The sequence below is a fragment of the Sinohyriopsis cumingii genome, chromosome 3 (assembly GCF_028554795.1).
Source record: "Sinohyriopsis cumingii isolate HCF-2022 chromosome 3, ASM2855479v2, whole genome shotgun sequence".
NCBI lineage: Eukaryota > Metazoa > Mollusca > Bivalvia > Unionida > Unionidae > Sinohyriopsis > Sinohyriopsis cumingii.
In genome coordinates this window covers 148,146,434-148,262,168 of record NC_142963.1, presented here as the reverse complement: position 1 = coordinate 148,262,168, position 115,735 = coordinate 148,146,434, and the positions used below count along the sequence as shown (strand labels likewise).

General features: G+C 36.6%; 1 pseudogene across 1 annotated transcript; it reads left to right on the top strand.

Moving 5' to 3' along the window:
• Positions 1 to 50,584: 50,584 nt before the first annotated feature.
• On the top strand, positions 50,585 to 115,377 carry LOC149804112 (phospholipid-transporting ATPase ABCA3-like; annotated as a pseudogene). Its single transcript, XR_016420298.1, has 18 exons — positions 50,585 to 50,774; positions 53,047 to 53,284; positions 71,484 to 71,657; positions 73,496 to 73,677; positions 74,211 to 74,342; positions 76,172 to 76,302; positions 78,276 to 78,430; positions 79,961 to 80,116; positions 81,292 to 81,502; positions 82,325 to 82,574; positions 92,459 to 92,577; positions 94,630 to 94,918; positions 95,068 to 95,663; positions 100,466 to 100,773; positions 102,343 to 102,540; positions 106,881 to 107,068; positions 109,064 to 109,234; positions 114,924 to 115,377. The product of XR_016420298.1 is annotated as a phospholipid-transporting ATPase ABCA3-like (transcript).
• Positions 115,378 to 115,735: the final 358 nt, after the last annotated feature.

Here is a 115,735-nt window from a genome sequence, read left to right as displayed (position 1 = left end):
AAATTCTAGTGCTTTTTATAATATAGCACCGCCCCAATGCATGTACACAATTTAATTAGTCAAGTAATATTAAAAATGTCATGATATACATGAAATGCATGTGTAATTAATGTTTGATTCCCTCCTGAAGATCCCAGAGGGTGGTCCCGTCATACTCATCTCGATGACGACCATTCCATTGGGTATATGTGTAAGAAGTCTGGAGAATTTCCGCTAGCGGTTTCAATGATGTGGCTAGTTGTATATCAATATTATTTGGCCCATTTTCGCATTTAATGAGAAAATGAATTACTGTATACGATCTCTACCTAACATTTTGTGGGTGACTATATACAGAGATATACTTACTTGCTGTGTGCAATGTTACTGTTACCCCTATACTTTCTAAGATAAATACATTACACCCTTGCAACACGGTGCCTACGGGTTGGTTCAAATTTATTAAAGATCAAGAAACAGTACTAGAATTTTGCTTTGTCAGTCATTTATATTCATGTTTATTTTGAAATTGTTTATCTTCCGAGAAATACAAAAATATAAAAAACCTTCACTTATATAAAAAGCACTATTTAGGCAGGATTGTGCTTACCCGTCATTAAATCCAATACATACGTACATAAGTACGTACACACACACACACACACACACACACACACACACACATACATGCATACATACATCTCTTTCCACCTAAAAAGATGGGCATGCATGTTATTGATAGGGAGGATATGATAGGATTTGGTGATTGATTATCAAGACCTGTTATTGTTATTATTATTATTACTTTAATACTACTAATACTACTACTACTAATAATAATAATAATAAATATTATAATAATATCAATAATAATAATAATGATAATAATAATGAATATGCACTGCTTTTGTCAATCAAAAAAAACAATACCAAAACTATTTTGACCATATCCTTGTGATACGCTGATAACGTGACCTGTGGCAAAGCAAGACTAGTCAATCAGAGCCTCTCCTAGACGTTGGGCAAGTATATTTTTTAAATATTCGTATCATGTTTATTCCAGTGACAGGTTTTAGTACTGAAGATGACCTGTTAGCAGAATATCAGAGAGATAAAAACATAACAATCGCAGTGGTTTTCTATGCTGACAACTACGACGGCCCTCAGTGACCTCAGGATACAGAATACTCCCTTCGGATAGAGAGTGACAGCGAGTGGAACACTGCAGACACATATGGATTATTCCATCTGTCAGGACCCAGACGTGAATCTAATCGTAAGGTTACCTTTGCAAGTCTGGATTCACATATGTAACACGCAGAATAAATATACAACACGAGTATGCTTGATAATACTAAATACTATTCGAATAAATAATATTATCATACAGGTCAGAGAAGTTTTAATTCGTTCTCCACCGAGATTCGAAGCAGGTCCGCGAGTAAATGCATACATCGACTTGCCTGTTAGCACCAAACTCTAAACAATCTTGACCATGCACACATCTTTAGAAATGTTGTTACAACAATATTATATATATATATATATATATATATATATATATATATATATATATATATATATATATATATATATATATATAGATGCACGTGGTAGACCTGAAATTTAAGGAACGGTATGAATTTAACACTTGGCCGTTGGTATACAATGGGGCCAATATGGTGACAAATATATTCATTTTTAACAGGAGAGTTCCCGTCTCGGCCAATAAGTGTTACATTGTAGGATTCGATACAGGCAAATACGAATCGACCATTATGATTCTTTTCTACGAGAACATTGAAAACGTATTAAACGTTTTAGAAACTATCGAACATCTGCTCTTAGAGTACTATCCAGCACCCACTTTTTGAAAACTAGCTAACACGTTTTGCATACTGTTAAAACACCGTCTACTTGAATACTGACCAACACACATTTTTGATAACTATCCAGCACCCCTCATGTATATTATTCAACATAAAGTATTTAATGACTTAAAACTCCACACCGACTGTCCCACGAAAAACTTAGGATTGCTTGCACGCATTATAAACACAAACACAAACATATAATGTCTTACAAGAGAGGTGGAGTAGAATGATGTAGAAGAGGGGTGACATCTACAAACTGCCCAACAACAAACTGTCACACACGAAGGGAAATTGAAAGACTTAGTGTGGTTGTGAACATAAACATTGAGATAGACATGGAAAAATAAATTATAGATTTTTGTTTTGAATAGTAGCTCTCTTTTCTATTGATTTGGGTAACCCTAGAAATTGGCGATGAACTTTGTCTGGGATGTCTCATATTTTTAAATATGCAGAACAACTGCATAGCCCGGGCAGGCTCTACAGCACATGCATATGTCGTCCATCACGTCCAAGTACTATGTCATACAAATGAACTGGACATCGAGAATATATTTCGGTTCGTAAACCTCCATCTGCCAATCCTCCGCTTTGTGAGATCAGGAGTAGTTCTGATTGCTGCTGATGCATTAGCTTCTATATCCGATTGTATTCGCCATTCTGTCTCATTCTCTGTGACACACTGGTCCAAATGGCAATTAGGCCTTCCTTGCTCTTCTGCCTCTTCTTCGGCTCATATTATCGCCACTCTTCAGGCATGATTGCTTTTATATTCACCAATTATTCGTTTCTGAGTTAGCTGACGAACACATTTGATATTTTTAGTGCGGTCTTTTCTGAGTAGTGAATGGGGGCACCCTACCGACAATGGGAATTACCATTAAAAACACCCCTGGGGCACTCTACCGACAAGGGGATTTAACATGGGAATAAATCGTGGGGCACTCTACCGACAAGGGGATTTAACATGGGAATAAATCGTGGGTCACTCTACGGACAAGGGGAATTTAACATGGGATTTTTTTAAATTTTAAAAAAAAATTTTTTAAAAAAGGGGTAGGCAATTCAAAAGGCTATCTCTTTTCGAGAAATATGGCTGGCCCTGAAAAGGGCCTTTGGGTTTTATGTTAATGTATTCATTAACATAAATGGCACCGCATTGGTCTTCTTCTTGTCCTTAGGCTGCGTCTTACTGTTGGTCCGTACATCAGCACTCTTTTCAGGCATCCTTGTCTCTCTACGTAGATCCTACGTATCCACAGGCTGGTGTTTGTCCTGTGGACAACGGTCCACTTCGATCGGACATACATGAGCAAGTCTGTCCGAAACATCATGGAAGACACAAGGGTGGATGACTCAACTGTAGTCCACATCTTGAAGCGACGAGAACAGGTGAATCAATGCAGTGAACGGCGCTTATTTATAGGCGGAGGAAGGATTGAAACGGATTGAGTTCATTTACCAATCCGAACACGCGTTACAGAATTCAGTCAGCTCGCATCCAATCCGAAGAGAGCAGTCTGTGACGTCACGTAGTCAATATAGATTCGCTAGCGCTTGTGTGCAGTCAATCTATGCGACAGTGATTCAACATGACGGAAACTCAGAAAACGATCCAGTGGGGTGCACCAGCAGGGGAGACTGCCCAAGGGAACCCGGACTTACTTTCAGAAGAGGTGAATTGGGATTTTGTGGATTTTCTCTCCTCGCAAGAATTTGTTCCGGAACCTTCGTTACTTTCTTCATTACCGCAAGTGGAGAATTTTAGACAGAGACAGAAAGAAGAATTGGAGAAATTTATACAACGACAAAAGGAAGCGGAACAGGCTTTTCTCCTACAGCAACAGCAACAAGAAGAAGAGGTAAGAAAAGAACAACAGCAACAACAGCAAGAAGAAGTAGCAGCAAAGAAACAAGAGGGTGAAAATCAAACGGTCACGGTACTGTTGGACATTTTAGCGGAGTTAAGAAGTCTGAAACAAATGTATCAGACTTCTTTATCACGACCGAAGAGAATACGACCTTCCCGAGCCAAACACGTCAACCCTGTGACTAAGCCTACCGTACCACCCTTAGTGATTTCAACCCAATCATTATCATCATCAACATTACGCAGTCCAGAAGTAGGCCTTGGCCGTGGCAAAGGCTTAAGGCAGTTAAAATTGATTGCTTAAACTCACCCCTACACCATGAAGAAAAAAGGCCCTTTTCAGGGCCACCCACATTTCTCGAAAAGAAATACAATTTCAATTTGCCAATAACTCAAAAAAATAACTCACCCATGTTACCCTTTTAGTACGTGTCTGTGTATGAGTGCGTGAGTGTAGCTTCTTATTTTAAAATCACAACTCAAAGACACTTACCTTATATCATTCATTTATTCTTTTCTCCATTTTTTACAATCCAATTCACAATTTATAACACAACACTTTAATAAAAAGTTCATTAATTTCTTCTTTTCTCCTTTTTTAGTCTCTCTGTTTTTTGAATTTCTTCACCGTCACACTCTTTTCCTCTTCTTCCTCCTCGCTTTCTTCCCTTCTTCTTTTTTTCTCCTGTTTCTTTTTCTTCACCTGTCTTCTTTCTTCCTCAGAAGAATCCCTCTCTTCCTCTGAAGAATCCCTCTCTTCTTCTGAAGAATTCCTCTTTTCTTCTGACTCCTCTTGTTTCTTTTTTGGGCAATCTGGAGACCAATGTCCTTTTTCTTTACAATAATAACAGGTATCTTGACTTTTGTCTTTTTTATCCCCTGTTTTTTTTCTTTTTTGACGGTCTGGACACTCTGAAGACCAATGCCCTTTCTTCTGACAGATATAGCAAGTATCTTGACTTTTATCTCTAAAGGAAGGAGAGTAGTCCGTAGGCTGGTCTGAAGAGAATTTTCTAATGACCCCTCGCAAAGCTCTGACGAAACGTTCCATCTGGTCAGTCTCTTCCATCGTTGTGCTCGGCTTGAGAGTGAAATGAATAGTGAAAGGACAAGACACACACCCTTTTATATACGCTGGTCTGCTATGACTATAAAGTAGTTTATGGTGTTTGAACTTGAGTCATTTGACTTTTTGCTTTCAAGATGAAACGATCCCATTCATTCGAGAAGAAAGAAGAAGAAGAAAGTAAGAGGCAGAAACGTGATCTATCGCCTCGTACCAGGGCTGAAATCTTGGCACAAATTCATGCCAGTGATTTTGAAGAGGACATGAGTGAATCAGAATCCGAACCCTCTAAACCAAGTTCACCACCCTTAGTCAACCCTGAAAAGTACTATTCCATTCGAGAGACCGAAAAGCGCTCCTCTAGAAAATTTAGAACCACGGCTTACAAATACACGGTGAAGTTTAAAGATTTCAAGGCTGAAGTGCCGTTAGAGAAAGCAGAAGTGTTCATCACTGATGTGTGGGATTCTTTGCTCACTGCACTCAAGCGACAATGTCAACCCAAAGAAGACGATCGCTTGAGACTTTCCATACAACACGACGGTTTGAAATCCCCTGTTTGGATCGAGTTTAGCACCCCTGCAGAATTAACTGCTTCCAAAGTCATGGACAAGATTCAACACGTACAACAATCTAATGATCAGTTTGACATCACCGATGGTAAAGCCACACTGGACATGACCCACGTCTCTCCTCCTCAAGGGACTGGACGCAAAAAGATGTTATTGGTGGACGACCTTCGCAACACCAAAACAAGTCTCGTCCGAATTAAGAACCCTCATGACCAGATGTGTTTAGCCCGTGCCATCGTGGTGGGACGAACCTATGCCAACAAGAACGACACGGTAGAATGGAAAAGAACCTGGAAAACTATTCAACGATCCGATCGAGCCAAACAACGAAATGAAGCAGAACTCCTGTTACAACAAGCTGGACTGTCCAAAGACACACCCTGTGGCATTCCTGAGATGCAAAAATTGCAAGATGCCCTAGCTCCACGCTACACCTTGAAAGTGCACCCTCAAGAAGTGCGCGGACCTCTGTTGTTTCGAGGCCAAGACTTTAAGGACGGAAAATACATTCACCTTTATCATCACGATGAACATTTCGATACCATTACCAGTATCACCGGATTCCTGAAATACAGTTATTACTGTGAGAAATGTGACCATGGTTATAATAATCGAGAGCAACACAAGCATTGTGGATCGAAATGCTCAGGATGTTTGGCCTCTTCACCCTGTCTGAGCGAAGAACCAGTGCCTTGTTCCACTTGTCTGCGCACGTTTGTCAGCCCTACCTGTTACCAACAACATTTGAAAACGCAAGGTTCACAGAAGAAATGTGCTTGTCAACTCCTGAGATTGTGCTCTACGTGTGAACAAGTCATACGTACCAATAGTGTCAAGGCACACGTATGTTCAGGAAAGAAAAAATGTCACATTTGTCACCACATCGTGGACTTGGAACACCAATGTTACGTGCAAAAATACCAACCCCCACCAGAGAAAGAGGACGGTCACAAGAAGAAAGGCAATTTCATCTTTTTCGATTTCGAATGCATGCAAGAAACCGGCATTCACATTCCTAATTTCTGCGTGGCTCATCGAGCGTGCGAGAAGTGCATTCAAGAACCTATCTTCACTCATTGCCATCACTGCAGCAAGATTCCCGGAGGGCGTGAAAAAATCTTTCGGGGACCAAACACGTTAGCCGATTTTGCCCAATGGGTCTTAGACCCCGTCGACAAGACGTGGAGCCAAGAGGACATCGAACGTTACGGAGATTGTCATCGTCATGCCACGGTGATGGCTCACAATTTCTCCGGATACGATGGACAGTTTCTTTTGAGGTACTATACGGAACAAGGCACCGAGCGTCCTAAAGTGACTTTGAACGGAGCCAAAATCATTTTCATGCAAGTGGGACAAGTGCAGTTTAAAGATTCGATGAGTTACTTGGCCATGCCTTTGAGTCGAATGCCTAAAACGTTTGGAATGACAGAAATGGCTAAAGGGTACTTTCCACACTTTTTCAATACGGAAGCCAATCAACACGCCGTTCTACCCCATTTGCCCGAGGCTCACTATTACGACCCCGACAACATGCGTACCGAACAACGAGAAGCTTTCTACGTTTGGTACCAGGCTCACGCCTCGGACCCTTTCGACTTTCAGGAAGAAATGTTAAAGTATTGTCGTTCCGACGTGGACATTTTACGACGTTGCTGTGGAAAATTTCGAGAACTGTTCATGGAACACGGAGGGGTCGATCCTTTGAAAGAAGCTTGCACCATTGCCAAAGCGTGTTCCTTAGTTTCGTCAACGATTCATGCCGAAAACACCGTGGCTGGTCAACAGCCTCAAACGACCCACTTTGTCAACGTCAAACTTCGAGCGTTTAAACTCGGTGGTTTACTTGTGCGACAGGAAGACAAGTGGATTCCTTGCTGTCAACTTAGGGCGTGCTGACAATCGGAACATATTCGGTCGATGGCTGGGACTTAGCAAAACCCCAAGATCAGTGTACGGATCGTGTACGAGTTTAACGGTTGCTTATTTCACGGATGTCCCGTCTGTTACCCTGACCGTGGCACTAAAAATCAGTTTTTGCAACGAACCATGGAAGACTTGTACCAGGACACTTGTCAGCGACGCCTAAAGTTAGAACAGCAAGGATACCAAGTGGTGGAAATGTGGGAACACGAGTACGATCACCGTATGAAAACCGATCCCGAGTTTAAACGCCTCGTGGAAAGTTACCAGTTCACGGACCCGTTGAACCCGAGGGATAGTTTGTACGGAGGAAGGACCAATGCCACCTGTTTGCTGTACCAAGCCGACGAAGAGAAAGGAGAAGAAATCAAATACTTGGACGTGTGTTCGCTGTATCCCTACGTGTGCAAATATTGTTGCTTTCCTGTAGGGCACCCGCAATTGTTCACGGAACACATCGACCTGAAAAACATTCGACAATACGAAGGCTTGATCAAGTGCAAAGTTTTGCCTCCCACGAACCTATACCATCCCGTCTTACCTCACCATTGTCAAGGCAAACTGATGTTTCCCTTGTGCCGTACTTGTGCCGAAACGTGCAACCAGGACCAACCTTGCCATCACAGCCACGAAGAACGGTCCTTGACGGGAACCTGGGTCAGCGTGGAATTGTTCAAAGCTCTGGACATGGGATACCAACTGTTAGAAGTGTACGAAATTTGCCACTTTCCCAAGACACAACAGTACCGCAAGGGTGACCCCACGCAGAAAGGCATTTTCGCCGACTACGTGGATGCCTTTTTGAAACTGAAGCAAGAAGCCAGCGGCTATCCTTCCTGGTGTCACACTCCCGAAGACCAAATACAATTCAAAGAGAAATACTACGAACAAGAAGGCATCACTTTAGACCACATCGAGAAAAACGAAGGCAGGCGATCGTTTGCCAAAGTGATGTTAAATTGCTTGTGGGGTAAAATGGCACAACGACCGTGTTTACCCAAGACGGAATATTTGACAGAACCTTCCCGCTACTTCCAGATGATTCACGACAAAACCAAATACATGAAACACGTGGACGTCGTTCGAGAGAATTTGATCTTGGTCAATTACGAAGAAGATCTGGACTTTGTGCAAGACGACCCTTTTGGAAATGTCATCATTGCGGCTTACGTGACAGCCCATGCTCGCTTAAAATTGTACGAAGCTTTAGAACTGTTAGAAGAACGTGTCCTGTACTTTGACACAGACAGTTGCATTTACATCCATCACCCGATTCAACATCACCCTAACATCGAAGGAGACCGTTTAGGAGCCTGGACAGACGAGCATCCCGACGACAAGATTCTAAGTTTCGTCAGTGGCGGTCCCAAAAATTACGGCTACGAATACCGGGACAAACAAGGAGAAGTGCACACGACGTGCAAAGTGAAAGGACTGACTCTGAATTATCGTACCAGTCGAGTGGTCAACTTTGGAGTATTGAAAGAAGCCTTGCAATCGGGAGAGGATGGAAACTTTAAAGTGACCACTCACCAACCGAACAAGATTGTACGTTTACCCACTCACCACATCGTCAGTCGGCCCTTGGAAAAAGTCTATCAAATCGTGTACCAGAAGCGAGTTCGACTTCCCAATCATTTCACCTTACCGTACGGTCACGTCGGTATTGGTCTGTATATAAAAAGGAACCCTAGGCAAAATCGATAGTTCATTGTGACTACCAAGACCGAGCGAACAAGATGAATACTTTCAGAGAAACACAGAACAAGTTGTTTAGAAGGGCACAATTCAAGTGTGAGGCTTCGGAAGTGGAATGCGATTGTGAGCCTTGCGATGGGTACGATGCTGTACGTTGTGACCTGAGCGATGCCGTAAAGCATCATGGGAACTTTGTTCTCACTGCCCCTGTCATGGAAAGTGATGCTGTGCGTGTCAAACCTGAGGGATGCGAAAGCGATGCTGCTCGTCCTCTTGGACATTTTACTGGGTTTCGTTTTAAAGGGGAATGTCGACCTTCACGTTTACCTCCCTACGGATGTCATCCAGCCCTGAGCAAACTCCTGCCCATTTCACTCAACCCTCATCGAAACGAACCTGTGAAAAACGAATATTCGTTTCCTGTGCGTTTGTCGGAATACTGCGACTTTGAAAATCGTCTTCAATCGTTCAAAGGAAAATGGCCAAAGTATCTGGGAGGACCGACCCCCGAAGAATTAGCCAGAGCCGGATTTTTCTACTTGGGCGAAGGAGATAAAGTCAAGTGCTTCAGTTGCGGTGTGTCACTTCACCACTGGGAACCGCAAGATTCGGCCTACGTTGAACATGCTCGATGGTCACCGAATTGTCATTACTTACCTTTAGTGGGACCGAGACATTGAAGTAATTTCTTACCATAATCATCTGTTCATGGATACTTTACAAGAGAACATTCGTGCTTTGCCTGTGGAGTTGAGAGAACACATTTACCGAGAGCTGGTCAAAATACAAGTGAAACGTAAAGAACAATTGCATCCGTTACGTCACCGGTGTTTGAACCACTGGTACCTGAAGGCTATACAAGGACTGATTGAGTTGAAAGTGTTCCATTGGACAGACATTGATCAACGACCTCCTGGTTATAAAAAGGAATGGTTTGGTATTGACGATTCTATCTACTACATTGTAAACGTACTGCATCGAATTCCAGAGGAAGAGTTAACGAATTACCAACATCTTGAACACAATGTCAACTTGGTGAAAGAGGAAACTTCTGAACGAATTGTAATGTGTAGATTAGTGACTCAACGATTTAAATTCGACACTGAAGTGAAACCATGTTTGTGCAAAGAGTACATTTCTTGTGTCAGACCAAAGAGGATTTAGTATGACCTATTCATGGATACTTTACAAGAGAACATTCGTGCTTTGCCTGTGGAGTTGAGAGAACGCATTTACCGAGAGCTGGTCAAAATACAAGTGAAACGTAAAGAACAATTGCATCCGATACGTCACCAGATCTTTAACCACTGGTACCTGAAGGGTATAAGAGAACTGATTCGTCAGAAATTGTTTCAGTGGTCAGACATTGTTCAAAACTTTGAGGTCGCTAATGATCGACATGTTCATGATTATGGTTACTTCGAGATTCACCTAGTGCAATGCATTGAGGAAGACAAGGTAAAGGATTACCAACATATTTTACGTGGAATCTACTTAGAGGAAGAGGAAACACCTAAACGAACTCTGACGTTTCGGTTACAGTATGCAAGATTTAGATTCCCTACTGGAGAACGAAGATCTCTGGCTAGAAAGTACGTCTATTGCATCCGAAAAAAAGAGAATATAAAAACAGGCTGCCATGCCACGGTTTATGTCACATGTCATCCAACAGATTCCGTGGAAGGAACTCAATGACCATATTCAAACCGTGGATCATTACCATCAATTATTACAAGAACTGTATCCATTCAATTTTGGACGACAAGTGGTGTGTGTCTTAGTGACTTGTTTTCTGGGATTTCGTTTACCAGCCGATTCTTTGTGGACTCTTTACGATCAGTACTTACCACCTCCATGGCCTTAAATGGTCACGAAAAACTCCTTTTGTTCAAAGCCTTGCGTTTTCATCTGGATACTTCTCGACCTCAACAGGAAAAAAAGATTCGTCAACTTTTAGCGACCCAAGACGTGTATGACGATGTGTGTGTAGCTTGTGACTTACACCCTCATTGGACAGATGTTCGTGATTGGAAAAAGGGGGGTTTTGAGGCTTGGACCCAAGAAGTGGCCCAGTATGCACAAGAGTTGTTCAAGGAAAAAAGTTACTTTTCAACCTGTGTTAGTGACGGTGCCAGAAGAACCCGTCACCGAGAACAACCACTCGCTTCAGGACAGGACTGTCATGGACATGCCTGAAAGGTCATTCCGGGAGGACACTTGTGTGACAATACCTCATGTAGAGACTGTAAGAACATTACACACTGTCCCTAGGACATCTTGGTTACCCAAAACATGTTGTACAGACACTTGTTTATATTTCACTTTGATCGCTTTGCTGTGTTTTATATTCCTGTACATCACTATTTGGGTTGTATGTAGTTTTGTCTTTCGTGTTCATATTTGAAAAAAACATTCAATAAACGTGTTCTGAAAAAAGTATATAAACTCTTGTCTTGTTTGTTTTTCGTGTCACAAGTGACATTTCTCATACCATGGCTACCTCTGCTGTCTCTGCTCCCTCTTCCTCTACTGTCAAAGTCATCGACGAACACTTAGATCGTGCCAGTTGGGAGGCTTTGTATCTTCGCCATCCCTTTAACATGCTCATTGCTGGACCTAGCGGTTCAGGCAAAACCGAATTCGTCAAACGTTTGATCGAACATAAACATCATTTGATCGATCGACCCCCTCAACGGATCGTGTGGTGTTACAAAGAGTGGCAATCGGCGTACAGCCTCTTGCGAGAAAGTCAAGGCGATTCCATCGTGTTTGTGGAAGGCATTCCTAAAGAAGACGACGGCATCGTCTCTGACTCCCGTCTAACCCATTTGGTCATTTTCGACGACATGTTAGGAGAAGACGAAGAAGAAATTAAATTGTGGTTCACGCGCAAAGGGCATCACCGTAATGCCAGTGTCGTTTACATCACCCAAAATTTGTTTCAACAAAGTAAAGCCCATCGCACCATCAGTCTCAATGCGCATTACGTGGTCTTGTTTAAAAGCCCTCGAGATAAATCGCAAGTGCAAGTCTTAGCCAAACAGTTAGGAACGCCTTGGCTGACTCAGGCGTACGACGATGCCACTCAAACTCCACACGCCTATTTACTCGTCGATTTGAAACCTACGACCCCCGAGGATTTGCGATTTCGTACCCACTTGTTTCACCACTGGTGCCAAGACGGAGGGCCTGTCCTGTACACGTCTCCGTCCTCGACTTCATTTCACTCCTCCCATGAAAAAAATCTATAAAAACCTCAGACCCTTTTTCGTCTGTCTCACACAGTGTGAACATGACGTCCCTTCAGTCGCATCTTCCCGTCAAATTGATTCGTGCCTTGTATGGCATCAGTCGAGAAAAAGATCCACAAACACGAGCTCGTGTCTTAGAAGCTAGTCTCAAAGAAGTCTTACGATGGTTCACGGTGACGGCACGTCAATTACTCCAAGGAATCATTCAGATTCCTCATCAAACTCAACGCTTTTTCGATCGAAACAAAGTCGCTTTGGTCCAACTGGCCGATCCCCGCATCGACACTCAAACCAAAAAACAAATCATTTTGAAACCTGGAGGGAGCGGTACTCTAGGAGGGGTCATCATTCGCTCACTCTTAAGATGGGATCCTAATGCCCCCAAAGTTATCCCTAAGACAAAAGTCCAACGAAGTCCCAAGAAGAAAAAGAAAAAGACCAAGTCCCCAAGAAGAACTTCTCCAGTGGCGGGACCCTCCTCTTACCAGACACCACCACCATCACCCCGGAAAAAGAAAAGAAGCCCCAAGAAAAAGAAACAGAGAAAAAGTCCTCAAAAAAAGAAAAGTCCACAGAAGAAAACTAGTCGCAAGAGAGGCACTTCGGCCAGGACGCAACCTTACACTCGCAAGCCACGACCTGCCACAACGTCTCCGGCAGCCTCACGTTTGTCCACTTCTCCGTTGATGTCACCAGGAACTGAAGAGTACTTGGAGACGTTGATTACACCAAGAACTTCTCCGTTGATGACCCCCAAAAGAACTTCCCCAGTGGCAGGACCTTCCCATTTAGCGGCAGTGGCTGCTGCTCACAAAGTACCTTCTCCCAAAATCAAAGTTCAAGAAAGATCGGGCATGTTACAAAGTTTACTGGATTTGTCCAAGCAAGAACTGGCTCGATTTAGTCCGTTACGTACCCCTGCACGACGTGTCATGCCTGTCCTCAAACTGATACGCCGTAAAGACAATCAGTGGCGACGCGTTCCAGTATAAAAAAGGCTTGTGACCGAGTAGAGTATCAGTGTTTTTAGGTGCTCCTAAAGACTCAAAGATGTCACCCTCCAGAAAACCCCAAGGAAAAAAAAGGAAAGGACTGCCACCACGTTTAGCCAAACATGGGGACATGTTATCTGTCCTGTCCAAAGCTTCTCCACCCCTACGAAAAAAACTCATTCAAACGGCCTCCAAAGAGGTCATCGATACCGTGTGCGAATGTTGTTTGAACGTTTTGAAAGGCACGATCCCTTTGTCCAAACACCAGAAACAATGCTTAGGCAAACATCGTCACGTTCTTCGGAAAATGGTTCAAAAGAAAATTCCCATTCGTCAAAAAAAGAAGATGTTGGTCCAACGTGGAGGCATTTTACCTCTCTTGTTAGGCCCCATACTGAAAGGAGTCTTGGGAACCATGTTGGGAGGACTGATGGGAGCAAGATAAAAAGGCCTTCGGAAGTCCCAAGATCTCAGAATTCACCCCTGACAACCCCATGGAAGGACGAAAACTAGCTTTAGTGCCTTACAAACGATGGATGGAATACCATCGGTGGCAAGAACAACGCACCCCGCATTTACCTCCCAATCCCAATTTGAGCGAGATGTCCCAGTTACAACACGAACTGCAATCCTTGATGGATCGCCAAGATTTGTCCGAAACAGAAAAATCGCAAAAGTACGGTCAACTCTTGCAAAGACTGCAACTCTTTCACCAGAAAGCTTTAGACGAAACAGCTTTACCCACTCTAAAAGATTTTAAGACCTTGATGAAAAGTCCAGCACCATCATTACCACCACCACCACTACCATCCCCAAGGGTTACCAGAGATGCTACCCCACAAAGACCTGAGGAAGAAGAGATGCGCGAAGTGTTTCAAACACCGTCAGCAGCTCCCATTTCGAGTAAGATTGCAGGATCCTTGTTGACCCCGTCCCCCACACCCCAACGAGAAGAAATGAAAGCTTGGGTTAAAAAGATGATGTCCACACCTCCTTCGACAGAAGTGAAAAAGAAAGAAGAGAAACCAGAAGCGAAAAAAGAAAAGAAAACCAAAGCCATTCCATTGCCACCTCCACCTCCACCACCACTACCTTCGACTTCTACTCCCGTAGCCCATCGGACACGTAAATCCGTTTCCAAACCACCCTTTCGACCCACCCAAAGTAGCATCACCGAAGAGTGGGTGACTTATTAACACACCAACACAAAAAATAAAAAATGGAAAAAGTCTTAGCCAGCATTTACTACGATCCCTCCCATCCTGCAGGTTACGCAGGAGTTCAAAAATTGTATCGTGCTGCCAAAACGCGACTGAAAAGTCTCCGTTTACCTCAAGTGCAACGATGGTTACAAGAACAAGCTACCTACACTTTACACAAACCCATTCGACGCAAGTTTGCCAGAAGTCGCACCCGAGTGGAAGGCATCGATCATCAATGGCAAGCCGATTTAGCCGATGTCTCTCATTTGGCCAGCTACAATCGTGGCTACAAATATTTGTTTTATGTCATCGACGTCTTTTCCAAATTTGCCTGGGTCGTGCCCTTGACTTCCAAATCGAGCAGCGAGTTAGTGCGAGCCCTGCAACGGGTGTTGAAACAAAGCGGTCGTCACCCTCTTCGATGGCAAACGGACAAAGGCACCGAATTTCTGAACCAAGCTTTCCAAAAAGAATTAAAGAAACGTGACATTCATTTTTTTACCACCGAGAATCCCGAAACCAAAGCCAGCATCGTGGAACGTTTTCAACGCACTTTGAAAGAACGCATGTGGAAATATTTTACTCATCACCACACTCTGAAGTACATCGACATCTTACCGCACCTGGTGCAAGCGTACAACCAATCTTACCATCGAAGCATCGGACGTGCCCCGCAGGACGTGACTCCCGACAACGAAGTGCTGGTGTTTGAACGCCTGTTCGGTACGTCCCCGACGAGGGCTGTCCCCAAGAAAAGTGGAGAGTTGACCGTAGGAGATTGGGTGCGCATTGGCAAAACCAAACGCACTTTCGACAAAGGTTACTTACCTAACTGGACGACCGAATTGTTTCGCGTCACTGGACGAGTGCATGGCCGTCATCCTGCCGTCTATAAATTGGAAGACATGAACGGAGAAGTACTCAAAGGAACGTTTTATTTGCCCGAGTTACAACGTGTCACCAAAAAAGAAGACGACGTGTACGACATCGAAAGCATTCTCGAACGCAGAACCCGTAAAGTGGGCAAACGACGTGTCAAAGAAGTCAAAGTACGTTGGAAAGGATATCCACCCAGTTTCGATTCTTGGATCGACGCTTCGCAAGTCATCGACTATAAAAAGAAGAAGTGACCATCATGCCCTTTCACACAGCAGACGCAGCTACGTCGACCACTCCTTCTTCCCCTAGTTCTTCTGTGCAAGATTTACAAAAACAACCCTTGTGGGTGTGGTGTGGAGAACGTGTGCCTAAAACGCAAATCGTCTTTTTCTGCCAAATCTTCGTGGTGTATTGTGTCATCGGGGCAGCCATCGCCAATTTGAGTTTGCAACAAGGAGACAAACAATTGTGGACCATTTTATTGAGCAGTTGCATCGGTTACCTACTTCCCAATCCCTCCCTGAAATTCTCCTCGAACGGGAACGTTGTGTCCAGTGCCAGTGCCAGTCACCACTCCAACATCCACAACCAGAACCCCATTTTGGGCGGAGACACACCTCTGACATCCACTAATATTCCCTCGGACAGCCACAGAACTCTGGAATTATGAGTCACCAAAACCAATTTTACTTAACCTTACCCAGTGACAGTTCCATGGAGGTGTTTCCCCACAACACGTTGTGCTGTTACACGGCCAAATTACCTCAGGCCATCCCCTTAGATCACGAAGCCCATTGGGAAGTGGCTTTAGTAGAAATGATTCACCCAACCCAAGTCCTCAATGTCCTTCCCAATCATAATAAATTTGATGTGGAAGTTTATGACGAACAAATACAACAGTGGATGGATACCCATAGCAAATATGAGAAGAAAACCCCTAACAAAGAAAATATAAAGTACACCACCTATCAGTTGTTCATTCCCTCAGGCTATTATTTTAGTGGTCAACATTTGGTCAGCACCATAGCCACCAGGTTTAATGGCGTGTTTGGGGAAGCTTTTAAGAATGTCAAGAACAAAACTATCACCCTGGAATACCACAAAACAGCTCGTCGCTTCCTGATGAAATTTCCTGAGGGGGATAAAATCATGGGTTTCTATTTTTATGATGATTTGTTTGACATGTTGGGCGGTGACATAAAGATGAGGAAGAAAACAGAACAAACACTACCCCAAAAAGCCATCATTTACAACAACGAAACTTTTGGCCAGTATTTTCGTACCCCGGTAGAACTGAACCAAGGACTGAATTTGATGTTCGTGTACTCTGATGTGGTGGAATACAACGTGGTGGGACACACCTCCGTGCCGTTACTGCGTGTCATTCCTTTCAAAGTGGATTCTGCCACAAACGCTGACGAGGAAGGTGGAAACACTTACCACGTCCACCGCGAATTTGTCCATCCTCACTATTTGCCGGTCAGCAAGTCGTATTTGGACACGGTCAACATTACTATAAAAGGAGATTTGGGACAAAATATTCCATTCACCAAAGGAAAAGTCACGGTGAAACTCCATTTTCGAAAACGGTTCTCTCACGATTCGTAAGTAAGTCATGTATCCAGTGTACCAAGGGGTGGCTCGACAGCGAGGACACGGTTTAGGAGACATGTTAAAATCGGCCTTTCGTTCGGTGGCTCCGGTGTTGAAACCGATGGTGACACGCGGATTGCACGCCTTGAAAGATGCGGCACTGACGCAAGGCAAAGAATTTCTCCAAAATGTCATCATCGACAAACAAAACCCTAAAGAAGCCTTCATGAGGGCTGGTAAAAATGTCTTGCTACAAACGGGCAAAGACATTTTAGGCCGACGAGACACACCTATAAATGCCCTGCACGCTACCGAGTCAAGCATTCAGCAAGGACAAGGCAGAAAGAGACGACGCAGAAAACACCCTTTCACCAGACTTCAAGCTAGAAAGGCCAAGAAAAGAAGAACCGTTCGAGACTTAGACGTTTTCGATTATTGAAACACAGCAACAAAAAATGATGCACCGAGAGTCTTGCGCTTGTTCCAAGACGGAACTGGATCTGTTTGCCATGCCCCCTACCATGATGACGATGCAAGAATCCCAGTGGGTGGAATTTCACCCGGTCTCCTCTTTGACCGATTCTGCTCCCATCGAGTTCGAAATCAAAGGACAGCCCGAAGATTACATCGATCTGAATAGCAGTTACCTATACTTAAAAGTGAAAGTGATCGAACCACCCAACGATATCCTAGGTGATGATGATGCAGTAGCTCCCGTCAACAATTTCATGCATTCCTTGTTTAGCGAAGTGGACTTGTACTTGAATAACAAACTAGTCAGCAGCAGCATGGATACTTACCCTTACCGAGCGTACCTGGAGAATCTCTTGACGTATGGAAAAAACGCCAAGGACAGTCATCTAGATGCTTGCGTGGTATGGAAACCTGACCCAGCGACTAAGTTCAACACTATTGTACTTGCTGCGGATGCTTCACATTCAAAGGGATTTGTAGATCGACGAGCGAAAATTGCTGGAAGTCGTAGTTTAGAACTGATGGATCGCTTGCATTTGGACATGTGGTTACAAGAAAAGTATTTGCTGAACGGGGTGGATGTCCGCCTGAGACTGAATCGCAGTAGTGCCGCTTTCCATTTGATGGCTGCTCGTGATGCCACTTACAAAACCATCATCCAAGAAGCCAGACTCTACGTGCGTCGTGTAGAAGTGTTACCTAAAGTAGGTAACGACATCAGTCAGACGTTGAGCAGAACAACCGCCAAGTATCCGATCCGACGTGTGGAAGTGAAAACGTTCACCATTCCTGCTGGACAGCGATCCATGATCCAAGATCATCTGTTCCAAGGACAGTTACCCAAACGTTTGATTGTTGGTATCGTCAAGAATTCAGCCTTCAACGGAGCCTACCACGAAAATCCTTTCAACTTTGATCATTACAAAGTGTCCAAGATTGAAGTCAGTCGCGACGGCAAGACCTTGTGTACCCGACCTTTCGAGCCTAAATTTGAGCCCGAGAAGAATTACTTGAGATCGTACTTGTCCCTGTACGAAGCCACGGGACAGTTAGGAACCAACACCAGTCACGGTATTACGTACGAGGATTATGCAGGAGGCTATGCTTTGTGGGCTTTCGATTTCACTCCTGACCAAGGCAGCGACGAGGGACATTTCCACCCTATAAAATCTGGCCAGATTCGTGTGGAAATTCAGTTTGCAGAAGCTTTACGTGCAGAACACACAGTGAACGTCATCCTGTATGCAGAATTCGACAATACGATAGAAATCAACAGTTTGAGAGAAGTCATTCTAGATTACTAGAAGCCATGGAAGACTGTTATCCCTCTTTACCTAGTGGAGAAACTTTGGACATGAAATGTGAGGAGACTGTGGAAGAAGAAGTGATCATGATGAAGTCGAGATGGCCAGAACAAGAAGCCCATTTAGTCTCCTGTTTTGCCAAACACTTGGTCGACAAAATGACGGAATTGATCAAGAAAAATTGCTATGGATGTCAAAACGATCATCCCAGTCAAATTCAACACGATAAATGCCTAATGTTGAGTCAAGAAGAAAAACTGGACGAGTATCTGGACGAAGCTTGGAGTCTCATCTCGAACAAAGACGTGTTGCACCAGTGGTATAAAGACTTGCGTGAACATTCTTGTCCACCATTAACCACTCAAGAGATCCATCGTATCGAAGCTCTCCTGAATCAGAGTGAGGAAACAGAACGAATAACCGTTTATTCGTCAGACATTTTCAAGCAAAAAGTCAGGATCGAATTGACGACTTATTATTACCTGTGAAGAAGAAAACACAAAACAATGGATACCTGGGAACTTTATTACCTTTTGAACCACAGTTCGTATACGGCTTCTTGGAATCCCGTCGTCTGTGCTAAACATGAACTCCCTCATCGCAAACCTAAAGACCATCAAGCTTACGTGATCAACACGGACGACAGTCATCTCCCAGGAACCCACTGGGTAGCCGTCTACTTTCCTCAAGAAGGATGTGTGGAATATTTCGATTCGTACGGATTGCCTCCTTTGGAAGACGATATCATCGACTTTATGAGAAGAAATGCTCAAACCACCCGATTCAATAACGTGAAATTACAAAGCACAGATTCCTTGGTGTGTGGACAGTACTGTGTGTATTTTCTGCATCATCGCAGCCTGGGATATTCCTTAGAACATTTAGTGACTCATTTCGATCCTCGTTCTTCTGCTAGAAACGATGTGAAAGTAGATAGATGGTTTTGTGACCATTATGCTTATCTTTTGTCTCTAGCTAGGAAGCGTAGTGTCCATCAATGGCCTAATGATTTCCAACAGTGGAAATCACAATTTCATTCACAACGTTGTCAGCCCTGTTCAAAGTAGATTGTCCATTGAGAAAAAATGTTTGTAATTTGAAAAAAATTGTTTGATGTTATAGTGTTGGATTATTGTTAAAAAATGTTAGAGTTGTTGTTTAGTGTTAAGTGATTTTTGAATAAAAAATGTTGTGTTTAGAAAAAATGCCTTTGTCTTTTGTTTAGCTAGAAGAATGTTGGATTGATGCTCTTTCATTTCTTACTATCCCTCTCATGAACGTTGCGGCTCGAAAACCGTGTGGGGGATGTTTTCCTTCACGTCCGCGCTTTCACTTTAAGAACCGGGTTGTTCCCAGTCTAGCCATCCATTGTCGACTCATCCTCCTAAGAAGATGTGCTCCAAACTAGCTAAGCTCAACGAAGCCTACGTGAATTTGCATAGGGTCAGACACAGTCTGATACCGAAGCCAGAAGAAATAGAGAATGTGAGAATGTTAAAAATCACTGAAGACCTGATAGAAGAGCTCTTCAGAGAAGAAATGAACAGGGAGAAAGAAGAATGGACAGAAAAGTACAGACTTCAGAGACAGCAGCAACAGCAGCAACAGCAGCAACAACAGCAACAGCAGCAACCTGAAGCTGACAGAGGCTTTGTCGATTGTCGTATCGACACCAAAGAATTCTTCTTCTCTTTCCGAAGAAGCAGACCTATTGCCAGAAAGTCTATCCTCAGAGGACATCGCATTCTTAGAAACTAAAAAAAGAATGCCATAGCAAAATAAAAAAACAGCCCTTTTCAGGGCTACCCAATACTCTAGAAAAGAAATAACGATCCATTTGCCAATGTGTGTAGGTAGAGTAGTGTGAAAATAAACACTAACTCTTTCTTAAAAAATGTGAGGGTATGAGTTTGTGTTTGTAAGTGATAAAATAGGTTGGTGTGGATAGTAGATTAAAATGATGTTTGTTTTTTGGCTGTTAGAGGTAGATATTTTAGGTTAGATTGGATTGCTTTGCGTATGAGGATAGTCAATTGAAGTGATTAATAAAAATTTTACAATAGTGATGGGTAGCATAAAAAGTGAGTGAGTGTTTCTTTTAGGTCGGCGCGTTGTTGTTGTTTCTTGGTCATGATCTAGGTAAGATGAATTTTATGTTTTTAGGGGGATGTTTTCCTTCACGTCCGCGCTTACAGTATAAATTGAAACTTGTTAGGCAGTCCAGCTACCCTTGTTGATTGATCAACACAGCCAGAAGAATGACTAGCAGAATAGTGAAACTGTTAGAACTCCAGATGCACCTGGAATATGCCAGGCGGATAGTAAACGAACTATCAGCAGAGGCTATAGTAGAAGAAGCAAGAGTAAAGAAGGAAGAGGAGGAGAAGAGAAGAGAGAGGGAAGAAGAGGAAAAGAAAAGAAAAGAGAGGATGTCGTTCAATATTCCCGAGACAGAGGATTGGGGTGTTGAAGCGAATCATCCTCCCTCTGCGCTCGCCAAAAGAAAGGTGAAAGAAGACTGGGGAAGAAGATGCGTGTGCGGCGCCAGGCCAGGAAGGTGCAACCATTAGATAGGTGCATCAGGAGTTCAAAAAACAGCCCTTTTCAGGGCTACCCAATACTCTAGAAAAGAAATAACTATTAATTTGCCAATGTGTGTAGGTAGAGTAGTGTGAAAATAAACACTAACTCTTTATTAATAGTGGAAGTGTATGTGTTTGTGTGTTTGTAAGAGCTCAGGTATGTTTGTGTGAATAGTAGATTATGGGTTTCTTAGCAAATGTGGAGAGTTTAGTTAGGGTTATATTATATGAAATGAGAAAGTAGGGGGATGTTTTCCTTCACGTCCGCGCGATGTTAGGTCATCATCTAGGTAAGATCCATTTTATGTTTCAGGGGGATGTTTTCCTTCACGTACGCGCTTTTCGTATAAGAACCCACAGTATTCGTCGTTCAAACCATTCTGCAAAGAATAAAAAGAAGATGGCGTCAAACCAAATGGACAAAATACAAACCTTGCAAGACGTTTTAGACAACTTAGGAATAATGGAACAGATGCTAATAAGACTCGTTGAAGACCATTATTCCTATAGTCCCCATCGTGTAAAGATGGAAATTAACAATTTAAGGAAAGCAAAGGACAAGATTAGTGGTGTCATGAAAGAGATCAAGGAGGAGAAGGAGGATGAAGAGGAAAAGATAAGAATAAGAACATGGAACGAAAAAATTGAAAAAGAAGAGGAAAATGAGAAGAGGAAGAAAGAAGAAGAGGAGGAAGAGAAGAAAGAAGAGAAGGAGAAAAAAAAGAAGAGAAAGAGTGTTGGAGATAAAATAAGAAGTTGGTGGAGGAAAAGAAGAAATTAGAAGAAGAAAACCCAAAGGCCCTTTTCAGGGCCAGCCATATTTCTCGAAAAGAGATAGCCTTTTGAATTGCCTACCCCTTTTTTAAAAAAATTTTTTTTAAAATTTAAAAAAATCCCATGTTAAATTCCCCTTGTCCGTAGAGTGACCCACGATTTATTCCCATGTTAAATCCCCTTGTCGGTAGAGTGCCCCACGATTTATTCCCATGTTAAATCCCCTTGTCGGTAGAGTGCCCCACGATTTATTCCCATGTTAAATCCCCTTGTCGGTAGAGTGCCCCACGATTTTTCGCCATGTTAAATTTCCATTGTCGGTAGAGTGCCCCAGGGGTGTTTTTAATGGTAATTCCCATTGTCGGTAGGGTGCCCCCATTCACTACTTTTCTGTCTTCCAATGTCAATTGAGGAGGTAACTCTCTCTTTCTTCTACCAGACCCTATAGGAGATTTACTCTCTCCATGAATCTCATGACTTCCTTCAATTTTATATTTCATTCAGAAATTGTTAACATGTTCTTCATTATGAATTAGTCAACAATGAATATAAATTTTTTCTTGTCTTATATTTAAGTCGCGTGAGGCCATTCGGTCACGTGCGACTTGTTAATGTACGAAGATGTTACTTCTTAATTTGACGTCGAAGGACACTATAATGGATGCACCAAATGCTTTTTAATTTGCATGTCGGGAAGAGATCAAGGATGAGAACGGTCGTCAAGGGTTGCGCTCCCGTCTGCGCCAAGGGGCTCCTACTGACCCATAGTCAACTTTTTCGAAATGTTGCAGTCTAGCATGCACTAGAATTTTGAAAATACAGGCTCTGTGCTCATGGCGGTAGGGTTTAGTAGAGTTGAAATATCAGGAAAAGGTAAAAGGTCATTGAGTATGATGTCAAGCTCATGACCAAAGCACGTCTTTCAGGGTTTTTTGTAATCATTTGCACCTTTTATGTTGAGCTGTAGTGCAGATTGTATTAGTCTATGAAAGACCTGATAAGAGCAATAACTAAACATTAAACAAAAGCTGAACTTATACAAAGAGAAAAACTCGCGGATCCGTGCATGCATCAGCTTTAAATTACTTTACTTGGGGAGGACAAAACGGTTACAAAAGTATGATCAAATATGGGAAAACCTGAAGTGGTAAGTGGCACAGATAATTTAGCCAAAATATAAGATTTTCAGTTACTACCAGATTAGCAAAATGTTATAAGGTGGTTTCAGGTAAAATCGATTATACACATAATTATTGCTACAAATACATCTTTATTTAAAAGTACTAATTTGAACAACAATTTCTGTTTTTGTAGGCAGCTTCCTGAATCCATATTCTATACGACTTTGAAATGTAATATAGTGTAGATATTCTCAGAAGACCTTATGTTACTGGTTACTATTAAATGTATTCAATATACAATATACTATAGGCAAAAGACAGATGACGGTTTAAATTTCATATTATACATAAAGTATTACACGTGTAAGTGCATACTGTGTAATACCCTTTCCTCCTTTATCACATTTTAAGCAAGCTTCAAAGAGATTTGGTTCAGTAGAAAAATACAATGCTTTTAAGAGTTATGAGGGCTCAACATTTCTGAAAAAGTGGATGACATATAAATGTGCTTCTATAAAGCAGCTTGTCTGGAGAATGGTATGCTCAGTATATGATGTAAGGACAATATAAAATTGCTATGACCATGTACCACAAAATAATGCATACTAAAATGTTCTGCTTTGTACTCTCTTAAACCAATCAGGTAAACATTGTACTTTGCAATGGCGCTCTCTCTCTCTCTCTCTCTCTCTCTCTCGTTCATTCTCTCTCTCACTGTAATAATATAGTGATATTTTGTAGAGACGTGAATAGAGAGTCCCAACCCTGGCATCTTTACCGGTGTGTCTGGGATAATAATAATAATAATAATAATAATAATAATGATAATAATAATAATATTGTTCCATGGATAGGCATGTAAGTTTTCCAGCAAGTAACAAAAAAACAAACAATAGACTAAGTACTGTTCTTGTCATAGCCCACATGCCATCATTACTGTATTTTCTCTTGTGCATTCGTGGTATCTGACTCTTTACCTGTCTCCACAGGTTCCGTCTTTTTTTTTTCTAATTGCCTATGATCACTTCTCTTCGTTAGTATTGTCGAATTCGACATACAAAATGACGGTCACTGTGTTTGATAGAGCTAGTACAAACTGAAGTTTACATGTACTTTCCCCGATTTTGTTTCCTGTTACCGCGTTAGTCGAAAGTAGAATCACAACCCCAGAGTTACTTCTGCGTAATCGTCGTACGAAATGTCGAGGCAACTGTTGGTTTCTAATTCATCCTGTTGTTTCATGCAATATCAGATAAGATCTCAAGTAAAACTTCTAGGCAAAAGTGGGTTTAAAGGGTATGGTAGAAACCGTCTGGCCATCTTAAATTACTTCTCTCTTGGAGACGTTGAATCGGTGGAACTCAAAAGGATTTTGATTGATAGTTCCGTTGAGGGCCGCATTGCTGACAATTCCAATCAGGCAACATTTTGGTTGGTGACCTGCAAGACCATGATCCGTGATTTAAGATGGCAGTCGAGTGGCAATGGTAAAGATTTTCACTTCCATTCGCCCATAATAAAACCTGACCGTCGTTCTGCTCAGAGTTTGGCGGATGTCCTTTCCCATTTGAGGTAAGATTTACACGCGTCGCACGTTGAATCTGCCTTCTTCGACAATCTGATATACTTTTCTCCAGGTGTCGGGGCTGACGATACGATGATCTTGCAAACGCACACTTTTGTGAGGACGCAACCGTTATACGTGAAAGGCTTAATCTTGTCATGCCAGTGTTGGTCCTTTCACTTTGCAGTTGGCATGAAGTTGTCTTTCTTTGTTTCGATACTGGTAGCCATTGTTTTTTTCTAGCAAAAACAAAAAGCATGTCTTCAAGATTTGCACCGTTCCAAGCTACTAAGCGCTTGTTTTAGATGCATGGATGATAGCTTGCAGGGCGATCAATGTATATGCAACTATCGGTATCACAGTAACTCTATGCGCTAAAAGTTCCAAGACGGATTACAATTTGAAACGGGCATTAGGTGTCGCGTAAGCAGAAATAATAACATTACCATACTCACACGTTTGTGAAAACTCTGCGTCTTCTGCGCACTTCATAATTTCCTGAATCGTTGATGAGCTGAAAGTATCGACTGGGTTCTATCGAGTATTACATCGTGGGCAATACCGGACGCTGAGCCAATTTGGCCACAAATACTTAGCTTGCATTTTGCAAATAACCTTCTTTCTTTGTCCCTTTCCAGTTTTTTCTGGAGTCAAGACCTCTAAAAATTGATACAGTTCTTTGGAAGCCACTTTGTCATCTGAGGTATGACAAAGAAGAATAGCCACTAGCCTGCTTCTTTGATTTAGACGTTTCGTGATCTTGTTGGTAATCTTCGATAGTAGAAAGGTGCAAATTTCGTATGCTTTTAACCTTTGGTATCCGATGTCGAGAGAATGAAACACTTTGACGCTCACCAAGGTTCCTATCAACACTCGTGGCCCCAGGGTTGGCCTAGATTAGAAGTTTCAGTGACAATGATGTAGATAAAGATCATGGTTGAATTTGGTCGGTGGTAACACTGTTTATTTTATCAAACCTTTGTATTGCCGAACGTGTTCCATGTCGATGTTCTCTGTCAATATTACAAGGTGCCTGATGCAGAATAGATCATATTTACATGCACAAGGATACACGGAACACACATATACTAATGTATGTATTTTATTTGCTATCCTTGCTACATACACAAAACTGTCTATCTATCTATGGAAAGTTATGTCATGTTTCCGCAGTCTTCTGATTGGACTGGAGAGAACACACCCTGACTGAATTGTGTTACACGACTTCCGTAATATTGGAACATTCCAATCAGTTTTGATCCGGTCATAGACTGTATATCGATGTCAGTGTGCCATCTATTCTCAAGACAAACTGACACGATGTGGTCAAGCATGGAGTCGTCGACTATTGTTTAAGTATGCCCTTCAACCCAGACCTCTTCGATTAGCAATCCCATCTGGTCTTCAGGACCACCCAGATCTCTAGAAATGGAGATACTATTCAAATACTGTCAAAACTATACGTGTTTCATGTATGAAGGCCTTTGTGTGTGCTCGCAGTCAAACTGAATCGTAAATAATCCCGCTTGTGTGTGAAAATGTTTGTGGGTGTAGTGTGTCTGATAAACACTCCCACCGTTACTTCCTTGTTTGTGATACTGTGTTTATATTTCATCCCAGTTTACATTCTACACCACTCTCTTATGTGTTAGTATGGTTGTGCGTTTGTAAGTATGATGTGTTTAATCACTCCCATCATAGTCAGTACATATGGCGTGTTGGATAGTATGCATGTGGTTCTGGATAGTACTCACAAAGTGGGTGTCTCATATTACTCGAAACGTAGGAGCTGAATGGTATCTAACAATTCTAACGTTTCGTTCCATTGATCATATAAATGCTTTGTTTTCTTCCTTTTGACATGGAGGCTTGATGTTAAATTCACCAACGGCGGGAAATCTCATAATATATTTTAACTTTATATTTCACGTTTGTCACCATACCAGGCATCGACGTAAATGTAGGACGTAACGGTAAATTCCTATTATCCTTTATTTCATCAATAATGTAAGTATGTATCTGTATTTGAGGTCAACCACTTCTAACAATGTAAACATGTAGCCCCAGTGTTAAATTCTAGTTAAGAGATATATGGTAATTCCCGTTTGTCATGTTGACGATAAGCCTGCTCAAAAAGATAAATGACCTTGAATGCTTTGTGCTGCAATTGACAAGCAATACATGAGTGAAGTCATGATATGTACATTATGTACTCGCAGTTGCGACGTTTTCATGGAAGTGAACATTGATAGTACAATGGTAATTCGCTTGCTTCATAATTATTTTGTCCTTTATTTTATCCCCTGTACAGCATGTGAATAAGTTTGTAACTCCCCATCCATTGTTCATTATTTCCTCTTGGGCTTTCTTTCGCAAAACAACGCAATGCCCCGTAGAAAATGACAACCAATCTTGCATAGATCCGCTTCCTGTGAGAGCTACTTACCCACAGGGGTTATTGATTATGTGCGAGGCTAAAAAACTTCGGCAGGACTAGTACATTTTAACATGGAGCAAATGATTCTTGAAATTTAAACGACTTTCCTCTTCAGTGTTAATGAAAAGAAACTGTCTGGAACAATTTATCCCCAATTTGTATTTTTAAAGATCTTTTCTTTTGTTAGTGTACATAAGTGAATTTTCCAACAACATATACAATTACACTCTTGTCACAATATTTTAAATTCTCATAAAAGAGTGCAACTTTACCTCTGTACATACAATTTAACGAATCTACCCAGGTGTACAATTTAAAATGAATGTTGCTAAGTTTCATTCTTCTACTATATCTGAAAGGCACGTAAAGTCAGAGGTAATCTAAGCACGTTAATGTAAAATGCTGAATTGAGCAGACGTTTGGAATATATAATGCATCTGAGGCCAGCTTCTCGAATTTCCCAAAGGGGTTATTGGTGTGTGTGTGTGTGTGTGTGTGTGTGTGTGTGTGTGATTGAGCTGAGTACGCTTTAAACTATTTATTCCTACAAGGGTTTCTGTCATTTATATTCCTCAACAAACAAGGAAATATTAATTCATTGTGAAAAGAAACTAATTGGACATGCTGCTCATTTGGAAACAATAGTTTATGACCTGGCTGACTTAAACAAAATAAATTGATATTGTTGGGCCAAAATATGGTTTTCATTTATTTCATTTTCTTTTCAATTTAAGTGTTGTATTGCAAATTATCAATCTCACAATAATTGCTAAAAATTCGAAACATAAGAAAAGTTTATTTGTGCACCAATTAAAACGTGTTATTATCGTCATTAAGGGTCATAACTCAAGACATTGACCATTCTATCTTGCAGAGGTGCATCGTTTAATAATGTACATTTAGATGATATATTTAGTTTTATTTAACTTTATATTTTAATTACATTGCACTATGGGTTTCATAATAATACCAAGACACAATTAAATCTGAGCAATCGAATTATACACAAAATGAGAAGACACCATCACACGACATTGATGTGGATTCCAAAAAATAGTTAAACATATCAGCGTATAGTTCCAGGATAATCACATGACCATTTATATGAAATAATAATTTATGTTGTACAAGCAGTTTATGCAAGCAGTTTGATTTACTTCCCTTGCTTAGAGCATTGAAAATATAGGGCTGAAATGGCGGTTAAAATCAGCCGTGTAATTTAAATGATTGATGTAATTTTTCAGATGATCTGACATTTCAAACCTGTTTCAACCCAACCCTCTATCGCCAATTCATTGTAAGAAAGAGCAATGAATTTGTTGCCGTGTTAATATATCTCTTAGCTTTACTATATAGACATCTGAAAATTCATTTATAAATTTGTGTCAAATATGAAACTATACATGCATTTGGCTCATAATTTTAGCTCTTTTGCAAATACTCCTTCAAGTCAACGTATGAATTGCCATCAACCTTTTTAGACGTCTTTTTCGTAATGACGAGTTACCTTTGGAGAATTCTTAATGTTATTTTGCTCAGCCATCGAACTTATTTGCCTCGTTAATTAGCAACATTAACAGATTTACAGAGCTACTAATTCAGATGCGATTTTCATTAAAATTAATATAAAATTCTCCTGATTTTTTAAAGTCTGGAATAATATATTTCTTAATGTTAGAGATAAGCAGAATGATGCTTATATTCTATCCCGTATTATATTCCAAGACGATCTATCGCATGATATTTTTAAGACGACTATATTAAACGCTTCTTTACAGCAAGCCAACTTGTAAATATAGAAGTATTTCAGATAATGACGACCTAACACTACTACATCAGTTAGCAAATATATACGCCTGCCTCAACGTTCAAACCATACTAAAGATATATTTCTATTTTTGTGTATTATTTATGAAAACTCACGAAAGATCCATTCAAAATAACAAAATAAACATATGATAAGAAAGTTAGTTTCATGGAGAGCTAAAGGCATTGGATGGCGATGAAAATATTTGATTAACACAAAATGTGGAGAATAGGAAGAGAAGGGGACATTCATATATATATACACAAGCACACACACACACACACACACACATACATATATATATATATATATATATATATATATATATATATATATATATATATATATATATATATATATATATATATATATATATATATATATATATATATATATATATATATATATATATATATATATATATATATATATATATATATATATATATATATATATATAATTGAGGGAAGTATCATTATTATATGCTGTTGGCATCCGTAAGTCTCGAGGGACGATAGAAGTGAGCCCATGAGAGATGTCCCAGTTTGTAGTTGTGCAGCGTCTGATGTGACAATGGAGCCCAACACGGGAATGGCAGTCCTTGCTGCACCTGCTGCACTTGAAGGTTGGGTCTGGTGTGGGTTGGAGCTGCTTCTTCCTAAGAGGTCGCTTTTCATCGGCTAGCAAGCGTAGCTGGTCCTCGCCGGCTTTTAGACCAGTGATCAGAACGTGTCGCCAGCTGGACCTGTCTAGAGCAAGATCTTCCAGGTGTTGACATCGATGTCAAGGGCTTTCTTGTCGCGCTTACAGACATCCTTGGAGCGGAGATGTGGCCGTCCGATTGACCTTTTGCCTGAGACCAGTTTTGAATAAAGAAGGTCTTTGGGGATCCGTCATCCGTCCGACGTACATGGCCCAGCCATCTGATGCGACGTTGGCGGAGAAGTGTGACCATGCTGCGAATCTTGGCACGTTCAAGTACCTCGTTGTTTGCTACTCGATCCCTCTAGGTGATCCTGAGTAAAGGCTCTCAGTCTTTTCGCTTGTGAGGCATACAGAGTCCAGGTTTCACTGGCGTACAGGAGAGTGCTTAGCACGCAGCAGGCATGTTACACGGAGATCTTTTGTATTCAGGTCAGCATGCGATTGTTCCACACTCTCTGGGACAACCTGGAGAGTGTTGTTGATGCCTTTATAATCCGCTTGTTGAGCTCAGCATCAAGCAAGAGGTTGTTGGTGAAGGTAGATACGTGAACTGACTGACTACCTCAAGTTCGTAGTTGCTGATGAGGATTCCAGGAAGAGAGGTCTGTGTTGTGCTCTGCATTTCTCCTGAAGTTGCCTGAAAAAGATCATGTCGAGTGTGGACCTCTCTGACCACGCACTGCGACTCTGGATACACTATGTCAGCAAGCGTCTGCAGTCTGTTCAGGATGACACGTGCGAAGACTTTACCCACGATGCTTAGAAGGGATATGCCCCTGTAGTTGTTGCAATCACTTCTGTTGCCCTTGTTCTTGTACAGGGTTACGATGTTGGCGTCTCTCATGTCCTGAGGCACTGCACCCTCATCCCAGCACTGGCTGAGAAGGGCGTGCAGGTGTGTGAGCAGCACGCAGCAGCCGCACTTGATGACTTCTGCTGGGATGCCATCCTTCCCTGTGCTTTACCTAAAGACAGCTTCTCTATGGGCTTCTTTAGTTCTGCCACAGTAGATTTCTCGTCCAGTATGGCTAGGAGGGGGAGGTTCATTATCATTTACTAATTGAAAAAAATGGTTTCCGCACAATAACATTAGCTGTAAATGATGCACTTGGATAAGGAAGAAGGCTATTGACTTGGGAGTCAAAAGCCAAGGTCACTGATGGAGAGAAGAAACATGATTTCTAAACAATGACATTAGTACTGTATCACAAACCTGGAACAAGGGGAAGGAAGAAGCCTTTTTATTTTGGATGAAAATAACAAAAGGTCACTGGCACTCCGATTACAAGAAGAAACAAAACTTTTTCGCACACATTTAGCTCTTTACATAGGGGATCGGTCCTATTTTGTGTCATTCAACGTATTCCTGTTAATATTTCAGAACAAAACTCGAAGGTGATCGTGTCCTAATGATTGGACATAACTGCACATAGTGTGAAGTGAATAATCAAATCTTTAAAATGCATTCAGATCATATCTTGACATGTACGGTACGATATTTCATGCACTGGATCTAAATATAATATGAAGTTTACCGAATTGCCTATTATGAAGAAGCTATCATATGTAGGTGACAGATTTTTAGTTAATTAAAACGTTTACTGGATCACTTTTCCTTTCTAATGTTACATGCATCAGGTTTGATAATGCTAACAAGACACATTATGTGTGTGTGTGTGTGTGTGTGTGTGTGTGTGTGTGTGTGTGTTTGTGATTTAGATCTTTAACATAGCTTTAAACATTGTTCAGTCATATCGCTACGATGTATGCAGTGTGGCAGCTTATAGTGATGTCTAGCACTGGTGCATAATGCCACCGACATGTAGCATGATGTCCCACAAGTTATATTATCCTGACACCAGGCCAAACAGTCCACACAGTAACCTCTTAATGTTGAGAAACTAAGCGAGGCAGCTGCTAGTAGTATCGAACCCTTGACCTCACTCATCTGAGGCGGACGGTCTAGGCCACCGGAGCGATAGGCACATTATTATTTTAGTACATAAATGGATGCACAAAATAAGAATACGTAACATAGAGATTAAGTTAGTTATACCGGTATCAAGTTTAAGGACGGGTACATGATTAAGTGTATGAATCTAAAATGATACTTATACATAACTGGAGACCACTCCGGTGACCTTATGGGTTAGAGCATCCGCCTTGGTTGCAGGTGGTTGTAGGTTCGAACCCCGGCCGAGTCATGCCAAAGACGCATAACAATGGTACTAGTAGCTGCCTCGCATGGCGCTAAGCATTAAGATCTTAGTGCTAGGACTGGTAGGTCTGGTGTCAGGATAATGTGACTGGGAGGGACATCATGCTACATATCTGCGGCATGGTGCTTCAGTGCTAGACATCACTAAAAACTGTCACACAGAAGACATAGTAGCAATATGACTGAAAAATTCTTAAAGCTACGTTGAAAATCCAAACCACACACAAGCAGACACACACAAAGACATAAATGGGAATCTTCAACGAATTCAGGATACGGATCCAACTCGTCTGCCTTGAGTATTTTAAAAACACATGTTGATACACTGCCAGAGTTGAAAACATGCACCCAAATTGTCAGCGGTGATAAATTTTCACAATGTCTTCTCAGCTGAGAAATTTATATTACCTTGCTTTGAATGCCTCCTAAAATACATATATGTCAGATATAGCTGACAGAATGAAACATATCGACCGCTCTGGTGGCCTAGTCGTTAGAGCGTCAGCCTCGGATGCGGGAAGTCGCGTGGTCGTACCCCGCCCGAGTCATACCAAAGACTTATAAAGATTGCGCTTGCAGCTGCCTAGCAGCAGAGAGGGTGAACAGACCATAAAATTCCGACAAAACAAATAAAACAAACAAATAAATCATCTCGTAGAAAGGTCCAGATTTTACAAATGAACTTTCCTTGAGATGTTTATTTTTGCAATGACCGATTGTGCTAATAAAACCTCAGTTCGAAATAGTAGCTGAAAAAAATAAAGTACTCTACGTGTTTATTTATTTCTTGTTTATTTTTTTGACGACCAACGTTGGTAGGTACCCTCTCTGCTGCTATTAATTTACCACCATACCAAGTTTGATGAATATTTTTCAACACGTTCTTGCTGTACTTTCTCCTCATCTGTTTCATCTTCATCTGAATCTTCGGAATTTGTTCTATGTTTCAAGTAATATTCAAGTTCTGATGGTGGTTTTTCTATTTTTGGATTTATGTTCTTTCTGTGTTTATAATATATCATCAAACTTCTGTATCGATCTCCACCGCAATTTTTACAAATCTGATATAATCCTCTAACGCCGTTGTTACATCCAACACATCTTCGTGGACCAGCATGAGGATTTTTCTTTATAAGATAATTATGTTTCTTGCAATATTCTCCACGGCACCTTTTGTTGCATTTATCTGTTGTTCCTTGACGCAGCCACGCACAGTTGTTCATTATATTAATGATATCTGTTTAATTAAATTTAATTTTATCATCACCCCTCTCTGCTGCTCCTCTTCTGCTGATATTAATTAAATTATTATGTTATAATAAAAATGGTACATCCAGAATCTCATACTGCAAGAACAGCTCGAGAACGATTAGAAGCAATTAAAAAATTTCTTCCTGTCAGAGACTCATTTAGAAAAAATCTACAAGCGCAACAAGAAGCAAAAGTTGAGTATGAAGAGGACACTAAAAAACTGTTTAAGCCCGTCACTGCAACTACTGAACAAGTTACAACTGTCATCAAAGAAGATCTTCTTCCGGTATCAAAAAAAATAGCAAGAAGAACTAAACAGACGAGGGAGATTTTACGAGGCCTTCCAACTGACATAGCCGCAGCTCAACCTCCACCTGTTGATGAGGAAATACTTGAAGGTATTGAAGAACTTCGTACTGAAGTCGCCGATGTGAGAAAAAAACTTGCATCTAAATCCAAACCAGCAGGAGAAAACGTAGAATTAATTGCAAAATTTAACGAAGGAGTTGTTGAGGAAATTAGAAAAACTGAAAGAGAGAGATTACCTGAAGAAATATTAAATAGTTTATCTAATAAATCTAGTATTTTAAAACCCGGTCATGAAAAAACAAATGATGATAATTTCATTAAATGGATATATCGCGTATATTACAACAAAAAACAAGCTAGAGGTTCAGAATTTGAAAGACTTAAAGAAGAAGTAAAAAGACTTTATAGAGAGAGAGAGGGGAACAACTAGAACAAGGAGAGTCCTCCCAGTATCAGCTTCCTCCACCTCTGCAACAAATAGAACAACAACAATCTTCTTCGCCACAACAAAGGTTGAAGTCGGAAATTAAAAAGACTAAAGAGCTAATTAAATTACTACCCTCGAAGAAAATTTCTGCACCGAAAATGACATTTACACCGACAGGTTCACCACATGGATTTCGAGAAGGTTCACCCCCGGCCACCACTGAAGTACTTACTCCGGTAATGCAACCACCAGTATTTAAAACACCTCAAGATGAACCTAAAACAGGATCTGGTTTATGTCCTGATAATATTATCAATGACGTGTCACGGTTAGAAGTTCTCATAGGAGGAAAACGTGCCGGAAATAATTCACCAGAAATAACTAATGAAGCAGCTGATATTTGTCGGCGACTATTTCAAGGTGGTATCATGGATATTGGCGTTTACCGAGAACTTATTGATGAGCTCGTTGATGACTAGTTGTTAGATAAATGGTAAATAAAATAAGATGATCGTGCATGATAATCATCGTAAACCCACACAGGTTAGAGCGGTAAACTCACGATTACCAATCTGTGAAGCAATTTACGGAAATGGACTTGGTGATGTCATTCGAGGATTATTCACGAGGATAGCTCCCAAAGTAGCACCTGTTGCAAAACAATTATCGATGAAGGCTATTGATATTGTTCGTGATAAAGCTCCTGGTGCAATTGTCAATGTTGCTGGTAAGGCGTTCTCGGCGATCAAAGAAAGACTAGCACGATTATTGCGACGAAAACAACAACCACTAGTAAAATTACCAAGTACTGAGGTGATGCCCGCAGATGTTAGTAAAATAATAAATCAGGCTGCAAATCAAAAACTAGCGGCGATATCTGAAGAAGCAGAAAAAAATATAACATCAAATTTAATAGCAGGAAGTGGTCTTCGTCGACGATGATCATCATTTGGAAAAATGGTAACTATAATAAAAATGTTCAGGCGCGAATCAGACCCAGCATTTGATATGGAGGCACCTGTCCTTAAGTACGAGTCAGTACGTGATTATCAATTTTATTCTTATGACGCAAGACTACCAAATCAGCGGGGGAGAATCGAATTACAGGTTCATGATACAAGTAGATATTTCTTGCCCGCTGAAGCGTTTTTTGAAGTAGAAGGTAGACTTGTAACGAATGTTGTAGCTAATACGCCATATGCTGCTAATTTGCGTGTTGGTTTTGTCAACAACGGAATTATGGCACTGTTTGATAGCGCCACATACATGATTGATGGAAAAAATATTGAATCAGTTCAGAAGGATGTTGATGTTGCTACAACAATAATTGGTCTGGCGAGATATTCTGACGACTTTACAAGATCAGCTGGTCCAACAATGATGTTCGCTAAAGATATCACCGACAACGCTAACCATAATCAGTATATCAAGGTATTCACTCCAAGGGCTACTGCAGTTGATCCACAGGCAGAAGCTGCCAACCCCGATCGTGAAGCTAGACCAGGTGCTGATTTTGAAATCATAAAAGATACTGCCACGACTTTCAACTTAGGGTTTGCAACACGCCGGGCGGCGCTGTCAGGAGATAATAGAAATTTTTCGTGTGCAATTCCATTATCTCACATCTTTGGATTTTGCAGAAATGTTAGAAAAGTCATCTTTGGAGCTAAACACACAATTGTGCTCGTAAGAAAAGGTGATGATAATGATGCAATCTGGCGAGGTGCTGGTGCTGTTGCTGATGGTAAAGTAAATATATCAAAACTTTCATTGTGGATGCCAGTAATGACTCCATCTATTACTGAGGAACAAAAATTACTATCTTTTATGGATCAAGGGGGTAAATCATTGCTATCATGGTTAACAGTAACCACAGATGCTGCTCAAAGCAATATTAATGGTTTATTTACATGGCATATAGCATCACAACAGGGTGTTTCTGCACCACGACATATTTTTATTGCACTACAAGATAATGCTCGGATAAATGATCAACAACAATCACATATGATATTTGATAACCTTGGAGTTAGTGAAGTTTCTTTACGGATAAATGGACATCAAGAACCATCCGAGGATATACAACTAAATTATGCACAGAATCATGTAGCGCGCGCATATCATCGTTTAATGTCATTCATGGGACGTGATCAAAATATAGATACTGGGTTGCAAATATCACAACTAGATTTTACAGGTCTATATCCGATTTATTATTTTTCACTAGAACATCTTGATTTATCCAAACAATCTGTTGTTGATATACACTTTCGAGCTCATGTTACTGCCCCACCAGCTGGTGGTGCCTACAGAGCGATCGCGGTCATACTTAGCGACAAGGCCATGTTACTTGAAGGTGGTAGTGGTCGAATGAGGGTCGTTGATGCACCGGTGGAAAATCTTTAATCGTGTTATTTAGAAAAATATATTTTATATAAAAATGTCGTATGGTCATGTTAATGTTACTCTGACTCCTGGTCAGGTAAAAAAGCTTCAATCAAAAACCGCCAACAAATGCGGAACTAAAATATCACTAAAACGAGATCAGATTAGTGGTGGTCCAAACACATTATCGCTGACAAATAATCAGATTAAACATTTCAATAAAGCCCTAGAATCAAAAACTGGAGTTCAATTCCATCTCTCCCCGAGCGCCATCAAAGACATGGTTAAAACAGGTGGTATATTTCCACTTCTTGCGGCCATTCCGGCATTAATAGCTGCAGCTGCTCCAGCCGTAGCAAAAGCGGCCGCGTTAGGTGCTGTTGGAACAGCCGCTGCAATGGCACTAAAGAAAGCAACAGGGCGGGGATACAAAAAAAAGGGGCGCGGTCTAAGATTACCGGGATCTCGTTGGGGGAGAGGCCTAAGGCTTCCAGGGTCATTTCGTTAAATGTTCCATCATCAAATTTTGATTTACTTGATGCTGCTAAAAAATTAAAAATATCTGCCTTTAGAGGTGTTTTTATGCGAGATCAATTACCGAAACAACCAAACAAACTAGAAACAGGTATTATTAATCTCGACAAACGTTCCGGACCTGGTACTCATTGGGTATCATACGCGATTGATCCGCGTGGAATTGTTTATTTTGACTCGTACGGGTTAGCTCCACCTGTTGAATTTATCAAGTATGTCGCACCACTCCACGCAACAACTAGCGGTTATAAAGTTTGGTATTCAACGCTACCCACACAAACAATGACAGATCCGCCAATATGCGGCCGTGAAGTAATTAATGTACTCGACGCAATATCAAAATCATCCAAGCCGCCACATAAAGTCGTGCACGATTATACAAGCAACCGATATGTTGCGCGTAAAGCATTTTAAACAACGGATCTTATTATAATGGTTGATATTTACGGAAGATCTTCTACTGGTAAGAAAATAAAATCCGACGTTGATCTGTCAAAGTATGCGACTAAAGATGACCTCGCTGATATTATGAACCTTGCTGGAGTTGACCCAGATGAAGTTGTTATTTTTCAAGATCGATATGGTAAACTAAAAACCAGCAATATCAAATGGAATGATATAGTCCGGCGAGTACTTGGTGCAGTTACGGATAATATTCCCGTGTTTACTGATAGCGGCAAAATCAGAGATTCAAGTATGTCACTTAAAACCATCAGAGATGAAATTGTAAAAAGTGTTGCTAATCGCGTGAGAAACACCGGTGACACAATGATGGGTGAACTCAGCATGAACGGAAACAAAATAGTAGTTTTAAAAGATCCAACATCTGACGAAGACGCAGCAACAAAAAAATACGTTGATGTCAACTATGGCACCGTAGACGGTAAATTATCCACGCTATGGGCCGAGTATGACGTTCACACGGGCGCGTTTACAAGGCTTCGAAGAAATTTTCAAAAAACCGATGATGCCATAAATAAGTTCTTTGGAAATCCTTCCGTCATTGACATGAAACTTTCTGATATCAAAAGTAACCTAGACACGATCAAACGAACACAACTAGACATCGTAGCGGGAATTCCTGAGATTATCAATAAAACCAATCTGATTAAAATTCCAGCTGAAATAACTCCCGGGCATATCACAAACATCGTATGCACGGTATCATCGGGATTTGCAACATGGTCGCAGCAAAATAAAAATATCAAATATACCGCAACAGTCACTGGCGTGTACAGGCTATCTGTGTTTAGTGCTGCAAAATTTGAAATATTTACAACGTTTCCATGGCGTCATTCCACAGACAGGTTTTCCGGGGTTGTATCTGTTATATTAAATAGCGGAATCGAAGAAGTATTTATCCTGGAAGTAGATGATAAGACATTAACCGCAACATCTTACTGGTGGTGTTTGGAATTTGTAGCTGAAACACCTCAATTGTTTACTGCATAAATATATATGGACGGTGCACAATACAGATACAATCAAGCACGTGAATGGCAGGCTGCGCTAAAAGATCAAGTCGATCAATATACAGTAAAAGTAAAAAAATATCGACGACGATTGGTTATCGTTGATGTGATTGTTTATTCAGTATCCGCTGTTGTTGCTGGAACCGGTGTAATATTATCAGCGTTGACAACGATGGCACCAGTAGCTGTAACTGTTTGTATTTCGGCAGCAACAACTATTGCAGGTGTGCTTGGTATCATCACAAAAAAAATATGTACTTGTACGAACGAAAAGTTATCCGATTACAAAATAAAATTACATACAGCGACGGTAGCATACTCGAAATTATCCTCGTTGTTATCAGCGAGTCTCAGTGATGGAATTATATCTGATTTCGAATTTTCAATGATGACCAAAATATACGATGAAGGTATTAAAGATACAAGTATTAATAATGACAGAATTACTCCAGCAGATCGTGACCAACACAACTCCGCCAAAGATAACGATGATCTCGGTAAGTTCAACTAATCCTGAATTTAGTGTTAATTTTCCTACTGCAATTCCAGTAAAAGAAATAGCACTAGCACAATTACGGGTATATTACAGCTGGCCAAATATCAGATCAAAATCGTTTCATGGTACACCAGCAAATAATTCGCTCGTATTTACTAACAAGAACAAATCCGATGGAACACCTGACTGGGTTGTTGTTGGAATACCAACTGGCAGTTATGAGATCGAACAAATCAGTGAGGAATTTGCGCGTAGAATAAAATCAATAACGGGAAAGGAATCAAAAATATCAATAAACGTTCATGAGCCGACGTTGTCCTCGACGGTTGAAATAAACTCGCCTGATTATGCCGTTGATATTTGTCAATCTTCAATCAGATCCGTACTAGGTTGGCCGGATGTTCCCCCGGTGTATGAAGGACCACCAGAACCGAAAAAGTCTGATTATGTCACGGATAGACAATCATATCATGAAATTAATCCAACATACGGGGGAAAACTACGTGATTTTAAAAATAAATTAATATTTAGCCATTTTATCTTTCACACCTCTCCCCCCCCCCATAGAGACATGGACTTTTCTAAGTCGGGAGGGGGAAACAGGATATGTTTTTGGTCTTCATCGAGGTGATATTATTGAATATTTTCAGGAAATCAATCAAGAATGTAAAAAACAACTAGATCAACTAAATCAATATTTTAACGAACATATGTTTGACATATCAGCGTCATCGCGTGAAAAAATCATCACGCGTGTGGAAATATTAAATCAGCTTATATCAGATATGGAATATTTTAATAACCGAATAGTTCAAGCGATGGTTAGTTTAGGGCCATCATTTAAAAAATTTGAGGCATATACATGGTTAGAAAAATATAAATTAACAGAAGCCGATGTACCGAATTATAAATTCCCCGGGTATAGTGTAACCGAGTTAAGAAAATCTGTCAGTGATGTCATTGATGAGTTTTTTCCTAAAATACTTGATTCATGGAGAAAACTAGCACCATATCCAACCGTTCTCAGATATGATAATGATCCACACGGCGGCGGAAGACACGTATCTCCGCGGATCGTTAATATAACATCGACGGTCGCGGTCAATCTGGTTTGTGACGTAATCGATGGCAGCTATCAAATAGATCTCGGAAGATCAAATCAGGCTCAACAAGGATACATCCTATACACGTTCACACCACAAGTTCCCCCTGGAAGTTTAATCGTGCAAGAACCAACTAATCCCGTGTATTTGCGGTGTCACAATAATATGTTAACACGAATCAATTTTAAACTCACAGACCACCTTAATCGCTTGATTGACATACGTGAAGAAGAGCTTGTGATAAATCTGTATGTAAAGTCGTAAGACTTTTGTCGTAAAGACTTTATCGTAGATCTTCATGTGGAGGAGGTTTTTACACACGAGGATTTCTTAACAGTTAGAAGAACATTTGTAACAGAGATCAGAATCAAATTCGATCAACTTAAAAAAAATAATATTTATTAATTTTACTGAAATTGTACAAATTACTTGATTTTGACTACCAACTACCCCCTCAGAAACATAAAAATGCACGAACTACTTGATTTTGACTACCAACTACCCCCTCAGAAACATAAAAATGCACGAACTACTTGATTTTGACTACCAACTACCCCATCAAAATCAAGAAAGTTCTAACCTTGTCAAATTGTTCCTAACAAATTTTATTTATTAATAATATTATTTTTACTGAGATTTTTTTTTTTTTTTTACTAAAATACAACGAAATTGCTCAATTTTCCTGATTTTGACTACCAACTACCCCGTCAGAAATCAAGTAATTCGTGCATTTTTCTTTGATTTTGACTACCAACTACCCCGTCAGAAATCAAGTAATTTGTGCATTTTTCTTGATTTTAGTAAAAAAAAATAAATCCTCAGTAAAAATAAAATTTATAATAAATAAAATTTATTAGGAACAAATTTGACAAGGTTAGAACTTTCTTGATTTTGACTACCAATACACGTGGTCAGCGTTGACATGGACCCCAGTTACCAAAACTTTCATTTTCATTATCATCAGTAACGAGGTTACCTTGGATCGTTTCATCAGTAACGAAGTTACCTTGGATCGTTTCACCAGTAACGAAGTTACCTTGGATCGTTTCATCAGTAACGAAGTTACCTTGGATCGTTTCACCAGTAACGAAGTTACCTTGGATCGTTTCACCAGTAACGAAGTTACTCGCTGACATTATTTTTCTTAATAGTCTTATGCGGGTACTAATCGTTTTCTTTGCCTCATACTCGTGGGATAATAACGACTTAATTCTTTCTACGGCGGTAGAAAGAGGAACGAACTCCTTCACATGATCATCTTCTACGGTAGCTAGCGACTGAAACATTGCCGATTGAATCCGTTTCATGAGCCTGTATTCAGATGATAGTGTGTGTGTCCCCATGGGTTTACGTTCTTGTAAAATCTCAAAGTCAGAAACTATTTTTTCAGGATTAAGTTCATCAGATATATTAATTCCATCTTTTTTTAATTTTTTAATAGCGACAATTACATCATTGATATTTTCATGGTTCATTATATAATATATAAATCTTTAAAATAAAAAAAATATCCCTAGAACACCTATCGAGTGTATTAGCGAGTTCGTCGGGATGTTTCAGGGACAGCACAGCCAAGAACTTGTAGCTTGCCACCGCAATCTACCAAGTTCATTAGGCAAATTATTCCCTCTACGAGAGCCCCTAACCCGCCAAACAACGGTCTAGAGGCCCAAGAGGGAGGACGGCACAACCCTCATTAAACTCGTAGCTTGCCACCGCAATCTACCAAGTTTAGAGGATATACACATAACATATAACTAACTAAGGACAGCACAGTCCTCATTAAACTCGTAGCTTGCCACCGCAATCTACCAAGCTTAGAGGATATACATATAACATATATACAATGAATGAAGAGCCCCTATCGAGTGTATTAGCGAGCTCAGATTATGAATACGGTACTAACTAAGGACAGCACAGTCCTCATTAAACTCGTAGCTTGCCACCGCAATCTACCAAGTTTATCGGACATACATACAATGAAATGGATATATACAATGAAATGGTTATATACAATGAATGAAGAGCCCCTATCGAGTGTATTAGCGAGCTCAGATTATGAATGAAGTACAAACATATAACTTAACTAAGGACAGTACAAACATGTACGCTCAGCAAAATCACACCCACAATAATTAATCCAGTGGGTGATACGAAAATATGTATCAACCACAAGTCAATATTGTGGTTGTGAATTTGCTGAGCGGAGGGGTTCTTGCGGTTCCCCCCACTATTATAAAAATCGCAATTATGCGCACCACCGACAAATTGTCAGCCATGGGGATTCGATCCTGGACCGCGAGCGCCACAGTCCAATACCATACTGATCGAGCTATCAAACATTGTTACGAACATATGTTTCGGAAGTTAATATATAGCTAAGGAACCAATATTTACACTAAACAGCGGTTTCTGAATAATAACGGTTTCTGTATTTAACAGTTTCTGTATTTGTAGCGGTTTCTGTATTTATAACAGTTTCTGAATAATAACAGTTTCTGTATTTAACAGTTTCTGTATTTATAACAGTTTCTGTATTTATAACAGTTTCTGAATAATAACAGTTTCTGAATAATAGTTTCTGTATTTATAACAGTTTCTGAATAATAGTTTCTGTATTTGTAGCAGACCGAAAATCAATAATAACAGTAGCATTAATGCACCAGTCAAAGAACTTTCCAGAATGTAAGTTCAGTGAACACACAACTGCAGGTCAATTACAATGAGTAACGGTTTCTGTTTCACACACAGCTTCCTACGGATCAATAATATTATCTTTTGTATGATGGAAAAATATTTAAAAAACATAAATAATACTTCTACGAGTAATTAGTTACGATGTAATTAGTTACGATGTAATTAGTTAAACTGACTAATTACGATCATAAAAAACCAACCATCTACGAAGAAAACTATATATTACAAAGTAATCTCCCCTTAAATCAAAAATTCAGTAGTGTATGGAGGACCTACTGTGACATAAATTAAAAAAATTAATTCAATGTGGTGATGATAGTTAATAATGTGGTGATGATAGTTAATAATGTGGTGATGATAGTTAATAATGTGGTGATGATAGTTATTGATACTGAAATGTAATTTTCTGTTTATATTTTTTCGAGAAAGCTGTTTTATATATATTTTCTGCCACTCTTTGTACTGATTGCGGGTGAATATCAAAATATTTCGCAGCAGAAGATATTGAACGAAACATAATTTCTTCACCAGTTTCTATGTTTGTGGAAATTACCGCCCTCGTTCCGATTGTCTTACATCTTCCTGTATTTCCACGTGTATTATTCTTGCTGTGAGAGATAGCTTGTAAATTGGATAAATTATTGTTTTGAGTGTCCCCGTCAATATGATCAATAACAAGACCATCATTGATCACTCCGAAGAAACATTCATACGTAAATCTATGACACAGATGATGTTTCTTTTCCCCCCCGCATGTGAACATTAGATAACCAGCATTAGTAATATAACCAACTTGTTTTTTTAACTTGCAGTGTCTGATGACACCATTAATATTTGATTCATAGTTTGTTATGACAGGATGTGGGACAAATATATTTTGCTCCATTATAATAATATTATATGTTTAAATCATTGTTTGTCTGAAATCTTGATATATAATCCTCCACGGATTTTATAGCGTTTTCACCGCTATTATTTTTTTTGTCATAATATCTTTTAAGTTCTCTGAACCGTTTCCCGCCGCACTTCCCACATAATTTTGTCTTTCCACGTACTCCAATACCACACCGTAGACATGGTATTGGTCCTAGACTTCCTCGTCGTATGTTTTGTGAGTGCATCCAACAAAATTCCTTTCTACAGGATTTGTTGCATCGATTTACTGAGCCGATCATCAACCATCTGCATTGGGACATTGTATATATATATATATAATTTTCTTTATTTAAATATTTGTTTTAATTATATGAACGAGTTTGAGAGATTATCCCAAACTAGGCCTGTTAAGTATAAATTCAACCTTGACAGATTATCTTCTGACTTGCCAGTACGAGATCTGGTTGATCCGAAAAATAAAAGTTTGATCTCGAAAATTCATGACGCTAAGAAAGAATTTTACACGGATGGTGCATCTCATACATGGTCAACGTTCAAGATTATACGCCTTGACTCTGTCAAGGACTCCGTCAAGGACGCTGTCACGGACGCCACAATGAACGACAAGCGAGCAGCAACTATCATTAACTACATCGCTGAATACGAGGGCAATCAAAAATATTTCTTCAGAGTAAAATTTATTGTATTAACAGAAACAGGTAGTTGGATTATCCGTGACAAATATGATCCTGTCCTTGGTAATAATAAAACTATCATATTAAGTAAAAATTCCAGACCGGGTCTATTGACTGGTATTGATAAACCGTATTATGAGCGAGCGTATCCTGTAACGGCGGTTATTTATGGAATTTATGAGATAAATAAAAAACCTAACGTTGATAAACTAGCGCCGATGAAATTATCATCCTTGACCTTGTCAAGGTTAAATTGTGTGGCTGAACGAGTAATAGAACACTTTACAAACGCGATGCGTGGAAATGGATTAACTGATTTAAGGCGTGAAAAAATAAACTCGTGGGCTGATTCAGTTAAGGATAAAGGTGCTACAATAAAAGATGTTGCTGAGTTAGGAAAAATATTAAAATTTCCAATAACCGTAGCAACAATAACAGGAGAAGTACTGTACCAGTCGAAATATAAATCGAAAGGAGCTCCAATAAATATTATCGATCATAACGCGCACGCATGGACTAACGCAGTAACAATATTTCCACGTGATCGAACTGTTAGATTTTACCCCACAGATATGGCTGTGGCAGATAATTCTGTGGCAGATAATTCTGTGGCAGATAGTATGTTTGATTTTATCAACGAAATAAGTAAAACCGATCCTGTATCGGTATGGTTATTCAAAAGTAATGAGGAGGGTGAATTTGATCAGTTTGTCAAACCGAACGGTGAAATATATCGCACAGAATCCCTCCATGACGAGATGAAAAATCTTGCGACGTTTTTACAGTGCAAACACGCGGAAAATACTGACAAATTACTAACTAATTGTTTTACCGTTCCATCTGTTGCGGCTCATTTTGCCAGAGAACGAAATTCATGGAAACCAACACGATTTGATTTACTCGAGGACGTACGTGCAAGTTGCGTCGAATATGGACATGGCGGATTATGGAATACCAAATACAATTACAATGATGTTATTTCGGTTGATATGGTTGCATGTTATCCAGGAAGTTTTCTGGGATACGGAGATTGTTCTACGTACTTTGAAAGATTTGGTCACCCTACAAACGAGATGACGCGAGTGGCAATTAATGGACCATTACCTGATTTTGATCTGACTGGATTCGCCTGTATTGAGTCGTTCGAGTTTAACGAAAATCTTCACAAGATTTGTTATGTTTGGTTTGGCAGACATTTTTGTGAAAAACGTTGGGCACCTATAGTTTTGTTGCGATATATGCTAGATTGTGCGATACTGACATCGTTGGTGGTCAGTGAGGCAATTATATCATATCATGCACAGACCAAAGTTTGGTTGCCCATGTCAGATTCTGAAGTTATCAGCGAGTTTAAGGAAAAATATCCTGATGTTTCCGAAGATGATATTCCTAAAATTCTCGAGATTAAACTCAAAACCACAAAAGATCTCGGTAGAAAAATTATAGGTAAATTTACTCAAGGTGGTGCATATGATTATAAAAGACATCACGCACGATTAATTTTAGATGATGCCGAGTACGATTTTATAATCGCTGATACAACGGCGAAAAATACATTTGTAAATCGAGAGAGTGTTTATTTATCCGACGGAACAAAATTAGGTACGATCGTTAGTTACATAAATGACGTATCCCCGCAATATACTCATCTAAGATCTTCCATGTTGGCTTATGTTTCTATAAATTTATTATCGATGATTAATAGATTTCCTGAGACCGCAGTCAGAGTCGCAACAGATTCGTTTTATATTTCAAGTAAATATTTAGAACCTGTTATGAAATTTACAAGTAATGATGAACGATGGGGTTCGTGGAGAATAAAAAAGGAACTATTACACAATTACACAGAATCAGCAGATGTTCCAGTGAGAGATGTTTATCGTGAGGGTAATAAAATATCAGAAATGTCGAAAGCACCATCGTTGAGTGATCCAATAACCAGATATAAGACAGTATATCTCAATGGACCTGGTGGATGCGGCAAAACGACTCGAGCGATTAATGTTTTTAGAAATTCAGATATGATCGTGCTGACACCCACACATAGACTTGCACGTGAGATGAAACAGCGGCAAGTACAATCGTGCACGTATCATAGTTTCTTCCGATGGCGCGGGGATACATGGACTCCTCAACGGATGGGGGAAAAATATATACCTAAAATAATTATTTGGGATGAGATATGCACGGTCTCATTGGATACATTAAAAATGTTTCTTGATTGGTTGTTGACGAAAAATACCGCCATAATAATGTGTGGCGATCATGGTCAACCGCCGCCCTTTGTTGGACCATCTCCACATGATTGGTTAAAAAATTTCGTTGATTATTACGAAGAAATAGATGATGATCATAGAGCTCTTGATGCAAATTTGAAAGAGTTTAAAAAATTAATCAGATTACAATCAAACAAAATTCAGTGTGAAATAATACGTGGAGTGATCTCAGAGACATCAATGAGTGATTTTTTGAACTCATGGAGACCCAACGATTTGATCGTAGCAAGTAGAAAAATAATCAGAGACGCTTTACAACAACAGTTATTTCAACTACATAAAGAACAATATTCAGAATTACCCGTTCCGTTATGTTATAGACCATCAGATACACGAAAACAGAATATTAATGTTGATATTCCAGGACAGACTGAGAAGCAAGATCTCGTATTAAATGATATTGTCGCCGTTGATATCAGTGCGGTCGAAGATGCATTACGCGCTGACAAATCTCCATGGGTGTTAGGATACGCTATGACGATCCACTCGTCTCAGGGATTAACTATTTCTGACACACGAGTCTGGATTGTAGACGATCGAATCGAGTGGTCAAATTTAGTTTATTTAGCGGTATCGAGGGTCAGAAATATATCTCAATTACGTAGAATTATAATTCCTGAAATCGTTGATAAATTTAACATCATCGATGATGATATAATAAGAAAAAAATTAATCGGATACAAACAATCTGACAAAAAAAATAAACGCGACTTTGATCTTGATGTTGAATTTATTATTGAGTTAAAACAGCAGCAGAACAATCATTGCGCAAGTTGTAATTGTATAATGTTATGGCGGTATTCGAGTAATGATTCAAGACAATTTACCGTAGATAGAAAAGATAATAGTCGCGGTCATACACGAGAAAATACCATGTTAACCTGTCTTGAGTGTAATCGACGTAGAGGCGCTAGTTAAGTGATCGAAATCACCGGAGTGATCGCGGCGGTAGTTGTGTATCCTCGGGAATTATTTGTAGTTGTTCACGTGTAAATCCACGTTGAGGAGCAGCAGAATCTAATCTGTAGATTGCAGGTCTGGAAACGCCTGCGTTTCTTCCAGTGGATCTTATCACGGTAGATATTTTGTGTGTGGTAACACTCCAAATAGGATCAGTTGCTCTCGCGCTACCACCTTCAAGTTCACCAGGCTCATATAAATATCTGACTGTGACATCACCTAATATTTTTTGTTTTCCAGCATCTTTTCGTTGTGTTGGTATATTTTTTTTTGTGACCGCGCTAATGGGTTTCATGTTGGTTGTTCGTGTGATTTCATTATTTAATGCAGCTATCACGATTGGTAATCTTGCAACCCATTCGCGAGATCTTTTATCCTGAATAAATTCCCTCGCGTATTGATATCCAAATAACCGTTCAGCAAGTGTTCGATTAAATCGCTCAACAATTGCTTGATCACGGTGAATTGCGGTATGACCTCGTCGTATTTTGGTATTATGTCGTTTCATCAGCGATGATACTGGACCAAGAAATTCCTTACCAGGATCAACCTGTAGTAGCTGTGGCCATCGTAGACCACCTTGTGGTCCAAGTCCTCGTTGATAAATTCGTTCAAACGCATCAGCTACTTCAGATGATGTTTTCGCCGATAGCGGTTCTGCTTCTTTATATCTACTTGCAACATCAACTACGGTTAGCGCGTACTTGTACGTTTTTCCACGCACAGTATCATGCGGTAAAAACAGAATATCAGCTTGATGAACTTCATTAGGAACACTGACATCGAAATACGAGTACTGAATGTGTTTAGGACGTGGTAGATAAATTTGCCATATTGCTTGTTTAGATAACCACGTTTTAGCAGTAGAATGTTTAACCGATGCTGCATCAGCGAGTTTACCAATTGCTGCTTTGCCTCTCCAGTATCCTCTCGGCGAATAATAAATTGATTCCATTATTAATTACCAGCCCCAATCGCTAATTTACCTTTCATCGAGGATCTTACTAACCAATTAGCTAATGATTCTCTAATATTTTTATTTTTTATAGAATTTAATGAATGAATTAATTTTACATCTGCAATATGCCTATCTTGTAGATTTTGACTTTTATAAGCTACATCATGAGCATGACAAGCTCGATCAATAGCATTTATTGGTTCCTCGCCTGGTTTTGGTTGATCCTGATTATCGAGCCTGATATCAAGTCTGGTACCAGGACCGCAATAATTATATCCTGGTAGATGTTTTTCTCCGCTGTATTTAGCCCATGGAGCACCTGGAAACTTTCACATCAAATTAGCAATATCACCACCGCGCTTATTAGGTAAAAACGAAAATTTCTTTCTACAGCATACAGAACATTTTCCACCGTACGCTATTTTTTTATTTTTTGTTGTAACCGTAGCTAAATCAATAGTTGGAGTTTTAACTTTACAGCGTAAACAATATAAATTCATGTTATAATATATATGGATATAATTGATTTCTCAGCAACTCGGCAGCGAGAACCAGTTAAGCATCATCCTGCGCTACCGAACTCCATCAGAATGATTATCATAGGACCATCTGGATCGGGTAAGACGCAATTATTACTTAATCTGATAATGAGATGGTTGAAATGGGATAAATTATATTTAGTAGCACCATCCGTTGATGATCAACGATGTTATGATGTACTTAAAGATTTCAATGAAAACGCGCGATTACTGGATGAGGATAATGATGTTATAGAGTTTATAACCGATATTGATGAAGCACCATCCGTAGATTCCATAGACGGATTTATTAATAATTTAGTTGTATACGACGATGTGATGCTAGATAAACAATCAAATCCAGCCAGAATATTTTCCCGAGGTAGACATAAAAATACAGACGTGATCTATGTTACTCAACGATATACACAAATTCCGAAGGTGATCAGAGACAACTGCAACATTTTAGTTGTGTTTAATGGCGTAGACACACACACGTTGCGAAATATTCATCAAACCTGGTGTGGTGGTGACATGGATATAATTAAATTCAAAAATTTCTTCTCACGAGCGCAAGCTACCCCGCATGGATTTATAACAATAAATTTACATGATCCAAGAACAAGATATCGTGTGGGTATTGATAAAATATTTGGGTAACAGGGGTGATGATAAAATTAAATTTAATTAAACAGATATCATTAATATAATGAACAACTGTGCGTGGCTGCGTCAAGGAACAACAGATAAATGCAACAAAAGGTGCCGTGGAGAATATTGCAAGAAACATAATTATCTTATAAAGAAAAATCCTCATGCTGGTCCACGAAGATGTGTTGGATGTAACAACGGCTTTAGAGGATTATATCAGATTTGTAAAAATTGCGGTGGAGATCGATACAGAAGTTTGATGATATATTATAAACACAGAAAGAACATAAATCCAAAAATAGAAAAACCACCATCAGAACTTGAATATTACTTGAAACATAGAACAAATTCCGAAGATTCAGATGAAGATGAAACAGATGAGGAGAAAGTACAGCAAGAACGTGTTGAAAAATATTCATCAAACTTGGTATGGTGGTAAATTAATAGCAGCAGAGAGGGTACCTACCAACGTTGGTCGTCAAAAAAATAAACAAGAAATAAATAAACACGTAGAGTACTTTATTTTTTTCAGCTACTATTTCGAACTGAGGTTTTATTAGCACAATCGGTCATTGCAAAAATAAACATCTCAAGGAAAGTTCATTTGTAAAATCTGGACCTTTCTACGAGATGATTTATTTGTTTGTTTTATTTGTTTTGTCGGAATTTTATGGTCTGTTCACCCTCTCTGCTGCTTGCCTTGCTTGGAGTTTAACATTAAGATCTTAATGTTAGGACTGGTCGGCTTGGTGTCAGTATAATGTGACAGGGTAGAACATGATGCTACATATGTGCTGGCATGTTGCCCCGTGCTAGACATCACTATAAACTGTCACAGTGTAAACATCGTACCGATACGGCTAAAGAATCGTTTAAGCTACATTAAAATTCAAAACAAGCTCACACACTCACGCATCTGTAAATTCTTTAGCATTCTACACTAGGGATAAAAATCATTTCCTACACAACAAACAACCTGCCATTACAGCCTTTGTAATAAAAAACATATTTCAATATTTCATTCCAGAATACACGAATGACGGGTTCCTGTTTATCCAATAAATCCTTGACAAGACCATCATAGAGCAGTTCAATCGTTCGGTGAACATTACAAAAGACTTTGACATGAAGTTGAAGAGAATGCCCTACCCAGCATATACTGAAGATCCACTCGTGCCGATACTGCAGTTCAATTTGCCTCTGTACATTGTCCTAAGCTTCTTGCTAAACGCGCTTCAAATATCCAAAAGCATTGCCTATGAAAAAGAAAAACTGCTGAAGGTAAATTTATATAGAAAACTTTTTGTATTTGAGGATGTTTAGACGTTATTTATGGTTTGTCTATCACTGAGTAATTCATGTCACTTGGGCAAGTAAAACAGACAATTTACAATGTGTTTTTAAGCTATCCTCATCCAATCTGCTATCCCCATTACAACACATTTAGACCACTGTATGAAGATAGTGGAAAAAAATACACTCTTTCTATCATTAAATCAGAACGGACGTTGTGATATGGCAAGCTAAGATTATGAAATTTCGCCATACTCGTGTGCATATTATTTATATTTGTCCTGCCTGCAATCAATGGTTTTCAATACTATGTGTATTAGACACAATGGATGTATGTCACATCGCCATGCTGTTGAGCTCTCAGTTCAAGATGAACCTTATATGGGAATTTCGAAGTGTGAAGTTGTGAGTTTTAATTTCAGCAGCAACGTATAATCAAACAATCAATAACATCAAAAACATATTTCTCATTAATGAAGTAATCCATCAATGAATAAGTAATATGCCTTGGTATATCCGAGGACACATTTGGACACATTGAGACACATTAGTTATTCACTGCGCGTAATCATAGAATGTTTCGGGTTTAGCTAAAGTGAATAACAAATAGTTAGAGAAGTTCTAATAACTCGAAATCATATCTTACCTTTGACGAAGAACATGGTATCGGCAAGATGCAATGTCTGATGAGATCTCAAATGGATTGTAGGTTCAGCTTTTAAGCAATAATTAAGTATTTTTGTAGATCCGGAATGCATTTGTTTGTTAGTTATGGTCCCTGCAACATGACTAACGTGTTCAGATTCAAAGTCTGGATGAAATTTGTTCTTTTGAGACCATGAATGAGTTTGATTTATAAGATTCCACAACAGCATTTGCTTTGTACATGAGTTACCATCTGAATTTGGCATCCACTGTCTAAATGACAACTTTTAGACCGAATTTAGCATGTTGTTTTATGCTGATAAGGCCTTGAACAAATTTTATTTCCAACATTCAACAGCATTGTTTTCATTAGTTATGGCTTCTAATGGACTTTTTCCAGAACGTACCATTGCTAAGATATCTTAGTTTTTTAATCAAATTTGGCATGCAGTTTATACTGACATGATATCTTGCTTGACTTTTACAGTCTATATTCCTCAAGAAATGTCAAATGAAATGGCATGTCACCTCGATCATCGAGGATTTAGGGCAGATTTAGTTTACAATTTTAAAGTCTTAGAATCTTGAATAAGGTGATTGTTAGTGTTGAAACGTTGATATGTTTTATAATTGATCTTTATTGTTGTTAATACCCTGAATTCTTTTCACATTGTTTTCCTGTTAAAGGCCATGCTGAGCAAAATACAGTAGCTAGAGCAATTGGCGATGCTGCTATTACTAATAGTTGTACTTAGGAATTATTAAGACTTATTGTGAATGTATTTGCGATACATTACATTTACTCAAGTTGTACAATTATTGGGACACTCTCTATATATTCAGATAGGTAATCACAAAATTTAAACTTGCATTTAATAATGAAACTATTTGCTCAAGTTGGATACATGGTCAAGCTTGCAGATAATGAACATTTCATCATACACATCGACACAATTACTAACATAAACTGACAAGCCATAACCTAATCTTTTGATCCGAATGCAGCTACTGGTTATTCTTAAGCAAATCAGATCAATCTTTGTTCTTTTAACTTCAAAGTGTGAATATATGGTACATTTGTATGATTTTTATTCATGTAAATGTACTAAATGTGGCTTTTGTTCAATGGAAAAAGGAATATGTTATCCAGTTATTGAAAACTTTGTACCTGTAACGCATGCTAAGTACTATTTAATCTCAGGCAAGTCTTGTATGTTTTAATTTCTTATTTCTCATCGTTACGAATCTGAAAGATGATACTTGCATGTAATACTTATTGGTACAATAGTTGTGACATTAATTGTTCGTCACTCTAAGATAAAAAGTAAAAGAGAGAGTGATAGGGAAAAAAGCGTTTTCAGATCATATCAGCTGATCAGGTATGAAGTGACATTACAATCACACTGTACACGATACACCTTATTATGCTATAAAATGTTCATTAGAATTATTACACAAGTATTCTTAGTTACTAGTGGAATAATGGCTTACACTGTTTCCATATTAACATATGTGTATGTTTCTTTTCAGATTTGATTGCAATATACTTTACCAAATTATAGTGGCTTTTAAGAAACACTTCCAACACCTCTAATGGTTTCGTTTACTAAAACAGGAATCTATGAAGATGATGGGTCTAAGAAATGCTGTATACTGGCTATCATAGTTTGTCAAGTGTCTAATCTACCTGGCTGTTGCTATGTTTTTCTATAAGCTGCTGTTCACCGTCAAGTTCACAGAGAATGGGAAGGTTCTTTCATTCACAGATCCCACATTGTTCTACGTGTTTCTCTTCTGCTACAGCCTGTCTGTCGTTGCTTTCAGTTTTATGGTGAGCACCTTTTTCAAGAAAGGTGAGTCGTAGTTTGATATTGCATATCTGCTAACAATTGTAATATGTTATTTTCCCCTTACCAACGCATTTTGGAAAAAATGTATTTTTATCCCATCCATTTATGTGTGTTCTGTCATCATGTCCAAAGTGATAGAAGGTAAATCCTAGAAAAGAAATTTCACAACGCTTTTATAAATAATCTCAGAATGTTACGTTTGGAATGGAATGCCCCATTGTTACTTGTAAATTAAATGTTCCAGTATTACCTTTACAATTGTAATGCGTTAGAGTTATTTTTAAAAGATAATAATATGAGAAGATATCTTTGTCCTGTTTATTTTATAGATATAGTAATACGTTTTTTTGCAAATAAAATCCATTAGGAACTTTCTAATTGGGCCAGCAGTAGCATATCATGAAATTAATATAGTACTTTTTGCATAAGTAAGGTTTTGATTTATTATGAGAGCAATTTGGATTATAAACATTTATTCGGTACATTACCATCATCTCAACAAATCCTACTCCAATTATAACATACAACGTCACTGGAAAAAAAACATTGAACATTATCAAACACATTACCTATACAACAAAAATATATATTTATGGAAATAAATTAACAAGGTGGCGATACAGTTGTATCAGTACGGATTTACTTGTACTCCTGCTTTGCGACAAGTTTATTTTATAATTTAGATATGAATAGAGATGCGCAACTAAATACTGGGATCAAATGAAGACAACTAACAGGGACAGGTTTTTACTCTTTGTTTGGAATCAATGTATGAAATGGCAGATACCAAACATATGAACTTTATTTTGAGCACTAAAATGTTACAATATATTGCAAACTAACTCTGAGCATAAATATAATTAGTAAAAATGTATCTCGTCTCCTGAAAACTGCATTCCCATCCCAGTTGCCTGTACTATCTGAAACTGGTATAAATACATACATGATTACTAGAGAAAAATGACTGATAATCACAGGCACAAATAATGAACTTACTTTCTAAAGAAGAAAAAAAAAAAACCCATGCCCTCTATTTTTTGTGTTGGGCCTAAAAATTAGTGTAAAATGGATAAAATAATCCTAACGCTAGCAATGGCTATTGGCGCACGTCAGAAACAGATAATCAGAACTTGATTTGGGTGAGCTAAGTCTTGCTTGTAGGTATATTGCCCACAAGACTTGGAACCCAACAATATTATCGCCTTCAGCAAGAAAACTCGCCACGGTGACCAATGGTACCTTTTCGGCATAAAGAAAACAGTGTAATTGACACTCAGATCAAATCTCTTCTCGCATAATACACCTGAATTGCATATCAAAATGATGGCAAAACTTCTAACATGAGAAACAAATGAAAAGATAGACCAATAGAAGCAAAACGTTTTGAAACTTAGATTTTATTACTAAATTGTAAAATTGAATACCTGAGAAACAAGTGAAAGAGGAATGTGTAATGTTCCCTATATGGTTTGGGAGATGAGTAAATTTTACGTTGATTAAGCAAGTTGCATTACTCTCTTTAACTGGGGTATTCCTAGGCACAAACAATTTTGCAACTTTTGTCTACATGTATGGTTATAAATCCCTAACCCCACATCGCTTGATATGAGGCTTACAATACGATTAAACGTTCTTGTAAATGTGAGGTAGACCTAATCCGACTGTTTGAACGTTTGACAGGTCTCCATTATGAAATACGGTTAACTCATTGCAGCAATCTAGGTAATGTCCGAACTAAGTTGACTCCTGTTGTATTATTCTAGATTTATTTACATATTTCAATCGTATTTGGATTTCTTCGTGAATATTTAATTTTGTCTCCGTTCATCCTGCCAGTCATGTACAATATCAAGATAGGAAGGACTAATCAAATCCTACAACGTTTTAGGAGAGTTATTTTGTGAAAACACAATAAGGTCAAACCGAAGCCTCCAACCGATCGAAACTTCTCTATTTGGGTTAGCTCATTTTGTTATTTTATATATTGACGTTTGTGTTTCAAATTTATATGCGTGCTCGTTTACACACCTGGACACTCAATGTTTGTCGTCGCCCTCCCTGCTGCTGTCTTTCACCCAAACATTTATCGATACCTACGCGATATCGTAACCGAGGATCATGTAAATTTATCGTGATAAATCCGTGTGGGGTAGATTGAAAAGAAGTTTTTATTCTCAATTATATATATGTCACCTGAACACAAAGTCTAATGAATGTTTCGCAAAGTATGTTTATTGACTGCATTAAATACAACTAAAATATCTCAGTTATCTCTGATCACTTTAGGTATTTGTGTATATCGCTGAGTAACATATATAACATCTGTGTTTTTGTGTCTGCCTTGGGAAAATATCGGAGCTGGATTTCATTGTTTGTCCAGCATCACACCATCGTATATAATGAGATTATTAATACGTCCATCCAGGTCATCTACAGATGGAGCTTCATCAATATCGGTTATAAAATCAATAATATAATTACCGTCTTCATCAGACGATTTCGCTTTTTCATTAAAATCTTTAAGCACATAGTAGCATCGTTCATCATCTACGGATGGTGCCACTAAATACAACTTATCCCACTTCAGCCATCTCATTATCACATTAAGCAATAATTGCGACTTACCAAACGTAGATGGACCTATGATAATTGCTCTGATAGAATTTCGTAGCGCTGGATGATGCTTGATTGAGTATTGCTTTCGTGTCACTGAGAAATCAATGACATCCATGTCGTACAAATTTAATAAATAATAGGAATTTATATTGTGTTAGATGCAGAGCGTCCACCCCCACAAATGGATTAACAACAATAATAACAAAAAATAAAAAGCGTGCGCTTACAAGCAAGGGTGTGAAATGTGGTAGAAACTAATACAGATATATTTCATCGCTAAATACAGGCGGTGATATCGCTGCTTCACTGGGAAATATACCAGGGAATCCATGGTCTAAGTATCCTGGTGAGAAGCATCTTCCTGGGTATAATTATTGTGGTCCTGGAACCCGACTTGATATCCGACTTGACGAGAAAGACCAACTATTAAATCAGCAGGCCTCCATAATTAAAAAAATCATTCACTGTAGTCCCTGGAATTACTTCACGCATTATATCACATTGAAGCTTATTTGGCTGCAGACTGATTAACTTTGTAAACTCTTTCAGCGGTTCATCAATAGCTGTATGATCATCAATTATTTCCTCATAATAATCCACGATTTTTTTAGCCATTCATGCGGAGATTATTAAATAAAGGGTGGTGATTGACCATGATAGTCACACATAATAACAACAGTATTTCTCATCAACAACCAATCAAGAAATATTTTTAATACCTGCACGGATACCGTACATATCTTATCCCAGATAATAATCTTAGATATATATTTCTCTCCCATTCGTTCAGGTGTCCACGCATCCCCCTTCCATCGAAAGAAGCTGTGATAAGTATGAGATTTAACTCCTCGTTCGCTCATTTCTCTAACGAGTCGGTGAGTCGGAGTTAATTCAACCATATCAAAATTTCGAAATAATTTAATCCCACGTGTCGTTTTACCAGAACCACCAGGTCCATTGAGATGAACTGTTTTATGTCTGGCCACAGGATCATATACCGATGATGCTGATGGAAGTTTTGACATTTGTTTATTTTTGTGATATATTTCCTTAGATTCTACGTCAGCGGGTTCAGAATAACTAAGAATTTTTTTTCTCCATTCGCTCCATGATGCATCAACTCCGATATATAATTGTTTTAGCAATCCTGCATTTTTTTTAATTAATATAAAATTAATCAGTGGTGACTGTAACCGCGGTATTATAAAATCTGTTTATCATCGATAATACATTTATGCCAAGATCTTTTGTAAGTTTATTTTCGAGATCGATGTTCTCCGGATTTTCAACAGGGGAATATTTCTTCTGTTGTGGCATCGAAGATCTTAAATGAGTAAACTGTGGTGACTCACCATCAGTGTAGCTCACAATTATACCTAATTTAGTTCCGTGCGATAAGTGAGCATTATTCCGACATATAAACGTGCCTCTCTCTGTTGTACCATTAATTATGAAATCCAGTTCAGCACCGTCGATGATTATTAATCTTGTAAAATGTTGTTTATGACCATATGATCCTTCCTGTGTAAATTTATCAATTATTTTTATGCCAAGATCTTTTGTAAGTTTATTTTCGAGATCGATGTTCTCCGGATTTTCAACAACAGAATATTTATTCTGTTGTGGTAAACAAACTTGTTTCTGTGGACGATATGATATAATTGCTTCACTTAAACCAACGATATCAATATTTTTTACATCAAGCATATATCGTAATAATACTATTGGAGCCCAACCGCGTTCGCTAAAATGTTTTCCAGAGCAAACGGCGACAACCGTATTAAGGTTTTTCAATGCAAACTCAAATGACTCAATGCATGCAAATCGAGTTCAATCAAAATCTGGTAAAGCTCCATTTATTGCAACTCTGGCCTTCTCGTCTTTTGGATGTTCAAATCTTTTGAAATATTCAGAACACTCTCCCATTCCAATAAAACTTCCAGGATAGCATGCAACCATATCAAGTGAGATAACGTCCTTATTTAGTATTCCGCAATATGCCGTGTCCGTATTCGACACAACTGTGTCGGACATCTTCAAGAAATTCCAATCGTGTTGGCCTCCTTGAATTTTTCTTCTGAGCAAATTGAGCAGCAACTTACGGAACGGTAAAACAATTACCGAGTAATCTTTCGATAACATCAGAATTATTCTTGTATTTCAACGCACATTTCTTCATTTCGTTAGAAAGAGATTCTACACGATGAATATATTCATTAGGCCGTACAAACTGATCATAGTTCACAGATTCTGAATTTTGAAACAACCACACGCATACAGGGTCGCTCTTACTGATATTCTTGATAAAATCAAATATAGCACCGTAATAAAATTTAACAGTTCGATTTCGTGGAAATATTACGCCCGATGTCCACGCGTGTGCGTTACGATCAACCATCTCTATCGAAGCTCCCTTTGAATTATATTTGACTCGTACAAAATCTCTCCGGTTAGTGTTTTCACTCTTATTGGAAATCTTAATTTTGTTTCCAACTCCAGAAGCTCCGATATCTTTAACGCGCACAGCCCACTCATTTATTATTTTACGTAGTAAATCCGTTAAACCGTTATCTCCTTTCGCGTTTGTAAATTGTTCTATAGCTTGTTTAGCAACACAATTCAACGTCGATCGCCAGCGCTAGGTTTATCATTCAGCGGATATATTGCATAAACAACTGCCGTCACATGATATGCTCGCTCATAATAATGTTTATCAATTCCAGTCGGTATTCCTGGTTTGAAATTTTTACTTGAGAATATTTTCAGCGGGGTGTAATTCATGAATAGGGTCACGTTTGTTACGGATTATCCAGGTTCGTCTACCGTGGCGGTATCTAAGGCAACGATATATTTTATTCTAAGAATATATCTTTGTTTGTTTTGATAATTAATAATTGTCCTTGCTCGCTTGTCATTCATTGTAGCATCGACGTCATGCCTAATTCTGAAGGTTGAACACACACGAGCCACGCCATCTTTGTGAAATTCTCCCTTGGCTTCACGGATACGATTGATTAAAGTTTTATACGTCAAATCAACATCAACCAGGGCATGTCTCTGCAATTCAGAGGTTATTTTGTCAAGATCAAATCTAGCTTTAGAAGGTTTAATCGCAGATAATCTCGTAAATTCCTCTATTGTTATAATTAAGGCAAATATACATTTAAATTAAACTTTAATTTATGATATATAGTGATTCAATCAAATAATAATTGGAAGTGGTTGATGACTGGTTCTGCACCTCCATGTAATCGGGCTTGTATAAATGAATTCTGTGGATATCACATGCAGAGCGTGCAACGAGTAAGTCTAGGACCAAAGCCGTGTTTAAACTGTAACGTCGGAGTCAGGGGTGAAACTCAGTTGTGTGTAGAATTTGATGGGAAAAATACAGAGCTATGAAACGGTATGACTATAAAAAAAATAATGTCAACAGGAGCGTTGCTGGTGATAAATATTCTATAAAAAACGTTGAAGACTATCTCGTCATCTTTTCACGCTAGCAGCATCCCACATACTTTTTAGTAATAAAATAATTTAGACAAATGCTATTACTATATATAATGGATAAGGAGGCATCGCAAGCTGGTGTCATCAGAAATTGTAGACTAAAAAACCAGTCTGTGTTGCTAATAATTATCTCATATTCTGTGCTTAGGGGAAAATATCTGTAATAAATTTGTGTTCGAATATTTTCACGGACTTAAAAACACGTCGAGCCTCTTGGCAACATGTGAGATTATGTTAATTTATATCTGGATCATATTTTGTATTTTTATGCTTTTTTAAACATTTAGTACACATGGCTGAAAATGTGTCTGTTGTGACTAGATAACTTTTACCCCTGTCTAGTTCCAGCAGAGTTATCTCTCTTAAAGGCAATGGAGTACCTGGTTTTGTCCTTATCAAATTGACAATCGGACATTGTTCTCTATGACATTGTGTGACATGCATGCTGAGGTATGATATAAAGTATATTTATTTCACAAAACATTAGCATTGAGATCTATGGACAAACAATTGGTACCGTGATACCATATGACGATCGCGTACAGATATGTCACGCCCCCTTGTATATAATCCAGTTAAGTTATTGTTATATTTCCAGATATAGAGCGTTCCCGAATGACGTTATCAGCCGCTATTGGGCAGATTTTACCGTCGATTTAATAAGTTGAAATAAATTCATTGAATCTAAGGTACTTTTACGAAAAATTGCATAAATGTTAGTCTCTATATTTGTGATTTGTAAGTTGCCTTTGCTTCAGTATGCCCTGTTGATAATAGTAAATTCTGGTGCTTGCTTGTAGGAGTTGCCCGTTATCCAGGTAAAAGCATCTGCTAATGAAATATATAGGCAACTTCATAATAATGTCTGAAACATATATTCTTTATGAAAGATCAGCGTGCAAGCGATTAAGGAGGCGAAGTTTCATACTCGAGGTCTGGCGTTCCAATCCCGTGACTGACAAATTTGTCTACGGTGGGAGATAATCGCATGTTTCATAATAATTGGGGGTCTCCAGCCTCAGGAGAAATTTAACAGATAAAATTCATGTACACCTCTCCATGTTGAAGAACGTGGTGGGTGCTGATTTTGCACTCCCCGAGGTTGGATTTGGGTGGAGGTGTGCACAATATTTTAAAACAGGACCATCCCCCCCCCCCAAAAAAATGGTGCCCAATATAAAGAACTGTCAGCCAGAGCCTCATGAAGGAACCCCAATGAAGGCAAATACTGGCAAATGATGACGAGACCCCATGGAACGGCAAATACTGGCAAATGAAGGTAATCTGTCATCGTTCCTACTGTTTATTTTTTGTTTTATTTTAAAGAAATAATTATTATATAAAGAATTCCGAAAATATTAATACAATTATTTATTTCTGCGATTAAAACATTACATGGTGATGACATAGAACTTTCTGATCAATTGGATCCTGAAAAATTCACAAATTATTCTGAAATATTGCAAGAACGAAAATGCGACGGAAGATACACACTAGCAGCCGAATACAGATTTATTAAATTGCTCCTGCAATCAATGAAACGGTCACTACTTTATGTCGATGATGACAAGAATATCCGGAAATTCGTTTCACTTGCAAACCTGATTGAGAAAGTTAGATCAGAGTTATTACGCGAATATGAACCAAAGAAGATTGTGTGGTCACGTGTAAGACAGTTGAAACAATTGCAGCATGATTGTAAAACCTCTGATTCTGTCAAGGGGGGAGTGAACGTGACAGTTATAATACCGAATAATATTTGTTTTTATTGTTATTCTTATTATATTTTTTCAGAATCAGATTATTTTTAATTTTTATTCTGATTTACAAATATATTTTATATTTATTTTTTATTCTGATGTAGATGCTTTTTAATTTTTTGTTTTTAGTCTGATTCAGAAATATTTATTTTTTATTTTTATTTGTATTCTCATTCAGAAATACGTTGGTTTTTTTTAAATAAAATTTATTCTGATTTAGAAATACATTTTAATTTTATTTTTATTCTGATTCAGAAATATTTTTTATTTTGATTTTCATTCTGATTCAAATTTACAGATTTTTCAGAAACTGATTTTTTCAGTTGCTTCAGATTCTAGAGAAGCAGATTTAACAGATTGTTTCGAAAACCGATTTGATAAATTCTACAGAAACGGATTATCAGTTATCCCCTCATAATAATCTACAAATTGTTTCGGCCATTCATGCGGAAATGATCCAACTAAGGTGGTGGTTGACCATGATCACCACACATGTTAACAGCAGTATTTTACATCAACAGCCAATCAAGGAATACTTTAATACATACACAGACACTGTACAGGTCTCATCCCTGATAATAATCATAGGGATATTTTTCTCACCCATTCGCTCAGGAGTCCATACATCTCCCTTCCATCAGTAGAAGCTGTGATAAGTATGAGATTTAACTCCTCGTTCTTTCATTGCATTGGCAAGCCGGTGATTTGGAGTTAGTACAGCCATATTAAAATTTTGAAATAATTCGATCGCACGTGTTGTTTTGCCAGAACATCAGGGTCCATTGAGATAAACAGTTTTATGTCTGGTCACATGAACATTCACCGATGGTGTCGATGAAAGTTTTGACATCTTTTTATTTTTATAACATATTTTCCTAGATTCAACGTCGGCAGATTCATAATAACTAAATATATGTTCTCATTTAATTCTCCATTTTCCCCATTATGCACCAGCGTAGATGTGTAATTGTTTAGGAATCCTGTACTTTTTATTGATATAAAATTAATCTGTGGCGACTCAAAATGAGGTATCAGTAAATCTGTTTATCATCAATAATAAAATTATCGAAACGTACGCGAGCATTGAAGATCTTAAATGAGCACACTGCGGTGAGTCACAATCAATGTAGCTAACAATTGTACATAATTTAGTTCCGACCGATAAATTAACATTACTTCGACTTATAAATGTGCTTCTCTCCGTTGTATCAGCAATTATAAAATCGAGCTCAGCATCGTCGACAATTATTTTTCTACAATATTGTTTGTGATTATATATTCGTCCTTGAGTAAATTTACTATTTATGCTTCACTTACAACCTACGATATCAATATTTTTACATCAAGCATATATCGTAATTAAAATATTCAATCCGAACCGCCTTCGCTGAAATCTTTTCCAAACCAAACAGCGACAACCGGATGCAGATCTTTTTGACGCAAACTCGAATGACTCATTGCAGATGAATCCAATTAAGTCAAAATCTGGTAAAGGTCCATTTATCGCAACTCTGGTCATCTCGTGTGTTGATGTCCAAATTGCTTTAAGTATCCAGAACATTCACGTACTTTATAATCGTATTTAGAATTCCATAATCGGCCGTGTCCGTATTCGACGCAACTGTGTTGGACATATTCAAGAAGTTCCAACCGTGTTCGTTTCCATTAATTTTCCTTCTGAAAAACATGGGTAGCACCTGACGGAACGATAAAACAATTACTGAGTAATCGTTCGATAACATCTGTATCATTTGTGTATTTCAACGTAAGATTTTTCATTTCGTCGTGGAGATATTCTGTACGATAAATATCTCCATTAGGCCGTACAAACTGATCGTATTTCACAGATTCTAACCTTTGAAACAACCACACGGATACATTGTCACTGTTACTGATATTTCTGATAAAATCGAATATATCACCGTTATAGAATTTAACAGTTTGATTTCGTGGAAATATTGTTATATCTGAAGTCCAGGCGTGTGCGTTATGTTCAATGATCTCTATCAAAGCTCCATTTTTTATATTTCGATTCGTACAAAATCTTTTTGGTAAGTGTCTTCACCTTCCTTGGAAATCTTAACTTTTTTCCAGTTCAGCAACATCTGTTTCTGCTCACTCATTTACTGTTTTACGTCTTAGATTTGTTAAACCATTTCCTCGTTTCGCGTTTGTGAAGTGTTTTGTAACTCGCTTAGCAACAAAATTCAAGCGAGATATTTTCATCGGAAGGAGGTCACCGACGTTAGGTTTATCTTTCAGAGGATATATCGCATAAACAACTGCCGTCACATTATGTGATCGCTCAAAATAAGTTGAATCAATTCCATTCAGTATTCCTGGTTTGGAATTTTTATTAAACGTGATAAAACTTCCGATGTGGAGTAATCGAACAGGATCTCGTTTGTCACGGATAATCAAGGTGGCGTCTACTGCTAAAATAAATTGTATACTTTTGTTTCTGAGTTCGTAGAAAGTCAAGATAATTAATAATCGTCGCTTCAGGCTTGTCATTCATTGTAACATCATTGTGTTCCATAATTCTGAATGTTGACCGCACATGAGCCGCGCCATCATTGCAAAATTCTCCCTTGGCTACACGGATAAGATTGATTGGAGTCTTATTCGTCACATCAGAATCAACCAGAGTTCGCCTGGACAATTTAAGGGCTATTCTGTCAAGACCAAATCTGGCTTTAGATAGCATATTCAGAGATAATCTCGCAAATTCCTCCATAATATAATTATGGCAAATATATGTTTAAATTGAAGATATATATATAATCCGGTGGTAAAAATTACAGAGGACTTAAACGATATTATGATTAAAAAGAATAACGCCGGCACCAACGTTGCTGGTATAAATAGCGCCGAAGTCTATCTCGCCAGACTTTAACGCCAACAATAAAATTATAATTTAGACAATATTGTTATATAAATGGAGAAAATATTTTTTTTGAAGCATCCCATCATTGAAAATTATCAGGCATCTCGTGATGGTGTAATTAGGCACTGTCGACTAAACAAACAATCGCGTCTGTTACTAAGCTGGTTATCTCGGATTCAATGTCGGGGAAAAATATATATGCTATAGATTCGTGTACGATTGTTTCCACGGACTAATCGAAGACGGACTTGTAATCGGTCATATGAACGGCAGAAAACCCTATGATTATTAGGTTAATTTGCAAGGAATTACACAAAGTCAGAATTCTGGTAACGTCAAATAAAATACATTTCGAAAGGCAGTTATATCCGTAAATACAGAGACAGGCAAGTTAATAATATTTCCATCGATAAATGCAGCTGCCAATATTTTGATATTCACGCGCGTTCCTTACAATATGTTGTAGATAAAATAACCAAAACGTTTTCTAAGAAGTATAAAAATTAACATTTTAGTATTTCCTAACAGACGCTGAATCTACTTTGACTCAATTGTAGTTGTTTGCAAGATGAAGGTAGAGAACTTTGTCAAGTAACGCTTTCTCCGATATAAGAATTAAGCAGTAGTCTCTCTTGTTACTGCGTAATATTATATGACTGCCTCAAATATATTTTTTGTTAATCCAGGAAAGCTAATTTTAGATTTCCAAGTAAGATACATGAGTACAATACATTCGCATGTACTTTAACTCCCGTATGCCATCCGGCAGATTTACTCAATTATATAAATGCATGTGCGATTATTAAATCAGGGTATGTATATATCTGTAAGGATGATCCGTGGTCCATTGCTAACGTGGTGGATTTACATACTCTAGATCTGGCGTTCCATCCCATGACTGACAAATTTGTCGACCGTGGGCGAAATTCGCAATTTTCATTAATAAGTGGGGCATCCAGCCGAAGGAGAATGCATGTAGACCTCTTCACCACGTCGAATAACGTGGTGAGTGCCGCTTTGCACTCTCCCCAGGGTTTGATATGGGAGGGGTGTGTGCATGAAATTGTGAAACCTAGACAACCCTCTGAATCTCTAAAATTTCGTTTCGCACGTAGGGATTCACCTGCGAATCTACTCTGGCATTTTCCTGAAACGCAATGAATATATGTCGTGGTGCTGACACCCCTGCTATGATGCTATCTGCTATGTGAAATTACACTGAATAATGTATGTGGTCATCACCAACCATGACAACGTTGATTTACCACCTGAGTCCATAAAGTAGAGCAACCTTTTGTTCTTCATTCATTACTGGCATCCACAACGAAAGTTTTTTTAGTGTTTCTTTACCTGCATCTACGGCAGCAGCATGTCATATTGTATCATTGTCGGTGGCCTTTCTAACAAGTACCAGTGTGTGTTTATCGCCAAATATAACTTTTCTACCATTTCTACAGAATCCAAATATATGTGATAGTGGAATCACACATGAAAGGTCTTCATCGCCGTTCAACATTGATCAACCTGATTCGAATCCCAAGTTGAAATTGTCATTCATTGATAGTACTGCGCTGATAGTTGGAGTCCCTGCTGCATCTCTTACATCACCTTCTCTTACATTTCTGTGCTCGGGCTAATCAGATGTATCCTTTGCAATCATCATTGATGGACCAGCTGATCTCGAGTAATCATCGCTGTATCTTGCAAGGCCAAGTATCGTCGTGGCAACGTCGAAGTTTTCCTGGCATGATTCAATATTGCTTCCGTCGATGATATACGTAGAACTGTTAAATAATGCCATGACGCCATTATTAACAAAATCAACTCGATCACCGATTCCGTACGTTCTATCATCTACTTTCAAAAGTCTATCTTTGATATAAATGAATGCCCCATCGGGCAGGAAATATCTGCTTGCATCCTGAAATTGCAACTAAATTCTTCCTCGTGCGTTAGGTACACATGATTCATAAGATTAATATTGACAATACGCATAGATTCATCTATGAGAATTGGTGCGTCAAAATGCGGGATCAGATACACGTTTATACATCTTTATTATACTTGTTATCATCAAACAAGAAGACACTTCCTACGATCAAACTAACAGTTATATTTGTTTCTTTTTTTTGACAGGAGTACACTGTCCAATTCTGCTATTTTTTATTTGCAGCTTCATTTATTGTTTAGCTAACATTTGCAGGCATAACTTACGTGCTGTGTAATTTTACTGGCTTAGGTTTCAGTCGTATTAGTCGTGGTAGTTTGTCCTTGATTGCGGAGAATGCTTTACTAGCAACATCACCAACAACACCAGTACCTTTATCACGAACAACATCAACAGCTTTCACTCCCAAACGCTTTACAATCGGTATTGCTTTTCAGGTCCACTTTCAGAATAAACCCTGAACAACATCATTATTTTCTTGTCACTGATCTAATTGTATACTCTTGATCACTTCGGTTATCATCGGCGATTTCATCAATAAGGGCCTGATAAATATTATTATCCATGATACCGCCTGTAAATGATCTCTGACAAATAGCAGCTGCTTCATTCATGATTTCTGGGGAATTATTACCGGCTCGTTTTCCGCCAATCATCGGCAAGGACGTTGCTGGGACATGGATTAATAAGACCATTTCCTCGACACAATCGCTTAGACAACTTCCAGTTGTTTCATCTGCTTCTTTCTTACTTGGTGGACATAATTCCCTCCTTCGTCCAATTTCTTCAGATTCCAAGTCTTCTTCCTCTTTGCTTTTCCTTGCACGTTCAACGTCTTTAAATTTCGACTTCGTTTCTATTTCTTTTCGTTTTCTTTTTGCTCTTGCTTTTTCTAGTTGCTGCTCCATTTCTTCATATCTTTGTCGACTTATTAGTTTTACTTGTTTAATATGCTAACCTACTGTCCGGTCAAAGATGCCAAAATTATTAACATCTTCCTCAGATCTGATTTGCTGAGTATCAGTAGCGATGGGATATACATCCTTAATCCAAACAGCAGATCTCATTGTTTTAACATATTCGGTTTTTACATACTTATCCTTTTTATTATATCCAAACGCGGAAATATCAATTAACTGGTTTTGGTCTTTGATGGCGGCAATACCTTCAGTTTATCTGTAATGTTAATTCTAACTCTTCGCAGAAGGTGTGGCTTGTCTTGAGGATGTGGTTGAGGAGGTTTCCGGGTGGTAGTCGAGTTGCTTGAAGACGGCCAGCAATATCAACTGGCAATGTTTCAAGAGCTTTTTGCTCTACCTCAGTTGCCGTAACAATTTTCCTTGCTGGTTCGATAATTGGTTTAAATAACTGTTCTGTACCTTCTGTAAATTCCACCTGAGACTCCTGACGAGCTTGAAGTTGTTGCGTGACAGAATCACGAACGGGGAGATATTTCTTAATTGTCCCTAGTTGCTGTCTATTTAGTTTAGATGTGTGATATTCCATGGTTAGTGTTATTAATGATATAATAATGATTTAATTACACCACACTAGAGCAGCACGGAGGGCGACGACAAACAGTGAGTGTCCGGGTGGGTAAACGAGCACGCATAAAAAGCAATAACAGACAAATCAAAGATAAAATAACAAAATGAGCTAACCCAATTAGAGAAGTTTCGGTCGGTTAGATGCTTCGGTTTGACTTTATTGATCTTGTGTTTTCCTTTTCGTGGGAAGCTTTATTTTCACGAAATAACCCTCCTATAAAAGTTGTAGGATTCGCCATCCCTGCTGCTACTGGATTGTAGGATTTGTGCATGACTTAAAGTGCATTGCATCTGTACGGATTGGACGGATTAATTTTAATCTTATAATGTAAACCTTTAACCACGACATTTATGATAGGGATGTGTCAATGTCGTAAAACTTGAATGGCGCATGTTCCCTGACCTGTGGACCCCTGAACTAAAAGCCAAAGTTTAAAGAATATCTCACACATTTAGCAAGGAATCTTGTCACGATTGCAGATATGCAGATGTAAATTTTAGTACATATTATCTCATAATGAGATAATGAAATACCTAAGGTGAAACTATACAGTTTCATATTTTGCATTGATTTTAGATTTTGAAGAAAAACAAATTTCCTTGGGTTTCCTCACTGTTTATACTATTTACAAAAGATCTTGTATATCATGGGTATTGTTTAAAGAACTTTTAATTCCCTTGATTTTGGTATATGATTGATGGGTGTAATATGGATAATATAGTATGCAGCTTGGCCTTATTCCAGATGTTCACCTTTCAAAAAAGTGCAAACTCCACCTAATCATTTTCACCTCCTGAAATTCAGAGGTAAATTGTAAAAAAAAGCCAATATTTTTTTAAATACATTTTATATATTTGGAAATTCATTCATTGCACTTTCAGAAGCTGGTATTGTCAAGTCTGGCAAAATTCATTTTCCCTATTTTAATAGCTGCTAAGGATAGTATACTTTAGACAAATTCATGCTAAGTTTTGGAGCACCAGGGAAAAGTCATTTTAGTTAGCTGTGTGCTTAGATCATTTACAATTTCCAAACGTACAATATCCAAAGAAATGTCAACCAAATTACATCAAAGCAGCGTAAAGGTATGCCGACATTCTCTCCAATGTGCATGTTTTAAGTGCAAACCAACTTCACCTTACATCATTTTCTCAAATGTACATATTAACTGGTGTGCTCCCCTTTAAAGAACACATAGGTATTATTATTGTATGATTTAATTTTGATTGCATGGCTGAAACATGTAAGTCGCAAGCACCAAAAAAGTCTTTTTGAATAATTGTCCTGTATTTCCCCCCACAGAACAGGATTTATTAATGTCAGCGTCTCAAAGAAGCTCAACCCTCCCCCTTATGATAAAAATTCAGTTAGTTTAAAAATGCGCTTTACATTTTTTCAACAAAGCAACAAATGTTATGTTGAAAGACACGGACATGAAACTAGTCAGAATTTTTATGAGATGTCAACAATAAATTTTACAGTCTAGAAGGGATGGATCAGATAAGGTTCATAAAGGTCAAAGGTCAATGTGTAAAATATTTGCTTATGTTTAATATGGAAGTAAACGAATTTGTTTTGTCTTCATTTATTTTTTAATTTCATTGCAAATAAAGGAAAAGCAATATTTTTACCATATAATTCTTTTACTTAATGCAACAGTTATAAATTGAAGTTGCCTTTATTCCTATATTCTAAAACTGTAAATTTCCTCAACATTAAGGTCACTACTCAAACAAACATGCCTTATAGCAAATTATGTAGGCAAGTGCAAAATAAACATAATTAGCTTATTTTCATGAATAAACTCAAAGCTAATACGCCATTTTATTCAGAACATCATACATTTTGATATAAAAATAAGAAAAAAATTGCAATTTTTTAAAAATTTGTTTTAATGTGGCGCTCTACAGTTTCATATTTTGCATAGGGTTAGAATTTTTAAGAAGATTAATATCCCTGGGTTTTCTCACTGGTTATACTGGCTATTTAAAATAAAACTTGTATGTCTTAGGTATTGTTCAAAGAACCTTTAATTCTCTTTATTTTGGTATATGATTGATATGTGTAATATCTATTATATAGTATACAGCATGGCCTTACTCCAGATATGCACCTTCAAAAAAAGCGCTAGCTCCACTTGGTCATTTTCACTTACTTCCACGACATTGACTGTATTAATCTTCACCGAAACATTTGTTAAAAAATTTAAAATATTTTGATCATATTCATAGTTCCAAGTATTATCAGCATGAGACATATATGTAATTGTGAAGTGGAATCATTTTTTACTGTCACGCATGGCTTCCCAGTTCATGATGTTGCTAAGTTTCCACTTAACTTACTAAATAGTTTCTTTATACTAAAAATGTGTGTAAGAAAGGATATTGTACGGATACACACATCGATTTATACACATACTGTTCTCTCTATCAATAGCTGTATTTTATAGCACTCAAACGCTATCAGCTGATCAGGTGGGCTCCATATCAGAGGTATGCTTTAAGTACACCAGTACAACGGGATGTTATTGAGCAGTTGTTTCTTACTTACAATTTTGAACTTAAAAATTCATTGAAGATATCTTACAACTGTGTAATTTGTAAAGCAAAATAATGTTGTTATTTTAGCTGACAAGCTGAGACATCTTCCAGTGTCAAAGGAAATGTATATACACATCTTGAAGTGAAACGGAATGGAATGTCAACATAAACTTAATCGAAACATATGGTATGCAAAGGGAAAGATCAACACAGGAAATCTTGGGTTAAATTAACTTCCTTTAAATGAGGGTTTTGGAATTGTAAAGCAGGTGAACAAATATTATTAATCAGCTCTCCCTCATTATAACGCCCATCATTATAATGATACTCTGGATACAACGGCAATAAGAGTTCACCAATGAGACATCATTAATCCATTATTGTCTTCGTGACGTTAAAAAAGAAATACAAAAATTAGAAAATCACGTCAAAGGGAGACACTAAAAATCCAGCTCTTCTCCCTTCGGGTAAATCTGGGCTTGCATTAATTTACATATCAGTAGTGGCTGAATTTTAAATTTACCTTGAACCTGTTTTACATTTTAGCTATAATCAGAAGGAAAGGAACCCGTCGCTTTGTTTGGTGTTACCCACAATCATTAAATATTAGCTTCATTAACAGTTACGTTTAATTTCTACTCATGTCTGAAGTTGAGAAAGCCGATTGAAACTAATTTGTGTTCTCTAAATATTCATTCTTAAAATATTGGCAATGAATATAGATGAGGGTGAATATCGATAAAATGATTTGTTATTTTAAGTTTCATCGGTTGAAACATATTGATTTATACGTGCGTTGCATTGCTTTCGACAAACATAAAGGATTACTTTCGGAAACTTGGGCATTTTTTTGTGTAAACTATAGTGTTTGATACCAGAACTCCAAAGAAAAACCTTATCCTAATTTCAAATGCAATACGTTTCAAAAGCAATGCATTAGGTTTGATAAAATCCATAGAAGAAATACCTTTTCTTACTTTTTATTTATTTAATGCATTGAATTTACGGTAGTTTACATGTAATGCTACAGATAAGCTGTGGTTACTTTTTGGGCTAATTTAGCTTAGTTTTCAGATGCTGTAGTGCGGCATCTATGTTTGATCCCTACAGTTCTAATTCATTTTCCAGCAAACATTTAATGTTTTCAAGAGATGTATTTTCTATATCATATGCACAAATGAAACTTTTAAGGCGTCCTGTTATGAAAACAGAGATGCATTAGATTCACGGATGGCCTTGCTGTGAGTATTTACACATTGTGCTATTATCCTCTATATTTTGTCACGGAAAAACGTTTGTACTACCTTGATTTTTCACACATAATTCAAGTTTATTGTTCATTTATATACTACTCACATGATATGATGTTAAATTATTTATTTTCTTGTTACAGCTAACACTGCTGCCTTCTCTGCTGCCATTTTGTTCTTTTTGACTTTCTGTGTGTTCTACTTTCTTAACCAATACTACCGTACAATGACCCAAAGTCAGAAATTAGCTGCATGTCTGTTGTCCAATATTGCCATGGCATTTGGGGTCAAGGCCATCGCCATCTATGAAGGAACAGGTAAATCTTGTAGTGTTCTTTTTCACATCTTAGTAAATAGATTTGGATAAAATGTAAGGCATGACTTTAAAAAAAATTCAGTTTATATTCCATACCCTGTTACATGTGACACAATGTTATTTGTCCTCATTACCGTTTTACTGAAACGGCTTGAAATTAATCCTTACATAAACGTGTGTAGAATTGTTGGATTAGATGTATGAATGCGTCTCTATCCATGTGTCAACATGAAATTAACGAATTGTCAGAGCTCGCATCTCAACTAACGTTCCATCTTTCATGCTCGGATGCTTTTTTCAAAGTTATACCTAACGAGTAAGAAAATCTGAACATTCATCTCATGCACAATGGCTTGATTTTCACTTTTTGCATCTCAAATTTTAAATGAGTTAACGACCTTTGTTTGACATGGCAGATTATCATTGCCTATTGAATCAAGGCCACGTATATACTAAGAGTGATTGCAGTCTATTTATTCAACTTGACCTCGTAAGATAGGACGTGATTGCTTCAATTTCTTCAACTAGACCTGATAGTTTGGACATAGTTATAATCTGGCCAATGTTTTCATTATTTTGTGTCAGACACTAATGAATTTAAAACGTTTCGAAGGCTTTGCTGGTTTCTTAAGTATCAACCCAGACGTGACAATGTGAATTCGAGTGTGACCAGACGCATGCAGTTTCATGGAATTGATCAGTTCGGAAAAAAGAAACATTGCCATTCTCATCTTTAACACCAATTTTGAAAAGCATCGAGTCATCCTCACTAATTACAGATGTAATTGCTTGACTACTTTTAGGTTTATTCGTGACTTATTTTCAGACGTTTGTTTGGAAGATGAAACTGAATTAGTATTTCATATGTTATTTCAGACCTGATAGTTATTAATAATAGTTGTCCTTTTAATCGTCAATTTTCATTTAAATTGTATGTTTTTAAGTGTTTTTTAAATTAATGAAATTTTAAATTTGGAGACACATTTATTGGGTAAAACTACTAAATATATTCTATTATGACGTGTATTCATAAATTTTCCTCAAGATCGTGCCAATATAGAAGTAGCCAGGCATGCAACTTGTTCGGTACAGTATGTACTGCTCCGGTGGCTGAGTCATACCAAAGACTTACAAAAATGGTACTAACGACTTCCTCGCTTGGCAGTCAGCATTACGAGGTTAGTGTTAGGACCGGTCGGCCTGCTGTCAGGATAATGTGACTAGGTGGGACGTCACTTCTACATGTCTGCTACATGATGCCCCAGTGTTAGACATCACTAAAAACTGCCACATTGCAGACATCGTAGCGATATGTCTGAAATATTGTTAAAACTAGGTTAAAAATCCAAATCAACCACAAACACACACACACACACACATGGTACAGTATGTGGGTCATAAATCGAACCTAGATGACTTTACGCTGGATTTTTTTAATACTGTCTTTATGCGAAGAACAAGGCCCGCAAGTATTATTTGCTAAGACCTTTAAAAATCAATTGACTACTACTATAATAAAACACCTCCCTAAGGAAACAATACTTTGACCTTTAACTGCACTTTATTCGTGTGAATATGTACTCTTTGTAAATCGTGTCGAACTGCAAACTGTGTAAACACAAATCTTCGGTAGCATAATGCTCCTTCTTATATGGCTTTGTGCAGTTTGTTAAAAGTAATTGGTAGTTCAAACAACATTGACCCTAATCTGACGGTGCAGTTTCCGATAGTTGATCTGGTCCATGTTTCTTGCAGTTGGATCTGTCTTATAAGCAAATATATATGCTAGTTATGGTGGTCTAGATGTAATGATTGATCTATTAAAATATTTTTCACCAGGATCAGGAGCGCAATGGAGCAATTTCCATGAGCCAGGGGTAGTGGACGACAACTTCACCCTACTGTTAGCCATTATCATGTTGCTTGTGGACAAGGCAATCTACATGATTGTTGCAATGTATGTGGACAGTGTACACCCAGGGGAATTCGGTGTAGCACAGCCTTTCTATTTTCCTTTCTTGGTAAAACAACATTTGATGTGTTAAATTGATTAGGAGAAAGAATGGCAAAGCACATAAAAATATCAACAACAACAACAACAAAATTGAAACAAAATAAATAACATTACATTATAGATTTGTTTTTTTATCAATGCAAATATTTTTTCATCTGTGTATTATATATACACGAGTTTAAAAAAACGAAATAAAAGCCATAAATGCACTTACAATGAGAATAATTTCCCCTTTGCACAAAAGGGAATAGTAAAAGTTAGGTATTCATTGCACGTCCATAGATGAAGCAGAATATTGTCAATTTTAGGTTCTTCTTTTATTTTTACTTAACATGATTTCATATTAATTAGGCGAAATGTTGCATTAGAAATCAATGCCACAATGCATAACATCGTCCAGAGTTGAAAAGTAAAGAATACACAAAACTTTGTAATATATCAGAGCAAAGATAAAGTCTTCCTTTAACATCTATCTCCGCCAATGGCTGAAATTAACTATCGTAATGAACGTTGGATGAAGAAAAGTTTATTATTTTGTAGCCATCCTACTGGTGCGGTAAAAAGATAGACCAGAGAGCTCGCAGTAACAATGACACAGATTATGACCCTGAGTACTTTGAGAGAGATCAAACAGATATGAAGTGTGGAATATCTATCAAGAACCTCAAAAAGGTCATTAGCATACATAATCTTTCATGAGTATATTGAATAACATTGTACGCTATGAGCCACTTGCAGCTTTCATTTGTATTACTCAACTAATTGCAAAACTTTAATATCATAACTTTCTAAATTTTAAATATAGAGTTTCGTTTGAGGCTCTTGGTCAGATACTGGTAGATTGGGAATGTATTTTGATTGACAGGGAGACATTTGTCATTCACCTAAATACTGTGGTCTCTTTTTGAGACAGTTAAAAAAGTCCAGCAGGCACTTTATTTCACTTTAAAATCGAAATATGTACTCTTTATAGTTCTAAATTTGATTTGAAGTTAGTTATGTAATGTGTCATACATATTTAGTTGGTATTTTGCGCTGGCTTTTCTCCATGAATATATGTCATATTGTGTGGTTGACATTTGTCATTAGTTGAGTTTGGGGCCTACATGACTATTGTCTTGTTGTTTACAAAATAAATATTACATATCTGATGGTTCTCTTTGGTTTTCTACTATATATTACGATCATTATCAATTGTAGATAAACATTTTTACAGATGAGTTCAAAGTCTATATTTTGGTAGAAATTAAGAATGTTCTAGAAGCAAGTTGTTTACAAATTCAATTAGAAAATTACCATACTCCTGGTTCTGTCATTGTTTCCAAGATCATTATATTAATTGTGTATATTTAAAAATGACTCATTCCTATTTTACCATTCAATGTTGTATCAGTCTTATCGATGTGTTCTCTTTTTAATTTGAGAGGATTTATTTATTTAAAGTATTCAGTGGACTAAGTGCTCAATATTTTCTGGCTAAACCACTATTTTGGGATTATTGTGAATTCATTCAAGGACATTTTAGATTATATCACTGTGATACATCAAGCATTTTACACATTAGCATATGAGGTTATTGGCATATATTACAAGATTTGAAGTCATGCAGAAGTTAATAGGAACACCGTACATTTGGACTTGTGTTCGAACGTATTGGACTATTAGGGTATTTAATTCATTACATTGTAAATTCTATTTAAATTTCATGTTCTGTTATGGGGAAATAAAGTATTCGTTGAATTTACAAATATTGTATGTTTTCACTATTTTTCTGTTTATTAAATTTAAGCCCATAGATTGGTAATAAAAGTGAAAACTATCCAGTTAAAAGATTTTAATGTTATATGAATATATGATCTTCCACTAAACCCTTTCCCATTTAAGATTACCACTTTTTATCACATTTGTACTTGAATTTACCCTATGCAAAGATATCCTAGCGGACAGCGTAGCAGCGAGTTCTAAAGCATAACAGCACAAGCAAAAATAATGGCAACGAGTTATAATGGATAACAACACAATGTCATAGTGTTGCGGGACCTTTAATGTAAAAGGCCCTAAGTAGAACACCGTCTGGCATGTATAATTATACTGACACATGTAGTAACCAGCATTCAAAATATTTTCTATGGATTTCTTTGCCAGCATATTAATATATTTTGGCCACATTATTACAATACAAGGATCATGGAAGTGTTCCGCAATAATTCAACGAAAAAGTGTATCTTTTTAATGATGTTTCATATCATCTATTCTCAAAAGACAGTAAAATAACTATTCAGATTTGTAATAAGCTCCTTCCGGCGTTTTACAAGACCAAATTCAATTTACTAGACTCTCATATGACTGAGAGTTCACAATGCCATCTGTGGAATAAGACGTCTGCACTTGCTCCCCAGACTTTGCATGTTTGTATTAATTTAATCCTCTAATTACTTAGCATCACTAATTTATAAAAAGAACCCATTATGTAAAGATATTTTATCAAACATAATTTGCAGGAATTTGGGTCTGGAGAAAACACGACTGTGGCTGTTAATGATTTGTCCTTGAACATATATGAAGGTCACATAACATCACTTTTGTGGTCATAATGGAGCCGGGAAAACCACCACTATGTGCATGTTAACAGGTCAGTGTTTAATTTGGGATCTGCGGATAATTGCAGAAAACTTATGTATTATATTTTAGTTGATCGTAACTGTATTTTGAGGTGAGAATTACATCATTACAATTAGTTAAAACAGATATAACTTATAATGTTATATCTTTTGTATCAAATCAAGTAAACTGGATAGAATGGAAAAAAGTTGAAAAGCATGCAAATCCCACTAATGTTAGCTGACAGTTACATTAAGGTGTAACTCCACACATTTCAATTGGCCAGTTTTAAATATTGTTACTTATGACACATAATTAAATCATTTAACATTAATTAGTAGGTTATCATACTCATTCACAAACGTGACCATGAATAGCAATGGAACCAAGTGAAGGGCATACTAGTTGCAAGAAAAGATTAATTTCATAAATATGACATAATTATAGAGAAGCTAAATCAAAAGTTTATAGGGATCTCACAATTCACTCGTTGACATTTAAAGCTTTATTTACAAAGATTAAGGAAAGTTTATACCTTCTATTCCACAAATGGCTACATAAATAATATACTATTTGAATAATAAAAGTGAAGGGTCTACCATTTTATTTCTCAAAATCTTGTTGTTGCTCTTTAAAAAAATATAATTATGTTCTAAAACAACTCCAACACTGCAGCATGCGAAACGCAATGATATAATACGCAAAGACTTTATTGGTAGGCATGTAATGATCAAATAAACCATAAGGGAGTTTGATTTTATCAATATGTCAAAGGTTTGTCATCTTGAAAGTAGAGATAATTCACACAGAAAAGAAACACAAAAAAGAAAGACTTTTTATTCACACTTATTCCAAACATTGTTACAAGCCAAGCATTCAGACATTGTTCCTGTTCTCTCTCTCTCTCTCTCTCTCTCTCTCTCTCTCTCTCTCTCTGAACGTTTCCGTTTCACAGTTGGTAAACACCGCTATTTTAATTCTTCAGGAATGCTTCAGCAACTTGAGATCTGTACGTTCGATATGTGTGGACATACATTACTGTGGACAGGTGTATTAATCTGTCCTGCATTCATTTTAAGCGATTACTCAGTCTGGATAATACTATATCAATTGAAGTACAAAATTGACAAGACATCTACATTTTTCATGGCTTATGGAAATCTTAAAATCATGTTTTGGTCCTCTTTTACCATTATTATTAGGAAATTCAGGTGCCTTTAGATGCAACAAAATAGTAGATTATGCAATCAAATTAGCTTTCAAGGAACTAGTTAGGGTTGCCAATCTTGTCCTTGATCTCGTTATATTGCAACCGTGTGTTCACAGAGGCAAAAGCATTTTCGTATCAGATCACCAAAACACGTGACTGCATGATTCAGCAACTTATATGTGGCGTTTTATTATTGCTAGTGGTGGCACATGTAGATACATTTGTCAGTGGCGGGTAGAAAATGATGGAGAAATCTGTATTAAAAGAAGCCGTTTATAAAGGCTACTTGTGGTATAAAAAAGATATCTTATAGAGTTGCCATATATGATAATAAAGCTTGTCAATGGAGGTCAACCTGTCAGTAGAGGTTTTGACTGAAGCTATTATGAAGACATTACAGATTAAAATTTCCACTTTGTGAGTAGCATAATCCCAGAATCACTATACACTTGTTTACATTTGTATCAGGAATTTCGTTTTTGGACAGAACATCACATCACAAGCTGGGTGGGTGGAAAAAGTTTGTGATATATTGTATTCTGCCATTCATTGCATGTAGTTATGCAAATAATAAGCAGTCACACAATCATAATATTAGTGATTATTTTTGTACATTGTTTCTATACAGTATTGCACCAGTAGCAATTCTGTAATTTGATTACGTTTCTCTTGTCCAAAGTGTTGAAGTTTCGATATAACGGAATCTAACTTCATTATATGGAAACCATTAGAGAGGCACACGGTTGAAGAAAGAAACTATGCCGTTAAGTATGTTTCTTTGTATCCCCACCCAGGTTTCATCACCCCAACAAGTGGAACAGCTATAATCAATGGTTACGACATAAGAACTAACATTTCTAAGGTTCGTGAAAATCTGGGTATGTGTCCACAGCATAACATCCTTTTTGATTCCATGACAGTTGAGGAACATCTCAAATTCTTTGCATTGGTAAGATATTTATTATCTCTAAATTTTTGATACTATCATCACTTTATTTTGTGGCAATGAGTATTTCTTATAATATCAAAAGGAAGTTGCTGTTTTTCGTACTACACTAAGTGCTATCAATGTGTGTATTGAACCTTAATTTGTAGACCTGCACAAAGTGCAAGTTCAATAAATAAGCATGCTGAATCCATTCACCTTCCGGCAAGGTGCCCATTGTTGCTGAAATTATGTGATGGTGAACAATATTTCACATTCAGATACTATTTCGTGTTTTTAGTTAATGAACGGCAGGTAAGACATTTAATTATAACTGAAGAATACTTGTTCATACGATTTATAGTACTACATTTTACTAGTAATGGAATTATGGGAAAAGGAGACTAATGTTCTAACTTTTTGTATTACTTAAGTAGTTATATTTTTGTGGGTGTTTAGGATAAGGTGAATGAAAATATAAAAATGAATAAATACATTAGATGATAATGATAACACTTTATCTTATCATGCAAAGGTCGCACCGTTACATTTATCAAATGCCATTAGATCACTGACTTGATGTTGAGATATTGTAAAAATACCACAAACACCATAATGTAATTCACTTTTAATACCTACAGGAGATCTGTGTAAGGTTTACACGCATAACATAATTAGGCATTGTAATATTTCCTAGAGATCATGGAACCATATTTTACATTTACCATGCATCTTTATTGACTCCTTTAAGAACTGCTGTGGTTTTTTCATCTCAGTATACAGTAAACTAGTTATCCTACTATTTCAGATCCATTATGGGTATAGTTTCACTGTGTCAGGTAATTGAAGATCTAATCAAGTTAGTTAATATATTTTAAGAAAGCATGGTGATGGAATAAGAAGACTAAGCTGTATTAATATTTTGCTCTGATCAGTGAAATGGAGAATCACTTAAGTTTATATATAAATCTGGCTATGTTTCTTCCACCTGTCATAGTTTTCATAGTAAGTCTTTTTCATTACGTTTTGCATTTATAGGTGACTGTAAAGGGATTTTTGCATTCTATCAACACATATCTAGTTTCAGTTTTTCTATTTGGTAACAATTTAATCAACATATAAAGAAGAGGAAATAGGTTAAGTCAGCTTCTTTAAAATTTGTACTGGCGTTGACCAAGAGATGCAGCATATGAAATAAGTTTATTCTCTTGAGGTTTAGTTGAAAGACTTCTATAGGAATTGTAAACCAGGATATGATGCAGAAAGTAATTTACTTCTTGAACTAGATCGGTCAACTGACTACCCATGATCATTGAAGAAACACATGTAAGCCAGAGGCAATTATTTTCTCGTGCATGATTTAAACAAATCTTTGCAATTATGTTGTTCCAGCAGAGCTGTGGTAACAATTTGCCTCTTGATGTAAAATAGACAAATTCCCCCAATTCATAAATTTAAGTGCCAATGAAAATCTAATATTCAAAGCAAAATTACAGAAATGAATTATGACAAAAGTAAACGTTTATTTAAAGAACATGTTTCCTTGAATTAAAGTTGAAGGGCTGTTCATGGGGCGATGTAAACAAAGAGGTGGAAAAGATGCTGACGGTTCTTGGACTCCAGTCTAAGCGAAATGCCCAGTCGCATACACTCTCTGGGGGGCAAAAGCGAAAGTTGTCAGTGGGGATATCTCTTATTACTGGTTCAAAGGTGAGATTTCGTTCTTATTGTACTTCAACAAAATTGCAGAGATTGATACGGTCAACAAAAATGTTTATTTACAGTAGAAATTAAAACCAGTACTTAGTCATTTCAATTTTGATCCTGTATTCGTAATATGTACAAGACAATCAAACTATCGAGACGTCATTTCATGAAACCAGAGATAAAGGTTTGGATAATGTTATAGATTGTAAAATTACTGTGATCATTTGTTTCAGTTTCAGATTGACATTGCTTTTGAAAATTAACTTTAGATATTTTTTGTTGTGTGCTTGGGAATGAAGGTTTACAAACATTTAACTGATTTAATAAATTTCATCTGAATAATCACTGAGACAAGATCCTATTTGCCTCACCTATGGACATCAAAGATGCACGATGCATGCATTTTGGGATGTATAGTGTTTAGTACACACAAACTATTATGATGATGTGACTTATTTCTAGGCTTTTCTTCAGCTTCTCCACATACGGTTTAGATTGTTTGGTCAATGCATCTACACCTATGGTCACCATATATACACTGAGGGTACATTAATGCGATTAACATTTATCACACACAAAAACTGGTTATTGTGACTTACTTTCTGGCATTTATTGAACATTGTAAAAGAAAGTTATTCCTGAGGTCTAATTTCTATGCATTTTGCACCAATCCATCACTGTGTGTGCACATAGTTGTAAAATGTAGTGCTCATCAACGCTGAGCCATTGCAACCTTTGTTCCAGGTTTTATTCAGTATCCCTAACATTTTGTGGATAGTTCTTATTTTAGTACCTTTTCTCAAATCGCCTCCAAAAGTTGCATTGGGTCCATCTTTGGATGCATATATGTTGCAGAAAAGAATAGTCCTTATGATCTACTTTCTATAATTGATTCGTCTTGAATTTAAATTTAGATAGTATTTTACAGCAGCAAGTATGTGTAAGCTTATGCATTTCTCAAACTTGCAGACACTTAGAGTGATAATTACTTTCGAAAAATAAAGCTGGTACTTTATGCAAATGTTTTCTTTCTTGCACGGATAAAGGTCATGAAACAAATACTCAAGCTGGTTGCGTATGGAAAATTATTCTGATAGGATTAAGAATAAAGCTTTTTACGTACGCCGTAGACACTGAACTGTTCATTTATGCTGGTTATTTTGCGATTGTTATTTCAGGTGATAATTCTAGATGAACCTACTTCGGGAATGGATCCGTCTGCCAGACAACAGCTCTGGGACATATTACAGCAGTTCCGCCAGGGCAGAACTATTATTTGTACTACGCATTCTATGGATGAAGCGGATATCCTGAGTGACAGGATTGCAATTATGGCTGAAGGAGTTGTCAGATGTTGTGGGACATCCATGTTCCTCAAAAACCTATATGGTTAGTAACTGGAAATGTTGACATGATTATAAATTTTTTGTCTAATCTTTTTCATCAAATGTGGATTGTTTCCATATGAAGACAGCCGTTGCAGTAGCAGGTCCACACATTTAGTTTCTCGTATTTACATCAAACTATTTTAGGAATGTTTGAATTGTTTTTCCATCTTAGGAAAACAATAAAATATGTTAAAGGTACCCTTAATTATCCTAAACTCTCTAACGTGTACATGATTATAGTAAAAATAGAAGAGATGTACATACATCCGATAATATAGAAAAAGAAGAAGGAGAAAAGTGAAAGATTATCGTTAATTTGGGTATGACGAAGAAGTCAGACTGGGATCATGTTCTCTTTAATTCTCACCTCGCAATTCTATGTTGAGAAGCAAATATATCGTTAGGAATGGGAATTTGGTATTCTGAATACGGTAAATAACTCAATAGAAGTAATTTTATATCTAATAACAGTTTTTCAAATATATTTATATGATAATCTAAAATCAGGTGAATGATTTATGGTTACATTAAAACCAAGAATAGATGGAAAAATGAAAATATTTCATGTCTTGATTCTCATCCTTTTTAGCAAGTTATTTCTATTGCAACTAGCACAAGAACACAAACCTTCTGATCTGCCATATATTAAATATCAGTACTTCACTCGTGTAATATACATGATATGGAGAAATTACAAGAGTGGGCGGGCATATGATAGCCAATATTGTCCATTGAGTTTATAGTGATTATGAAGCTTCTGATACTTTTGGTAAGATTTATCGAGCATACTTTTACCTACTTGTATTTGGCTCTATTTGGGCAGGTGCCGGATACCAAATGATCATTGAAAAGCATCCAGGCTGTGATATTGAGGCTTTGACTCAGCTGATACAGACTCAATTCCCCATGGCAACACTAGAGCGGCAAATCAACGCAGAACTTTCCTATCTTTTGCCTTTTGCTGAAAGCCCTAAATTCGCAAAGCTCTTTGAGACTGTGGAGATTTCAATGGAGAAGCTTGGAGTTACCAGTTTTGGTATTTCCCCGACAACAATGGAGGAGGTTTTCCTGAAGTAAGTTGCTTTTTTTTCTTTTCTCGCTTGTATTAACAGAGAGTGAGTCATGCATATTCAGCAGCATCAGTAATACAGTTTTCAGCAGCGTCGGTAATACAATTTTCAGCAGCGTCATTAATACAGTTTTCAGCAGCATCACTAATAATGTGTGAATCATTAATGCTATTATAGCAACCAGTTTTGAAAGCCATGCATAGGAAGGGTACATACGTTCAATTTCTTGTGAGAATTTATTTATGTGTGTTTGTAAAATACTTTTAACACACGAATGTATATATCATGCAGAAGAAATGTGAAGTCTAATGACTTTCCCAAGGATTCACAGCGGCATCTGACCCGGTCTGGTCTGGGTGCATGCGAAACCCGCAACCCTTCGATTCCGAGACAAATGCTGAGCTACAATGACTACCAATTATTAGGATAGATATAAGAATCTTTTGAGTAAGTGGCGTGGAATGGGGTATTTTTATGACCACGATTTTTTTTCCTCCTCATAACTTCCATACTGAAAAAGAGAGAGCATTGTAATTCCAACCTGACATAGGAAGGTATACTCTACAGAGATGTGTGTGAGATGTGATTTTGATTTTTAACGTATCTTTAACAATTGTTCAGCCATATCGTTACGATGTCTGCAATGTGGCAATTTAAAGTGATGATGTCTAGCACTGGAGCATCAGGCCGCTGATATTTAGCATGATGTCCCACCTAGTCACATTTTTCCTGATACCAGGCCGACCAGTCCTTACACTAACCTCTTAATGCTGAACGCCAAGCGAGGCAGCTGTTAGTACCATGTTTGTAAGTGTCTGGTATGACTCGGCCGGGGATCGATCCCACGACCTCCCGCAGTTAACCACTAGGCCACAGGATGGGTACTATACAGAGATGTGATAGAATATATATATATATATATATATATATATATATATATATATATATATATATATATATATATATATATATATATATATATATATATATATATATATATATATATATATATATATAAATGAAGCAAAATTATCCAAAATAATGATTTTCACGTTATATACTAGTATATATTTTTATATATGTTTCAAATGGTAATTTATATGCTGACAGGAACAGGACGAGACACGCTTTAACACTTAAGCGATTAACTGGTAAATGGAAAATGGTTTTCTATTGTAGAAAAGATAATACATTAGACTAGAAATCATTAATTAGACTGATTACATTTGGAAAATCGGCAGCCGAAACCAGATGCTCAGCTAATTGTCATATATATATATATATATATATATATATATATATATATATATATATATATATATATATATATATATATATATATATATGTATATGTATATATATATATGTATATGTATACATATATAGATACATATATAGATACATATATATATATATAGATACATATATATATATACATATATAGATACATATATATATATAGATACATATATATATACATATATAGATACATATATATATATAGATACATATATATATACATATATAGATACATATATATATATAGAGATACATATATATATATACATATATAGATACATATATATATATAGATACATATATATATACATATATAGATACATATATATATATAGATACATATATATATATACATATATAGATACATATCTATATATAGATACATATATATATATACATATATAGATACATATAGATATATATAGATACATATATATATACATATATAGATACATATATATATATATATACATATATAGATACATATAGATATATAGATACATATAGATATATAGATACATATATAGATACATATAGATATATAGATACATATATATATACATATATATATATATATATATATATATATATATATATATATATATATATATATATATATATATATATATATGTATATATGTATATATGTATATATATTTCGTAGCTAATAATTATAACTAATGTCCACCATTCATTGCAAATCTAATTTAAAACATATATATATATATATATATATATATATATATATATATATATATATATATATATATATATATATATATATATATATATGTATATATGTATATATATTTCGTAGCTAATAATTATAACTAATGTCCACCATTCATTGCAAATCTAATTTAAAACAAACAATAATAAGGAGTTTATTGTTAGAAATAGACCAATTTATGAACATCGTAGGACATATTCTTGCATCAGAAAATATATTTTTGCCAATTAAGTTCAGATAGTAAAAGAAATGCATTCAGTATTTCTTGGAGAGAATGTTCACGTCCTGAATATCAACTGCTTCAGTCGCCTAATCGTTAGAATGTCCGAGTCGTATGCAGGTGGTCGTGGGTTCGAAGCCCTTGGCTGAGTAATACCATAGACTTATACAACTAGTACTCAAGTTTCCTTGCTAGGCGCTCAGCATAAAGAGGCTAGTGTTTGGATTGATCACCCTAGTTTCAGGATAATGTGACTGGGTAGGACATCATGCTACATGTATCTGGCATGAAGCCCAAGTGCTAGATATCACTATAAACTGCCACACTGTAGATATCATAATGATATGACTGAAAAATTGTTAAAGCAACGTTAAAAATTCAAATCACACACACCCACATACACACACATCACACACAGATTATCAAAATAGCTATTAGGTTTAGTACTGTCACATTTTGCTTGAAATCTATTGTTAAATCTCAACATAGAAGACAAACATCTCATGTACAGGGGAATCTCATTGACTGTGTCAAAACGAGAAGAAAAAAGATATGAAAGATTTTTTTCTAAACAACTCAGTTTGAATTTCACGGTTTCTCAAAATCTGTTAAATAATTAAACCATGTATATAATCATTTTCTTCTTGATGCATTATATAGTATTTTCTTCAGTTGATGTAATATTCATAAATCCTTTTTTGCCACTGATAATTTGTCCTTGTTTTATCGAGCTGCAATAGGGTCAAAACAATCTTATAGTAAATATTTAAAGCAAGTGTTAAATTTATCATATATTCTATATACGTTTCTTTCTTTTGTAAACATGTGTCATGACATACTGAGTCTGAAAATATGAGTGTCTTTGTATAAAATATTCATAGTTTATTGAGGTCTGCAATGAATGCCACACCGTTCCAAACTATTAATATCTAAAACAAAGTCATAAGCAGTATTCATTTACTATTAATTATGATAATGTTATGTATATTTAATTTGCATTGTTTGTTAGTTCTTTTTAGTTTTTGTGAATTTGAGTATATGCTGTTGTAATGTAACATTGTATATTGAACTTAACCATGTCCAAAATCAAGCTTTTTTCCTATTTGGACTGAATTAGTGATTGTTCCATTTTATTATGTAAACACCTAATATATAGCTAAACTAGATTTTATGTGTATGGGTTTATTATCAGGATCATTGTCAAAAGAAGTAAATATGTTTTTTTTTCGTCTGAGGCTAGGTTATTGGAATACCCTATCAATTTACCTAATATACCTGACATTGTCCAGATTCTATATTATCATTTTAGTAATAGATTTCTATATCGCTCTGGTGGTCTTATCGTTAGAGCATCCTTCTCGGATGCGGAAGGTCGATGGTTCGATCCCTGATCGAGTTATACCTAAGAGTCATAAAAGTGATACCAACAACTGCCTTACTATAAACTGCCACACTACAGGTACCGATATGGCAGTAAAATGCTAAAGCTAAAAATACAAATCACATACACATGGATTTCTGTAACTAAGATTTTATCTTGTAAATATTATGAACCTTCTATAAGGATATTGTTCATTGGGTAATGTTTCTGCTTTTAGAAAATGCTAATTGTGATCTAGAGTGAAGTAGGAAACTATATAATCTAGTTAAGATCCGGCAGATTCAATTTGTATTATTGTTGTGACCAGTAGTTCATTTGGGCTGAAATCTATTTCTTCGAATTAGTCAATAAAGTGATTTTTCCCTGGAAATTCAAAAGTGCTCTAATAACATTCTTAGAAATAGAGACTTGGATTTATAATTAAATGCAATACAAACAAAATGATATATTCTGAGATTGTATTATTGTGATCCAATGTGAGACTGTTGGCAGATCAACATTTTACAAGTATTTACATACACATCAACGCCTTCGGAGTTATATTTAAGATAAATTTCCACTACAGTTTATTCAGAAGATTAATTTTTAGGACTTGTGCCTGTAATTCTAGGATTGCTTTGGGATTGAATTCATAATAGCTTAAGTTTTGAGCGTTTTCACTTTATAATCTATGGAAAATTATCTTTTGAATTTTAAAAAATGTGTTGCTCTTCGCTCTTTTCTGTTACGTATTTTAAGAGCATACATTTGTAATAATATGTAGAATAAATTTACAAGAATTATTCTATTGCCATGAAAAACGATATCTAAAATAATACTCCTGAATGTCGAATCCATTTCTAAGAATTGCAAAATATAACATTTTATAAACAAAAATGCATATCAATATATTAGTACTAGTTATGCTGGAACCCATTCAGCAAACTTATATTGGATCATGTTTGACAATATAAATGTATTGACACATACAGTACATACCTTTTTTTATTTTACCTCAGTAAAAATGTCACCATTCCAGGCCTTTTATGTTCATACCAGCAGCAAAGAACTTTCAACTGTGTTTTCTTGCAAATGAATCAATGCAATAATTATCATGTAAAATGTACAATTCACGTTGTGCTCACATTCATTCAAGAAGCATATATATTTTTTAAGTTAGCATTCATGAATGCTTAACAAATAAAACACTAATGAATCAGTAAAAATAAAACACAAAACAAACAAACATAAATGACAGACTCTCTAAAATGAAATAACATAACTAGTCTTAAAGACGAACGAACAGTGGATCTGATATATTTTAATATACGTCTGACGAAGACTTATGTGGAGCGATTCTAAACCATGGAACACCTATACAGCAACAGTCGATGCATATAAACTTGCAATTTAATTAAAAAAAGATAAAATAGTAATCTTAAAGAATTAATTGCTAGATTATTGACTTTATATACGTATGAGAAAAATAAACGTAAAAGATACTGTAAGAGTATTGCAGAATATACTGATGATATAATTAATGAATGAATGAATTATTGGTTTGGTGTTTGATGGTGCAACAACTCAGATTATTTACTGCTGAGGCATTCGGAATGGACTCTCTGGTCAAAGGCCAGATAACTGTGTCTGACCCGGGGTGACGCAATGGTTTGAGCGAATCCAGCTTATATTAATGAATGAATGAATGAATGAATGAATGAATGAATGAATGAATGAATGAATGAGCAAGTGAAATAATGAATTGAATAATTATTGAATAAACATATGAAGGAAGGAAGGAACAAGGAGACGAAAGGTGATAATTCAATCAAATTTAATCATAAAGCAAACAGAAAACTGAAAGAATTTAAGATGAATGAATGAAACAAAATAAATGAATAAAAAGTCATAAACGAAATCTGAAGAAGTAAGTAATTGGTGATAAATTATTAAAATTAGAATTTAAGCAGGCATGAATTAAATCCTGGTCCGCTTGTGGTTCAGCCATCAGTTTATCTTATGTGGATAGCCACCAAAGGAAACAATACACACTAAAGTATCCAATTTACCGACCATAAAAGGAAACAATATAAAATAAATGTATTCAATGTGAAAGTCGACATGTATACAAGATAAATTTAGGTACAAGGTTCATTTGTAACTAGACTCGAATTATTTCTGTGAAATACGAGGACAAAGGCAAAGACGCAACTATTGTGGAACAGAAAAATATCTATGAAAAATAAGAATTAAAAACTGATTTATTCCTAGATTGTTAAATAAACCCAAGAGGATGGATAAAACTTCAAACACACAAGTTGCATTGACAATAGTTGAATTGATGAAACTGTTTTAGTGAAAAAGTGACAGCAAGATGTAAGCTCCACATAACCGTTAGGCCAACTCTGTCAACTAAACAATTGACTGTTTTATTTTCTCATTTATGTCATCATTAATGCATACTTCTGTCTTTCCTGAATTTCTTTTTACAGAGCCTTTAAAGTATTAGGCACTGTCTCTGTGAGTGCCATATTCACCCTGTTCACATACTCATCAAGACTGATTCCCTATTATTGCTTGGAATCTTTGTGCATCTCCATGTTTTATTTTTTGAAAGCAGAGTTCCAGACGTGTATAAACAACTGCAGCAATGGATATCCCTGTTGTTCTGGGATCTTCTGCATTGTAACTATGCCTCTGTCCGTTTCTTCAATCTTTATGAATTTCTTCTCTGTTTGGAAATGATCTCACTCAGGTTCTATGTTCCTCCTCCTCCAGTCACAAAATTTATCATTTATCCTTCTTGAGCACAATCTGTTTTGATTCCAAGCTGCACTTGATGGATTTAGCTTCATGTTCTTTCTTAGTTTGTTACAGTTTTATTCTCAATTGGTGGTTATGTTTTAATGAATCCACTATATTAAAACACTTATTATTTCCTTTACTAGCCATTTGCTTAATTATTGTCTTTCCCTTTTGGTAGGCGCTTGTAGATTGCGCTTGATATTTAAATAGGGTATTGTGAAATGTCACTTAGCTAATAGGAAAAAATATATTTAAACCATCTGGGTGTATATAAGTTGATAGAGCTGAACCATTATTCATTCTTAGTTCCTATGGTGTTGTTTTAACATCCTTTCGCATACAATTGCTCCGAAAATAACAATAGAATATTTCCACTACCATATTTGGCACTGAAGTTTCATAAACAAAGGTTGTATTTATGGTGATATCATCTTGGCCTAGACGGGATGATTGTAAAGAAGCAAATTGACTGATAAAATTCATTTCAAACTACCTCAATAACCAGCATTTTATGAACTGCTGCTGAACGGATAGATTGAGGATATATATAAGCCATTGAAAGCAACCATGCCATACAATTTTAGTTAAGAATAGAAATTGTTATACGCAAGCGGAATTCCACAAAGAAAATCATCGCCGATTCTTTAACTACACAGTTTATTTCAAATGCCACTGGTCATAATATCGGCTAGTGTATTACCCAATATCTATCTTCTAGTAACTCAAGTCATATTTGGTCCTTCTTCGCAATGTTTAAGCTCTGAAATGTTCAAGAAAATTCTTGTTGATAAATTGTATTGGAAATATACTTTCCATTTCTTTGAAGTTCCAAGTTATTAAACTGCTTTAAATAGATTTCCTCCCTATACTACACGTGGACATCAGGTTGATTGGGTAATACTAAGGCCAAACAGCCAATCAAATCAAATTGCCGAAATTGCGGACTTGGGTAAGGCACACCTGATAGAAACCAGAAATATCTTATTTTAGTTTTCTCTTTTTAATGAGGATCACAGGAGTTTCCAGACATTCATATGATGGACTTAAAGTATTTCTGTTAACAGAACGACTGTCAGTACATTAAGAACTATCACATATGTGATATTGTAACACTGTCATGCAAAAAGAAGTTCACAATGATCTAATTTCACATTTAAATGTCTTTACATTTTTGCATTTATGTCATTGCAAATTGATTTTTGGCATCCTGTATAAAATCTATTGTACACAGAGCCATACAACTTTATAAATGGGTGATGTAGACCAGTACTACAACCACATTACAAAAGTAGGTTGATGTGACCCTTATTTGCCATTTCACTGTCTTAGTTTTAATCTCAAGCGCTGTTCATGTCAAAAACACCAAAAACTATGTGATTCTATGCTGGTTAATAATACACCCTTGCAGAAAAATAAGATCATTGTTACCTACATTTTACATTTTCATGTCTTATTCAAACATTTGTGTTTGGCTGACTGCCACAGATAATCTGTACCCCTTTATATTACCGTTCAACTTAGAATCAACAAAGTTGTAGAAATTAATAATCTTGATGAGCCTGTCACTATCATTTATATTAGGTCACCATGACACATAATTTATTTTTCACTGACTTTCGTAAAATATTGTTTTATTGTTAATGCTTACATTGTTAAACCAGATAATTTGTAAATCTATTTTAGTACCATACATACCAACATTTCCCATTGTATTGGCTTAGGCAATTATCTGCTTTGCACTCAAGATCACATCCTACCCTATTCAGGATCTGGAAACTTGGTGATGGGATGCATCTTTATGAGTACCATTACTTCATTTCAGCACTAGGTCAATAAGGTCCATAACTTAAACTTCAGTGAATTGGGTTAAATCGTGTTTGATGTTCAGTTTGCAAACACTGTTCATGCTCGAATAGTTGATGAGGATTTGTGACTGATTTTGCAGCACCTTTGCAATGAAAGAACTATGTCATAGCTTGTAATTAATTATCTAGTGTCTTTGCATATAATCTTACACAATTCTTGAAACATATTCATAGAATGCATTCTTATACATTTTAAATTTGTTTCGTTAGAATAGGTCTCTTTGTCAAGTATTTTAAACTGAAGTTTCTTTGTGTAAAGACTATGTTGAAAATCATGAATCAGGTGCCTTTTATGTTATGTTCTAGTCATAAATCATAATAACTGGAACATGTTTATTATTGCTAGTCCATTAAAACCATAGAAGGTCACCGTGACCTACATGTTGTTCTTCACTGACAGAGGTAGTTATTTCTTTATCTAACCATGTACATTAAACCATGTTATTTGGATCCCAGCATATTCAGAAAGACTCTTAAAACCAGTGGAGTTAGAAATAGTTGTAATTAGGAATAATATGTTTATTCAATGGCACATGTTCAATATTAGTTACCATGTGATAAGTTTCCATCAACAGGATTATTGTGCATTGTACATGTGAATTAGTATAGCAATTAGATGAGGGACCTGGATGGTGTAGGTTTTTCAATAAAGAGTTCACCTGTAGTAGATAATCACGGTAATCACTGATGCCTGAAGTATTCTAAATCTTGAATTACTGGCATTCTAAATCTTGTATTACTGGCTGTCACTCCATGGTCAGTCGGAGCCAGTGATTTTCACCCAGAAATGTCCTGGCTTCCAGAGGTGCACAATGATAATATTATCTTGCACAGAATTTAAGATGATTGATCTCTGAAAGGACATTAAGATTAGCTTATTATCAACCAAGTCATTACATCTACTTTGATATCACAGGCTATATTGTGTCGATCAAGAGATTACAATTATATTTTGCAAAAGATGAAACATTTAGATGTAAAGATATACAAATTTAAATAAAAGTTTGTTAGGCTAGTAACGAATATATTGTTGTAAGACCATTTAAGCCTTAGGCTATGTTCTGAAGACTACCAAAATTTTCTCAAAAGTGAGCTATGTATGTGTAGGATTGGATCCTCTCTTATCCTCCGCATGGTGCATGAATTAATTTATGCAAGTAATTTATGTTTTTGTTTCGCTTAGTGAATTACGGTACTGTATTATTTTGGCTTTATCACATTTTCAGACTTCTCTATCAGTACGATCATACAGGACATTGCATTAATTCAGGCTGATTTAAATTACAAGCGCAAAGAAAAACAAGATGAAACAAACGATACGGCCTTCTTTGTTTTAAATATACTAACATTTAAAATATTTCACGTCTTCTACATTCTCACGGGTTTATTATATATACATTTTAGACAAGACAACACGAATTACATTCTGATATATATAGTTGCTTTGGGAACATTTAAGTTTTTATAAACTGATGCAAAGGATTGCTATGTGTGTAGATAATTGCAGATGATTTTCCTCGTAGTACACATGTGACTATGATTCATCTAAATCTGCTAAAACACATTGCTTTAAAGATAGTGGACTAATCCTTTACTTGTACACTCTAGAGTAGGCAAAGAGGCTGATGAGAAGAAAGCACTCCATAATCCAACACTGAATGACCTGCAGTTCTCCTTTAAAAACGACATACCAAAGATGGACATAAACAATGGTTCTTCATCAGACTAATTAATGACTTCTAACTCAATAGTGGAAATACATAGCAATGGTGACTCAACTGGAGTCTCTATTGGAGATATCCATGGATCAGTATCTATAAGTAAGTTTAAACTTGATTTATTTTAGGCCATATGCATAACTATACATCAGTATGGTTCACGAAATGTAATTAGAGAACCATGGTAGGTTGGGCAATCCCTTTAATGGCATCTTCTGCTGAAAATTTGTTCAACTTTGTATATAAATGTGAAATAAATCCAAAGCCGCATTGGTGTTTTCATGGGGTGATAGGATTTGCATCCCTACATTATATCAAACTCGCTCTTTCCGCAGACTCGGAACATAATATATATAGTTTATTGTATGTAACATACGGTAAATAAGAATATTTTAGCTTCATTAAGTTATCATGAATAAAATCAATGTAACATTTTACAGACCTATTGTTTAGCTGGTATCATATCTCTCCATATCATTTTATTTGCAAACAACATTACAAAATGTGCCAAACTTTAATCCTCACTAACATTTTTAAATCATTAAATGTATATTTGGAGGTTTGGACTGGAATGATGGGTTGCAGAATGAATGGCACCATGTGAGGCTATGTCAAACTTCTATTAACCTATAATGAAGGTCTAATAACAGTAAAAGGTCTAACTAGAAAACTGCAATAAGGTCTTATTATGCTTATGTTCTTCTGAGTTATTGCCACCTCGTTTAATAGTACATACACACTCTGTCCCGATGAGTTCGATCAAACTTCTGAATCATGTGTGCACATCTACACACCAACATCAAGGAGTTGTGGTTTTACCTTAAGCCAAATTGACTGATTGGAGGAGTTGAGTGTCATTATTGTACACGCCCTGAAATCACTACACCGTTTATAAATAATCACAAAAGTGTCTACCACTGCTTTTCCAAGATCAATTCGATGGTTTGGAATAAAAGTATGAAGACACTGTGTACATATAATTTCAATTTTTACTCGAGAAATCGAGAGAACAATTGATACAATTTGCTGTTAGTGAATAAAGTGTTCGCTTGAGTCCGTTACTAGATGTAGAGGTACTGAAGATTCTGGAGCAAGCATCAAACCTTAGAAAGACAAGTACATATACAGTTATACAATGTTGGAAACAGGGATCGAACGACTGACTGAAAAGGTGAAAGAAATCATTGTGACTGCACAATGCAGATTGTCATATTATTGCCACTTTAAATAAGATTTCAAATGGTCAATACCGGATCAATAAAGAAAAATGATGCTGATCTAGCTGTCATCAAGACCATCTTCAATATCTTGTTATCACAACATTTCTGCAAAGAAGGCAAAATCAACATGTGGCTTGCACTACTTCTGCACAGAAAGTGATATTGACCTGGTGTATGCACTACTTTTCATGCGCAGATTGAATATTAACATTTGGTTTGCATTACTTTTCCTGCACAAATGGCGATATTGATATGGAGTCTTCACAACAATTTATGCCAAGTAGCAGGTTTTGAAAGCACTTTTTATAAGTCTTTGCTATTATTTGCCGTGGTTCGTAGGAGGACACAATAACTACTAGGTCAACAGAGTGCTCAATGTAGATGTGTAAGATCTTTGGCTGAAAAAGGAATTTTATTTAGTTCTCTGAAAATATTTACCTAATCATATTATTACCAACATCCCTGCAAATGTGAGAATCCTATTATTTTATATTGACAATATCTGGTATACGCCATGTCCGTCAGGGGTGTTAGTCTGATAGAGTCACTTCAATTTTACCATATTATATTATGAATGTTTTTGTCTTTCATGGATGGCTGTATGCCAGTGTAGCAGAGAGTAATTTCCTAATGTAAATGGTAAGTATTATAGCAAAGTATGTTTTTCAGTTCGTACGACTGGAATGCATGTATGTGTTAGCCCTAGTTTATCTTCTCTCAGCATAATAATTATTGATGGCAAGCATCAATAATAGTATCCACACTAAGGATACTAGATAGGCAGACATACATAGTGCATATTGTTTCATTGAAATCACTGCATCGTCTTCATGTTTTGCAGATTTCAACAAGGACCTTGTAAAGAACACAGGAATGTTGCTGTTTCTTCAGCAACTTAGAGCAATGATAACGAAGAAGATGGTTCACACCTTGAGGAATAAAATTGTCACATTTGTTCAGCTTCTGTTGCCTGTCCTGTTCACAGCCCTGGCTCTTTCAATTGAAAAGTCCCTGCCAACATCTAGAGATGAACCCCCTCTGAAACTTGACCTCAGTCCTTTTGGAAGAACCGTGGTGACTTATGGAGATGGGAACAATGGCAGTACTTATGACAAATCTTTAATAACGGAGTACAAGAACAATCTAAAAGGGCAGGACGCTGCATACTGGGACCAAACTGAGTTCCAAAACATTGACAACTTTTTCTTGTCAGAAATCAATAGAATATGGATAGGAAGATTTAATCAGAAATACATCATTGGTGCAAATTTTGTGTTAGGTCTTCATCGCGTGCTGGAATAACAAAGACTATTTCGCAAATCCTATACAATGGACAGCCGCTATATGCAATAGCAGTTGCTTTAGCTAAGACCATGGACAGTCTTCTGAAATACTACACAGATGAAAAGCACTCCATCTCAACAATCAATCATCCATATCCTAAGAGAATTTCACAGGAGAATAATAACCATTATCAAAGCATGTCTATTGTGCACGTGATTGGCTTTTTAGTTGGACTTTTCCTAATACTGGGAATGGCCTTCACTTTGTCTACCTTCATCATCTCTTTAATCAAAGAGAGAGCTAATGGATCAAAGCATCTTCAGGTTGTTAGTGGAGTTGGTTATCTGCCATTCTGGTTTGGAAATTTCATCTGGGATTTTGTCAACTATCTAATGCCAGTGATTGCCATTTTGATTGTATTTGCAGCATTCCAGACTACGGCTTATATTACCAACAACAACCTTGGAATCGTGTTCTTGGTATTGGTACTCTTTGGATGGAGTCAATTACCATTTGTCTACATGTTCAATTTTGCTTTTAAAACTGCTGCGACTGGAATAGTAGTTGTTAGCATGATCAACGTTCTTCTAGGTAAAAATATATTTAAGTATGAGAACATTGGTGAACATATTAGCAAAGAATTAAAACGATTATTCACAGTAGAATCAATCATCCATTGATGATTGATTGATTGATTCCAAAACTTGCCAGAATTCATGATATATAAACAATATACATTACATTTGCAGCCTAGATATGTTTACTTATTAAAATTTCAAATGTTCAGAAACTTCAAACGTGCTAGGTGAAATCTCCCCTCCCGTCCCTTCATCAATTTTCCCTTCTGAAATATACCAAGCAAACGACTAAAGGTAAGGACATTAGTTAATCTTACAGTCCTTAGATAACTGATCAAAAGGATTATTTAAAATCATTAATGCATTACCTGTCGCAATTTTACTTGGTATTTTCCGGATGGAAAGCACCCTGATTACTATAAATAAATTTCATAATCGAAAATTATCGAAATCGAGAACTACACAAAAGACAGATTCAGTCGGTCTCCCATTGTCATAGTGTCATGTACAGAAGGTTATTTTTCATTACGGATATATAAAAGAAAATGTTTTGATAAATTGTATGAAATCATGCTACTGTGGAAAATTTACTTTTCCCTTTTCAGGACAGCTTCTGTAATGACAATTCGAGGTTCAGTGCTGTTAGAGTATTTATACCCTAAGCCAATTGCATTTTACATCATAGTAGAAACGCTCTTGTAGAGTTTTGAAGCCTTTCGTTCCCCGTTTTGTCAGCAATGATCTTAATGTACCCCTACCCCTTCAGTGATAGGTTTGACCATTACTGCCACAATTTATATCATTAAATCAAATATTTTTGGATGTTTCCCGCATAGTTGTTGCAGACATTTTTGGATGAAATGAACCTAAAGGTATGATCTATTACAATCCGAATTGTCACAATGAAAGCTACGCATATTGATAAACAACTTCGTACAACCCTCGATGGTGATGATTCCATTCGATGCGCTCTTATATTGACCCACGTTTAGTTCATGACCACGATTGTAAAAGTCCATAGCGATAGATAATTTTCGTCTGGAAGATTCGTATTGACAGTTAATGTGCAGAGTATTTAATAATGAGCATTGAATATACTTTGGTTAAATAAATTTATTATTAAATTTTAAAAGAACAATTTATATTTAGTTTAAAATGAGTACATGTGTATACATGACTTGTACTCTAGTGTCTCATCCTCATGAAAGGGATATTTCATTCATGAAAGTAAAGTTGAACTATTGCTACATCTTAGTGTGACCTAAGTCATTTGTCATCATAGGATGTTACGAAAGGTTCATTTTAAGCGGTCACATTCTGCATGGTCTACATGGAGACTGGTTTGTGTTACTGATATTAATATGCCAATAATGAAATACATACCTGTAGCTATTGCCAGATTTCCACCTCCCACCCCACTGTGATGTCCCACAAGTAGTCAGTGACCCTAACAAAGATTGTGTTTATTCTGCAACGTCTCAGATCAGGAGGACTTGCCTGGTCCGTGTTTTTTTTAAAGCTACACTTTTAGAACTTCCATATATAGGGAGCATGGAAAGAAAGTTAGCAGCACAATAGCAGCAAATTTGTACTTTATCATTTCAATAAATTGATAAATATATAATTACAATACATTAATAAATATTACTTTTAAAATCATGCATGTGTGCTCAAGATAATGCCATAAGTTGATAAGGTAATGTTTAAAAGTTTATTTAGGCAGAATACGTAACTAGGATCAGTATAACAGACGTGTCCGTGATATTCTAAATAATTAGGACACATTTCTTGGACCCTCTAAGTGAATGGAAACAATTTAAGTTTCTCAGGAGCGGAGTCAGCAATTGGCTTCAACTGTGTGTGACGGACCCCTCCCCCCAAAATAAAAATAAAAATAAAAACAAACGAAAAAAGGAAAAGAGAAATGTTTTCACAACTTAAAATTTATAGAAATCAAAGCCGCACACATGCCTCTCAGAATCACTGGTTGCAAAATTGTTTATCCGCACACACAAACATTTACACGAAAATAGGAAATTTGCTATCTGCTGAAATGTCTATAGAATAATGATAATGCAGCTATAGCATGCATTTATAAGATTTCATTTGCAATAGTGCATTGGATAGATGAAAAGGGAAAGGGAAAGAAACAGGTTCACGTGTTAAGGGTACGATTTATACCATCCTGTTAATTTTGCTGATACTATCTCTTTTGTAGAAGTCATTTTGGAGCTCAGTCTCTCCAACTAATTCATGGTGACATCTCTTAGTCTGAAGTATTTGTCAAAACTTATTCTGCTTGTTTTCACACAAACGTATCCTTAGTAAATACATGTATAATTTGTGTAAATAAGGAGTATGGGTTGGTTTATTATTGAGAATGGGCTTATTATCAGATACATATAACAGTCTTATCAGACATTACTATATCTTCATGGCAGATCTGGGTCCGTGTAGTTTACAGTATTCTGCATTTGATATATGAGGGACAATATGGTATATTAGTACATTTTGTTCCAGATACTATGATTTTATAGCTTCCAACATAATTTTCTTCAGTTAGTTGAGGACCTAACATCTCATTGTAACTTTTTTTGCTTCCTAAGAGTTGCAATCACTGAGAAATAATTCTCATTATTTTTTAATTTTACAGGTGTTACTGCTTTGGTGTCAGCATATATTTTTAAATTCATCAATAGTGATGTCAATGATATTGTAGAGTGGTGTTGTCTAATCGTTATTCCACTCTATAACGTAGGAGGGGCCATCAAAAACAGACATGTCAACCATGGTTACTGTTCTCAGAAATTGTATGATTCAGCGTGTCAAGGTATTTTGATTTTTCTTTGCTTCTAGCCTGCCACAAGAAATGCAACAAATTGTGGTTGTCTCGCATTGGCTTTTTTTTGCATCCGTGTACATGGCTGTAGTAAATCTGAAGTATCAAATGTGGCACAGGTAAAATAGTTACATTGAATCACCTGACCACTACAAAGTATTCACAGTAAATATCCCACGAAAAATGAAACTTCCACTTAAAAGAAAAGATATTTTACATCTAGATTGTGTATTGTTATTATTTAAAATTAAATGCCAAGGGTAACACACCTGCAAGGTCTGGTCACATTGCTTTCTCAACAATTTTGATATATATATATATATATATATATATATATATATATATATATATATATATATATATATATATATATATATATATATATATATATATATATATATATATATATATATATACATACATATATATATGAATCTAAGGGTTTAAACGTATGTAACAGGACATGGTAAACCCAACAAGCATTCAAGTTTCCAAAATTAAAATGTGTTCAAATGAAATTTTTAAAAAAATTCAGAATGTAAGAATTTAAAAACAACTTGCGTTGTATACATTCCTTGAATGTTCTCATAATAATCTTAATAATCCTGTTATGTACTATCAATGTCTCAATTTTCCTGGAACTGTCCTGAGGTATTCCGAAGAAAGCTTCTATAGTGCTTATGTATTACCATGATAACTCCACCGAATTTAACAGAGTTGTTAATCCAAATGCTTTTAGTTAAATCTAATCTTGTAAATGATGAATATCACCGAAGTCCTCGAAAGTTTTAGATCGTCCGACAAAATAAGTTAGATATTCAGATCCTTGTATATATACATTTACTCCACGAAGTAATAGACGTTTAAATCAAATTACATCTGTTCTGATATATCCAACATCATGTAAATCCCAAATTGCTCTCTCTGACTATTACTAAAGCTGTGTATAACAGAACGAAAAAGCATGGTGCATATAGCTTCATTATATAGTGTCCCTTTGCCTTTCAGATAAACAAATCGCATTACCTAAATTTATCAGTAATTAAATCTTATTATGTCGACAAAACTTTAAGTCTCATTGAACAAATCAATCGCTAGGTGCTCTATGTATTCTCTCACTTGTTAACGCGACCTACATTCATTACTTGCATTTCATCTTGACCTGCTTAATTGATGCTTACAACTTAAATCGGCTTTTTAATAAATGAAATTCCGACAACGGAATATATATGTACGTTTACGATAGTATTAACCATTGAATTAATGGATATACAATATAACTCATCGTCTCAAAGAATTTAAATAAAAGTTATGTTATAGATTCAACAGATGTTCCACAACTTTGTATATATCTATATTGCAGTGAAAATTGACACATGTTCGGTTGCCTTTATATAAGGATATGTTTTTACCATGATTACTTTACCTGTGATGGATAAGATATGTGTTTACCCAAGTACACTGTAGACAGAATGATGTGAAGGAGAAACAGTACGACAATGTACGACTTTGTTTGCGTTTCCATCCCTAATTATCTGTTATTACATGACTGTCTACCTTATTTTCTGACGTTACTGAATGATACAAGGGACAATGCAAACAAAATACCAAATCCCATAACGTTACACGTTACTGAGTATATAAATCCAGAAAAAAAAACAGGATTAGTTTCTTCAGACTAACGTTATTTCATATTGATATAAGATTAAATATGCAACGTCATGCAAATTGCAAACGTTAACATTGCATAATCGAAAATTATTTTATCCATTCCAGCTGTACTAATGTAATAATGCATAATTATATAAACCAAATTATTTAAAACGTGAATCATTATTCTGTTGGTATTTAAGTCATGTAATATTTACTCACTTAATTTAAAGGCATTTTCAATGGATTTTCCCAGCAGACAACTAATGTTTAAAAAGTACAGTTTGAGTATTTTGTACTCATCATGACTTCGTTTCCATTTACAGACTCGTGCACTGGTGTCGCTTGTTTCAAGTATCAGGACAGCTACCTGGCTTGGGAATCACCAGGAATCGGCAGGTTCCTGCTCTTCATGTTCCTTCAAGGATTCTTCTATTTTTCACTGGTATACCTCATTGAATCTGGACTGGTCGTCAGAATTATTTGCAGTGTCAGGAACTCTATTCCAGCAATAGCTGGTCTTCAGGTCCTCAAGGATTATGGAGCCACAGATAATGATGTCGATGCAGAGAAGGAAAGAATCAACAAGACAACTCTTTCATCACTACTGCAGACAGACTCGTTGATAATCAAGGTAAGATATCCATTCAGTGTGCATCTATTTACATAAGGAATAATGTGAACTACCTGCAAAGTCTTTTAATCATCCAGCAGCATTGCAGATGCTAAACAAAACTGAGTGTTAAACAGTGACCATGGTTGTGGGTGCAATTCATGCACTGACTCAATACACTCACCAGATGAGGTTATACATATTAATTACACACCTGTGATACATACATGGAAAACAGTGCAGTAAGTGCACATCGCTAGGAACTACACAAACCTAAGTGAGACACTTTGAAATAACAGGAATACGATATTTAATACCAAAAGTATGAGAGTTTTATTTTGTCCTTTTCCGTTCACACCGATGTAAAATGCAAAGAAATTGAATTGGATCCACTTTGACAATATTTTAGTAAGGTTCTAATATGTGTAATATACGCACAATCATGACTGATTTTCTCAAACATGCAGTTTTTTAATAAAATATGTTAAAGATCTCTATCTCGGTTCAATAAGTCACAACGGAGAAAAATCGTTTAATAAATATTTTACCGTATATGCTCGATTACAACTGCAAACAGCATATACTTAGATCTACCTTTACCTAACGGGCCATTGCATTATGCAATGGCTGTTCTGGGTCTGTATAGTTTAAGTTTTACTTCGACCTTTAAGCAGTTAAAGTTGCTATTCTGTGAGAAATTGATTTTAAGAGTGGTGATGTAATGTTGTAAAATCTGCTGTAGGCTAGCTTTAGTTAAAGTATTTAAGCTATGTACAATATAAAAATAACTATTTTTGTGATCTCCTGTCTGTCATAGCGATTGGTGAGTCATTGGCTCATTCACCTGTTTGTCAGGTGTTATCCAATTGCTGTTAATGATGTCGCTCTGACTGGTGCTATCGAAGGCTAGTGTGAGTGTTATGTCGACTGGTTTGTCAGAGCTTATCATAACTTTCATGATTTTCACTTCATAATATATACAAAGTATAGCAGAGAAAAGTAAAACTGACATGTTGTGTTCTTATAATAATATGTACTGTTGCCTAGTGAAATGGTCATTTGCTAAGTTACGACAAAATTGTGAATGATATAAGACTCATATTATAACTGGTTTGATCTGATGGCAAATAGGGGTCCTTAAACCTTTGTTTATACCATTGGTTCTAGAAAATTTTGCTCTGTCCAATGTATGTGTCCAGGGTTTATTTATAGAACGTATGGAATCAACAAATTGAATCAATGCATTTACTGATGACAATTTGTCATATATACTAAATCTAATCAGTGTAGCTAACATTATTTTCAGTTTCTTAATCATTGCTTTAAGATTACAATGAGACTTTCTCCACAGAGGGTTGAATATATATATTTCATTTTGTGTTGGTTCGTTTCCGGTAGGGATATATTAAGTCTGAATAATAAACATGGTACCTTAATGCCGTCCAACTGTGTTTTCACATGAATAAATGTTTGCTAAAATGCTGTCGTGATATTATGAAACATGCCATCTAAATGATTAAAGGTAAACAGGTAAAGTTTTTGCCTATATAACGTAAGTGCTTTTTAACATACCTTGTCTATCAAATTTAGAATTTGACGAAGTACTATGGCAATATCCGAGCTGTGAATAACATCAGCGTGGGTATCCCAGCAGATGAATGTTTTGGTTTGCTTGGGCAAAATGGAGCAGGAAAAACTACAACCTTCAAAATTTTGACTGGACAGGAGAGGTCAACAGTTGGAGAGGCCTATCTGCAGGGCTGCTCCATCAATGACAACATTAGAGAGGTATGGGTATAAAATACTCGTAAATAATGCGTAATCTATCGGAAACAGTTCCAAGCCAGGTCTGATGTGTCATGTTATACCACCAAATTAGGATTGCTGCTAGTCAGTTGAAATTGTACGTTTTAAAAACGTATAGACCTAGGTCTACCGTTCATTGAAATACTGGCAGATCATGGTCTATGTTGTTTGATTGAAGCTACAAGTATGTCGAAGAAACTAGACCAAGGTGTGATCAGCTTTGTCAGCTAAATTCATACGACAGAGTTATATTGAATGCAGATATCATAATCAGGTGTCAACGCATTGAAATTTTTGACATAATTTTGCAAATGTTCAGTTTACATTTTTAATGAATGATCAAATATATTTAATTAATAATCAAATGCTATCAAAATATAGGTCATAAGAACTATCCGAAGTTTGAACCCTGAGAAGGATAGATGTAAATTACGTTGTATAGGATTACCTCCAAATTCCGATCGGTCAGAGGCAAGATAATTTATTTCAGATCAATTGGCAAATCATGTTAACAGTTCCCATGTTAAAAAAATGTATTTGACCTGCAAATCATGATGACAGCTTTTGAACCACTTACATATATTTTCCAAGCACATGTTGTTGTTGTTGTTGAAAGGTTTATGTAACACATCAGTATACATAACCATGTACCTGGAGTGCATTAACATAAACAATTATTCCCACTTTAATTATAAAGAAAATGAATGGACATCAACAAAAGAGTTAACCAGTCGGCATCATTTTTGCATGTCATGTTCAACGTGATAATTTATTATATGTTTTCTTCTGGTGGTCTTCACATCAGTAGATTCCATTATTTCTAATCGGTAAAGTTTGAGAATTGACACATTATAGGAGGAAAGCTATCATTTTCAAACCTATCGAAACCTGCCTGTAAGCGTGCTCATCCTGACCACTCCTCGGGACCTTCACGTTTTTAACACGATGGAGCTTTAAACGTCCCAGAATTAGCAGCAACTCATGTCTTCTTCTCACCCATATTCAGTATCACATCGCAGCCGGAAGAGTTTCGTGTGGAATTCTGCAGGTTCATCTCTCTTCCCTAAGGAGTGTGGAAGACCCTGGGAAATCACACCCACTACTATCATTCATCCTTCTTCCCATAATTCCCACATATGCTTAGCTATCCCTCCTTTCGAAGATATGGTCAATCTAGATGGAAGATATGTGGGCTCTTTCTATACTAAGGGAAGCTTACTGACGTCATTTCAGGAAGCATATTTAATGGGACCCCATTCTCTTTCACCATTCGAAATTGGTTCATTAAAGCGGAGCATTGCACACCATGTGCAGAAGAGCACAGTAGAGAAGGTGATAAACGACCAGTCCCTGGCTTTCTACTCTGCAATGCATACTGCCTGACAATTGGGCAGTCTCCTTCAATCTTCAGGATGCCTAAAGTCACATACTACGTTTCCTCCATACGGTAAATACATTCTGAATCGGGAGGATCCCATATAAGATTGCATTGCTCTTTCACTTGTTTTGGTGATCCAGTTGGGACCATTTTCTGGACGGATTCCAAATGCACAAACCCAAACCACATTCCTATGCTCCACCTTCATGCCTCCCCAGTGCCTAGATTAAATATCGCATGCCTTTGTCGGGGTCTGTCACAAACTCCTGCTTCAGAAAGGAGAAGGGTTCGGAAGTGTCACTTGGCATCCATGATTATCAGCTGGAGTATATTCACTATCAAGAAGGCTTATCAGTCCTTCACAAAGAGGAATCTTTTGTTCATGGAATCGAATGTTATGTACGTGTGCTTTTGCTACTTGATGGGACTATCCTAATCATTCTTTACTGGAGGATGATATAAGCGCCACATTTTGGCGGGTACACGCCGTCTTCTTCTTTTATCTTCTGTCTTTGATGCATCAGAATGACGACATCTCTTCTTTTTACCCAATGTTCTACCAAGCTACAGCGATGAACCCTTTTACCGTATGAATGAGCATAATAGTTTAGTTGCTCCAAGATGGGGTGAAAGGTTAATATTTTTGTCATACTTACTCATCACTATTGCAACATTATAAAAACTCAGCCCATTCTGATGTAGTAATAAATTTGATCTAGGCCCCACAAAATGGAATATATCTCTCATGGGCAAATGGCATGAAAGTATTGTTTGGTCTGTGTTCTTTATATTTTAGATTTTCTGGATCTTTCTATCTAATGGGATAATGAGGATTTTTTGGGGGGTACCAGAATAAGAAAGTCAATAGTGACCGGTAGGTATTACAAAACTAAACTTAGTTTTGCTACATATCTATATCTCCACCACAAACCACATCATACATCTTAATTGTGCACATATAATTTGGTCATTTGATATGACGTTGTCTTTGTCACATGATGTACAAAAAATAAATATAATGATAAGGATGTTTGAATATTTCATAACGACTAATTATAAGAGACGGAGAGAGAGAAACGTATCATCTGTTAGTGTAGTTTACGTTATCCCCTCTTGTTGTGAACACCAGCATTACTGTCTGGTCTTTGACATTCATCCTGATTGGTTAAAGACACCAAATATAGGTTTAGTCAAAGTTGTGAGATTTTGCTGACTAAATCATGTTTTGGTTTAATGCCATTCTCAACGATAAACAGGATGTACATTGAATAAGGCGCCAACCGCCACACACACACACACACACAAAGCAGTGAGAACCAACAACTAGCTGGAAGCTACTGGCATCTTTCTCACATACTGATATGGGCCAATCATGAGACTTGAACCCATGTGGACAAAGAAGAGATGGCAGTGATCTGTAAAGGCAAGCGCTTTAGACCCCTTGGCTGGCCAGGCTTTAATTGAGACATTACCAGTTAAAAGTGGAAAATAAACATACCGAATATAATAGTTTATAAGTTAAGTTGAAAACAACATAAGCCCTAATCTGCCATCGCATAACACAACAACGGATTTTGGTCCGTGTTTTTGTTCTGCTGATTCCTCCAAGAACCTGTATTGACCAAAATATATTGGTGCATTAGGGAATGGCAAATCAGGATCTATACATTGTGCAGTTCATCTGAACTTGTAAGCAAATATATATGGTAGTTAAGTTCTTTTTGACACATGTCCAATAATTGATCTGACCATATTTCAGTAGTTATTCAAATATGTATCAGCAGTGTATTTAATTTATTTCTGGAATACGTCTAAACAGTTTTGTAGGTATGAAATTATTTGTTTTTATTCAGTTGAAATTCATTTCTTACATGCATGAAAATAGTTTCCCATTCGTGAAACAATTTTTCATGTGAAATATATTAATAGTTTTACTCATATACAAAATAACTCATATCTATAAACATGAATGTTCTAATTATGAAAAAGATTTTCACACATGTAAAAAGGCATTATTTCACACATGTAACATTCCTGTTGATACTTATCAAATGGATTTTATCTCTTCTTGGTAATACCTGAAATTCTCTTGAATTAATGTTCATATGTGCATGGGATTTTCACCAAAATTATTCTATCTAGTGGCTGTCGAAGCAGCTAATTTGTAAATCAAGAGCTCAGGAATATATAAGAGATTGTCAGCACTCTTCAGTTAGAAAGAAATTTAAGCTCATCTTGAGGTTCTGGACATTCGTTTCAGGCATTAGTACTTCAGGCCCTTTGATACACTCTAGTTAGCTGTGAGATAGTATTACATTGCAACACATCAGCTTAATTTTCACCTGTCCAATTTATGAAACTAGGTTAATAAACAAATGTTTTAGAAACATTGACAATAATTATATTCAATGTGGATAGCAAATTGAATTATGTTGTTCACAGTAAGAAAAATGTAATTCTGTTCATCGACGTTCAAAATCGTGTGATAATAATTTTAGTTGATTCACGTATCTTGAAAATTCTACTATTTGCTTTTGCACGATGTCATGATATTATATGCGATATCATAAGCTGATGGTATCCAATATACTAGTGAAAAATATGATATTGTTTTATGAAACATCATATCAATGATATCATATGGTCATCTATGAATTGGCGCTTCCATAAACAACATCTTTATCGCAATATAACATTGGAAATTTCCCTTGTAATGCTGGGTCTGCCATGGTTAATCAGAAACTATAAAGTTGGAGGATGACATGTCATATACGCCACATCATGTGGCAAATTATGTTATTCTCTGATCCAAAAGTTGGTAATATTAGGTATTGTGCCAAACATTTGAGACGGTTTATGAGAAATCTTTCCATGGACATTATGCGATAAACTGTTACTTGCAACCATAAAGGAAACCAAAGTTCATTGTATTAATACATTCTAGGTTCACAAGAAACTCGGTTACTGTCCCCAGTTTGACGGTCTGATAGATCAGATGACTGGCCGCGAGACTCTTACGATGTTTGGCCGCCTAAGAGGAGTCTCCGAGGGTCAAATCAGCGATGTTGTGATGGAATTGATTGATGTCATGATGCTTAGAGAACACGCAGACAAGCAGACTGCCTTTTATAGGTAAATATAACTGTGCCAGGAATAAAAAGCTATGTAAATTAAACGATTATACTTCAAGTTAAAACAACGTTTATGAACTGTAAGTAGCTCTTTCGGTATTGTTAAGTTCCTTGTGTTACAGATTTTGTTGCCTTAGATACCATTCATAAATGTGATGCAACCAGACATGGTGTTGGTGGGTTCTGATGCTCAAACAATGTGTGTTGTGGTCCCAAGTGGGTGAAGGAGATGGTGGAGGTCAGAGTGAGATGACGTGTCAGTGTAAGTAAGCAGCCTAACACAATTAAGAATAATTGTTACCTATTGATATAATATTGTTGCAAAAATGCTGGTATTCACAAATATATGTGCATGCACTCACATGATAACGACCATACAAATATTAATAACAAACTACACACTGCTCTGGTAACCCCAAAAAGCTGAGTGGTCAATAGCCCTCGCCTTTACCGATCACTGCATTATCAGCTCTGTCTGCGTGGGTTCGAAACTCAGGCTTATCCAATGTGCATATATGAGAAAGCTGCCAGTAGCTTCCAGTGGGTCGGTGGTTCATACTGGGATTTCCCTAGGTTCTCCTTTCACTAGTTATAATAACTAACATTTATAGCTAGTCTGGGCTGAAAATGGCGTTAAACCTAAACTAACAACAACTAAAAGAAAGCTTCTGTTGTAAACATCCAATGGGCTGTGGAATACTGTATTAATTTGTAGTCGCATAGTTTTTTGTTCTCAGCAGTTCATTGGAGGGTGTGGGGGTCATGCAAGTGTCATTTGTATTCATCATGGCACTCTTTAGATAATGGATAATATGTTGTTTAGATTTCACTGAAGATTTCGTTGATGATATCTAAATATTCAAAAACGCTCTTTCTGCATCTACTGTGATACATGGTGGTGTTGCTATGTAAATGGAAGTCACATCCTATATAAGGACTAATGTTGATATTGTTTTTGTATGGTGTATAAATTAAGAAATGCTCCCTTTCTTACTGAACTTCATAAATTCAAACTCCTACAGCCGAGAGTTCTGAAATTTAGTGTTTTCTGGGCATGCTCACTTTAGAGCTGACACATTCTTCCATGAATCACAACTGTGTTTTGACATTGTGAGTTTAAGAAAATGACGGATAAATCCGCAATGGTCCTAGCATTAAAATGTCAGGTACCGAACTGAAAATGTTTATGCATTTTATGTAATTAGTAAAATCAGACTTCGAAAAGCATTGCTTCTGATCTCGACCTAGTTAATAACTTTTATAAAGATGGCATATATATTTACATCCAAGGCAAGGAACTTATGATTTGTCAAAACATATTTCCTATTAACGGAAGGTCCGGTGAATTTACTTACATAAATTAGCCAAATGGACTCTCTGACTGTGATGCACAAAGGTACTGCAGACTTAAAATCACTAAAAATATTGTCAGTCGGTGGAATTTTATTTGTGTATTGACTTAACCTTCAAATCGCCTATTAACCACATGAACTGTACAATGTTGATAGTATTCCATAGCATTAAGTATGCATCTACATAAATCAAGTCTGCTTTCTCCTTACACATCCTGCAGGTTATGGGCATGTATCATTGTGTCATCAACGGCCTATACATATTTCATAAGATTTCCAGGAAATCATGATTTAATACATAGGGTTGAAGACTTTAAATGCATATGTAAAGATCCTGCAACATATGCTTTGTAAGTATTTTTATTTTCATGATCTGACAGGTATAGCCGTTATATTGTGTGATTATGATTTTATAATTATATTACTGCCTTCTCCTGAAGGACCTTTTCTCCAATAAGGTTGCGTGATGTATGTGGTTCCCCGAGACTTGCTAGGTTATAGGTTAACAGGTCCCTAGAGTAATAGCAATGATATATATTTTAGTGTCTCACATGATGTAATATGAAGTTAGCTGATGTTTGCATTCGTACACAGCAGTATTGGCATAAGTTCCAGTTACGATACAAGAATTTATTTTCCTCCATCGGTGGAAACAAGAGGAAATTGAGTATTGCTATTGCCCTGATTGGAGACCCACACTTTATATTCCTGGATGAACCCACTACCGGAGTAGATCCAAGTGCCAGGAGACAGATCTGGAATGTCCTATCTCAAATCCGGGCTAGCGGAAGCACCATTATTCTCACCTCTCACAGGTATGATTTAAATGGAATAATTTGGCAGGGAAGAGTCAACTGTAGTTGGACATATGGATAAGACTAATTTTATTGACGCTGTTTTCATTAAATGGGAATGAAATTTCATTAGGACATACTGCTCGGACAGATGAGTATGCATGATATTAAAATATCAAATTCTGGTACTAAGGCCAGGTAGAATGACTTCTTTAAACTATGTCTTTGAATATAGTGCTACTGATTGAAGACTGTAAGGGCATAAGCAATGATTCTACATTTGCCATCCTGTCCCAGGCATCCATAAGCAAAGGTGTTTGTTATCGCTACTCCATTTAAACAACTTTGACGAGGATCTTGAAAACTATTTTGCAGAAGATAAATATTGTATCCATCAAATATTACTGTCATGCTGGCGATTTTGAAACTATTGTCTTTGTTACATAGAGTTTTCAATCAAACTTTTCTTGCAACATGTAGTTGACTTAAATGAAAATTGTTCCAAATGATCTCAAACATGAACATTATGGCTGATATGTTGGAAAAAATCGTATGGCTTCTTATTTTGACAGGTTAGTCTCATTGTCACAGACTTTTCATTGTAGTTGGTCCTGATTTAAAATAATTTGTTTGACCTCCAACACGTTCACCACATGAGGCATCTTGAACATCATGATATCTCTACAGCTCAAAAATGGATAATAGTATTATAACACTAAGGATCATTCTGAAAACTACCGGCCAATTTCAATACTACCAAACTTGTACATATTTGCTGAAAAACGTGTCCATGACTGGTTCATGTGATATTTAAGTACACACTTGCTGTTACACCCTAATCAATCAGGCTTTAGACAGAAACATTCATGTCAGAATGCGCGGACCTCCCTAACTGATAAATGGCTTCAAGCACTCGATCAAGTTAAAAAATAGGATCTATATTTGTAGATTTCATTAAATCTTATTTGATATGGTGGATCATAAAATCCTTTTGGAGTAACTGAAAATTTACCAATGTGATGCTAGCACTATTAGATGGCTTACTTCATACTTAATTGAGAGAACACAACATGTTTATATAAATAATGTTCTGTATGAACCTGGACCAATAAGATGTGGAATACCACAAGCCTCAATGTTAGGTCCATTATTGTTTATACTGTTTATTAATCGCTTACCGTTTTTCCTAAGGGACTAAATTTCAGCTACAGAACTCTATGCAGATAACACAACTTTGTCAGACATTTGAATCGCAAAGCATGAACTCGAAATGTCTTAACAAGATGCCCTAAACAAACCGGATAACTGGTGCACATGCAATATTATGGTGGTAAAAACTAAAATTATACTTATATCAACAATACAAGGGATAAAAAATCTTGCTAGTGATGACCTATTTCTGACATGGAAGGATAACAATTTGCAAATGGTCTGTCATGATAGACTACTTGGTGTTCTGGTAGATAATAACCTGTCATGGACTGAACGTATTAAACACATCAGTAAAAAAGTAAATTCAAGTGTATGGCTCCTCAGTAGGATAAGACATTTTCTCCCTGAAAAGCACATACAACTATTATATAACCGTTACATACAACCCTATTTGGACTACTGTAATGCAGAATGATGTAATTCAAATGACAAAAACAGAGCAAAGCTAGCACATCTTCAAAAAAGATCATTTTGGCTAATATGAATCTAGAATGAAAGCAAGGAAAATTTAGCTAGTAAATTAAATATGTTACATATAAAAGACCGATTCCTGTTGACAAAAGCCAAATTAATGTACAGGAAATCCAATAATAGTCATCCTGAATATTTACAACCACTATTCCAGTAAAGGATACCTAGTGATAGTTCCCACCTGCCAACAATGTCTAACAAACAGTATAAAATTCCCAAACCAAAAAATGATTTCTTCCAACAAAGTTTCCAATACTATGGAACTTTGGTCTGGAATAGTACTCCAGTTGAGATAAGAAATGGTTACTCTTTTTCCTTCTTCAAAACCCAATATATCCAGTGGCTTTAGAGATGCAGTTAAATAAATTTACTTTGGATGAGGGCCTCAGGGTAGGTTAGTCTTCAACTAATTGTGTTACTCTCTTTTAACAAAGTGATTATTATTATTATTATTATTATTATTATTATTATTATTATTATTATTATTATTATTATTGTCCTAAATGAAAAAGATGCTGATCTCACCTGGAACATTACTGTCATAGCAGCGACCTTGAAACAAATTTAATATATTTCCTGATCAGATGGTATCATTTGCATGAGGATTTTAGTGAATTATTTGTTTCTGTATTAATTCGTCTTAATTGAAAATGATGCCTGCGTGACCTATAACATAAGTACCATGCCAGCCATTTTCAACTTTTTCACTACTTCTCCTATTGAGTGGATGATCAGTATTGCTTTTCAGGATTTTCACTAGGACACTTATTATAATATGTAGCTTGTTCCAAATAAAAGTTGGTTCTCAGATGGTTGCCAAGACTTCCATCTTAAAAACGTGCTATTCCTAGTCCACTTGAATGAATATTAATAGTGTTGCTAGGTTATCACTGAAATAGTTATTGTGTAATGCTGTAGAATCTTAAAGAAAATAATGTCCATCTGAACGCCTTGTAAATAAAAGGTAGTTATGGATTTTAGCTAAAAATACTATGTACAGGTATCATGAGTTCAGACGTCTATGACATCAAGTTCAATAGTTTAGGTCATGATGTTTGTACCGCACATGTCATACGTTAACTCTGACATAGACACAAGAAAATATTTTCGTTAATAATTATGTACGGTGGAAATTTCTTAAGAATATGGCTTGGTTTAATAATATTCAGCATTTACAAAAAAAGTAAGAAAATACTCATCTTATTAATACCTATATGTTTATTTAACCAGTCAAGTGTAAGAGCCTTTAAGGGGCTCTTGTTCGTTGGTATAAATGTAGTGGGTAGGTGTAAGGTAATTAATTTTGAATCTATTGCAGCTCTTCCATAGTAATATCGCTTCACAGTGGCTAAAACATTTACAACCATTTTTCTCAACATCATTAAAAATGGAGTGAACCCAGACTTTTTGATTCAGATGTAAGATCTCATTTCCATCTCTTCATAATATCATCATTGATGTCATGTGTCATGCTGCCAAAGATTTCACGAGGGCACACATGTAGTTTTTATTCTGAACTATCTGTCTTGATAAATCGAAATTATGGCAATGTGCAAATCTAAAACGCAGATTTATTTTGTTGCAAATATGATGACAGATCAGTTAAAGGTAACAATCATACAACGTTTCACGGCATGAACCTAGCAAGACAACACTGGTATTTATACAGTAAAATACTGCTATTCGTGACTAAATGTGACCACTGAATTGTGTCCTTTATGGGCAGGTGTGTTTCATACAGAGGGTGAATATAACAAATCAAAATCGGGGTCAGTGTTGATTTTATTTCTAATTGATATTGATATGGTGGGCTATGCTAAGACTTGTTTAATTACATGATGTTGATCAAACCTAAGTCTTATTTGCACCTTCTAACAATGTTGCAGAAATATTATGTTAACAGTAGCAATCATGAGTCAGTATTTAGCATAGAGGACAAACAATATAAGGAGTGCAATGTCGATTGTCCTTGTGCAAAGCTCTTTACTTGAATTGCAAGGCACAGAGTAAGCGACTGGATTTGCTATGCTTTTTGGAGAAAAAACAACACTAAACCATACCTAATTAACTGACTGGTGTTGTTATGCTGTATAAACACCAAACCAAACCTGAATCCCGACTGGTGTTGCTATACTGTAAAAACACGATATGAAAACTGAATACCCGTCACGTGTTGCTATTATTTAGAAACACCATACAAAACCTAAATCCCCAACTGGTGATGCTATGCAAAAAAAAAAAAAAAAAAAAAAAAAAAACGAAACGTGAATAACAAAATGGTGTGGCTATTCTCTGTCAACACCTAACCAAACCAAAATACCCAACTGGTATGGCTTTGTTATATAAACACCATACGAAACCTCAATACCCGACTGGGGGTGTTATGCTGTAAAAACACCATACGGAACCTAAATATCCAACTGACAATGTTATGTTTTGTAAGCACCAAACCAAACCTTAATACCAAATGGTGTTCCTTTGGTCTATGAACATCAAGCCAAATCTGAATACCAACTGATGTTGCTATGCTCTGTAAACACAAAACGAAACCTAAAAACAAACTGGTGTTACTATTCTGTAAAATACCATGCGAAACCTAAATACCTAACTGCAGCTGCTATGCTGTAAAAACATCATACAAATCTAAATACCCAACTTCTGTTGCTATGTTGTAAAAACACCGTACAAATCTAAATACCCAACTGCTGTTGCTATGCTGTAAAAACACCATACAAATCTAAATACCCAACTGGTGTTGTTATGCTGTAAAAACACCATACGAATCTAAATACCCAACTGATGTTGCTATGCTGTATAAACAACAAACCAAATTTGAATACCGACTGGTGTTGCTATGCTGTAAAAACACCATGAGAAACCTGAATACCCGACTGGTATTACTATGATCTATAAACTCCAAACCAAGCCTAACTAAAAGCATATTATTAGAATGTACCTTCAGCATAAAATGAGAGATAAACTTTGTTTGTAATGTAATTAAAACCAAATAATCATGTTAGTCGGTCTTAAGGTCAAATTCCTTTCTAATTTGATATTTCATTGTTAATTTATATCAAAATTAAACACTAAATGACAATAAATATGACCATTTGAGCAACGTCGATGGCTTACCAATTAAATCCACACGCTTCTCGCCAAATACTTCATTTAAAACTGATTATTTTATGTCCCTTATGCTTTTTCTTCTGATCTTCATACTGATATGAAAGTACATTCATTACATTTTGTCAAATATTAATCGAAAATGTCATCGTGTTTAAATTTAGTGACTAGAAATATTGTATCATTCTTGCACATTATCATCTTATGCAAGATAACCACCCAATTTAATGAGCATCTTCCTAGAGGCTAAGGAAGAGAATAGTTATACGTAGGTGTATAGAACTATGGATTAAATAGATAGTTAAACAGATGTGTACAGATTGATGGATTAACAGGTGAAGTATATTACAAGATCGCCAAGCCCTTTTGAACTCAGTGCTGAAATAATGAACTGACCAAAAGAGACCCTTAACTACGTAAAAAAATCATGTCAGTGAATATAATGCAGGTCTTGCATTTTCTTTTTGTCATTCGAGTACTATCTAGCAAACTGAGAAAAAATCACAAAGTCTCACTCCCCGAGTTCTATTTATCCCTACACTAGCAAATTTATCCAGCTTATATTTGTCTGCCGACATTTTGAGCAAGAAAAACATGTATTTTCCACACAATATGCATCATGTTAACATACCCTAACAACAAATCAAAGAATAAATTATTCTGATCTTGGTAAAATATAAATTGGGATGTAAATTCCCAAAATTTCAGAATATTTTGTTAAAGTTCACAATATGTTATTCTAAAAGTATAGCATGGATGTTGCTCACAAATTATTTGGTAGAAAGTTTTCTCCTATAAAGTACATATTACAGTTTGTTATTAGCTTGAACAGTCATCTGAATAAAAACCAATCATCGTTTCCCTGCTATGAGCATGTCATCAAAATGTTTCGCAAATTTTTCAGTATGGAGGAATGTGAGGCCCTTTGCACTAAGATTGTCATCATGGTCAATGCCGAATTTGTCTGCTTTGGTAGTACCCAGCGTCTGAAGACCAAATTTGGTCAGATATTCTCTCTTCTCTGTCGAATGAAGATGACTACAGAAGGGGAACCAACTCCTGTGGAGCCCTTGATCAGTTTCATACAGCAAAATTTCCCATCAGCCCATGTCTTCGATGACAAGCAAGGTTACATCCACTTCCAGATTCCAGATCAGAATACTCGACTGGGACACATCTTTGCTCGTATGGAAGAATCTATAGAATCATTTGGTGTAGATGATTACTCAGTACATCAAACCAGTCTGGAACAGATATTCCTGGCCTTCACACGGAATCAAGTCCCTCCAGTCAAAGAAAACCGAGGGTTCTGGGCGCGCTTCAAATGCCTATGCTGTAAGTAAGTTGAAATCGCGATTGGAAAGAAAAGCTCCTGGTGATTTTATAATTTATTTAACTTTTCTCCAACAAGTGTTACCTTGTAAACACAATTTAAATATTATACAAGCTTTTGTTTGATCTTTTGCACTGTCACAGTCAGTAAAAAATAAGATAAAAGTTCTTATATATACGGCAGGCATGTGTTTAAAACATTATCTTATTGTACGTCCCTATTATATAACCAAAGAAATGACCTATAAGCTCTAACTTGTGTGGATGAAGACTTGAAATTAGTAGTTACTGTTTAAAAATTATAATATATTGGAAAATCTAAATATCTAAATAGAAATGCTTACATTGCAATAATATATATATATATATATATATATATATATA